Raw genomic sequence first — 144,179 nt, 5'->3', positions numbered from 1 at the left:
TGCTGACTTATCGAGTCTGGCAGGCATGGTGGAGTCCAGTGGCACAATGGAGTCCACCTCTTCTGGCACCAAAGCTGTGTGTGGCATCAGCAGCCATTTTACAACAGACTGTTCTGCTGTCATAAAACTTTCTCCCAATAGTCTAATCCTGGATCTAACAGTTATGTAGCTCCAATCCACAGAGAGTTATTTGCACAAGTCCCATTGATTCCAATGGGGAAAGTTCATGGCACTAACAAGTCCTGTTGGTTTTAACGGGTTTTAAGCACAACTTTCTCTAAACTGGGGTCATATGGTTCCCTAGCTAGTATGCAAAATGCATATTCAAAATCTTCAAAGTTCAAGCCTCTTTTCACATGATGGCTGGTAAGCATGATGTATGTTGAACACAGGACCAAATTCCACATGAATCTTATTTAAGGCAGACCAAATGACTGGGAAGATTGTGGCCTTCCATTTATGAGTTTCCTAACTGCAGTTGACTGATCATTGTTGGAAACAAGAGGCTGAATTAGATGGATCTGTGGTCTATGTTCACCTTTGTGTCAGAGAACAAAATCGATAGTTGGAGCCCAGACTGGACAACATCCACACTTTGTCTTTGGGCTGCAAATGAAAGAACAATGGCTTTGGAAGTAGAAGCACTCCATGAGGTTTGGTTGCTCTCTCTTGAAATATATGAATACTCCTCATTTGAGAAAGAAATCCTCCCTTTGAAACAAGCACATTTTTTTTGGGGGGGGGGGGGGTTATTTGCTGTCTTAAAGAGAGCATTGTAGAGTTGCCCCTACAATGCAGTGTGGGCTGTTAGAGAAATTGTGGGATTGGAGGGAAAGGGAAAGAAAAGGCGGAGATTTCTATTGTTTTTTTTAAAATGTCTGTGGGTCAACCTCTTTTATAAAATATTTAGGACCCACCAAATGTTTTTCAATAAGGGGTTGAAACTCTCTCCAGCAGGAAGGTGAAATTAAGCAGTAGCTTGAAGCAGGGAAAAAGTACTATAATTTTCAAAAACAAAACAAAAATGGGCAGGCTGGGGCTTATGGTGGCTACAACACTCGAACTGCAGTGACAGAGCACACTGAAAGGGCATTGGGCTTCAGCAACCCACTGGTCTTACATAGTTTCAGCATCTGTTGAAATGTACCTTGAGACAACAATCAAATAATACCATGTATCACCACCCATAAGAAGAAGGTGCTCCTGTTCAGGACTCCAGCCAGAGCAGAAACGGAACCTTGCACAGGGTGGAGTGGGAGAAACAAAGGATGCTTTTGTCTTGCTGGCTTCCCTGAGGCCTTCCCCTGCTGTGTTATGTATAATTGCTACATACAGAAGGGTAGTGTTGACTCTGGAGAGTGTGAAAGGGCACTTTTTCCTTTCTTTCCTCCTGAAACATCTCTGTGGAGCTCAAAATGGATGTGTGTGTATTTTAACCTCATGGATACACAACCTCTCACAACTTTAATCCCACTGCAAGATACTTATTACAAACTGTGCTAGAGAAGTGGGTTCCAAGCACTCATGTGGATGGCAAAAAAGGCACTATAGCAAATCAATTAAAAAAACAAAATTTCTTTGCTCCGTGATTTAAAAACAGTCTTGATGACCTTTGAGATGTAAGATAAGAGTCATTAAGAAGACAATTCATCAGTCAGTAGTTGGCATCACTCAGCCCCTCCCTTCACCAATGCAAGTGATCCCCTTTCTTTCACTGCTCAGGAAGATGGGAGGGGTCACCTGGAGAGAGAAGAATTGATGGATTGTCAGCCAGTTGCCCTCTCTCTCTCTCTCTCTCTCTCTCTCTCTCTCTCATTAAGAAGGCTGTTGTTAAAGGACTGTTCAGTTTTTTAAACTGATTTTAAAGGGGTGCATTTTTCCTCTTCTCCAGGGATCAGCACATTTCTTCTCATTTGCAGTGGCCATTCGTGTTGAGTCAAATCCGTGTATAAAAAAAAATCCGTGTATAAATAGGCTGGACCTGTACTCCTCTTAATATACCCCACCTCCCTCTTCTTCCTCCTTCTCTTTTGCCTTCTTAGGGAGTCCCCCAAGTACATATAAACCACTGCCTAGTTTTGAGTTAACCCCATTTTGCTTTCAAGCTGAAAGGCACTCAGTCACCTCAACTAGAGAATGAACAAGTAGAACTTGCTACACAGTCTAGTGTTTGTATCCCCAGTCCCTCAGAGGAGAAGTACAGTTCAGCCAGTGTCTACTCCCTCCTGAAATGTCACTGAGTAGCGCAAGCAGGTTTGTCTGTTTTTTAAACTACACAGCATACCTCTTGTCAATCCTATCCCAGCTCCAGGATACCAACTACAAAATGTTAGGACTTGAGGACACCAATTTACCCCCCCCCCATACACACACATCTCTCCCACTGACCATCATTCTTCTGTCTTTTTCCACGAACATACTAAGGTTTCCTTTCAATTGCCTTCAATAATAGACTTATACAGCCTCCCTAAGTTCTGGCTTCTTTAGACCCTCTTCTTTATGTATTTTTATCCCATGGGACAAGAATGAGAACTAGCCATCAATAATAATGGAGGCATTGAGAATTTTAGCATCCCTTTCCACCTGCCCAAACAAAAGATAACAGAAAAGACAGGAGTTTCTACTCCCCAGACATTGAATGGAGCACTTTGTTATTTCTACATGTTCTTCACAATCTGAAAGGACCTGTAGCTCATTCAAACCCTAGAAGTTCAAAGGAGCGGCAGCTTACATGGTGCATTAAGGCACCTTGCAAAACTTAGTGCTGTGCCCCTCCGTAGCTATTGCTGCTGACCCAGGGAGTCCCTTGAGTATGTAAAACCACCATTATTTTTTTTTAGTGACCCCATTTTGCAGTAAAACTGAGAGGCACTCAACCACATATGATAGAGAATGCTGCTGCTGCTGCTGATGATGATATGGCTCACAAGCTGAACAATCTCAGCCAAATCCAGGAACTCTATATTAATAAGCTCTCAGTCACTTCCTTATTGACAAATCCTGGAAAGATAGGAAGGAGTATATTAGCAATGAGCAGAAGGGAACGTGACACACTCAGGGTTGGCTGGAAGCCCTCTGCCGTTCCAGTGCCTATCAAACATGAAGTAAGTCACATTCTTCGTTGCTGAAGGAGGGAAAAGAGGAACATGTGGTGCTGGTTTCCGGTTTTGGCTGCTGAAGAAATTGATTGCTGAGTCAGCATTTTAAAAGGGCAGAAATGTAAACATAAGAAGAAGCTCTTTCATTTCCCTGATGTCCTAGAACTCAGGAGATAGATTTCTCCATTTTAAAACCACTAGACTTGGGGGGGGGATTCAGGAGATATTATATCCAAAGCCTGGAAGGGGCAGGAAATTGGGCAGCATCATGGAACCACAGTGCAGTGCTGAACTGCTAAAATGGTGGCAAATGGTTGGGGCCACTTACATGGTGTGTTGTGGTGCCTGCTTACTTACCATGCCACCACAACTATAGCTATGCCGCTGGCTAGCTTCCTTAGACTGTGCCCTCTGACATGACCAACCCAACTCTGGGATCTTCTGAAGCCAAGGAACAAGCTAGGCTAGGCTGGCCTGCTCTTAATTAAGTTACTCCTTTTGTCTCTGCAACCACAGAAGCAGAAGACATCAGCACTATTCCAAGCAAACCCTGAGGCACCCAGTGTTCACCATCTTGGGGAGGAACTCTGCAGGCAAATGCTGTCCCCCAGGGAGAGTGAGGGCAAAGCTACAGAGCACATTGGCACTGGAGGTGAGGCTTGCCAACACACACAGTACAGTCACAGAATGTCAGAAGGGGCCTGCTGTGTGTTATTCTGTTTCCTTGTCAGAGATTGTGGTAGCCTCTAGTCCCTCTGTTCCTCTACAGGACAAGAATCAGGGCACAGATTCAGTTCAACGTTCTGATGCAATGGGAAGCACAAGGATGGATCCAGGTCTGAGAGGGCTCTTGGCAAAGTGCACGGAGCCACAAGTTGGACTAGATGTCCTTCAAGATCCCTTCTAACTCTATGATCCTATAATTCTAAGTGCCTTCCATGGGCTTCTTCCTACACAATGGGTCTTGTCTTACCTTGATGTGTGTGTTGAGGGTTGGAAATGCCATAGGTGGCAACAAAAGCAGGAAAGTTCCTCTACTTTGCCTCCTATCCAATCCTGGCTCTTCTCACATACCCTAACCCTGATGCAAGAGTAACATTCAGTCCATCACTCCCTCATCACATCAGGCATCCTCCCCACCTATAAACAGCAGCTTGCTTGGAGAGGTCCCTGTGATCTTGCAGGAGCCTCTGGAAGATGCCTATTCACAGAGAGGGCAGGCAAGAGGAGACAATGTCAGAGTGACTCAGCCAAGAAGTTGCTGTGTCATCACACAAAACTGGGTTATAGCTTTGAAGCTGGACATGTCAAAAATTAGCAGTAGGTTCTTTAATAATAGCCCTGGGCCCTCAGAAACACCAGCCCTGGAAAAGCACCATGGCATTGGGGTCTGTGCACTCCCTTTCTTAGCAGCAGGGTTACAACTAGCTGTCTGGGGTCCATTTCTGTTGCAGGCAGTGTAGAGAGAACCTAGTTAATTCACAAGCTTGATTTATTCAGGTCACTGAATTTCACTTTTTGTAGCAGAATCTGAGGACCTTTCGTAGAGAATGCACGTCCCTGGATTTCATCATCTTAATTTGCTATCTGGCCTTTTGTTGTATTCAAAAGAATCTGTGCAAGTTGGTGCCTAAAGACTAACCTTTATCTTGAGATCTGTGTCCCAGATCTCAAAAAGCTTTTACTGAAAGTCTGAGGTTTACAGAAATCAGGTCAAATTAAGCGACGGCCCAAAGTGTTGGTTTGGCACATACACTGTAAGAACAAATGACAAAGGAAGTAGGCCTAACAGTGTGACTTTCCTCCGCACATCACCACTTTCTTACTCCCCCACAGCCTCAAAGTCACGGGCATGATTAATATCAATTTCTTATTACTTTTAAGATTACACAGCTGACAGAATTTGAAATCTCACAATGATGGAAGCGTCCTGTGATTGTAATACTATTTGAAATGCACCGCCTTATAACTAGGCCCCTTTTTTGGGACAGAAGCGATATACTTTTTATCAGCTAAATGACAAGTAGAAATTCAGCAAGTCCTGCCCAAGATACAGTGATGGGAAAAGCAGCATTTTCCAAATCAGCAAAAACAAAAAGTCTCTGTCAAGGGAAAAAAGCAGGCCATAAATGATGGCTAATATGCTCCGAGTGCTCTATTCTGGGATCCAAATGGGGCTGCCTATCTCACACAAATGGGACTGCATATCTGTGTCTGCATGTGTGATTTTCTGTTTCTGCAACCTCATAGGCTTTCTAAAGATTGGTCATAGCCACATAATGAGAGCTGTACACAGGAAATCTTTGTTCTTGTTCTTAATTTTAGAATGGTGAACATTTCAACCAATGTCAGCGCAATCCTATACTGCAGACAGGCTAGGCTAGTAGGCTCTCGTTCAGGGTGGGGATCGCACCGCTGCCTTCCCCCTCCCACCCACGCAAGAACTTCGTGGCTCTCAAACTCTCCCAGAGAGTTTGAGAACCACTGAGGTACATGAGAGGGTGATGGCATTCAAGAGAAACAGTGAGAAATAACTTCGCAGCTTCTCTAAGATGGAGTTGTTTATCTAGGAGAGCCTTAGGGATTATTGGTAGTTGGCAACCTTCAGTCTGGAAAGACTATGGTATAAGCCTACAGCACCCGGTATTCCCAAGCGGTCTCCCATCCAAGTACTAACCAGGTCTAACCCTGCTTAGCTTCTAAGATCAGACAAGATCGGGGATGTGCAGGGTAACAGTTGCTGCCAGGGATTTATTAGGGAGCCTTTATTGTTTATTAGGGGTTAATGTTGCCTGTGGTCAGGGTTGGCCTAGCTCTGAGATTGACTGGAGCAGCTGCTTTGAGCTGTGACTTGCAAAGGGGGCAGCAAACTGATGAGCTGGCCAGCTGTAAGGGTTGGTTCTGCAAGCCTTCCTTTATCTTTCCAGTGACACAAAATACTCACCAATTGTTTTCATACTTGTTCTCTTCCCCCTCTCCATGCCTTCTTGGTGTTTAAACTAGCCTGAATCATTCAGAAAGATCAGCCAGGTAGCGTAGATGAAAAGGGTTTCTTGCCTTCAGCCATTTTGAAAGGCAACCCAAAAATTCCCACTTGGCCACATCAGGTCATGTCTTGCTGGTGACTAGCTGGATGGTGGGTAGTGATATAAATAACACAGACTTGTTGTGTTGCAACTGGCTATACTACATGAGCCAGAGGTGTGTCAGGGTCTCAGTGCAACGGACTCACCAACAGGCAAGGGCAAAGCCACACCTGCCACACAAGGTGGGTGAGAACAGGAATTGCTGGCTTATTTCAAACTTTCTATTCTCTGATTCCAGCTCATTTTCGCTCCTTTCCCTCCCATAAAACAGAAGGCTATAGCTGTAGTTGTCTCATAGCAAGACCACAACCTGGCAGGGTGCATCATTCTCTGTGGTGATGCCCAGAAGCCACAAGATGGTTTCCCCTCCCCCCATGCAGAGCAGTACAGGTGGGCAATCAACGGTAAAATTCTTTGCTCTCTCTCAGAATGACTGGTACTCTCTGCTGAAATCATTTTGGTGGCCAATTATGTCAGAACACTAGATGCAAGGGAGGGCACCAGGTTGCAGGTCTCTTGTTATCTGGTATGCTCCCTGGGGCATTTGGCGGGCCGCTGTGAGATACAGGAAGCTGGACTAGATGGGCCTATGGCCTGATCCAGTGGGGCTGTTCTTACGTTCAATTGCAATTCATTTAATTGGGGTGGAAAAGTCCTGTATCTTTTCATGATTCCTTTTTGCTCTTCAGGATCACAGCCTGACCACACGGAAAAGCAGTGACAGCACATAGATTTCCACTGTGACTCCCTACAAAGGAGGGGTAAGTACCGTCTTACTTACAGTACACAAGTAAGCACACCTGACCCAGGCTGAGACAAGGGTATCCCAAGAGCAAATAGCTGGAATCATCCTCCTTTCAAGTGCTCTGTGACTGGGGCTTGGTGTCTACAACATCTCCACCCTCTGGCTTCCCAAGTGGCCTTGAATGTTTGTCCCTTGTTGACCTCTTTCTAAGATAGCTATCAGGATAGCCTACTCTGCTGCCCTTCTATATTTCCTTTTGTGTTGTACAATCAGAGGGGTATTCTATTATTATTATTAGCAGTTTGTATGTGCCAGTAGTAAAAGGGAATTGAAACCCATGTATGCAGGGATGTCTGAAGGCTCAGTTGCTGGTCTCTTGCTACTGACATAACAATGGCTCATGCAGTGGTGAGTGGCAGGGATGGGCAAGTCCAGAGCAACTTGAGTCAAGTCATGAGTCTCTGCCCCCTTTAACTCAACAGGCAGACTTTCTGAATAGCCCAGAGTGTCTTGGGGACTCTAAAAGACTTGAGTCCCAAGTTTTTTCCGTAAAAAAGTCAGCCTGGGCGGGGGGGGGGGGGGGCTGAAGCAGGAGCAGCTGGGGGTGTGTGTGGGTTTGGATGGGTGGGAATTCTCCATAAATACCCCCCTGATGTCCCCACCCATTCCATCAGTAAACAAAAGTCATGACACTCTTCAAGTGAAGCCAGCAGTTCAGAACACGCTGATTGGTTCCTTCTGCACTATCTCCAGCTGCTATGAAACCCATCCACATCACCGGTGGGCAGGAGTGGACCTACAGGAAGGGAGGGAGGATGCATTCTGACTAGCATTCACAATCCTAGGCATGTCTACTCAGAAGCAAGTCCCTTTGTATTCAGAAAATATGTGCAGGATTGCAATCTTAGCTACACTTACATTACATAAGCAGCCACTGGTGAAACTGAATTGCTCTGACCTGTAAGTTGTAACTAATTTGTCCCAGTGGTTATTATGAGCTGCATCTGAGTACAGCTAATGCTGCCTGGATCAGGGCCAAGCAAATCATGCAGAAAACAGAATCACTGTTGGTTCCAATTCACAGCTCCATAATATAGCTCTGGTTAGAGAGTGGGTAGTACTGATCTGGTGTTCAACCCAAAAGAGCTGATCTGTACTCTTCAAAGTAGTGGATATAATTGGGAATTTGCACATACAGCAGCCACCTGCACAGGAGTACTCTCTTAACCAGGATACACATGTGGAAGCCTGTCTCTGGGCAAATATGGACATGCACTTGATTAGAGTAAAGACAATGAAGTAGATAACATGAAAACAGCAATGGGGGCACCATCAGGCTGGTAAGACTAACATAATTTTTGAGCTGTTCGGATTCCATGGTTTAAAAGGAGGATTGTTTGCACATATTTTTGTGTCATCATGAGTTGCTGTAGTGCTGAAATTTTACCAGTGTTATTTTCACCTGTTTTGTAAAGAACATGTTGGGAGGTTTTTGAATTCCCCCCCCCCCCCCACTCAGTAATGGCCTTTGATATCCATGTGCTCTTCTGGACAAATCACTCTCAAATTATTACCATGAATGGCCCCTTTCAGCTTACCCATAAGTTATTCACAAATAAAATGACCCAAAAAGTATGGGTTAAAGAGGTACCTAACTTGAGATTTCTACATGAACATTTGGACTAACAGGTGCTTGTATTTCTGCTGGCTCCCCTTCGTTCTGTGAGTCACATAAATTGTGGTAACCCCTTTGCGTGATGTCTGGTCAGGGCTGCACCAATGTATAGGCTGCTTCTCAGAAACTAGCTTGGCTTCAATTAAGTTATTTTAAGTAATCTCTTTACAAAAATTGGTTTACCACAGCTAAGGGGTCATGAAACCTATTCAACAATTCACCTAAGAATAGAAGTGAGAGCAATTTTTATGGTTCATCAACTCCGAACAAGGGAAGTCGAAGTGGATACTTCAGCAATATGGTTACCTATATGGGACCTTTGAGGTTATCAGCTAGCAAAAATGGTGACTTTTTCAGGCAGAACAAAAAAAAATGTAATGGTGAATGTCAGAGTATGCTGACATTTGGGAAATGTGTACATGACAATAAGGTTTGGTTTTTAGAAGTATGTAATTGATCCCTTACATTTATTTTAGTTTTATTTATTACATTTTTATCTTGACCTTCCTCCATGGAACTCAGGACTCATGGAACTCATGGTTCTCTTCCTTCCCCCACCACTACCTTTTTTCCTTACAACAGCTGTGTGAGGTATGTTAGGATATGAGAAAGTGACTCTGGATCAAGGTCATTCTTTGAGCAAGCAACACTTGCCCATCTGAGGAACATTCCCAAGACTGGGAAACAAACATTGGGCTTGAACTCCTTCCCGGCACCCCAGTAAGAAACAGAAGCAGTTCATAGCAGGTCATTGATAGCCAGGAGATCAGATGAGCAGAAGAACATTTTTGACATCTAGTCCATGCTGACATGGCAAAGTGAGGGAGACCAGCCAAAAGAAGGAGCTTATGAACACCTTGGTCCAAGCAGAGCATCCTACTGTTTTGTTGTTAATTGTCTTGTTTAATATATAAGGTATAATTAAAATATAATTTAATGCCAATTATAAACTGTCTGGGGCATCCTCAGAGTGGAAAGGTGGGATTAAAAAGCAAATCCTTAAATAAATATGGCTGAATGGGAATTTGAACTGGAGCCTCCACACTCCTAATCCAACACTCAAACCATGTCATACTGGCTCCCCTTTACCTGGTCTAACCATGTGATCAGCCCTTTCACATATCACTGGAATTAAGGCATTGATCATACGCCAATGTGCTGAACACCAACTCCCAGGAAGCTGTTGAAGAGGGAGAGGAAACACAGACCTTAATAATTCACAAGTCACCTTCTTACTGCGGCAACAGACGTAATCAAACTACATCCCCAAGAAACCAGCAGTCTTCCTTCCCTGTTGGCCAATGCAGGCAAAAGCAGCTAGTCTGCACCACATCCTCTTGGAGATGCTTGACCAAGTTGTTGATTGCTGACGTGCATTCGCGTATCTGGGTTTAACAAATCTAAATGTGAACATAAGCTTCTACCCATTAACAACATTGCTGGTGATTTAGTGGTGGCATGTGCAGCATTCAAGTATCCCAATAAGAAGTGTGCCAGTTTTTGTTGTAAGGACCTGTTCTTGCTTGTCATTGACTTCAAGGCTCACTTCAAAGTTTGCATAGATGTTTGCACCAAGCAATTACTGGAAGGATGACATCATCATGTGCCAAACACCACTGGAGTCTTGGAATTCTTCAGAAGGAAACTGTGGGCCACTGTTGCTGACTATGTGGTCTGGCAGACCTGTCCTTGCAAGCAAGCTCCCAAAAATGACAGTTGTCTGGGAAGTGGTAGTAGATTTAAGACGAAAAAAACCCCACCCTCAGGCACCCACAATTATTTCTTTCCCAAAAATCAACCTGCAAAACCAATATGCAGATGTTGCCATGGAGTAGGTAGCCATTCCCAGGGATGTAGAAATGCTGCTTTGGACTAATGTGTTTGCTGGCTCCTGAGCAGCACTTGAAGAGCAGATTCTGATCAAATCCTAGCCATCATACAAAACTTGCCAGGCTTTCATTTTTATCACCCCAAGATATCCCACTTGGTGCTTTTCCAAAATCTTAGAGCAGAGTTTAGATGATATGATGACTCGGAGGCCCCATACGACACTGCCGTGATCAATCATAATCTCACTCCAACAATTTTTTGAAAAGGGATCAACGGCGCGATCATATGCTTTTGTATCCAGAAGTAAGTCCCATTGTGTTCAATAAAGCTTACTCTCAGAAAAGTATGTATAGGATTGCAGACCAAGTGACGGCCATCAATATACTTCCAGCCTTTGAGTGTGGCTTCCTAAAACTGGTCCAATTCAGGGTCCCTCTCAGTTTCCCATTCAATCTTTTTATGGGACATACTCAAGCTGCAATAGGTTAAAATAGTGAACAGATTCCACCCCATCTCAGGCTGATCCTCACCTGCTGTTTGTAAATGTGAGAGGCCACCTGCATTTGAATGTGCTGTTTTGTCATCTTATACACTGTGTCATAAGTGTAGTCTGCCAGGAAAATTGCATTCAAGCTCTAACCATCAAAGAAATTCCCTTCCTTGGATTTAGAATAGAAATTAGAGGCTAGTGGCCAGTGATGAGGGTAAATTTTCTTCCATTAAGATACATCTTCACACCCCACACTAGACTTAAGGCCTCCTTTTCTTTGTGAAAGTTAAATTCTTCGACTGGCAAAAATCTGGAAACAAAAGTTATTGGGTTTTCTTGACAGTCAGGCATCACATGCAAACAGTAGCATTCTTATTCCATGAGGGAAAGCATCACGAGCTAACTCAAAAGGCAAGGATGGGCTAATGTGTGAGCACATTGTCAGATGTGACCAATTTCTTCATATGGAAGAAGGCATCTTCACAGGCCTGTGACCAAACCCAGTTTTGACCCTTCTGCAAGAAGCAGTTCAGGGGATGCAATACACTTACCATGTTGGACACAAATTGGCCACAGCAGTTAACAAACAAGAGGAATGACCTAAGTTGAGACACATCTTTAGGCTTGGAGTTTCCAGGACTGCATTAATTTTCTCTGGAGGATTACCTAAGCCTCATGCATCCGTAATTTGCCAGAATATGCTATTTATTTCTTTTTTAAAAAAAAAATCATGTTTTGCACAGTTAGTTTGTGGTCCATTCTCTCTAAGTGTTTCAGTACAATTTGCAGGATTTTCAGATGTTCTTCATCATATTCCTTTAGCACTGTGATATCCAGATAGCTCCATGGATACCTTACAAAACATGATCCCTTGCTCTTTGCCAGACAGCTGGAGCTGATGCAGTGTCAAACACTAATCATGTTGGTGCAACCCTTTTGGAATATAGATGGTGAGGTATACCTCAGAATCTTCTTACTTCCACCTGCAAGTAAGCCTGACAAATAAATCTTGCTGAATCACATCCCTCCTGACAGGATTGCAAGTATGTCATCAATATGGGGAAAAAGATAACTGTCCACCTTCAAAACAGGGTTTATGGTAACCTTGAAATCTTCACAGAGCCTAATGGGTTCCCTGTTTTTAAAGAGCAATTGGGGTCAGTGGCGTGCAGGCAGGAAGGGAGAGTCTCAACAGACCCAACAAGTTTAAAAAAAAAAAAAACAAAGTCCAAGGACCCAACAAGTAAAAAGAAAAAGTTCCTTGCCTGTGTCAGAAATCTCTGCGGAGGTAGTACGAAGATTTGCCTCAACAGATTAGGCTGTAATCATGGCTGGCTTCCAATAAAAAAAAAAAAGCAGGATGACTGCATCAGTAAGCTCTAGGAAGGCAGCAGGAAAAGTTACCTCAACTAGTATTAGCCTGGCTTTTATTTTTCACATTTTTATACTGCCCTTCCTCCAGAAAGCTCAGGATGGTGTACGCTGCTGCTTCCATCCTTTTGTCTTCACAATAACCCTGTGAGGTAGGTGAGGCTGAGAGAAAGTGACTGGCCCAAGATCACCCAAGAAGCTTCTTGGCTGAGAAGAGATTTGGACCTGGAACTCCCAGGTCTAAATCCACCTCCCAAACCACTACACCCGCCTAGCTCTCTATATTTTAAGGTTCCTGTGCTCTCTTTAAATACTTCAATGTATTTACAGTTCTGTACAATTCAAGGTTCTTGGATCCCACCTTCACAGCCAATTGCAAAATACGTGTCGAAAATCTCACAAGCAACCCAAAAGACACAACCATGTGCGTGCATGCAAGGCTGGGTTCATAACTTAGCATTCTATTGAGTAACAGACACAGTATACAAAACTGATAGTTACAATAGAACAGCAGATTCAACCTAACCAGCTGTAAGTGAAACCTGAGGATTCACTTAAAGCCCACTCCTAGATATCTCTACCCAGAAGTAAACCCCTTTAAGTTTAATGGGACCTAATCCCAAGTACATATGTATAGAATTGCTGCTTTAGGCACATTCAATATACATAACAATTTCATTTCCTGATTCCTACTATGAGGGACAATGCCATGATACTGCAGTATTTGATTTTACTCATTGCTGACCAGAAAGAACCCTAAGATCACATGTTTGGATTCTACCATGAGGGGAAAACTAACCACACCATACCTATCATCCATTTATGAAATTATTTAAAAGCTTGTTTGGAAACTAAAATGAGTTGTCCTGAGTGAGTCAGTAGTGACTATGTAGGTTATATAACAGCGATGAGAACCACAAACTTCTCTTATTACCAGAGCTACTTCTGCCTTCCAATAGGTTAGAGTTAACAGTGGAAGGCTATCATCCATGAATTTGTCTAATCCCTTTGTAAAGGTGGCAGCAAATGCCATAAATCAGTGGTTCTCACAGATTTAGCACCGGGACCCACTTCAAAAATGAAAATCTGACTGGACCCACCCGAAGTGATGTCATGACTGGAAGTGACATCATCAAGCAGGCAAATTTGTAACAATCCTAGGCTGCAATCCTACCCACACTTACCCAGGAGTAAGTCCCATTGACTATGTTGGCAACCTTCAGTCTCGAAAGACTATGGCATCGCGCTCTGAAAGGTGGTTCTGGAACAGCGTCTAGTGTGGCTGAAAAGGCCAATTCAGGAGTGACAATCCCTTCCACACTGGGAGCAAGTGCAGTCTGTCCCTGGTCTGTCTCCCTGGCTATGGGCCTTCCTTCTTTGCCTCTTAGCCTCAGACTGTTGGCCAAGTGTCTCTTCAAACTGGGAAAGGCCATGCTGCACAGCCTGCCTCCAAGCAGGCCGCTCAGAGGCCAGGGTTTCCCACTTGTTGAGGTCCACTCCTAAGGCCTTCAGATCCCTCTTGCAGATGTCCTTGTATCGCAGCTGTGGTCTACCTGTAGGGCACTTTCCTTGCACGAGTTCTCCATAGAGGAGATCCTTTGGGATCCGGCCATCATCCATTCTCACGACATGACCGAGCCAACGCAGGCATCTCTGTTTCAGCAGTGCATACCTGCTAGGGATTCCAGCACGTTCCAGGACTGTGTTGTTTGGAACTTTGTCCTGCCAGGTGATGCCGAGAATGCGTCGGAGGCAGCGCATGTGGAAAGCGTTCAGTTTCCTCTCCTGTTGTGAGTGAAGAGTCCATGACTCGCTGCAGTACAGAAGTGTACTCAGGACGCAAGCTCTGTAGACCTGGATCTTGGTATGTTCCGTCAGCTTCTTGTTGGACCAGACTCTCTTTGTGAGTCTGGAAAACATGGTAGCTGCTTTACCGATGCATTTGTTTAGCTCGGTATCGAGAGAAAGAGTGTCGGAGATCATTGAGCCAAGGTACACAAAGTCATGGACAACCTCCAGTTCATGTGCAGAGATTGTAATGCAGGGAGGTGAGTCCACATCCTGAACCATGACCTGTGTTTTCTTCAGGCTGATTGTCAGTCCAAAATCTTGGCAGGCCTTGCTAAAACGATCCATGAGCTGCTGGAGATCTTTGGCAGAGTGGGTAGTGACAGCTGCATCGTCGGCAAAGAGGAAGTCACGCAGACATTTCAGCTAGACTTTGGACTTTGCTCTCAGTCTGGAGAGGTTGAAGAGCTTTCCATCTGATCTGGTCCGGAGATAGATGCCTTCTGTTGCAGTTCCAAAGGCATGCTTCAGCAGAACAGTGAAGAAAATCCCAAACAAGGTTGGTTCAAGAACACAGCCCTGCTTCACACCGCTTCGGATGTCAAAGGGGTCTGATGTGGAGCCATCAAAGACAACAGTGCCCTTCATGTCCTTGTGGAAGGATCTGATGATGCTGAGGAGCCTGGGTGGACATCCAATCTTGGGGAGAATAATAATAATAATAAAATCTTGAAGAGGAATCTTGAAGAGAATCTTGAAGAGGCCATCCCTGCTGACCAGGTTGAAGGCCTTCGTGAGATCTATGAAAGCTATAAAGTGTGGCTGTCGTTGTTCCCTGCATTTCTCCTGCAGTTGTCTAAGGGAGAATACCATATCAGTGGTGGATCTGTTGGCTCAGAATCCGCACTGTGATTCTGGATAAACGCTCTCTGCAAGTACCTGGAGCCTCTTTAGTGCAACTCGGGCAAACAACTTTCCTACAAGCTAAGGAGAGAGATGCCAAGGTAGCTGTTGCAGTCACCCCTGTCGCCTTTGTTCTTGTACAGTGTGATGATGTTTGCATCCCTCATGTCTTGAGGTACTCCACCTTCTCTCCAGCAGAGACAGAGGATTTCATGCAGCTCAGTGACGATGATCTCTTTGCAGCACTTTAGGACTTCAGCAAGGATGCTGTCTTTTCCAGGGCCACGTGAAGTTCTTCTAGAGTTGGTTCACTGTCAAGCTCCTCCAGCACAGGCAGGCACTCAATGTTGTTCAGCGCTTCTTCTGTGACTACATTTTCTCTGGAATATAGCTCAGAGTAGTGCTGCACCCAGCGTTCCATCTGCTGCGTCCGATCCTGGATGACCTCACCTGTGGCAGACTTCAGAGGGGCAATTTTCTTCTGCGTTGGACCTAGGGCCTGCTTGATACTGTCATACATCCCCTTGATGTTGCCCGTGTCAGCTGCTATCTGTATCTGGGAGCAGAGCTGGAGTCAGTAGTCGTTAGCACATCTCCTGGCAATCTGCTGGACTTTGCTGCGAGCAGCTTGGAGGACCTGCAGGTTGCGCTCACTGGGACAGGCCTTGTATGCTGCTTGAGCTCTCCTCTTTTCCTCAATGACTGGTGTCAACTCTTCAGAGTGGGCTTCAAACCAGTCTGCCGTCTTGTTGGTCTTCTTGCCAAATATGGACAAGGCCATTGCCAAATATGGACAAGCTCAAGCAGCATACAATGGACAAGGCCATTGACTATTGACTATGATTGTTAAATATGATGGACTATTGACTATGATTGTTAAAAGAATATAAATAGTAGCTTGTTAAAAGTGTAGGTCTGTAACATTTCCCCAAATGCAGTCACATACCATGGTAGCATCAAATGTAATATATTGAAAATATAATAATGAAATGAATGGGGACCCACCTGAAATTGGCTCATGACCCACAGTTTGAGAAACTCTGCATAAATTAATGATGAATAATGTGAAGTCCTTTATCTTGTGTCTATTGCCAGGCAATTTCACTGGATTACCCTGAGTTCAAAACTTCTTCAGATGTTCTGTCTGAACCCAGGTAGAGTGAGAACTGGTATGTGCCAGACAACCACTGCTCTTATACCGACTACGCCATGGCCATGCCCCCTTTCCCCATTTTTAGTGCTTAACTTCAGAGGCAACTTCTAAAACTGGAGAGAGCATCTTGCACTTTGCATTCTTGCACTCTGACCAAGCCTGTTGGCCCTGTTCAGTTGGGTCACTGCCCTGCAGAGTGCAAACATGTAACTGGCTTCTTGAGGATAAGTGCTTGAGCCACGACCCCAACGATGATGTGCCAACTAGCCACATCCCCTGGTCTCATGCTCCCTGTTTGTTGGGAGACACAATCCAGAGGTTTAGTCATTAAGAGGATCTCTTTTCTGGGTTCAGCATTTGCCTCTGCTGATGAGGGACAAATGCAAGGAGAGCATAGGCCATGTTACATGATCAATATTTTATTTCTGTTTGATTCAAGGCATGCTGGAGGTAAGGATTTAGACACATGTACTTGTTGCTGGGCACCTGCCTGGAGAGAACAAACCTGACCAATAACATGACTATTAGAAGGAATCAGGTGCGGAAGGCCTCATTTCTGATCTTGCATTGGAAACATGTAGTAATCCCCACCAAACCCCCCACCCCACCCCACCCCCATTGAACTTTGGAATTCAGTACTCCATCTTTGGATGGAGATTGATCACTGCTTAAATGTTAATGCAGTTTCACACCTCCAAAGTGAAAATGGAGCTTTTCAGCTCTAAATCTTTCTGGAACAGCAAATGTAATGGTATATGACCCTAGCTAGCCACTTTCCTTGACTCCTGGGTTGGTGGGAACACCCTTTGAAAGGCAAAGCAAAGGTTTTGGACCTCCAAGATTCTGTCCCAGCCTCATGATGATAGTCAGTCTTGCAAACAATCCAAGGGCCGGCCAGCCAGCTATCACTCCCTCAATTGGGTAAAAAGACAAAGGTTCATGTCTAACAATGGAGGACCTCATGATTGAGTCATCTCAACTAAGAGCCACATAGAATTCTATGGGATGAAAACTTATTTTAAGAATCATTGGCTTCAGAGCCAAGTGTTCTTCATTCCATTGTTCATTCTTTGGTTCATATTCATACTCAGCTTTGCTGAGTGGGGATTATTAATCTGCTGGTGCTGCAAGAGATCACCCCCATTCCAGCCTCCATTCGGGAAACACCATGTCAGCCAGCCAGCCAGCCGATAACACCCTGCAATGTTCTACCTTTTCAGGTTCCTCCTTCCCTTTTCTCTTAGTGCTACTGAATTGCTGAAGCCATCACAGGGCCTTCTTGGGGCACTTCTCTTCCTCTCTAAGTGCCCCTACCTCCTCTTTCCCTCCTGGGAAGAAAGGCAGCTTAGAGCCCTTGCCCAGCTCCCTTCCAGGCTACTTCAAGCCTTCAAAGTTGCCATTTACTGCACCGTTTCTAGGAAAGTAACTTTTTTTGAGATGGGACAATAGTCCAAATGCTGCAACAGCAGCACAGATCTGTAATATAGCAGTGTAATCCTGGCAATGTAATTTTCTACTATTTTTTGAATGCAACAATTCCTCCTATGTTCTGTTCTAGCTTGCTTTGTCTGGAGGGTTATGTAATAGGAGTACACTTCCCAATAGCCACTGCTGGGTCCTGGAAAGGGTAGGGAGCGCCCAGCCAGGGTGGGAGATTATTAAGGAGGAAATCTAAAGGACACAGAAGGAGGTAAAACTCCTCCAGGTCTGTGAGGGGCTGCAGAAAGCCCAGGGAGGAACTGAAGACCCTTGATTGAAAAGAGGGAAGGAGCGCAAGGGTAGCCCTGGGTTTGTTGCTGCACAGACTGAGCTGGGAAAGCCCTGCACAGGGCTTGTATACACCTGCAAGGCCTACTACTGGATTGGTAGCCACAGCCTGGCTGAAGGCTTTGTCACTAGTCCTTTGTGAATCTTTTTCTAGTATCCCACCCCCAAGTGATTGCAAGCATCCTCACCCTACCTGCCCTATGAAACCCCATGTTGTTGTTTGCCAGGGGTCAGTGCTGTTCTTGGAAGCCACCGGTGTTGGCAGCCAAACCTGGCGTGCTGTCAGTACTTGCCTCCAGCCTGGACTGCTACACCTCCTCGTTACAGTATTTCTTTACAGTAATGTACAGTAGGGAAAGAAAGTCAAAATCCACAAAGCTATTCAAAAACTAAGTTTAGAAAATTCAGCTGTCTATGCTGTGCTTTCAGCTGACAGAAGGTGTGTAATCTGCCTAGTGCTGCACCAATGGGATTAGTGCATTCTGACTAGCATGAGGCTCCTCACTTGCTACCAGGAAATGCTTCAGGAGCCGGCAAGTCAATCTAACCTAGATGCCTTCTTCAACCAGATGCCTGTAATTCGCAGGTTGTAAGCCACAACCTGTGAGTATCTCTTCCCAGTAATTTCCACCATTGCCCTGTAGGGGGAGTGGGGCAGCCATGGTCAGTAGAAGGCTCCGACCTAATGCGCACAGCTCATTAGAGCAGGATTATAATCACTTCCTATGGAGCTGTTTGACACAGAACAGAACTCAGTTTTCCTGGAGCATAGCCACAGCATTATAGGACAAATTGCTATACCCTTAGCATAGACATAGTTCGTTCGTTTAAATTTTTTCCTTTTTTATAGTTGCTGCCCATTGAGTTGAAATTTTCATTGTTTTGGATGGTCACTTTTTAAAGCTATATCTTTTTTGCTTGTCTTTCTAATAAAAAGGAGGTCAAAGCAGTGAAGCTTTCTAATAAAAAGGAGGTCAAAGCACTGAAGCTTTTTAATCATCTTTATCGGTTGTTTCAGTGCTCAGTTTCACATTCCTTCTGTTTACATGAGGCTAACAACACAATCCTAACTTGTGCTGGTACAGCCAGGCCACATAGTCGGCACTGGATTCTGTGTGGGTTAGGAGCAGGCTGGAGGTCACCTTGAAGTAAGGGGATATTTTTCCCCTACCCTATGTCAACCCCCAGGCTACCCAATAGGACCTGTGCCAACGATTTAGCTAGTGCACATCTAAGCAACCCACGTAGGGCTGTCCAGCCTAGGAGCAGGGGTTAGGATATGGCATGCACTACCACTGCATATCCCATCCCATCCTGGGCCCAATGCTCCCTCCTGCTACCTTCTCCTGTACCGCCTGGCATACACTTACCTGTGACGGCTGCTGTTGGGTTTAAATCTGGCCCAGCTGAACCAGTGCGGGCCTCTATGCCAGCCCAGCCACCTCTCAAATTGGGCACAAACATGCCTTACAGCACATCTGTAACACTTGAAGCAGGCACAGGGTTTGAATTGGGCTGAAAATTGCATATGTGAGAGCCAGGATGGAGTAGTGGTTCAGGAGTTAGACCTAGAAGTGCCAGGTTCAAATCCCAGCTCAGCCATGAAGGTGACCTTGGGCTAGTTACTATCTCTCAGCCTTGCCTGCCTCACAGGGTTGTTGGGCGGATAAACGAAAGGGAGGGACTTTAGATTGTGAGTTCTTTTAGGACAGGGAGCCACGGGCAGCCTAATCCTGAGCTGCCTGGGTCACACAGCTGTAGCGGCGCCGAGAACGGTCAGTGGTAAAGTCAAGGCGTTCGTGTAAGGCGCCAAGTCCTGCACAAACGGGCAGGATCCAGTGGAGCGGAGCTCCCGCCTCCTGCCTTCCCGCTCCTTCCTCCCGGCATGCCTCCCATCCGCCCTCTCTCCGCCCCCACCTCCCCGTCACACCTCCTACCCGCCTTCTCTCTGCCCCGCCTTCCCGTCACACCTCCCACCTGCCCTCTCTCTGCCCACCCCATGCCTCCTCCCTTCCCGGAACACCTCCTCCCCACCCCCCTCCCCACCCCCGCTTACCATGCCATGACTCGCCAGCACTGGGCTAGCATGGGCGCTGGCCCAGTGGTAAGCCTCGCAGACGTGTTTTACGGCACGCTTGCAACAGTGCGTTCCTGCGCAAAGCCGGAGCGCCAAGCTCAGGATTGGGCTCTTAGTCATTTGATTTTGCTGTAAACCACTTTTTAAACTTTTTTTGCTGTTGTTGCTGAAAGGTGGTATATAAATACTGTTAGAACTACTACTAATATGTATACTATTCTTGAGTGTACCCTTCCTTCTTGGAAGAAGGGTGATGTAAAAATGTGAAAAATAAACAAATAATAAATGTATAATCATTTCTCTCAGCAAATTAAAATAAAACTTCTTATTTGCTGACTGTTTCTATAACAGTCATAAACTGACGTGTTTATCTTGCTGCTCGTTGTAAATTCCGGTTATGGGTAAGAGATGGCAAAATGGTATCATGCCTTATAAGATACCTACTTATATCCTGTTTTATAATCAACTCGGCAACTTCTCGTAACCTGAATCATATAAACCAGTGTGAACCCAATAACCCAACTGATAGGTAAATCATACCTTATAGGGACATTGTGTCTAAACAGGATGCAGATACAGGCTTGGATTGCAGAAGCCCTGTGCGCCAACAGAAGGCACATCGAACACATTTCCAGAGGGTTGCTTAAGAGCAGCATTTCAGGGGAAACAAACAAGAGGCAGCAGTAGAAAAAGGAGAAGGGAAGTCTCAGCTGTAATTCAGTAGAACTGAATTAAATGGGGCACAATCCAGAGGCGCCCTTGGGCCAACGCAGGTCCCTCGTACGTTGTCGTGAAACTGCCATAAAGCACTTCCTTGCTGACATAAGGGGAGTTAGGCCAGTGCATGGACATGCGCCAGCCTCCCTTCCTCCTGTTTTGGAGAAGGCAGCAGGCATTTTGAGGGGCGGGTGAGCGAGCAGGGAGTGCGAGGCAGAGCCAGGATCTGGAACTTGTGCCAGATCCTTGTCATGTTCCTGGGGCAGTCCCAGGCTGCTTGGATTTGCGCCACCTTATCAGGTGTACAGATCCGAGTGGACCCATTGCAGCTGCTGTGGCTCTCCCCAGGGAAAGGAGAAAAGTTTTCCCTTGCCTTGATCTGAGCCTCAGACAGCCGCAAACTTGTGCAGGATCCAGTGCAGGCCCGCTGGCCTGCCTGTTCCAGCGCAAGATAGGATTGCACCCATAGTTTCTTATTTAATTCAGTTATAACAGCACCAAACGCTTGTCTGATATGTTTTCACATAAGCTAATTATTAGGAGATGGTCCTCTAATTCCTGGAAATCTCTCTTGTGTGTTTTTAAGTAGGGAGCCATCAGAGTATGGAGGAGCTGACCTACCCCAGCTGGAGGCAGATGTGTGTAAAGACAACAAAAGTTTAAATTTTTTGAAAGGACAGGGAGACAGCTAAGAGCTGTCAATAAATAGTGTCAAAATGCCATAACTCTCCATTGCATGCTCGTCCTCAGGAAACCAAACTCAGTAGTGCTTTCTCTTTGCTCCTTTGGAACTCTTCAGCTGTTGGGCAACAACACAACAACACTTAGTGTTGACAGTGGTCCCTCAGTTGACATGCTACAGAATAGTGAGCAACACATCAGGTTTCAGTGCCTACTTATTTAAGAAGCAGCAGGCAGTCAATGAACAAGGTGTTGTTGTTTCACTGTCTTATCCACACATACTAAGCAATTAGACCTGAGACAGATACTGAGCATCCCAGTATGTGAGCACAAGCACGAAGTCTTCTCCAGGGCTGTAGCCACAAACACTAATTCCTAAAGTATGGTTGACCACAGAAGGAGACCTCCTGAGCGAAGGATGTGAGTGAATTGCTGATCAGGTAACAGTTTGACTTCACTGGTGGTAGAAAATAAAAATTTTTTCTTTTTGAGCATCCACAGTTTTCAATTTGGTTTTGAAATGCAACATGAAGAGCTACTGCTTAAAAGCCTAAAATTAAATCAATGAAGTTTAGGATCAGCTTGTTGAGCTCAAGTGGGTCTGAAAACTTCATGCAGCCTAGAATTCAGCTGCCTGGTACTAAGCTGGTTTAGTCACAGGGTATGCAGCACATCACTCAGACTCACTCTCAAGGTTTGGTCAGGGTATTTGCAGAAGGCCAATATGACTGGACCTTATTTAAGAAGCAGAAATTTAAGAAGAATCCCTAAACCCTCAGTACCTGTGGTAGCAGTAGTGCCCAAGGAGCTTCCACAGTTGTCAGGGTACAGTGGGGGGACCCAGAGCCCCCAGTACAACCTGGCACTGGCATTGACAATTCTGATAAAAGACCTCAATTGGTTACCAGTTTGTTACCAAACTCACTACCAGACACTGCTTTTGATCTTTAAATCGCTCAGTAGTCTGGTTCGTAGGTACTGTAGGAAAACTCTCCCTCCTATATGACTGTCCCCCCTGTCTGGAGTACTCGGGTCCTAGTCCATGATGCCACTGACAAATTGAAACAAGGGGCAAAGCTTGACCAATGGTGGAGCCCATCTTACGAAACTCACTGCACAGGAAGGTCCACCAGTTTTCTTCCTGCCTGCCTGCCTGCCTGTAGGAAGCCCAGGATTCTCTCTCTCCCCCACGAAATTTTTTTGCGTTTGGTTCAGGCATTTTGGTGTGTTATGATAATGAGTTTGTTGGTTGTTTTATATATATTGCAATGGTTGCTACTTATTCAGTTGCACATTTCATATAGCTCTTATGATGTACTGTATTGCCATTTTAATTTGATATTTTACTTTGGGAAGCATGCGCAAAAAGGAAGTATAAATTTAGGAATAAAATTCACTTATTTTAATTTATTTATTTTTCACATGTTTATACTGCCCTTCCTCCAATGAACTCCCGAGTGGTGTACAGTATACGATTTTTTCCTTTCTTTTGTCCTCACGGCAACCCTGCGTGGTACGTGAGGCTGAGAGATTATGACTGGCCAAAATGTCACCCAGGAAGCTTCATGGCTGAGAGGGAATTTGGACCTGGATCCTTCAGGTCCAACTGCCCAATATAAAGCCAGCAGCTTTGCTGGGTGCAGAGGTGCCAAAATGGCTACTGCTGCATCCAGCAGCACTGCTGAGGTTGCTAGAGATCTCCTTGGGGGAAGGGGACTTCTCAAGTTTCAGTGGGTCTTCTCAAGACTGTGCTAGCTAATTTGCTCCAGCCCAACATGGAGTTCAGGATCCGGTGCAGCAGAGTTCCGCTGGTCCCACCCCGTCCTGCCCTGGTTCCTCCCCACACCCTGCCCTCCCCCCAGCCCAGATGCCTCCTCCCCCAAGCCCTCACTACTACCCGGAGCTCTTACTTAGCTCTGGGTGGCATCTGGCGCTGGGCCTGTACCAACGCCAACTCTGCACAGGGTGTCACAGATGTGCCTTAGAGCTGGAGTGCTGGAGCTCACGCCAGCTGTAGCCCAGTTCAGGACTGGGCCCTAAAGTCTAACTCCCAAGCCATACATTTGCTATTTCAGTTTATTTTTTTGAAAATTAGGGTTGGGAAAACATGCCTGAGAACTTTTGTTCCAAATTCGTTCAGTTGTACCCTGAATGTGCTCAGGGTGCTTGAGTTCTCACCACCTCCCACTCATTGACTGATAAATTCCTTTCAGCTGTGATGTCTTCAGGGAAGTGAACTTCTTATTGTGCTCACCACCTCTCTGTGCATGGTACAGTACCACCAGTGCAAAGCATGAGAAAAAGGGTGTGTTGCCTCTTCCAATTCAGTGCTGCAACCCCAAGAATTTAGTCACTCTGACTCATAGTTCCCCACCACCCAAGCCCTTCATGAAATACAGCATAAGGTGCTAAAGCTTCAAGACCATAGTAGTATACTTTTAAGATGTCTTTTGTGAGAACTAGAAACATAACTCTTCTCTTAGTTTCTTTTTCTGACTATGTATCAGTCTGAACACTTCACTCTTAGAGATATGACAATTACAGTAAGGCTGAGAAATGCTCTCTTTCCCTTTGCTCTTTTGGCTATGACATAGAATTATAAATGCGGCAGGGAAATTTTGAATGGGGAAAATAAAAGTTAGGTCTTTTGGGAGGTCTGAATATCAGTGAGAAAAGGATTCACCCAAGTGGCTTGTCTTGGTACTTAAAAGGGGTCTGAGCAACATGTCAGAACAAGATCTCTTGCTATAAATACTGTGGATTTAGGCTCATGGCAGAGCAGAACTGTATATTCCTTGCCACCATACACAAAAAAAAATCATTTTTTTAGTAATTAGTAAAAATCCACTGTTATACCCCTTTCTAGGAACTTTGCTCCACCAACTTGATGACTTGAGAGAGTCTCTTGAAATGATGGTGGCACACTACGTTTCTGATCCCAACATGGGCACACTTTCATGTTCATTAAAACTCTTAACAAGATTCTTATTACGCAAAACAAAGCAGGAAAGGGGAGTGAGGGAAGAGTAAGAGACAGATTATTATTATTATTATTATTATTATTATTATTATTATTATTATTAACAATATTTGGTTGGCAACCTTCAGTCTCGAAAGACTATGGTATAAGCCTACAGCACCCAGTATTCCCAGGCGGTCTCCCCATCCAAGTACTAACCAGTTGCTGCTAAGGCTCACAATATTTATATACCGCTTTTCAACTAAAAGTTCCCAAAGCGGTTTACAGAGAAAAATCAAATAACTAATGGCTCCCTGTCCCAAAAGGGCTCACAATCTAAAAAAAACGATGTTGCTTGATACCAAGAAAAGTCCTAACCTGCTGTTTATAATTGTCTTAAAATGAATCAGAGATGTGTATTTCAGACTTACTGTTACATTCAGAAGTGCGTGGTGCAAAAAGGACTCAGTTTGTACCAAAGGCTACAGGAGGGAGTGTAGCTGCTGTTGCACGGAAAACCAAAACACCAGCACTTATTCAGACCTACCTCTAGCATTATGTGTAACTCCCAGGTCCCTTGTATGGCATGGAACAGAAGTAAGAGAAATAGGCTAATCCTTAAATTAGCTAATGCGGGGATTGATTGTAGGTGCTGTTTTAGTGTAAGTCAATATAATTCTATAAGTGAATAATGATCTAGCAGCTGGAGGATGTATCCCCAAAGGCAAAGTTCTGCCCTCCTGCATAGACGACCCTCATTGAACTTCTATGCAATGTTTTTGCCTTTTTCATAACAAACCTACCATTTCCATGTAGCTTTGGATTAACTTTCTTGTGTCCCCCCCAAAAGTCCATTACCTTACATGCAAACTATATTTGCTTCCATATGTGATTCTTACCATTGCAGTTGCTTACAAAGTTGCAATTCTTAGGTCTCCACAAGCTTTCCCCCTCCTTTGCTGTCATCCCTATTGCTGAAATGTTCATTGTAAGTTTCTTAAGGCAGAGATCTGGGCGGTAGGATTTGCTGGTATTATGAACATATTTATATCATGTTATTGACTTTCTTTTCATTTTCTTTTTTGAAGCAGGAGCACATCTATATAGGCACAGATGAACACAAATTTACCCATGGAAGGAGATCAATATAATACTCAAGGGAGCCCTTTATTCTCCCTCCCTTCCCTGGATGCAAATTGCAGTGCACCCAAACAGTCTTAAGAACATAAGAACATAAGAACAGCCCAACTGGATCAGGCCATAGGCCCATCTAGTCCAGCTTCCTGTATCTCACAGCGGCCCACCAAATGCCCCAGGGAGCACACCAGATAACAAGAGACCTCATCCTGGTGCCCTCCCCTACATCTGGCATTCTGACTTAACCCATTCCTAAAATCAGGAGGTTGCGCATACACATCATGGCTTGTACCCCATAATGGATTTTTCCTCCAGAAACTCATCCAATCCCCTTTTAAAGGCGTCTAGGCTAGACGCCAGCACCACATCCTGTGGCAAGGAGTTCCACAGACCGACCACGCGCTGAGTAAAGAAATATTTTCTTTTGTCTGTCCTAACTCTCCCAACACTCAATTTTAGTGGATGTCCCCTGGTTCTGGTATTATGTGAGAGTGTAAAGAGCATCTCCCTATCCACTCTGTCCATCCCCTGCATAATTTTGTATGTCTCAATCATGTCCCCCCTCAAGCGTCTCTTTTCTAGGCTGAAGAGGCCCAAACGCCGTAGCCTTTCCTCATAAGGAAGGTGCCCCAGCCCCGTAATCATCTTAGTCGCTCTCTTTTGCACCTTTTCCATTTCCACTATGTCTTTTTTGAGATGCGGAGACCAGAACTGGACACAATACTCCAGGTGTGGCCTTACCATAGATTTGTACAATGGCATTATAATACTTGCCGTTTTGTTCTCAATACCCTTCCTAATGATCCCAAGCATAGAATTGGCCTTCTTCACTGCCGCCGCACATTGGGTCGACACTTTCATCGACCTGTCCACCACCACCCCAAGATCTCTCTCCTGATCTGTCACAGACAGCTCAGAACCCATCAGCCTATATCTAAAGTTTTGATTTTTTTGCCCCAATGTGCATGACTTTACACTTACTGACATTGAAGCACATCTGCCATTTTGCTGCCCATTCTGCCAGTCTGGAGAGATCCTTCTGGAGCTCCTCACAATCACTTCTGGTCTTTACCACTCGGAAAAGTTTGGTGTCGTCTGCAAACTTAGCCACTTCACTGCTCAACCCTGTCTCCAGGTCATTTATGAAGAGGTTGAAAAGCACCGGTCCCAGGACAGATCCTTGGGGCACACCGCTTTTCACCTCTCTCCATTGTGAAAATTGCCCATTGACACCCACTCTCTGCTTCCTGGCCTCCAACCAGTTCTCAATCCACGAGAGGACCTGTCCTCTAATTCCCTGACTGTGGAGTTTTTTCAGTAGCCTTTGATGAGGGACCGTGTCAAACGCCTTCTGAAAGTCCAGATATATAATGTCCACGGGTTCTCCCGCATCCACATGCCTGTTGACCTTTTCAAAGAATTCTATAAGGTTCGTGAGGCAAGACTTACCCTTACAGAAGCCATGCTGACTCTCCCTCAGCAAGGCCTGTTCGTCTATGTGTTTTGAGATCCTATCTTTGATGAGGCATTCCACCATCTTACCCGGTATGGATGTTAGGCTGACCGGCCTATAGTTTCCCTTCTTCTAGTTTGCCTTCTTCTGCACAGCAGCCCAGCCTGCATTATTCCTATTGAGGATTTGGGGAGGAGAAAGGTGGACAGCTACACAGGACTCACATACCAGCCTCCTGCCTTGAATAGGGTGCATAATGGATAGGAGGACTGCTCTGTTGAGCTGTACTATATATCCTGCACTGGCACAAGGAAAGCAGTGAACTGTCTCAAATGTATTGGGCATTGTTGTTGGCATCCTTCAGTCTCAGAAGGCTATGGTATTGCGCTCTGAACAGTGGTTCTGGAACAGAGTGTCCTCTCCAGTGTGCAAAGCCTGGGTAGAGTAGTTATGCAGGATAGACTGTTACCCATGCAGCAAATCCCCCCTCTCCACGTCGCTGAAATGGTCCAATGGAAAGGCAGAAGCCAATACAGTTGGTTCCAGTGGCGTCGCAGGAGTTGCCAGAACGTGACTGTGTTCAGCCATGAACTGCCTCAGGGACCCTGGCTCCAGATTTTGCCTCAAGGTTGACTCCTGAAGCCTTTTCCATAACTGGATGTAGCCACAAGGCAGTGGAGGTTTGGGATCAGAGTTTTCCTTCTCTCAGATGAGCTGCCTTCCCAGGTTAATGAGTCCCATCTACCCAGTGGCTGTTTAGTCGCCTCTTACGACAAGTACAGCCAAACTGAGGGCCTATTCATATCCCCCAGCCCCCAGGGGTATGTATTCGGCATATGTATTAGGATATGTATTAATCATACATGCCAAAATATCAAAAGAGAGTCAGGATTTCTAGTAAGCATGTTTCAATATTCTGCCTGGCTTAGTGCTCTTCCTCATGACTAGTAGGTGCAAAATTGCTACAAACTAAGCAAATAAATGCTGAATGTGCATTATTTCTATAGGTCACAAAGTTCAGGTTTTCTTGGCATAGGCGTCTGGTTATGAAGAACAAACTACACTGATAACACAGGCCAACACACATTTTGCTTCCTTAAACATTATACCAATTCCTGGGTGTTGTTTCCAAAAATGGCATCCATTTTGCCCTATCATGTCTAGTTTTGGAGACACAGCATAGCCTCTTTAGTGAATGGTTCAAGCAGCTTCCTCATGCGGAAGTCTACACCATGGCTTCCTCATGAGGAAGCTGCTTGAACCATTCACTAATGAGGTTATACTATATCTCCAAAACTAGACATGATCAGGCAAAATGGATGCCATTTTTTTGAATCAGCACCCCAAATTCATATCAAACCACCATAAAGTTTGCGAAAAACATTTCTGACCCTCAATTTTGTAGGCCTGTGTAATCTCTCCAGAAATCATTAAATGCCCTTTGCCTTGTGCGTATACATATGGCCACAGCAACATTTGACATTCTAAGCTCAAAAATAATGTGTGAATTGGCCCTTAGAGGACAAGGGTTATAGACCACTGGTTCTCAACCTGTGGTCTGTGAGACCATGAGACGTGGTCCATGAGATCTCTGGGGAAAAAAGATCACCATTGATCACCTCCTGCATTGGCTGTGGCTGGTCCATTCTCCACCCTTTCTGGTAGTACGTGGGGGAGCGCCCACTCAGGAGATGCTTCCCCAGAGATCACCAGAGAGGGCAGAGTATGGACTGACCACAGCCAGCAACAAAAACAGCACCCCACAAATCTTCTCTATAAATAAGAAATGTTTCTAATTATTACAAATTTAATTGTATTGTTTGTGTGTGTGGTGTGGGGGATTGCATGTGGTCCATGAATTATTGCTTCAGTGGTCTGTGGGCTCCTAAAAGTTGAGAGCCATTGGGTTATAACAGACCACTGGGTCCAGTGATCTGAATCAGCATAAGTCAGGGTCCAGTAAACAGGGTCCAGTTGAATTAAAACATTCTGTAGTTCAAAAATACATTTCACTACTGAATGACAAAAGTTCTTCTTTAGTTCTTGGAAATGTCTCTTTCATTAGGGAATGCACCAAGTAATTGCACCAATGCAATTTTGTGTCCTCAGCCCCCACCGCAAAACCATGGTTCACAAACCTGTTGAGTATGTTAGCATCTTTGCAGGTACTGGTATATGCTCTTTTGATTCCATAGGCCACATTTTCTAGAACAGGGGTGTCCAACCTTTCTGGTAGAAGGGCCACATCATCTCTCTGACACTGTGTTGAGGGCTGGGGGCAAAAATTAATTTACACTTCAAATTTGAATAAATTTAATCTTACAAATCTTACAAAATTGAAGGAGCTCTCTTGCGTAACAGGCAGGCCTGTCCCCTCATTCTCTTCTATGAGCAAACTTCAAATGCTCATAGGACTGAAGATCAAATTGCCACTCATTTAAGGTCAGTGGATACACCAAAGCTAGGTGTCTGGCTCCGTCTAGTGGTGGGTTCCTGTCAACAGAGCCAGCTAAAATGAAGGGCTGCAATAGATGCCAGTTTCCAACATCCCAGTACAGCACAGCTGCTACAGATTAGAGATCAGACATATTTTTAGAAGCATTATTTAATAGGTTTGTTTATAACCTGTCAAGTCTTTCAAGAAGCTCAAGGTAGCATTCATGGCACATCTCTGACCTCCTGCTGCCCCACTGCAGCAACCCTGTGTGGTGGGTTAGGTCACCCAGGTGCTCCAAACACTCAAACACTCAAACCTAACACTCAAACACTCAAACCTAGAACCACTGGTTCTAGGGCAACAAATGTTTTGTTCAAATCACTTGACTGTAACAGGCGTGATCAAATCTTTGCCTGCAATCATGTGTGACAAAAAATGGAGTCAAATATTGGGTGGTGTAGATAAAGTGACAGGCTATGCAGCAAAGAAGACGAGGCTTGGTTGGCAATGGCTGGGGGTCTTTGGCAGGGTCTCAGCTTTGATAGCTTTATTTTAAGCTTTGGATCATGTCGGGAAAGATATAAGTAAATATACATGTTGAATTCTTACAGATTTGCATGTTTAGTGACTGGGATATTGGTTCTTATGCTTTTTTTCTTTTTTCACACAGCAGAAGCCCAATTGTGCATACACGTATGCAACATAAGCCATTCAGAAAAGGTAGATTTTACTTGTTGTTGTTATACATTGTACATTTATTGTGGAATTTTCCAGGCCACCCTGGGCTTTTTCTTGGCATGGGAAAGAGAGGATATAAATTTTAAAAATAAAATTGATGGCCCCTAATGAAATCCTTAATTCTGATCCTGACTCCCATTTTAGCCCAACCATCCCACTCTTGCATAGCCTTGTAATAACAGAAGTTTAGGGGCAGTCACAAAAGTAATGAGGTTTGGACTTCCTCTGACATTCACCTGTAATTTGAACACAGCTCAAAAACAGACTTCAGGTAACTCCAATAAAAGACTTCTTCACCCTTTCAAATGTAAACCCTGCCACTCTAATGTTATCAGGCAAAATGGAATAAGGACTTCTTCCAGTACAATGTATTACAAGGCAAGATTGCATCCAGCCATATTTCCATCTGAGGTACTAACATTTACAGATTATTCTGTATATAAATACTGTTAATAATAATAATAATAATAATAATAATAATATATATATATATATATATATATATATATATATATATATATATATATATATATATATATATACTGTTAATAATTAATAATAATATTCTGAACATTAACCATATTGTTTCAGAATAATTTCATGAACATTTCAGAACATTCTGAAACGTGTTGAGAACATTCAGAGCAGACCATGAACATTTCAGAAGGCAGCGATACAAGGGAGTAGTCTTTTGGCAAAACTTCCCTGTCTGATTTGTGGTCCTAGAATAACACCATAAATGTAGAAGGATGCATCAAATGGTGCAGGAATTCTTAGCATGTTCTCCATTGTCCTGAGAAAGGGTGGCCTTCATTATGATATGTGACTAGGGGTCCAATCCAAATCTGCACTTGGGCCAACACAAGTCCCTTGTGGCAGCCCAGGAGTGTTGCAAAAGTTCCATAAAGCACTTTTGCACCACTCATAGGGGAGATAGGCCAGCACACAGATGTGCACTGGCCTCCCCATGCTGCCATGGGCCCTAGGGAGAAGGGGAGTTGTGCTGGCTGAACGCGCCTGATGCAGGGGTCTGGGGTGGCAGCATGGGGAGGGAGGGGAGGAGGCGGGAGTGAGGCGTTTTAGGGTGGGAGGAGGGCAGGCACCAGGCATTCCTGGTGGTGGGTGGGGAGCGGGAAGTGGGGCCAGGACCTGGCAGTCATGCCAGATCCTGACTCCTTTCACGGGCAGTCCAGGGCAGTCATGGGCTGCTCGAATTTGCACCACCTTGTCAGGTGGCGCATATCTGAATACACCCATTGGAGCTGCTAAAGCATGATATGGGGTAAGAGGAAACGTTTTCCCTGGTCTCAGGCTGGCCTGCAGTCAGCCCCAAACTTGCACTGGATTCAGCACAGGCCCACTGGCCTGCCTGTTTCCAGTGCAAGTTAGGATTGCGCTCTAGGTAGATGCTGGGAAGAGGTTTTGGTAGCAAAACATCACTGTTTTTCCATTTACGTGAAAGGTCTATTAGCACAACAAGCGCTTTCCCATACTACTAGGTAATATAGAATGGATCAGCCCCATAGCTAGTGTGAGGGAGAATGCACCTATGCAGGCCATTGTACTGGCATGGAATAAACTGCATTGAGCACTTGATCATGCAGATTTGGAGTATTTGTGACTTTTGGTACTGTCGGGGGGGGGGGGCGGCAGCATTGAGATGCCTCTTTCTCTAGAACCAATGAAAGTGTATAAATAAAAGAAATGCTCTCTCCATACTTTATACCTTATCATTCTGGATCTAAGACAGATTTGAGGACAGCTCCTAGATCCACTTCCTGAAGCTTAGGTCATAACATGGCAAATTATCTGTAGTCAGCAACAGCAGCTCTCCTAGGCGTTCTTTCCTTTGCTCGAGCTACATGGTGGTGTACAGGCTGAATCCACCCTTGGCATTATTCAGGTCACTAGTTCAATATCTACTAGGGGCTCAAGCCCTAACTGGCACAGGAACATAAAAAGAAGCATAGTTGTATCAGAAGCTTGTTGGAGGAGACGGGTGGTGATAGTATGCTTCTTCAGTATGCTTCTGACCAGTATAAGCTGCCTTATGCCTTAGACCATCTAGCTCAGTGCTGTCTGTACAGACTTGCAGTGGTTCACAATGGTTTCAGACAAGGACTTTTTCCCTGCTCCACCTGGGGTCTTCTGCATGGAAAACATATGGTTTTCCACTGGACAACCCCTTCACTGAATGTTGGCTCCTCCATCCCTACATCACCCAAGCAACAATTGCTAGTAAATACAGCATCTGGAATTGCAACAGAATTTGAAACTGAATACAGGTATGTACCACTGAATGACAGGGATACATTCTCTGATCCCTTTTGTTAGGTGGTTAGGTTGTTAAGCAAACATACAGCCCAATCTAGTGCCTTTGCTGTCTAGACAGACACACCTTGCCAGACACTAGCTGGCTGCACAGGATATAGATTGCCTCTTCTTTGCATTAAGGGACTCTTTGTTGCTTTGACCACCATCATATATGTGGTACATTAAGTGGAAGGTTGTTAAGTGGCACATGCCTGTATATGTAACAAGTTGAACTTAAAAGACAAAACAGTTGGAAAGCTCTTTGGTCAGGCTTCTTTTCCTAACACCCGCTATAAATATATATACTAACCTTCCCTGTACCAAAGCCCATTCTAGCTCAATGTCAGTAACCCAAATCACCCAAATGAATCACATAACAAACTTGCTATTTTAGGCGTCTTTAATCCAAAACAAGGAAAAGCAGACCCAAGTATTTGTTTCAGCAATGAGACACCAACAAAAGAAAATTAAAATATTTCTTTAAACATATTAAAATTCCATACAGTGTCTAAAATGTCACTAAAAGCTAAACCTTTCTTTTTAAAAAAAGTGTTTTTTTTAAAAACATTAAAATGCAAGTGAAACAATTGTTGCAAAAAAGATACTCATTCATGGACTAAAGATACACAGAAAAGAGCAGAAAAATGGATTGATGAACAGAATGAGGCAAAATTTTATGCAAAAGGGCACGTCACCCTTATTTAATGTATAGATCAAGACAGCCTTGGAATTTATACTCAAGAGAGCTTGAGAACAGGCAAACATGCCCAGGCTGATGGTCAGAATCCTAACAGAGTTCTACAGCCCACACTGGTGTCATCCTGTCTTCTTCAAATCACAGGTGAGGTCCTTTGGTTTACTAGACAGAAACCCCTATCAACTTTGCATATATTATGTGTGTGCCATGTGGTCAAGTAACACTGAAAGACACTAAAGGATCCACCCAACAAAGTGCCATTTTTATGGCATTCCTGGTATTTACCACATCAGAATGAGCAGGTGGCAGATTTTTCCCAACACCAGCATCAAGCTAAATTTCAATGGGATGCAGCTCTCATGCTTCAAGTCCTTACACACTCTCCGAAGAGTTGCAGTTACCAAGTCAGTGGTAGGGCCTGCTGTGCTCAGTGACACACAATGACAAAGCAAAAGCCACAACAAAACGCTCACTGATGTGGAGAATGTGAGACTGCAGTCTTACAGCATGAGAACTTTTAAACTCCACCAAGGACTAACACAGAATGAGGTGGACAACAGGACATATTATGGAGTACTTCTCCAGGAAGGCTGGGTCAGCTAATGAAATAGATCAATCATCAACACCTTCATTCAACAAATACCTCCTTTCTGCCCCTTCCCCCCACAAATACCCTGAGATCATAATTGAATTCGGGGCACAATGCAGAACCTTCCATGATCCTCAAAAATTCAAGGTGGAATTCAAAAACTGGGGGCCTTCCTGCCAATACTTACAGGCATACAATACACATCCTATTGCATTATAACATATAATCCACAAACTCACAAGTAAGATGAATTAATCCTGTGCGTGCACAGTTAGAGAGAAGGCTTCCAGTTTAAGGAGGCATCTTATACTTGGGACATACAATCAGTAACTTCCAAGACCTGCAAATGGAATTGCATACCAAAGAGCAATCTTCAAAGGAACAGTTACTGATGTTAAATGAAGACCACAGAATCAAGAAAGTACCTTTGTTTCTGATGGCATTTCTTCAAAAGCCCTGTCTTCTTTGACACAAATTGAAAGTCTTTAACTCTTTTTTTTTATTAAAAAAAAACAACAGTACTTAGCACAGGACTGTGACTGTCTGGATTTTAGCATTACAGTAGTTTTAAAAAATATATTTATATATATTTTATGAATCCTTAAACAGTGACCACAGGAATTTCAGTGTTTCTGAAAAGAAAGCAAGGGGAGATTTTACTCCCCCCCCCCCCAAAAAAAATTTTTTTTTTTGAATTACCAGAAATATTTCCCTACAGGACCAAAAGAAAAAAAAAATGTGTCTTACAGAGAGCAGCTGTTCCCTGCCTGACCCCCGAATGATCAGAACCACAAGTGGCTGCTAAAAAAATTACTACTCTGGTATAAAGGTCTGAATTCCATGCGTTTGATATGACAGTCTTATCTCCAATTTGTTTTAAAAATATATAGATATAATTATTGCTTTTACAACCACCAGGCTTGGCTCCTCTAAACATTCAGTGAGGGAGTGATGTTGGCTCAGGGGGGTTTGCTTTCTTCCGCCTCTTCATAAGCAACGGGTTAGACGAATCTTCAATTTTCTTAATCTTGATTTGTTCATAATCCACTCTCATGGTGGCCAAGGCACTTGTCATTTCCTCCTAGAAAAGAGAGAAAGAGAAAAACAATGAGGCATCTGATTAGTGATACAGAACTTTAATGCCGGCAGCATTTGGGGGCGGGAGGGTAGATGAAGCACCAATAAAATACTGGAGGACCTATAAGAAGTCAATAGTATCTATGAGATATACACACTGTAAGGAGCAATGCAGTCAGATGGCCTGGAGTTCAGTCAGAGTAAACCTTCCTACTGCAAGAAAATCCACTATTCTTTTGTATAGGCTATTCCTACATGTCAATTACTCCTGTATCATACCCAATTTACTCCTACTCCTCCTCAGCTTCTCAGTGATTGAGCCTTGCTTATCCTCTATCTGGCACAATGATAAGAGCAAGACTTAGCATTTGTGCAGTGTTTTCTGAGTATGCAAAGGGCTTCCCATTTATCATCCTGATTTTGTTCTTGTAACAACTTTGTAATGGTAAGCAAGAAGCATTTCTGGTTGACAGATGGGTTTATATGGTCTAAAATCTCATGCAATATCGAAGTTACTGTCCGTGCTGGTATCTTGCTATACTACTGTTACAATTCACCCACACTAAGTGAACTGAGGGGCCACAGCTCAGTGGCAGAGCACTGCATGCAGAATATCACAGGTTCAACTCTTGGCACCTCCCAGTAAGGCTAAGAAAGATCCCCTTTACAATAACCTGGAAAGCTGCCATCAGTCAGTATAGGCAATACTGAGCAAGACAGATCAATGGTCTGGCTTTGAATAAGGCAGCTTCACATGTTCAATTTGTCTGCAGTCCAAATCCATTTGTTCACATCTCCCACCAGCTGCCCTTAACATGTATAGCAATATAGGAACTAACATTCTCAATCTCTCACTGACCAACAAGCCCTACATCCTGTCCCCAACAGTTGCTGGTAAGTATTAAATACTTGCAGAGAGAAAGGTCACCCCCTTGTGTCCCCAGTTAAGGAGCATTTAATTCTGTCAGGGATGAGTCTTAGACACAGACAAAAGCAAGCCCCTGCTAAGTGGGCAATGAGGCACCTTTTAATGGTGGTTATCTTGCAGTATGTTTAGCAGGGAAGAGCCACTGTCCAAGTTCAGCCCAGCCCAACATCAATCCCAGGGGCTGCTTCTATTCTGCCTTCGTTTTCGTTTGGGAGCCTTTGACTCTTTGAGTCAGTAAACTATCTTCCTATTTGTCTTGCAGTGTAACACTGCTATTTGAACTATTGTTTTTGAAAAGCAGTACTGTACTGTATATCAATATTATAAAGAATTAAAAGATAGAAACAAAATAGCCTTATTTGGACAATTTTAAACTATGCTCACCTTAGATATTCCCACTCATCTTTGTAACTTTGTACCAATAAACAGAAAAAAAATCACCACCAAGCTTGGACTACAAGTGACAGGAGAACTGAATTCTTAGCTTCCAAATCAGACACGGTCAGCTGTAGTCAGTGACTTCCAACAATGGTAAGCACATTTGTAATCACTTACTCTTGGAGTTTCCTAACCATCATCCCTAGAGGTACACGTATGTGAAATGAAGCATGTAGATAACTTACCTTGACATCCTCCCACAAGTCCTTCTCTTCTTTTAAAACTCGACTAGTATGCAGTGGTGTCTGTGGCACCTGCATTGACTGCTGCAGAGGAAAGACAAACAAAAGTCAGCTTCTTGGGGGGGGGGGGGAGGCTCAGACAGCTTGCTCTAATGTTTCCCACCCTAGATTGCTGTACTCGTTTTGGCAGGCTACTTTTTCACACAGAAAAAAGGAGCTCTTACCATGATCCAGGGGTGATTCATAAACTCTGTTATTGTCATGCGCTGGGTTGGATCCGTTTTCAATAAGTTCCGGATGAGCTGTTTGACTGTAAGGTGGAGAAAAACAGCTGCATTAACAACAGTGCAGAATGTATCTTGCCATCTTGTTCCAAAATCTGTGTCACCTTTCAGGAGGAGAAGCAATTTGGAAGTCTGCTTGGCAAAAAGGGAGATCATGAACCCTGGGCCCATTTTTAAGGAGAGCATGACATGAGTTATGAGTTATTTAGACCTGCAGTAGGGATGTTGATTACAAGGATAATATACAAGGAAGTGGTTTTGTCACTCTAAAGCTGCAATCTTATCCATGCTTACCTGAGAGTAAGTCCAAGTAATGTTAACTGAACTTACTTCTGAGTAGCCATGCATAGGATTGTGCTGTAAGGGTCAAACTAAATGAAATGTTAAATGTGTAATCATCTCATTTAGGAGGTTTTTTTTAATAAAAATTTTAATGGCAGCTGCGAGGGGGCCCAGTCCAAATTGGGACTATGGTGTGGGTTTTAACCCTTTAATTCCACATAGTCTTTATTCCATAAGTCTTATTCCCCTGGCTGCTATGGGCTTCTGAAGTTATCACTGCAGCCACTGATACTTTCTTGGGGCCATAGCAGCTCAGTGGGGACAAACTGTATTCTCAGTAAGAAAATGACATGGAATCAAATGGTTAAACACCTTCTCCTTCCAAGCCACAGTCCTGATCTGACACAAGACTAACAGGTTTCTCTTTTGAGATTAGAATTGAATAAGATTAGAAACTAGATGATGATGCATTTAGCATCACACCTCATTTGGCCCTAAAGGTGTCACCTAATTTCTTATTATTCTTTTTACATTTCGAACTACATGAATTACATTGTCAAATGCCTGAAAACCCAGAGACCAAACAGGTAGATTTTATAATTTGTAGGAACTGGAGTCCAGTCAATCTCAAAAATACAGGTTGAGTCTCATTATTCTCGAGGGTTCCCTTCCAAGAACTCAAGTGGATTGCAAAAAAAATGCAATGTGTTGCTAACAAACTCAGGGCACAATCCTAACCAGGTCTACTCAGAAGTCCTATTTTGTTCAATGGGGCTTACTCTCAGGTAAGTGTGGTTAGGATTGCAGCCTCAGAGTGCTGGCAGCCTTGTTTCTAGTGTATAATTATAACACCTTCATCCCCATTTTGGGGGTAACTGAGGTGAGGTGTTGTAATGGAGAGCAAGGATCAGGGGAGGCACGAGCCGGAAAAGTTCAAGAACCACTGCTGTAATCACTTGCATGACTGTCTCTCTGCAACAGTAAAAAGCAGTTTTTAAACTGTGATTTTAAAGGGGTGCATTTTTTCCCTTCTACAGGGATCAGCACATTCCTTCTCATTTAAAGGGCCCATTCGTGTTGAGTCAAATCCGTGTATAAAAAATCTGTGTATAACAAGGCTGGACCTGTATTTTTGAATGCACAATATTTTAAATGTACCCCCAAAAGTGTACAACGTGCACACACCCAATGTGTTTTTCTAGTCATGTGTTTCAAGCATAAAGCACGGAGAAAATCTCTCCTGACATTCCCAGCTTCCCTCCCCGAAAACCTTGATGGGAAATGGAAACAAGACAAAGAAAAATATCCACCTTAAATTCAACATCAGTTTTCAAATGCAAAAGGTAAAAAACTGCAAGGTTGTTTCCCCCAAGTGGTAAAATTACTAGCAATTTTAATATAAGAACATGTGGTGCTTGCAACCAATTAGCAGCTATCAAAGTTTGTACCATTTCTTAAAGCAGGGGTCATCAGACATTTTGGCCAGTGGGCCGCATGAAATATCTGGTGCAGTGCTGAGGGCTGGAAAAAATTTAAATATAAAATTTAAATAAATAAATTAGAGATGGAACTTAGATGAATGAATAAATGAATGAGTGGGTTCATTCACTCAGACTCTCTGGCCCTCAGAATACCCTCCAGATGCAATCAGAACATAGCTCTGGTCATGTCCAGTCGAGTGGGCCAGAGGCTTTTAGGGAACAAGAGGCTGGCCGTGGGCTGGATAGAGGCTCTCTGCAGGCTGCATCTGGCGCCCGGGCCAGGGTTTGGAGACCCCTGTCTTAAAGCACTGGTTGAACCATGAATTTTCCCTCATTACAGGCAACCATATTCATATGCCACCCACACTCTGTTCATTCTAGACATGCAATAACAGAGACAAGCTATAAGCTTAGCAGTCCGTGTGGTGTAGTGGTTAGAGTTCTAGGACCTGGCAGACTCAGGTTTAGTGCCCCACTAAGGGCCCAATCCTATCCAATTTTCCAGTGCCGGTGTAGCCTTGCCAATGGGGCGTGCACTGCACCTTGTGGTGGGAAGGCAGTCACAGAGGCCTCCTCAAGATATGGGAACATCTGTTCCCTTACCTCGGGGCTGCATTGCAGCTACACTGGTGCTGGAAAGTTGGATAGGATTGGGCCCTAAGTCATGAAACTCCCTGAGTGATCTTACGCTAGTCACCATCTTTCAGTCTAACATATTCCACAGGATTGCTGTCAGGATAAAAAGAAAACAATGTGCTCCTTAGAGGAAGGATGTAAATAATATATTTATTTATTTCGGAAATTTTATCCTGCCTTTTCACTCCCAGAGGGGCCCCCAAGGTGGTTCATAAACACAGAAATTTACATCTGAGTAGAAAAAAACAAAACCATCTTATAGTATTGGCAACCTTCAGTCTCGAAAGACTATGGTATCGCGCTCTGAAAGGTGGTTCTGGCACAGCGTCTAGTGTGGCTGAAAAGGCCAATCCGGGAGTGACAATCCCTTCCACACCGGGAGCAAGTGCAGTCTGTCCCTGGTCTGTCTCCCTGGCTATGGGCCTTCCTTCTTTCCCTCTTAGCCTCAGACTGTTGGCAAAGTGTCTCTTCAAACTGGGAAAGGCCATGCTGCACAGCCTGCCTCCAAGCGGGCCGCTCAGAGGCCAGGGTTTCCCACTTGTTGAGGTCCATCCCTAAGGCCTTCAGATCCCTCTTGCAGATGTCCTTGTATCGCAGCTGTGGTCTACCTGTAGGGCGCTTTCCTTGCACGAGTTCTCCATAGAGGAGATCCTTTGGGATCCGGCCATCATCCATTCTCACGACATGACCAAGCCAACGCAGGCATCTCTGTTTCAGCAGTGAATACATGCTAGGGATTCCAGCACGTTCCAGGACTGTGTTGTTTGGAACTTTGTCCTGCCAGGTGATGCCGAGGATGCGTCGGAGGCAGCGCATGTGGAAAGCGCTCAGTTTCCTCTCCTGTTGTGAGCGAAGAGTCCATGACTCGCTGCAGTACAGAAGTGTACTCAGGACGCAAGCTCTGTAGACCTGGATCTTGGTATGTTCCGTCAGCTTCTTGTTGGACCAGACTCTCTTTGTGAGTCTGGAAAACGTGGTAGCTGCTTTACCGATGCGCTTGTTTAGCTCGGTATCGAGAGAAAGAGTGTCGGAGATCGTTGAGCCAAGGTACACAAAGTCATGGACAACCTCCAGTTCATGCTCAGAGATTGTAATGCAGGGAGGTGAGTCCACATCCTGAACCATGACCTGTGTTTTCTTCAGGCTGATTGTCAGTCCAAAATCTTGGCAGACCTTGCTAAAACGATCCATGAGCTGCTGGAGATCTTTGGCAGAGTGGGTAGTGACAGCTGCATCGTCGGCAAAGAGGAAGTCACGCAGACATTTCAGCTGGACTTTGGATTTTGCTCTCAGTCTGGAGAGGTTGAAGAGCTTTCCGTCTGATCTGGTCCGGAGATAGATGCCTTCTGTTGCAGTTCCAAAGGCCTGCTTCAGCAGGACAGCGAAGAAAATCCCAAACAAGGTTGGTGCAAGAACACAGCCCTGCTTCACTCCGCTTCGGATGTCAAAAGGGTCTGATGTGGAGCCATCAAAGACAACAGTGCCCTTCATGTCCTTGTGGAAAGATCTGATGATGCTGAGGAGCCTGGGTGGACATCCAATCTTGGGGAGAATCTTGAAGAGGCCGTCTCTGCTGACCAGGTCGAAAGCCTTTGTGAGATCTATGAAGGCTATAAAGAGTGGCTGTCGTTGTTCCCTGCATTTCTCCTGCAGTTGTCTAAGGGAGAATACCATATCAGTGGTGGACCTGTTGGCTCGGAATCCACACTGCGATTCTGGATAGACGCTCTCTGCAAGTACCTGGAGCCTCTTTAGTACAACTCGGGCAAACAGCTTTAGTACAACTCGGGCAAACAGCAAAAACCATCTTAATAGTAATTGAAACATGATAAAGAGTAGCAGAAAAACCCAAAGCAACTCAGCAGAGATGAATCAACATAGCCTGCCTGGTAAAGACCAACTATGGGAGGCCCAGACAAGCTTCAGAGGCAGGGCATTCCACACCAGGGGACCATAGTTGAAATGGCCATGTCTCATATTATCCACTACCAAATCTCTGACAGTGGGGGAATGGACAGAAGAGCCTCAGATGATGAAATATGGGGGTCAGCAGATTCATATGTAAAGACACAGCCCCTCAGATAATCTGGTCCTTAGTTGTTTAGGACCTTAAGGTACAAAACCAACACACTGAATTGAGCCCAGAAAGAAACTGGTAACCAGCGCAGATGGTACAGAACAGGTATACAATGCAGGCCCCAATCCTAATCCCAATCCTACCCAAACTGCGGCAGGGTTTATTCCCACGGAGTGACACCAATAACAAAATTAACAGAATAGAATCTATGCATGGCTTTCTAAGAAGACTGGATTTACTGATTTTGTGTATACCAGTTCGCCACAGTCTGAGACATGTGATTGTGTTCAGCCTAGGACAGTCTTCTGTTTGTTTGCATGTCAGATGTGGATAGTAGCATGGCAGATATGACCTGGGTTGACTGCACAACCCAAGGTACGACATTATAGCCATGCCCCATTGAAAGGAGAGAAGTTCTCCAAACACCCAGTGTGGTGTTTCACTCACAAAATGGACACGAGAATGTCAGTTTGCACTGGAGCTTCTAAGGGCCAAAGTAGATGTGAGATGAGAGATCCAAAACTGGATCTTTCCCCTGCCTTTTTCTTTGTTGAAAAACAGCTATGGGGAGAGGCACAATTTGGATGGGGGCCATGGTGCTGGGCAAGTGAGGGTGTTAACCTTCTATACTGGTGGTTCTCAAACTTTTTAGTACTGGGACCCACTTTTCAGAATGACAATCTGTCAGACCCACCAGACATGATGTTATTAACCTGGAAGTGATGTCCTGGCCAGAAGCAACATAATCAATTTAGGCTTCAAGTCTAAGCTGCAATCATCCAAAGGTCCCACTACACACACACTCCTGCTATTATTTTGCATAGCTCAGAATTCAAATATTCCATTCCAGGTCGGAAGTCAAAGCAGAATGCAGACTAGGATCCTTCTCCAACCACAGCCCTCCCCCCTTTCCACTGTCCCATCTTCCTACCTATCAGGGCAAAGCACCATGCCTCTCTCCCACCAGGAGCTTGTCCCACCCAACAGTTCTGAACCCTATATTTTCTGCTCTCTCTTTTCAGTGGTGGCTGAGCTAGGTGCTATGCGACCCAACTGAAATTGGCTCGCAACTCACCTTGTGGGTTGCAACCCACAGCTTGAGAAACACTGCCCTATGCTATTTTCTTGGCCAAAAAATCACCCCTGATGCTATTAGCTAAAGCACCCCTGAAGTTATGTGGGGGGGGGGGGTGGAGAGGAAAAGAAGATCAAACACAACATGGATACCATGGGAATTTTCCCTCTCTGCAGCTAGTAGCAGCTTTGAGGCTAGTGTGAAATTTAATTCAGAGACTCACCATGGGGAGAAAGCATTGAACACATGTATCCAGGCTACCATCCATCTAGGGACTTTCATGTCTTCCATATTCACTCCCAGCTGAATCCTGTTTTCTCCCCTGAATTCCCCCCCCCCAAAAGTTAACTATATACAAAGTGGGATCACTTTTAAAATCCAGGTTTTGAATATGGGTTTTGTGTTGTTCTTTTTTAGGACAAAACAATAGCTGCTTTTCACAAACACCTTTACCTTCCTCAGATACTTCAGACCACTCTGGGTTGGGAAATTCATACTGCCCCATCCGGATCCGCTTCTTCATGCCTGGAGAAATGGCCAGACCGTGGTTGGAATAGAAAGGGGGGTACCCACAGAGCCTAGATGAAAGAGAAAGCAGTGAAATGACATGCAGGAGGGTAGACAGCTTTGAACACCAAGATGGTCCAATGCAAATGTTTCCACCAGGTCAAGTTGGATGTGGCTTGATAAGCTACATTGGTCTGTTTGGCAACTGCTAACATTAGCAGGAGAGTCACAACCCACAAGGTAGATAAAGCACACCTGCCCATACTGTGGTATTTTGCAAAGTAAGCAAAAATCCAAGCATTGTTTATACAGAATTAACACAATGGAATAAAAAAAAGAAGGAAACGGGGGGAATCTTCCTGAAGACCCAATTGAATAGGAAGATAGTTCTGACTAGCTACATATTTACTAAAAAATACAGCATCCCCAATTTATGGGTCAACAGAATTCCAGAAAAAAGTCATCGCGTCTTTGTACATTCTTCCAGCTGGGTAGGGCTGCAAAATATTCCAGAACAAAAGATGCAGTTCAGGAGAGAAAGTTTACTCACAAAATATACATGATGACACCTAGGGACCACATATCACAGGACTTGTCGTATTTCTCAGGGCCTAGTACTTCAGGAGCTAGAGAAAAAAAACGAAACACAAGAGTTACTCTGGTTGTTGAGTTGTTGAGGTTCAGGGGGCATACAAAGGGAAAGGTTCAGGGGCAAAGAAACTGTTTAGGGGGCATAGGAAGGGAAAGAAAGCAGATGGCTAAGCAAGGTTAGTCATGAGAGACTATGGCAGCAACCTTGCCATGGAAATGGTGGGTGTCTGTTTTCCTTCAGCAGCCAGCCCAGCAGAAAGGAATGAAAAACTTCCCCCTATGGCTGCCTGAAACAATTTTTCTGACACAGAGCAAGGCCTCCTTATGAGCAACAGTCTACTCAGGAGTACAGACCTGCTTTCAGGTGATGCAAGGGAATAGAGCAATGCAATGGCTGGAGAGCCACAGATAAAAAGGCAGAAGAGGGAGGCTGAGGAGGACGATTCAGAGAGGAATCAAGGAGAAGGAAGTAGATATCCTTCCTTAATGCAATTTCCTCTATCTGAGGCCTAAAGAGAAGACAGAAGGAAGAACTGAGTTCCTGACCCTCATTTCCCCTGAGTGAACTTTGTGATTTGTACATAAAGTGCTATTAGTGCGCATGGTGCTTGACAACAGATTGTGAGCTCCTGCCCAGAGGGGCTCACAATCAAAAAAAGAGACACAAGGGAGACAACAGAAGAATGGGAAGAGAGTAGTGCCAGGTTAAATGGGAAGAATGTGCTATCATTTCATGCACATGTACTTAGGCTTAGTTGCAGTTGGGTAAATTTGTGAATATCCTATTGCAGATCATAGCTCTAGTACCCCAGAAAGCTGGGGGGGAGGGGGAAGGCTGCAGAGCATAATGAGGGAGAGGCCCTGTCTTAGGAAAGCAAAATTTTGCCAGTGGAGGATATTATAAGATGCCAGGAAAGCATTTAAAAGTGAGTACAGACCTTGGCCTTCGTAACTGAGCTATACATTTTGCTTTCCAGTCTTCCATTTAAAAATGAACCAGAGAACCAAATCCCCAAAGATCTTAAGGTACTGTACATAAGGGGTACACACAGGTATTTTCTTAAGAAAACAAGGTAAGAAAGAGAATTGCTAGCCCTCATGATTAAGCAGAATGGCCTGAACAGCTGAAACAGGATGACAAGGGGGAAGAGATCTGATCTTGATTTTTTGGTTTTGCAATTTCTTTAATGTCAGAAACGTGTTAGGCTTCAAGCACAATACTTTCACATATTTGGGGACAGCAGTGTAAGATCTCTGTGGAGGAGCAGGACAGTGGGAACCCATACTGTAAACTACTGGGCCATTTCTGGACATGCAAGCAAATCTTGGCATGGAGGGTTCACCCCCTTCCAAGTCCGCAACTGGGCCCTGGGCCGGGGTTTGGAGACCCCTGCCCTAGTTGGACTCACAAAGGTCAGCACTGTAAGCATGTGTATTTGTTTGCTCCATTAGCGGCAGCCTACTGCTTCAGGATTAAACTAACTGACAGCCTTCCTAGTGTAAGTTATGCACAAAATGCGACAACATGCTAATGCTGCTTAGTGGGAAAATCTGACTCTCTAGAAACATCCCTGTTCTCTGAATGCATACAGGACAGCAGCCTTCACTTGAGCCGGAAGCTCACTATCACGGCCTCCACTAAAGAGGAGGTGCTGAGAGCCTCCAATTCTCATGTCTTGGAAGAGGGTGATGCTTCTTAGGATTTACTTACCCACGTAGTACGGTGTGTAGCATGGTGTAGCTAGAGAGTTGTGCGTGGTGGTTTCTTTAGCAAAGCCAAAGTCTGTAAGCTTTAATACAGTATTGGGCCTTTTTGAGGTGTATAGGAGATTTTCTGGCTGCAAGACACAATAAGCAAAATCAACTTGAGAGAGCTGTCTTTTGCACCACCTTCCTCCTGAGACCTCAGCAGAGCAGCCACAGTTTTTGCATAAGCTTTCAAACATACCATTATTAATGCAGTACACAAGTTGTGCACATGTGTCTGTGCATATCATATATGTGCTTTATATATTAAAGCACAAGGACTTTTAACTCTTGCTCCACTAAGGTCATCTGGAGACCCAGTGATGTTCTCATGACATAATACACATATATTTGCAAAATCAGAACCAGTTTGCATAATATTTAGGGTCCTTGTTAGGGTCAAAATGAGATGAAAGATTTGCAGGCAGATTCCAGGTTTTACCAATTTACCTCCCCAAATCAAATAAACTTTGGGGAACAAAAGAAAATGGAAGTAAAAATAGCCTGTAGTTCTTGAAACCTCCATAGCAGTTGACAGCAAGAATCTGACTTTGGTTTATTGAATGAACACCTCCTAGCCATTCACTCATCTGATGTGGTATTACGGAAAGTTTAAACACATTCTAGCTGCTCAAATATCTAAAAACAATTAGCAGACAAGACCTCGGGCTGTGTGATGTTGGTTGGGCAGTTTTCTTCTCCTTATAGAACGGAATACACAGCACTACTGACATCTTGGTTAACTGTTAGGCTATGTGCATGAATACTTGTGTATATGAGAGTAGTGTATGTGAGTGAATGCATGCATAAAAGGGAATGTAAATGACCAAATGTATGAGTAAGTGAAGGTGAAATGGACACAGAGGGGGGTATATGCCCACCCCACTCACATCTGCAACTATTCAAAGGATTCAACTTCAATCAATGTATGTATATGTACATGTTATTTTAGACACCATGGAATAGTCTACTCTACATCAATGTTTCTCAGACTGTGGGTTGGGACTCACTAGGTGGGTCGTGAGCCAATTTCAGGTGGGTCCCCATTCATTTTAATATTTTATTTTTAATATATTAGACTTGATGCTACCTTGGTATGTGACAACATTTGGGGAAATGTTACAGACCTGTACTTTTAAAAGGTTACTATGCATATGCTTTTAACAATGATAGTCAATGAGACTTACTCCTGGGTAAGTGTCAATGGGATGTTTGGGAAATTTTTTTTTTTAAACAGATCCACAACTGCCTGGGAGGGTTAGGGGGATTCTTCTTTGTTTTAACTATATTGCAATTTTAAACATATTTATTGTAAACTTTTAATTTACTTACTTTAATCAATCAATTAATGTGATTTGATTTCGTCAAAGGAGGTTGTTAAAAATTTTCTTGCTTGATGATGTCACTTCTGGTCATGACACCACTTCTGGAGGATCCTAACAGATCAGTGTTTCTCAAACTGTGGGTCGGGACCCACTATGTGGGTCGCAAGCCAATATCAGGTGAGTCCCCATTCATTTCAATATTTTATTTTTAATATATGAGACTTGTTGCTACCATGGTATGTGACTGCATTTGGGGAAATGTTACAGACCTGTACTTTTAACAAGCTACTATGTATATTCTTTTAACAATGATAGTCAATGGGACTTAGTCCTGGGTAAGTGTGGGTAGGATTGCAGCTTAGGATTGTTAAAAATTTTCCTGCTTGATGATGTCACTTCTGGTCATGACATCACTTCTGGTGGGTCCTGACAGATTCTCATTCCAAAAAGTGGGTCCTGGTGCTAAATAGTTTGACAACCACTGGTCTACAGAAATTTTACTATCCAAATATTAACAAACAGAGACCAAGATCCAAAAAGAGAGGGGTATGTGCAGGAGAAAACCATACCTACAGCTAGAACAGATCCTGATGCAGAGCAGGCCGGCCCCTGTTTCGCTGAAAAGGTGGTTTTTGCCTTACTTGCAAAACAAAGATTTACACTGTATATATTGTTCTATTTTGCACATGCACATCTCTCCTTTAGGACCTGGCCACAATATTTTTAATGTTCATATCGTGGGGCTGGGCTCGTGTGTGCGCAATAAGAGCACATACCGTGGAACAGCCAGAGACATGAAAGCTTCCAATCTAATTGCACAGCTTTTGAACAATAAAAGACTGTTTCCATGTTACTAAGGAAGTTTTACTAGGAGAAAGTATGGCCTGCCACAGACCAAATAAAGGAATGACGCTGACCTAAATTAAGTGGAATTATGTAAGAGGCAGAGAAGGAGAAACCACGCCAAGCCCATCCTGTTGCCTCAAGGGCAGGTAGTATAATTAAGACAATGAGATCTTTGCCGCCACCTCCCACCCTATTAAGGAAGCTGCCTTGTTTTAAATTCTGCTTTTGACACTTGGGAATCTATTTGGATTTGTCACAATCGGATGCTGCAGGATGCTGTCTCTAGCCCAAATATCCTGGGGCCAGCTGTAATAAGAAGGAATTGTGTCGCCTGCCTAGAATTAGTCCAGTGATTCAGAAACATTTCTCTGACCACCCAAGCAGCCAGATGACTGCTGCTCCACTGCATGGCTGTCATTTGAGCTATGTTCACACTGAATTAGCAGCCATGTGAATCCAGTGCAGTTACTCTGGAGGAATTAAATTCAGCTGCTGTTTCTTCAGGGGGAAAAATGGGTTTGTAGTTCTGCTCTTGTTTAGTCACATCAACAGAGAGGTAAAGCAAGGGTAAGATGTTTTAAGCAAAACCACTGATTAGTTTGGAGGCTCTCTAACATGTCATGTTGTTTGTCTGTCTTCTTCCATTAGAAAAGTCCTTGTGCACATTTTGCACATTATGCACATAATGTGCCCATTTTGCACATTATAGGAAGAAGATGTCATCTTATGGCAAGGGAGACCAGCCTTGCTGCGGATAGGGGTGTTTGTTTTTGGTATTTGCGAAATAAAATGAAATAAAATCACGTTTAGTAAATAAAATGAAATACAGGTCCAGCCTATTTATACACAGTTTTTCTTATATGCGGATTTGACTCAACACGAATGACCCCTGCAAAGAGAAGGAATGTGCTGATCCCTGCAGAAGGGGAAAAATGCATCCTTTTAAAATCAGTTTAAAAAACTGAACAGTCCTTTAACAATAGCCTCGTTAATGAGAGAGAGAGAGAGAGAGAGAGGGCAGCTGGCTGACAATCTATCAATCCTTCTCTCTCCAGCGGACCCCTCCCTTCCCACTGAGCACCTGAAAGAAAGGTGATCCCTTTGCACTGGTGAAGGGAGGGGCTCAGTCAAGTGCCTTTCTAAGCTCTTGGAGAAGACTGATTGATGGATTGTCTTCTTAATGACTTATCTTACATCACAAAGGTCAGCAAGGCTGTTTTTAAATCACACTTGTTGATTTAAAACTAAAACTTTAAATCAGAAACTTTGTTTTTTAAATGGATTTGCTGTAGTGCATTTTTTGCCATCCACTTGAGTGCTTGGAACGGAACCCACGCAAACAATGAGGCTCAACCTGTAAAGCTAATTTTTGTATATTCACCATATATCACCAATTTCACCCTGCACCACACCGACTGCCGTTCCTCTTCCATGTGCTTTGCATTGGCTCCGGTGGTGCAAGGACTGCTGGGGCACAACTCTGCAGGCAGGCACAGGCCACGGGGGCAGCTTCCAGCCTTGGCCTGAACCGGAAGGCCTTCCTCACCCTGCCGCCATGCCAGGCCAGCAAGAACGGGCCCAGAAGGTCATAAAAAGCACAAATTCCAGGTCAGGCTAGAAGCAAGCGTAGGCATAACTGTGCATGCACTGCAGGGTCAGCATCCGACCTTGGCCATAGATGGCCATGCCATGCCAACAAGAATGATCTGGAGCGAGCAAGTTTAGGTGTGACTCTGCAGATGCCATCAACTAGTACCTCACTGTGCTACCACACCACCAAGTTTACGCGCAAGTTGGTTGTGGACTGCATTCGGTTAAAATAGATTACTTTTCCAGCAATTGGTATTAATTTTTTTAAAAATTTAAAATTAAATTATTAAGTTGTATTTGAATAAAAACACAACACCACTTTTTGCACTTTTATTCAACAAATTAAAAAAAAATCAATTTTCAAACATCCCTAGCTAGGGGGGATAATAGTGCTGCTGTCCTTCCTAATTTTAAAGGGTTTGAATAAAAATCTTTATTAATAGTGCACTGCGTGAACAGGCCCAGAGTCTGTTTTAAAAAGAGGTGCCCAAACTTTTAACTCATCAAAATAAAACAAAAGTCCTTTCTGCGTCTGCCTTTGGCTGCTACTGAATTTACAAGTAAACAGTTTTGGACACCAGTCACTGCTGAATTCATAAGCTGTTGAGATCTCGACAACAATTTAATTCCATGGCATTTCATGCAGGAGATAGGACTAAACCAGATTTGCTTCCAACACAGGGCTGGTACTGTGTGAACTGTCCGCATCACACAGACTGTAGTGAATGGATGCAAAGTAGTAACCCAATTTTACCCCCACCAAAGCACGACACACACACTTTGCATTTTTTCTTTTAGCAAAATCCTTAGAGACGAGAAAGTCCTTGGTGTTGACTAGGCCTACAGATAAAGAGTACCTTGACATCCCGGTGTGCAATGTTGATTGAATGTAAATACTGAATAGCTTCTCCGATGCTCTTCATTATGTCAGAAGCCTCTGAAGAAGGTAAAGGTAAAGAGAGATCATTTTACTCAGTAGCTAAACAGGCAACACCTACGTCACACCCAGAGTTGCAGAGATCAAAAGAACAAAGTTGCTGGTCAAGCTCCAAAGTAGATGGAAATTGCACAATGAACATGGGACTGCCATGAAAAATACCTGTTCCTCCCTTCCATCTAAACGCCTTATGGCCTGCTGTCATTCTGCTGTTCCACCTCACTGGATGCCCCTGGTAGGGGTACAGGAATGCACAGTATGATTATATCAGGACACAGGGCAAGCTCTAGTAGATATTGTGGAGAAAGAGGAAAGGGTCTGACACAGGGATGCCACTATAAGCTGCGGCTCTATATTCTAACAAATTAAAGGCGCAATCCTAACCCCTTAAATCAGTACTTTCCAACACTGGCATAGCGGTGCCAATGGGATGTGTGCTGCATCCTGCAGTTGGGTGTTACTCACAGAGGCCTCCTCAAAGTAAAGGAATGTTGGTTCCCTTACCTCAGAGCTGCAGTGCCCTTATGTCAGTGCTGGAAAGCACTGACATAAGGGGTTAGGATTGCACCCTAAGTCAGACAAAAATCAGATATGAGCTCATGTGTTCTCTCCCCTCCTTCCCTTTAGACATGGTTTCCCTGTCCAATTTGCCTGTCTAGACAATTTCCTGTCTAGTGTTAATCAGCGTCTGTCACAATGTTTGCAGAGAAGCAAACTGTAGTTAGCACTTAACTAGAGTCAAATACCCACTTTGCATTACAATTGCAGTTTCTGGTTTGGAGGGCAAAAGCTAACCACAGGTTGCATGATTAGCCCTAAACAGGAAGTCGAGAGGGAAAACTACGTGAAAGAAAGGGAGCATGCAGTCTTCCAGATCACAGCTTGGAGGACAATGAATGGAGTGTTTACTTTTAAAAGCTCAACATCTTTGCCCAAAGTACCTGGTATAAGGTTCATTGGACCTTCACACAGGTCCATCATATTGAAAGGCAACATACCACATCATAAGTGTGAAATTTTCTGAAACCTTATTAGCTTTATGAAATTTAATGTCTCTCTTCATACCTCGTTCTGTGAAAGCCTGATCTCCTCGGTCTTGAATTCGACTAAAGAGTTCCCCGCCATCCAAGCTAGAAAGTCAGGGAAAAAAATCAGTTACAGACTGGAAGCAAAAGCAAATCACAAAGCTATAAACAGATTCTGTCTCTGTGCCTCAGGCCAGAGTTCCTCTGGACCTCTGTTCTGTCAATTCTTTGGGAGTTCCAATTGTCTCAATAGTGGGGAAAGAAGTAAACATACACATGCAGACAGCACAGTAAGACTGAGAATGCAGACAGAGATTTCAATTGTCTACGTAATGGGCCTCACCAAGACAAGAAAAAGTCTCTCCCAGAGAAGTCCACAACAAAGGTTTATTTTACTATGTAAACTGCCTTGTGAACTACTTCCGTTGAAAAGTAATACAGGGCGGCATTCATTATCCATAGGGGTTCTGTTCCCAGAATCCTCATGCATGCCAGAATCTGTGAATTGGGGGGGGGGGGGTCAAGCCCACTGAACCTGACTGGAGCACCAGTTGGGTCTGGAAGCCCAAGGGCCAAAATACACAGCTTCTGGTTTTCAGTCAAAAACTCGTTAAGAAAATCTGATCTCACACAAATCCAAAGTTCAGAAATTGGGTGGTGGAAACAGGATTTCTCATGCAAGCTGGCAACAAAGCTTTGAGCGTTGTTCTTGGCTAGGAGTAGAGGCCAAGCATGGCGAAGAGAAGATCCTCACAGTGATCAATAATACTCACCATTCCATAACTATCAGGAGACATTTTCGACCCTGGTAAAGATTTTCATAGACATCTATAATTTTCACAATATGGGGACACTGAGATGCCCTCCAGTGGAGCTCTACTTCCCTTCGAGCTTTCGGACAGTCTTGCAGCATCTAAAATAGAGAAGGGAAAAGAACATATAAGGGGATGTTGTTTTCCTCTGTACTGATGGAAATGCTTGTTTATTTGCTTGATTATTCATTATTATTATTAATGAAAAAGGTTGATATGACCTTTTCCCTTTAAAGGACTCAAGAGACCACATTTAGGGGACACAAGGTAGCTTACAGAAATCAATAAAAGAAAAAATACAATAGAATAGCAAAATCCAAATAGCAGCCAATACAAACCCAGCAGAGCATCATACCAATATCAGAGGAACTAATGAAAATGAAGAGAAACCTGTTGATAAAAGCCAGAATTCCAGTCTCAGTGGCAAAAAGAGGGACAGACACACGTTGGATGGCAGGGAATTTCACCAAGTGGGGGCCACTGCTGAGAAGGCCCTCTCACACATCTCTGCCAACCAACATTTGGCAACAACATCTCCCCATTTATATGGAGAATCCTGACTTTGAAAGTAATAACCAAAACCTTGTATTATGCCTAGAAACAAACTGGCAAGTGATGCAGCTGTAACAATAATCAGATTTTATATATCTGATATAATAATAACAACATCTTGCACCAGTCAAAACAAATGATGTCACTTGTTGACTTCATCTCTAACTAACCATTACCATGTATCTCAACAGTAACCATTACCACAGTCAGCTACAGCTTAGAGCAGAGGTCTCCAAACTTTTTGGCCAGAGGGCCGCATCAAATATCTGGCATGGTTTTGAGGGCTGGAAAAAAAATTTAAATATTAAATTTAAATAAATAAATTAGAGATGGAACTTAGATGAGTGAATAAATGAATGAATGGGTTCATTCATTCTACCTCTCTGTTCCTCAGAACATCCTCCAGACACAATCAGAGCACAGTTCTGGTCATGTTCAGTTGAGTGGCCCAGAGGCTTTCAGGGGACAAGAGGTTGGCCACAGGTCAGATAGAGGCTTGCCGCTGGCTGCATCTGGCCCCTGGGCCTGGGTTTGGAGACCCCTGGCTTAGAGTCTGCTTCACATTAACATAGCTTCCAATCTCTCTCTCTCTCTCTCTCTCTCTCTCTCACACACACACACACACACACACACACACACACCATTCTGATTTTATTTTTTTTACTGACTTCTTTGGTTTACCAAACCACCTCCCTATACAACTGAGAATTCTTATCAGGGAAAAGGTGGAGGACATGCAAATGCGATCAGCAAGGACACCTTAGCATGTGGGGCTGGTCAGACAAGGAAAGGGTTATCTGAACAGGCCCTGTAGCTACTATTCCACTCATGCTCATCCTCAGGAGACAACCAGAGACTTATTCAGTAATTGACCATCAATGTTTTATTGCCTTTAAGTTGCAGTTGAACCTAATGGGATTTCCTTCTGAGTAAACTTTAACAGGATTTCCCTTTTATTATCCCAGGTGCTTTAGAATGGGTTTCTGCATATCTTCTCTACCTTTTTCTACATAAGATGATCAGGCAATCCCTGTGAACATCACAGGTAAACAAATATTTGATATGTACTTACCCACACATAACTGACCGAGAATGGCTAAAGTAACATTTGCATCATATCAAGTACCTTTATAGAAGTAAAAGGAGCAAATACTGTATGAATGTATATCCTGCCATCTAGTGGCAGCCATGTGCAACTTGCACCACAAATAGCACTTGGTCAGGTGCCAGAGCTGGCCAGATGCACACTGTCAGTAGTTAACTAGCTGTGTCAGGTATGCAAATTCCATCTTGAATGCAATCTCGGAAATAAATATTCCCAACTAAGTTCAGCAAGCTATTCATAGTACTGATTAGAGACATATTTAGAGAAACATATCAGTGTGATGCTACGGAATTTTTTGGAGTGGAGGTCTTTACAGTAGCAGCCAGCTAGTAAGCCCTAATAGCTGGTGCAAAAGTCTTTCAACCCTGTTCCAAAACAGAAGGGTCACAGAAATAGTTCCTTCCCCTTTCTTCATTTGCAAAATATAGGGGCACCTTCCCAAGCAGCAGTCTGTTGCATCCATCAGAAAAGATGCAACACAGAAACCTATGTGTGTTAATCAGTAGCCTTCAAAGAACTTGGTGACACAAAACAAGTGTGATGTAATTTTAATCTCGCTCATAGAATGTAAATTTGGACATTTAAGGCCCAATCCTATCCTCTCCCAGCACCAATGATGAGCTCCATTGCTGGCGTTGAGTGCCGTAAACATGCCATAAAACACATTTACAGCACCAAGAGAGCAAGGAGCACTAGCGCTGGATCCAGCACTGGGAGGCCAATGCCGGGGGAGCGTCAGTGGTGAGGCACACTACCAGGTGGGGGTGCAGGATTTCTGGGAGGGGGGAGGGGGGAGTGGGTGAGGAACTGGGGCAGGAGGGGGGTGGGACCAGTAGAGCCTTACTCCACCAGATCCTATCTTCCTTGTCAGGCTGAAAAGCTCCTCCTGTCTGTGCCAGCAAAATAGCCAGGGCAGACTGGAGAAGACCCATTGCAGGCTCCTTCCCCCAAGGAGGCCTCCAACATCCCCAGCAATGCTGCTGTTGGATGCAGCAGTAGTCATTTTGGTGCCACTGCACCCAGTGGTCTGTTATGCACTGGATGAGGCAGAAACTGAAATAAACAAAACATGTGCACTCTGTTTGTATGTTTTTAAAATTCATCATCATATTACCCATCATCTCTGTGGCTCTCTCTTTGTGAGATGTAGTCTTGTATCATTAAAGATTACTCCCAAATGGGAGATTAGGGTGGAACTTTATGAAAAGACATTTCATGAATGAATTAGAAAACCAAGCACCAAGATTTCAACTGCTGAGCCTTTCAGGTCATAAAACAGTGTAGACAGCCACACTGACAGCCAATACAGTGCCCACCCAATGTAGTAGTCAGATTAGGTCCAGTGTGATCTGGGTTCCAATTCCCCCTCAGCCATGGAGTCCACTGAGTGACCTCATACCAGTCACCATCATGAAGCCTAATCTACCTCACAGAGTTGTGAGGATGAAATGGGTTGGGGTGAGGATGGTGGATAATATACACTGCACTGAGCTCCTTGGAGCAAAGGTAGGATAAAGGTGTCATCAAGTAAACACATTCTTGAATAAACAGGTTGCAATAATCCCACCACCCAATCAACACACAAATAGTTCCCATCTCAAATTTATGTGAAAAATGGATTTCATGACAACAGAAGCCATATTCAGCTTCCCCAGCAGGAGGAGCCCATCACTTTAAAAAGACCATTTCCTTCCATGTGCCAGGGGAACATTTATCAGCTGTACAGGGACCTAAAGGAGAGTGTTTGCTGGGCTAACAGTGGATGATTACTCCATTTGCAAGCATCAACAAGGAAGCCTTAATCATACACCTGCAGGCTTGTAAATTCAAAGTATGCAAGCGTCTAAATCCCAAGCTGCTGTTGCTCATCACATGGAGACTATAGTGATTGCAAATCTCTTTGCTGCTGAATCTCGTCTCTCAGTGTTCCCCATTTAGTTTTCTAACAGCAAATCATAGAAAGACCATTTCATACAAAGTGTCACTGTGGCAGGAAAAAGCCCCCCTTACAAAGAAAATGTCCCCTTCATATGAACATGTCTAATTCAAAACCTTGACAAATAGCAAGGCCCGACATGTGACACTGTCAAAATTTGTTCAGGGGCAATCACAGCCTCCACTTCAGCATACAACAGAATGCTGAATTGGGAGAAGGGCCATAGTTCAGCAACAGATCACACATGACACACACATTAAAGGTTCCAGGTTCAACTGGAAGAGCTGGGGAGTTGCCAACAGTCAGACGAGACAATATTAGGCTAGCCAAATTAATATGTTCATACACCAATTCCAGACAGTGAAACAAAATAAAATGTAAAGAATTCCCTGCTGCCACCATTGGGAGCCTAAATAATAGTCCTTTACCATCACTTTGCCTCTGGTTCCCCCAAAGCTGAAAAAAGGTGAATACAGTTGCCCTTTTTGAAAACTGAATGGAATCACAATGTACACGCTCCATTGATACACAAGCTGATACATCCTACTCTTCAAGCAGACAGTGACACAAACAGCAGTCTAAGAGTGAAAGTATTAGCTGGCTGATGCTCAAGATTATAGTAGCATGTGTCATGCCCCCGTGAATGGATGAAGGTAAAGAATCAGTAGCTGCCAGCCAACTTGGCTCTTCAGTTAAAGATAAACAGATGCTGTGAGACTGCAGCCCCGAACACATGAACAATGCTGTACAGTCAAGTAAGTCCACTGATTATTTCCTTGGCCTGAGCCATTCTCAAGGAGCTGCATCATCACAGGCTTGTGTGCTGTCAAGAGAGATTTTCTGTTCACACCAAGATTTCCTCAGCTTCAGACATTAAGTTTCCAAAGGGCCTTTCAGTGTTTAGCCCAACCGGTAGCAAAGGCATAATTCTTCCCGAGCTAGTAGAACTGGGCTGTACCACTTATATCTGGTATATCTGGGCTATACCACTTCTAACTACTGGTAGAGGCTCAAATGAAGAAATGCACAGTCTTCTTTTTCTTTTTTTAAACGAACCTTTTCACATGGTAAAGCAGGGTGGTAGGTTTAGAGTTTAACCACTCCAGGGAAAATAAGGTCCAGCTGAAAGAAGCTATTTCTCAATAAGAATCAAAATGGGCCTATTAGGCTTCTGGCATGTATAAGGGGACAGGTTCTCCTCTTCCTCCTCCTCAGATGCATTTGAATAGGATTTTTGAATATTGAAATGCATCACATGTATTACTTGGTACAAATCTTACAACAACCCTTTAAAGTAAGCATATTCTTCTTCCCACGTTGCAGATGGGCAGATAGGCAAGGTTGAGAGGCAGCAAGTTTGCCTGAAGCCACCTAATGAGTCCATGGTACTAATGGAATTTGAACTGGAGATCTCAGCTTGTCTGGTAATGTTAGATTAGTTAATGGATTGATTTATCACATTTGGATCCTGTCTTTCCTACAAGGAGCTCAGAGTCTGTCCCATTTTTATCCTCATAACAGACCTACTATCACTACCTATAGTGACTGGTTTAATATCATAAGCAAGATTCATAGCTAAAGGGGATTTGATCCTGGTTTTTCTTGACTCAAGCCCAACTTATACTTACTACATCTCATTAGTACCTGTGAGAGGAGTGAGGGGGTGGTTAAACTGCCCTCCAACTGTGATCCAGATCCAGTCCCTACCCCTTCACAGTCACTCTTTGGTAAAGAAAAAGATGTTGGTAGCTCCAGTTATGCCTCTTCAGTGTTGTGTAGCTTTAATTCAATTTGACCAGACATGACAAATTATGAGATGTGAAATGGGAGTAGACACCTAAAAGAACTGGCTGTGGGTGTGCTTGCATAACTGTAGTCATCATGTAAACAAGGAATCAGCAACTGCTGGTCCTTGAGCCAAATTCAGTCCTCAACAGTATCGCCTGGCTCATCACTCTCATGGTCTCTTCAAAGTATGCGTGAAGTGAGTTACACTCCCCACTCCTGCTATGTCCAGCCCTGATCCAATTTGACTCTCTTTTCTATCAGTGTGTAGTTTGGCTGTCAGTTAACAAGGTGGGATTGTATGCCCAGTGATCCTGCAGATGACCCATGCCTTGACCAATGAAGGATGAGATGATCCTTTTCCCTTCTCTGAGATGGTGGCAAATATCTCAGGGACTGAGTTTTGCTTCAGAAGACAGGGAAAAAAATATGGCCAAAGCTGAGCTACTGGGGTCACCAATTTAGAAAACTGAAAGCTGTTGTTATAAGTCAGGTTTCAGGAGATGAGGGTCAAATGATACACTATGTGAAGCTTTTGCTTGGTGCCAACATTCATGATTTTTCTTTAAAAATGATGACCTCAATCTGGATTGGGACTACAGCTGGGAAGGGAAATTTGCCTTACCCCTGTCCTGATCCAGATTCCACCAATCCCACCTTTGCAGCTATGATTTGCTCTGGATGGAAAGCTCCCACTGACTTAATACATGTTTGAACTGTATAGGTGTGACTCCTTGTCCAATGCCTTGCCCAGCTAAATTCCTTTGGGATTTATATGCTGGCACAGAAAAGTCTGGGGACTCCAAAATCATGGGGCTGCTACAAGTCCTACCCACTCTGCCAAGTGACTCCTACCACACCTTCCCTTAACACAGTTTCCTTAAAGTTCATCCTATTTGCTCTACACAGGGAAGCCACTCCTCATCAGTCTTAATAGTGGAATGAGACCTCCATGTTCAATGGTAGCCTACTTCTGAAGATTAAGTATAGAGAACAAGAGGGGAATTACTTTCACCCTCATCACCTGCTTGTCAACATTCCCAGGACCTTTTGGCTGGCCACTGCTGGAAACCACAGACTACTTGGAAGTAAGACTAAAAACCAAGTATCAGGCAAAATGAGGTGCATTCCCCAAGTACCAAATGACTGCTCACACATTTGCAGCTGAATCATTCATGTTTACAGAAAGTGAATGAATGTTGCTGAGACATAAGCAGCTTGTCCAAGGCCATAAACTATCAGGTAGACATGAGGTCTGAGCCTCCAAAATCAAAACCTACCATTCTTTTACCTCCCAGATTCCCCTCCCCCCATAATTTCCTCTTCAAAACAGTGATTTCCCACCAGGCTCCTCCAACTCCCCTCCTCAACAGAAGTAAAACTTCATTTTTCTCCTGGAGACACCAACTCTGCCTTTGCAGCTGGGTCTAGCATATCTCTGTCCTTCTGCATCTTCCAGCTTAAAGGAGAACAAAGCTGCAGAACTTAGGTTAAGGAGCTGGTCTGGGCAGCTGCTGTCCAAGCAATTGAGAACCCCTATGTCCATCACTCACCCTTCCTCTGCCAGGCTGAGCTGTGCCACAAATGTGCCTATAGATCACTCAAAGATCCCCTGTAGGAACAGGAACAAGCCCTGAACAGCCTTTCTGGGTTCCTGTCTCAGCACACTGGTGCTAGTGCCTCCAAAAAAAAAAAAAATCACTCTCCATTTTTCTTTGTTTTAACTGCCCTGGCTGAGAGCAGGCACAGTGGTTCTTAATCATTTTTTCCCCTTCTACAAAATGGCAAGTTTGACGCACTCTGTGTACGAAGAAGCCTCAGATGCAGTCGTAAAACAAACATTCACATTGATACGTTCACCTTGTCGGAAGGAGGAGGAAATGAAAATAGGGCAACAGCATTTTCTTGTTGGCCAGAGGACACTGTTGCCTTTTGCTGTTACAGTTAAAGCCCCAAAAGGTTGTGGCTAAGCAATCCTTGCACAGAAGGCAGATAAAGAGGCTTCCCTGGAGCCCAAACTGCAACTGGCAACGCCAGACCAACAAGTGTATGACAACTTGTGGAAAGAATGCAGCACGTGGCCAGCGGAATATGCGATAGAGTCAGCCACTGTGCACACACTCTGCATAGGGTCAAGAGGGAGAAAGGAAGGTGCTGGCTACAGCATGATGCATTCCAAAGGCTGTCAGAACTCGTGCACACCATGAGAGCTGGGGGAGGGCCCACATGGATAATGTCTCTGGGACTTTGGAACACCAGTGAAGCAGAGACGTATGATCGGCAGAAAAAGGAAAAGTAGCAACACCTCAGGATCAAGAGTTCATTCAGTCGATGAATGAGTACATTAATGACAATTCATCCATTGTGCATTCATGTGCAGCCTTTTTTGGCTGCCACTGCCACATTAGCTTTGGTTTGGATACTGTTAGATGCTTTTATTATTGCTGCTGCTGAATTTTATGCTTTTTTGTACTGTGAGGGAGGTTTTAAATAGAAGCTCCTGTTTTCTTTTTATTTACCATTTTACTGTTTTTAACCTTTGAATGTTGTAAGCTGCTCTGCGTGTCCTGTTATCAGGGGGAGGGCAGCACAGAAATCAATTAAATAAATAAGAATGAATATTCAGGATTGTGTGTACGCTATGCTAAAGAACAAATTGTAAATTCTGCTCTCTAACAATATAAATTATGTGCCAAGAACAGCTGGATTCTGCAACTATATAAATCACCCAAGTTTAGCAGAATCTTATATTCTAACTCAGTGTTTCTCAAACTGTGGGTCGGGACCCACTAGGTGGGTCGCAAGCCAATTTCAGGTGGGTCCCCACTCAATATTTTATTTTTAATATATTAGACTTGATGAGGCACACTATTGTATGTGCCTGCATTTGAGGAAATGTTATAGACTTGTACTTTGAACAAGCTACTATGTATATTCTTTTTACAATGATAGTAAATGGGACTTACTCCTGGGTAAGTGTGGGTGGGATTGCAGCCTAGGATTGTTAAAAATGTTCCTGCTTGATGATGTCTCTTCCGGTCATGACATCACTTCCGGTGGGTCCCAAAAGATTCTCATTCTAAAAATTGGGTCCCTGTGCTAACTGTGTGAGAAGCACTGTTCTAACTTATTTTTCACAAAGAATTTTGCCTAATTTATTCCTATTTTGTTAGTTATTCAGGGGAGGTGCAGGAAATTATGCTAGGAACTAAAGCTTTACCCCTAACATCCAGGGTGATCAGACACAATGGAGGACAAAGTGCCTGTATCTTTAAGCATTGTATATATGAAGGAATTTTGGCAGGTGCAGCTCAACCTGGAAGGGTTTAAAAAGCTGCACCTGCCAAGATTTCCACTTCTATACAATGGTTAAAGGTATAGACAGTCTGTTGTCCATTGTATCTGCCTACATCTCTCCCATTTAAGTCACCTTTTCTTGATTTCTGAGCATCTCTTCACAGCCAAACAGTTCAATAACTTGGTTTTTAACACTGAATTTCTAAGGAAGGCTAGTTCTCTATCCAATACTGTGTACTGGTCTGGCTCAAATGTCACAGCCAATCCATAGTGTAACTACTGTGAATGCTCTATGAGCTTGCATAGTGTGGTGACATGCCACATTGGAAATGAACTCCCATTCCTCATATCACAGCTGCTTTGTTTCTTACAGCAAAGGTAATCCTTTATGGGCAGGAGGGCTGGTCTAGAGGGTAGAGCCTCCATTAGCCCGAAGATAACATCAGAAGGTCACCAGTTCGAGGACACCGGCAGCTCCCTGAACAGCTGAGAACGGCAAGACCTTGAAGCAGCTGACAAACCCAGCTGAGTGATTGCACCTGCTCTTGGCTGTCCTCCATGTGAGAGATGGAGCTGCTTGTCAGCCTGCATGGGAGAACTGGAGGCCAGAAGTGAGACCAAACCAGGAAGATCCATTCTGAAATGTTGTTGGTTCTTGAAAGAGAGAACCTCTATGTTTGTAAAAATCCCCTTGAGGGATTTAGAAATGCCTGCCTATGTAAACCACCTTGAATAAAGTCAGAGGAGTAATCCAATGACCAGAAATGCAATATATAAATACCTAGTTATTATTATTATTATCATCCACTGGAATGCATGCAAAACAAAAAACCAGAACTGCAGCAGGAAGAGAGTCCCTCTAATGAGAAATTGTTTAATGGGCTAGTCCTGTTTAACCTAGAAAAAAAGGGAAAAACAGAGAGCCAATAGGATTACACTGAGGGATTACACTGAAGGATTAACACAGGAGAGAATTAAATAATGTTTTAGATAAAGGGCAACCATGGTAGTCATATTATTCATTTCCTGTTTAGTGTGAGTGGTAATTGCCCTTAGGTGAGAGGCTGAGCAGCAACATGTACTTGTCCAGCAATACCATAATTTGGTGTTACACATCTTGAATCTGAAAAAAACAGCACTATGGCAGTTGCACTGCACTCTGTTTTTTAAGTCTTCTCACCTCTTCATCTACAACAGGCCAGTTTGGAGCAGCTATGTCCACCAGCCTGTCTTTACGTATTTGAACTCCATCTGCTACCCAGTACAATGGGGCTTCTTACCTACAGTGGACATTAATTTGAACCACCTTTTTATATGCCTGTGTAAAGAGGCATATAAAGGTAAAGAGGTGGTTCAGACTGTCTCCCTCCCTATGCGCTTGAGAAAACTCACCCAGAGGCAAGAGGAGGGATCAAGAACATGCATAAATTTCATCATATTGGTCTGGTTGGGCAGGGAGAATATTGTTCAGACAGACCCACTGTGTTTTCGTTGGGGAAACATAACCCCACTACAGTGGGTGTTTCCCCCTCCCCTCATGAGTTAAAGTTGACCATCATTACACAGCTGTTGGCCATCACTACTTCACATCTGTTGGGGGGAGTTGGTTTTAGCTGAGCAGAACAAAGAATATGAAGTTGTGATCAAGCAAAGGCATCTATGGAGGAAGGAATTTATGCTCAATGTGCTCAAGAAAGACCCTGCTTTAAGATGGAGACTGCTGATAACTTGAGATACTTGATTATTTTGAGCTCTCTTTCCATCTAGTCTTTGAACCACATATGTTGTATTTAAAACCTCCTAAGCTTTAAAAAAAAAAAAATGTTGAATGAGTTCTCATGCCGCTCCCGTCAAAGTGATAAACATGGTGTTCCCTCAAAGCAGTTCTAAATCTATTACGGAAACAGGAAACACCATCTCTAAAAATAAATAAATAAGCAAAGGAAATAATAAAGTCATAAGAGATTAGAGGAAGTTACTGCCTAGCCTCCCACAGACACCCTGTGAGCCTGGGAGATCCCAGGCCACCCACCCACTCTAAAAGTACTGTTTGACCTTTGAATTTGAAGGTCCTGCTGCTAGAATAGTTCCCTCACTATAAATAGCTTGCATACCAAAACTTACTGCTTGGCTTTCTGAGTATTTGAAAATAGAGTGGGGCTTTTATTAAGGGACAAGGTTTTCTCAAAAGGGAAAATGGGTCTTCATCCTATCTATTGCACAGTTTTTTCTTCCCAATACTACGGTAGCCTCAGTTTGGATATTACAGTCTCCCAAGTCTAGAGGAGGTTTTTTTTTTGTTGTTTTTTTTTAACTATGCATCATTTCAGCATTCTGAATGGAATCTAGATTCTGTGTATTGATTAAAGGTGGAAAAAACGGATCCTGTTTATTAGAAATAATAATAATAATACAGGTATTTATATACCGCCTTTCATGGTCGTCAGATTTCTCCTCAGACTTTATTTCAAGGCGGTTTACACAGACAGGCTATACTAAATCCCTATAGGGATTTTTACAATTGAAGAAGGTTATGTCTTTCAAGAACTACAGCATTTCAGATGGATCCTTTTATGATCTGGTATCACATTCTGGCCTCCAGTTTCCTCCCACGCAAGCTGACAATCCTTCATATCTCACTTGAAGGGCGGCCAAAGAGCAGATGGAAAAACTCGGCTCAGCTTGTCAGCTGCTTCAAGGTCTCCCTGTTCATGGTGCCGGTGACCTTGAACTGGCGACCTTCAGCTGTTATCTTCAGGCAAACAGAGGCTCTGCCCTCTACACCAGACCTCCTGCCCAGAACTGGACAGAATAATCTATTGACACTGTTTCTAACCTGTTGACACTTATCAAGCTGTCAGGAAATATAATGCTTTGCAATAACCCCTGAACCAACCAAATATTATTTGCCACAGAAACCATCAGGCTTAAATTTCAAAATAGGACGGAAATTGAGGACTAGATGATAAGTCCACTTGTCTGTCTTTTACCATTCAAATGTGAAATGGTTAAGTGGTACCTTTCTTTAAATTACATGGGGCAATGGAGCAAACTCTGCACCCTCATTTACCTTACCTCAGAGTGTTTTTAAGAGGCCTTCTTCTAGCCTGGTTTCAATATAGGAAAGTAAACCAAGCTGAGAGAAAATTACTTAAAATAGGAAAATACAGTGAGTTAAGCTAGGGCAGTGATGGCGAACCTTTTAGAGACCGAGTGCCCAAACTGCAACCCAAAACCTACTTATTGATCGCAAAGTGCCAACACGGCAATTTAACCTGAATACTGAGGTTTTAGTTTAGAAAAAACAACTCATACATTAACATCTTTTACCTACTATTACTTGTAACCAGTAATGAACTTTTCCTCTAGAAATTTGTCCAATCCCTTCTTAAAGGCATCTAGGCAAGTTGTCATCACTGCTTCCTGTGGCAAAGAGTTCCACAGACTAATTTCATGCTGGATAAAGAAATATTGGCAGGGAAGGGGTGGCTGCAAGACCTTGCCACTGCTCATTTTCTCAAACAAGAAAAAAAAATTTTAAAAGCCCCACCCACAGAAGTGGGCTCTAAGGCTGCAATCCCAGCCACTCTTTCCTAGGAATAAGCCTCATCTACTCTAATGGGGCTTACTTCTGAGTAGACACGCACAGAAGCGGGCTCCAAGGCTGCAATGCCAGCCACCCTTTCTTGGGAGTAAGCCTCATCCACTGTAATGGGGCTTACTTCTGAGTAGACATGCACAGGAGCAGGCTCCAAGGCTGCAATGCCAGCCACACTTTCCTGGGAGTAAGCCTCATCCACTGTAATGGGGCTTACTTCTGAGTAGACATGCACAGGAGCAGGCTCCAAGGCTGCAATGCCAGCCACACTTTCCTGGGAGTAAGCCTCATCCACTGTAATGGGGCTTACTTCTGAGTAGACATGCACAGGAGCAGGCTCCAAGGCTGCAATGCCAGCCACACTTTCCTGGGAGTAAGCCTCATCCACTGTAATGGGGCTTACTTCTGAGTAGACATGCACAGGAGCAGGCTCCAAGGCTGCAATGCCAGCCACACTTTCCTGGGAGTAAGCCTCATCCACTGTAATGGGGCTTACTTCTGAGTAGACATGCACAGGAGCGGGCTCCAAAGCTGCAATCCTAGCCATGCTTTCCTGGAAGCAAGCCCCATTGACTATAATGGGACTGACTCCTGAGTAGACTTGCATAGGATTGTGCTCTTAAACTAGGAGCAACCTCCCCCCTTTTGACTAGGGCTGCAATCCTACCCTCACTTTGCTGTGAGTAAGCCCCACTGACTACAATGGACTTACTTCTGAGTAAACATGCATAGGATTGGGCTCTCAGGCTGCAATCCTAGACACGCTTTCCTGAGAGCAAGCCCCATTGACTCTAACAGGACTTCCTTCTGAGTAGACATGCATAGGCTTGGGCTCTAAGGCTGCAATCACAGCCACGCTTTCCTGGGAGCAAGCCCCATTGACTCTAAGAGGACTTCCTTCTGAGTAGACATGCATAGGCTTGGGCTCTGAGGCTGTAATCCCAGCCACGCTTTCCTGGGAGCAAGCCCCATTGACTCTAATGGGAATTACTTTAGGACCATCACCATGTGCAGGGCTGGCACACCAAAGCCCACAGCAGCAGCTTTGCTGTACCCGAACGATACCCCAGACAGGGGAGGGAGGAAGCGCTCCCATTGGGCTGCTGGGCAGAGGGGCGGGTGATGTGAGAAATGCCCCTTCACAGAGCCTCTCAGCCTTCCTCCTCCCCTGGTGGCCTGGCTAGATGGGGCACCTTGGGAACATGCCTGGGTCTTTGGCATCAGCTCCCCCTGCCTGATCTCCCTCTTCCCCCTGCTGTCCGCTCCTTTCCTCCCCTTGGCCTTGCCCCTCCCTCCTCTGCCCCAGCCGAAGCAGGAGGAGGCTGGCTTTGTGGCTGCGCCCCGGGGCTGCGAGCCTAGAGGCTCATGCCTGGCAGCTGGGGTGTGCCCACAGAGATGGCTCTGAGTGCCCTGTCTGGCATGCGTGCCATAGGTTAGCCACCAATGAGCTAGGATGGAGATGGTTTTGCTCCCCCCCCCCATTTTATTTTGTGAATGTGGCAGACACATGGATAAATATATGCCGTTGCCTTACCACATCAATTTGGCCTCAAAGAAAATTTACTTGGTTCCCTGCAAGGAACTATACATCCAGTCAAAGAGATGTCTTATACCCCCTTCCAAATGATAACTGAGACTTCTTCCATCTGAAAACATCCGTTTCAGAAAGTCCTCTTATTAAATGTCTTTTATTTAAGACACACACACACGCACATATACTTTTTCTGAATGTTTTATTCAAGTGGCAGTTCCATAAAGCAAAACATGTCCTGCACATTGTGCAGGCTACACAATACATCTGCAAGATGGCTCTGTGGAATCCTGCAACCTCATTCATAGCCCTCTCTCTTTTCGTTATTCTTCTCCATAATCAAAATGTTACCGAGTAAGATGGGGCAGCCCAAGACACAGTCCTGAAATTACAGGTGACTAGTATGCGTCATTCCACGTGTCAGTCACCTTCTGAAGGGAAAGACAGAAAGAGGTACATTGGCCAGTGATGTACCGAAACAAGTAGCCTAAGAATCCTTTGTTTGAGAAGAGATGCTGGACCAGACCCAGTGTGACCCCTTTATGTCCAAATCCAAAGTGAGAAAACACTTTTATATAAACTGAGGAAGATGCACTGGAAATAGTGACATTGCAACTAGGTTCTGTACAGGGATGGTTTTGACAATGCCATCATAGGTGATTAATAAGTACTGGGACTCAAAGGAAAAGTCAGAGAAAAAGACTTCAGGGAACCTATTTTCAAAACGCTGTGTCAGGCGGACTAGCCACTGTTAATCTCTCAGTGCTGCAGGTCATTAATTAAATATGTCACAGGTCAATATGCATAAAAGCTACACAATGAAATCACTTAAAGTTAGCCTGGTTAGTGTGGTTTAGTGGTTAAGAAGGAATCTGAAAGCCTGACATAATCATACATGCTCTGAGCTTTTTGTTTAAATTTGTCTCTCTCATCCAATTTAAACTGACCCACAGTACATATACTTTTTATGTCTAAACAACTCCCACCTCTCTTAGGCATATAATCATATGGACTAGTAAACAAGTAATCAAGGATATGAATTAGTAACCCACTTATATTTACAATCACCAGGATAACACTGAAGTCATTTCCAGATTTTTTTATCACTGTCTGGAAGTGATAAAACCTGTGGAAACCCACAGATAATTAAATTCACAGGTGGGGTCCACCTCATGCATCCAGAGGCTTTCTGAGGCCCAGGGAGGCTATGCACCGCCTCCCTGGTCTCAGAAGGCCATAGCACACCTCACAAAGACCTTAGAAAGGTACTCCCAGGTTTCACAAAAACCAGAAGTGCCTTTCTGAGGACTTGGAAGGCCTCCCAGACGCAACCGGAAGAAGAACATATGTTTACATGTTAGAAGAACGCAGCAGGCTGGTGAAAACAATATTTTAAACCCTAAATCAGTAAAGGACATGCATACCCATGGAACGTCTTGGCCTCTCCCCTCACACCTCCGAGAATTTGGGGCATCTTCTTTAAACAAAAGGAGGGGAGTAGTTGTTCATCTAAACCGAGTTATTCAGCACACACAGGGGGATGGTAGTGGTGGTGGTGGTTCAGATGAACCATGATCCTTGAGATTAAAGAAAATGTGCCAATTCCCTGGTTGGCAGGCAAGGGGCCAGGATATTTTTTTAGATGTACTCTTACCGCATGGGGCCAGTTCAGGGTTAAAAATATCATCTGAACCAGTCCAGTAGGTTAATATCACAGTTACTGTTGCAGCATTACCAATAATGCTGCTATCTTATAACTTTTCAGCAGACCAAGGCAGAACACAAGTAACGAGTAGAGGTGTTTAAAAATGGTGTTACTTATTTTACTCAGAAGTAAGCCCATTGTGTTCAGTAAGACTGAGGCTGTCATCCTATCTTACTCACCAGAAACAAACACCTCTAGTTATGAGTCTTTTTTTTTTTAAAAGAAAAGCAGAAGAATTATCCCAGGGCAGGAAGGAAAGTCAGCAGTAACAAAAATCAAATGGCAGGAAATAATGCAATTATCCTCCCCCATAAATAGGAAAAAAATTACACCTGCATTCAAGAGGTTGCTCAGAGTTCTTCTGAATTTGTACAGAGTGTTCTTAATAAACTAATAAGGCACAGATCACTATAACCTCCCAAGGTAGAACAAGATGTTTGAGATACGTTCCTTTGTGAAGAAAAAGTTTGAACAACCACAGCCAGGTGCTCTAAGCAAGTTCAGAGCACATTACCTTCATCAATAGGTTGCCCCCACAGCCCATCTCTGTATATCCAAGGTTAGGCATGGCATGGTGCAGCACTTCCAGTGGGGCAGGATCTCTACAACCTCTCTCTAGAAGTGATTCACTGCCCAAAACTGGTTCTCAAAAATCTACAATTCAAATTAAACAAATGTTTGTACTTCCCTCCAATTTCCTGTCTTGTTGTGGGAATGAGGAACTGGACAGCGTGAGAAAGGAGAGGACCAGAGATTAATTATGAAACACAAAATTGCTACGATAATATTTTCTGTTTTTCAGAACCGTGTTATCAGCCCAAAAGCCAAACTGGGTAATGCCTGCAGGATTTTGACTTCTGAGGCACATTCACTCTTTCCACATTTATACAGCATAATCCTGTGCGTGCCTACTCAGAAGTAAGTCCCACTATGACCAATGGGACTTACATCAAGGTAAGTGTATAGGATTGTAGTCCTAGCCTCTTCCCCATTCTCTCCACCTTCAAATGGTGTCTGGCAGTAGTGGCAATCAGCACAGCCAGTGAGCAAGGCGCTTGGCACTCTAGGTTTCAACCCAGCAGTACAGCTGAGCAGTAGACATAGTGCTAAAGGCAGAGGCATAGCTAGGTCGTTTGACACCCGGGGCCCATAAATTCTTGTCACCCCATATGACTTAATTAATTAATTAATGAATTAATAATTATATTGTTTAATTAATTAATTCACTTTTTATACCACCCTTCCTCTAAGCAGCTCAGGGTGGTATATATGGTTCCTCCCCTTATTTTGTCCTCACAACAACCCTGTGAGGTAGGTGAGACAGAGATAGTAATAGTCATGACATGGAATGAATAATAATAATGGCCAGAAAAAAAAAATGTAGTGAATATTTCCCCACAAGCAATGGATGAAATTCTGCATCAAATGGTATATAACATGATGGTATTATTCCTAAAAGCCACAATTTCCAGAATTTTGGTCACTAGGGTGTCACCCCCCACCGGATGTCTCATTGGCCTGTTTTGAGTTAAGGCAGTGGTTCTCAGACTTTTAACACTGGGACCCACTTTTTAGAATGACAGTCTGTCCAGGACCCACCAGACGTGATGTCATGGCTGGAAGTGACATCATCAAGCAAAATAAAATTATAAATAAGTAAAGAAAAACAGATAAATAAGGGGAAGCCAGCCCTGTTTCACCAAGTGACTTTTCTCTGTAGCCTGCCTGCAATAACACCCCCCCCACACACACACACACAGATAAAGATTTTCAGCTCTCCCCAGTGCCCACCTTACCAGCTCAAGCCTTTGGTTTATTCTGGGGGGGGGGTTCTACCTGCAATAACAAATCCCCACAGAGAAATCAGTGAGATTTTCAGCCCCCCAGTGCCCACCTTACCAACTCAAGCCTCTGGTTTATTCTTTGGGAAGGGGGCGGCTGCCTTCTGGAGCATTTGTTGAGCTCCACTTTCATTAGATGGGGGCCATGCAGCTAGCCTTGCATTCCTCTTTGCCTGACTTGACCAGGAGCCAAGGTACATTTGCTTACTCGCAAGTAAACGCGACCTTGTGGTTTACTTTCGCTTTCCATAGGGCTTGATACATTCGTCTGCTTGGAGGGAGGGACTTCCTTCTTGGGTGTTTTTTGGGGGCTGCTTTCATTGGATAGGAACCTTTCTGGTGTCACTGGATTCCTCTCAGCCTGCCCTTTCCAATGAACTATGGCAAGTCTGCCTACTCATGAGTAAATGCGCGATATGGCTCAGTTTCATTTTCCATAGGGTTCAATGCATTTTTTTGTTTCCGGTTTTTTGGCAATAACTTTTTGACGGAAAGGAAATATTTCAATCCAGTTTTTTGCACTGCACTCCGCTGGAAATTCTGCATCCAACGGTATTTGGCATGATGGGGTTACGCCTAACTTTCGCAATGTTGGGGCATTTGTGATGTTACACCCCCCCCAAGGGTGGTACCCAGGGCAGACCGCCCCTGCCCCCCGCTAGCTATGACACTGGCTAAAGGAACAGGGGTGCCTTACCACTCTCTCCATGAGAGTACTTATCCCCTAAGAAAGGGGCTGGATTCGGGTTAAAAAGGTGCTGGGGTGGGCAATGCAGTAAACCTTCCTATTTGGCACCTTTCCGCCAATGCTAGAGGGCAGAGAGGTGTGGGTGTATACAAAGGGTTACCAGATACCAAGGAGGTCAGAGTGCCTATAGTAGTAGTAGTAACTTTATTGTCATTGTGCTACAGCACAACGAAATTTATGCACCTTTGAGATACAAGCATAAATATATACAACAATTCCAACAATCACACTCTACACACTCACCCACACATTCTATACAACATGCATCTTAATATAAAAACAGTATGACAGACCATAATGCCCAGGAGCATGGTAACAACTATATCGCCTTATTCAACATAATTATGGCTGTGGGATAAAAACTGTTCAGGAATCGTGTGGTGCGTGACTCTTTTTCCGGAAGTCAATTATAAGTTCTTTCATTTTCTTGATGTTAAGTGAGAGATTATTTTCTTTGCACCACAATAACAACTCCTGTACCTCCTTCCTATAAGCAGACTCATCATTCCTGCTAACAAGCCCCACCACTGTAGTATCGTCTGCAAATTTTATAATTTCATTGGTGTTATATGATGGGGTACAATCATATGTATACAGGGAATAGAGGAAGGGGCTCAGCACACAGCCTTGGGGAGCGCCTGTATTTAATATCAGAGTGGAAGAATGATAAGAGCCCATCCTAACCGACTGTGACCTATTTGTCAAAAAGTCCTTTATCCACAGACAAATGTCTTGCTGTATGCCCAAACTAGTCATTTTAAAAAACAGTCTGCTAGGTAGAATGGTGTTAAAAGCAGAACTATAATCCACAAATAACAGCCGTACATAAGTACCCCATTGTTCCAAATGATGCAGGACTGTATGTAAAACAATAGAGATGGCATTGACCTATTACTCCTGTACGCAAATTGACAAGGATCCAAGGTGGGTGGAAGACCAAACTTAATATGTTTCAACACTAGCCTCTCGGAACACTTCATAATTACCTAAGTTAGAGCCACAGGTTGATAATCATTGAGAGAAGCAACTACTGTCTGCTTAGGAACTGGCACTATAATAGATGTCTTCAAGCAAGTAGGGACAGAGCACTGTGACAGAGATAAATTGAAAATATTTGTAAAAAACTTCAGTCAGCTCTGCAGCACAGTCTTTAAGGACCCGTCCCGGAATTCCATCTGGGCCAGCTGCTTTCCGGACGTTAATATTCTGTAAAACCCGTCTCACATCATCAGGCTGCAGGACAAGTGACTGACCATCAGTGGCTGCAGCTGGAATGTTGGTGGCTGCTATCTCCTCCTCAAACCGGCCAAAAAACTGATTAAGCTGCTCTGCCATGGAATCACTACTGCTGGGCAGACTATTTTTATAATTTTGCCCAGTAAGTTGTCTCAGGCCCTGCCATACCCGGCGGGTATCCGAACTTTCAAAATGCTGCTCAATCCTCAGCCTGTACATGGCCTTTGCATCCCTGTTGCCTTTTTTTAAGTTTGCTCTGGCCTCACTGTACTGTAGTGTGTTTCCAGAACGGAAAGCAGCATTCCGGGCTCTTATCAAAAGGCGCACATCTCTGGTGACCCAGAGATTTTGGCAGGCGCAGCTTTAGAAACCCTTCCATGTTGAGCTGCACCTGACAAAATTCCTTCTTCTATACAATGGTTAAAGGCATAGGCACTCTGTCTCGCTTGGTGTCTGGTAACCCTATGCATATGTGCACAGCTAGAAAATCTGCTCGCCTGCCTCTTCTACCCAACTTCTCTTTTCTCCATCTGTTTTTCTTTTTCTTTCTTCAAAATCCTTTTCTTGTCTTTCGCTAACTTTATCCCCTTTCTATTCTTCAAGGTAACTTTACTGCTGCCCACCCAGCCTTTCCACTCCTTCTCTCATCCTTCATGTTTTGCAAACCTCACATAGATCTCTAAACTACCTCTCCTATAAAAATTGTTTTTCCCCCATTTCTTTTTCTTTTTTTTTCTCTTTACCTTTCCATTTTGATTCTATTTCTCCTTAGTGGGGTGAGGGTGTAAATGGGTTACCTGCATGTTTCTGGGGTGAAGAGATAGGTGGAATGAATGACTGGCTCTTAAACTTTTGGTCTGGCTCTTAGATCCAAAGCAAATTTGTCAAGCCTCTACACATACAGTTTCATGAGAGAGGCAGAGCCAGTTTGAGCCATCTTGGGAGGCAATTCCACAACTCTGGCACCAGCATCGATAATTGCCACCCTTATGTCCAGTGGAGAGAAGCCACAGAACAGGGACTTCAAGATCAATCTTGGGATTGGGACAGTTTCATACGGGCAAAAGCAGTGCTTATGATCATCCAGTCACATGAGATTAGATACCTTAAACGTCAGTACTGTACAACTACTTTAAAGCATTTCTGCCCAATATTGCATATACAAAGTAGGGATGAAATGTGTACACCTGTGGGCTGGGCAGAAATGGGTTAAACTTAGTCCAGAAACAAAAAAGTAACCAGTACTGTTGATGGCAAATGTAGTTTGGTAAGATACACTCAGATTTCTGTGCCCCAAACATGACATTCTGGCTGTCATGTTTTCTACCTGCTGCAAGTTCAAAACTGTCTAATCTTATGGCAGCCACACAGACAGCATTGAAACAGGCCAGACTGGAAGTATGACATGAGTAAGGACAGGTCTTTTTTCTCCAAATAAGGCTGTTTTCTCCAGCATGGTTTCCCTAAAGAATTGTGGGAATTATAGTCATAGCAAAGGTACTGAGAATTATTGAGAACCTGAAGCCCCCCTCTACCTACATGTCCCAGAGTTCCTTGGGGAGAGGAAGTTCTTCATTACTTGGTTATTACAGAACCTGAGACTGCTCACATCCAGCCTGTCCCCAGCATGAACTTCCAACACTTCTGCATTCCATTACACCCTGGGTATTCTCATCTCCCAGGTCTCCAGATGTAACTTAACTCAGCAAGGATGGCAAACTTAACTACAAGTTTGCAGCCATTTTCATTCCTATTCTTAGTCTCTCTTCTGATACCCTTGACACAGGGTCAGGGATTTTCCACCACCCACTCCCTACCATCAGTGCACTCTGAACACACAAGGTCATGAAAACTGCCGAAGTCAACTCAAAATGTTTCAGGAGAAGTCATGGGAGACAGTCTTCAGAAAAACCTCAGACCACATCCTTGACAACATAACTAGCCTCTGACTGTTGCATCATGTTTCATGTCCAAAGCAAGCCAGCAGCCAGAAGAGCTGATAGTGATCTACAGATAACCCAAGCCCTGTTGAATCTATCACAATGCCAATTCCCCCAAGTTCCATGGGAGAGAATGAACCACTTCAATCTAAGTTAAAAGCTTAAGCCTCCACAAATCTTTTGAATATAAAATGTGTACAAAAGCATTGCTTGGTTCATTTCCACCTTTGGCTCTCACTCAGTACATCAGTTTGGAGAAATCCTTTCCCACCTTCTATTTTCCATCTCTAAAGCATGGATGTCCTCTGGTTATGGATACCAATAAAGCAACTACAACAACATTGAACAAGGCCTAAAATGAGTGAACTATCTCGGCCATACAACCATGAAGGCAACATCTGATGACTCAGGATTCTGTGAGTCTTCCACAGAACATTTTGTAAGAATCACCATTGAAAAATGATGGTTTAACTAAGCCTGCCTATGTAAACCATCCTGAATACTGTCTAAGAAACAGAGAAAGGCGGTATATAAATACTGATGTATGAAGGTATAACATGACCCTGTTACTTCCAGTTCTTTCTGAACTCTCTAAACTGTTGGGAGCCATACAGTTTCACATATATAGCCTAACAGGGGTGGCCAAACAGCGTCTCACAAGCCACATGTGACTCTTTGACGTATAATGTGTGGCTCTTAGAAATAATGTTGGCTGAGCTCCTTTTTCCCCATCACAGTTAACAGAAAAGGTAAATAAAAAATATTCAAGCTTTATAATTATTTGTCAGATACAAACTGAGCATCCACTGGATTAAAATGTAAGTTAATATTCATGGTGTATTTAAGAATTTAAATGCTTCTTAAATATTGTGGCTCTCAAACATCTCCCTTTCAGCTATCAAACATCTGAAGTTTATCATATATGGCTCTTACATTAAGCAAGTTTGGCCATCCTATAGCCTAATAATAAGTATAAGCACATAAAATAGCACAAAAATGCTTTACATATATTCTCCCAGTAAACTGCAAAACAAACTTTTAATATAGCACTGGCATACTTAGTTTGGGGGGGGGGGAATGCCACAGGGTACGACCCAGTGGTGGGGCACCGCTGTGACCCCTTCCCCTGCTGTCTGTTTTTGTTTCTTTGTTTTGTTTTCTTAAGACCCCTTTACAGGTCCTTAGAGGGCCTTCTGAGGCCTCCAGAAGACCTAAACACATTACTTCTTATTTTTGGCAAAAAGGCCCATGGCCTCTGTAGCCCTCAGAAGTCCCAAAAACGTCACTTCCAGTTTTTGCCAAAACCCGGAAGTGACATTTTTATGCCTGGGGGCAGCATTTTGCAGTCCTGGCCCTGGACAGCAAAGGAACCAGGATCTCAATTCAGTTGTAATGTAGGTCAAATTTTATTCATACAGTGCAAAGAGAGGGGGTGTGGAGATAATATCTTCCCAAAGGCAAACTTGTGGGTTTATGGCTGAATTGAGAGTTTAGCTGGGGATTTTCTGACTCTGAGAAATCCATGCTGTTAGTTGCTATGCTACATCAGCTCTCTCTATACACCCCAGCACACAGAGGATGAAAAGGCTTCTTACCAATATTACCACGCTAACATGATGCTATTGCACCTGTAATACCCAGATCTGGTAGGGCACAAACAAAGCAGTACCAAAATTGATGAGCGTCAACAGTAATCTTCCAGGTAAGGGCAGAGGAGCAGGAGGGGAAGAAAGAGGGCAGAAATGAAGGTTTGCATTTAAAAACCTTCAAGATCATGCAGCCATTCAAGCTTCAGTTGTTGTTTTTTACTCTGTCTGCTTTTCTACTTCCAGGGCAAGACAGTAGAGAGATGATTCAATGGTTGTTTCATGTGCAAAGCCAGCTGAGGAGCTGACAGAAGGAAGCAGAATCTGAAGGAAAGCAAACAAGATTATCCTATAGTCAAGTAGTTATTAAACTTTTTAGAGGGCCTAGAGTCTGTTGCCTGATTTATAAATGTCAAGAAGTGTGGCTATAATGGTGATTGGGCAGCAGTTCCCCCTCAGTGGGTAGTGACCCAATTTTTGGTGGTTTGCAAAACTGACAGGGCAGATTAGGGTATGTGCATCAAGCTTTCAGGGCAAGGCTATACTTCCAGGCTTGTTTATAGGGTTACTTCAGGGGGAGGGGAACTGCTGCAGTCGCGGTCCGCCTCCAATTTGCAATCTGAAATGCAGCAGTCCAGACACAGAAACAGGTTTACTTCTTCATCTGCAGAAGATTTCACAAATTCGGTCTCAAAACATTAAGGGTATTCAGGCAGCAGAAGTGACAGCTACTTAATTGAGAAGTCAGCAGAGAATTGTATCTGTCATTATGGTTCTGATCTAACGTTTGAAGAGGTTCTTTCTTTGCCCTTCCCAGTAATTAGAAATAAGAGAGTGGCTGAAAGCATCACTACAGTTGATGTGATAACTGACAATGACTCCATGAAAACATATTCTATGTTTAAGCAATACTGTATACAGTGGCATAGCTAAGGGGGTGCAGGGGGTAGCAGTTGCACCAGACATCAAGCTTTAGGGGGGCAACAAGCTGAGCTTGACACTCATGACCAAAACTGTGAAAATCTTGGTATGTATGAATAATACCATCATGTTATATATCATTGGAAAAGTAATTTAATGCAGAGTGCAATGAAACAAACTGCACTGGAATATCTGCATTCTGTCAAAAACTATAGCCAATTAACCAGAAAATGAAAACATAACTGTCTTGTGGAACAAAAAGTGGATTTGCTTAACTCCAAACTGACCTATAAGACTGATTGTTCTGAGTGCCAATGAGATGTTGTTATGATACAGCATGGAACCAATAACTTTTTATTTACTTAATTAAATTTGATTTTATTATGTGGGGGGGGGGGGTTTACAAAATCTTCTTTGACCCCGGGTAGCAGATACTTGCCTTAGCTATGCCACTGACTGGGGGGAGGCAGCAGAGCAAGTGGGTGGTGAGCTGCTGGGGGGAGGAGGTGGGTTCCCCCCAATTTTCACTTTTTAAAAAGCCTGGGCGTGATGTCGCTTCCAGTTGTGACATCACTTCCGGGGCAACAATTTGAGCTTGGCACTGGGCTACGTGATCATTAGCTATGCCACTGACTGTATATCTTAATGGTCTGACATTGAGTTAAGGGAGAGACCTATCTCTGGCCGAGACATCTGCCACGTAAAGAATGAACCAGGTTGCATAACTCTGCTCTGAACAAAGAAGCAGCACTCTGATCTGATTCTGATTAGTGTGACACCTATTCAGAAGAAGGAGAGCTCAGCTATTTTTACACATATACAATAATAAGGTACAAAATGCAAGCACAGTTGCTGACCTAACTCTTGTCTCACCACAAGCAATTACGTTCATAACTCTTCACCAAGTTTGATTCCTCTGTTAATACATTACCATAAATGGTAATGACATTTCACAATGAGGTGGTGGGTAGCAGTGATACCAAAGTCTGCCACTTAGCATTTCAAAGTTACTTGCCTTTACATGAAAGGGGCCCCAAAGAACAACACTTGCACAAACTTTTGATATTCTTGACTGACTGCAAGCAGCAATAGGCAGATAAACTGCTCTAAGGGGGGCAGCTATACCCACATTTGCAAAAATAAAAAAATGAAGAGGATGATGATGATGATACTCTTGAGATCAAAGAACACTAAAATCACAGGCCTACATCTTTTTTTCAATCCTGCTGAGCAACCCAATTTAAAAAAAAAATAGATGAATGGTGCTGATGTCATCACAAGCCTTGATAAAGCCGAAAGGGTCCAACAGGAACAGTCTAACTCATTAACAAAACAAAAATCAACTTCCCAGACAGGCAGGCAGTAAATACTGATGAGATAGCTATGGCATGCCTTAATATAGCCAGTACTGTCCTCAGAGTTCATAAGAGCATTGGCAAACCCAGTCTAGCCTCCCACAAATTAACACTCAGAAAATGATGCCTAGATACCTTACCTTCCCCAACGCCATTTTTCTGTAAGGGTAGGTGGACTCTACCAATGGTAAGGAACTTCTCTTATGCTACCCAACCCTCCCACTTATGGCCTCTGTCATCAATGCACACGCTATGTTTGGAAACACTCTGAATCCAACATTTCCCCTCCCACTATTCCACTCATTAAATCAGTGGTTTTTAGAACTAATGGGTCTACAAACCAACAACAGCTTGTAAGTTCATTCTCTCCATGGGAAGAGAGCTAATCCATGTACCCAACCTTCAGGGCCTGCATACGAGATTCTCTTATCCTTCCTCTGGAAGCAAGAAGAACCCTACATCCTCCAGGAGTAGATCAAAACACAAAGGATGCAGGCAAACAGGTCCTCCACAATGCACAGATTAATACACTCTCGCTCTCATTGCTATTTTGGTTAACTTCTAAGTGTAGCGCATGCACGCGTGTGCACAAACACACACACACACACACACACACACACACTGAGGGGGGGCACAGTAGTTTTGACATCAGCAGGAAGTCTTGCTTCCCCCATGAAGTCAAGCCACGATCCATCAGGTTCCGTAGTATTGTATTGGCAACCTTCAGTCTCGAAAGACTATGGTATCGCGCTCTGAAAGGTGGTTCTGGCACAGCGTCTAGTGTGGCTGAAAAGGCCAATCCGGGAGTGACAATCCCTTCCACACCGGGAGCAAGTGCAGTCTGTCCCTGGTCTGTCTCCCTGGCTATGGGCCTTCCTTCTTTGCCTCTTAGCCTCAGACTGTTGGCCAAGTGTCTCTTCAAACTGGGAAAGGCCATGCTGCACAGCCTGCCTCCAAGCGGGCCGCTCAGACGCCAGGGTTTCCCACTTGTTGAGGTCCATCCCTAAGGCCTTCAGATCCCTCTTGCAGATGTCCTTGTATCGCAGCTGTGGTCTACCTGTAGGGCGCTTTCCTTGCACGAGTTCTCCATAGAGGAGATCCTTTGGGATCCGGCCATCATCCATTCTCACGACATGACCAAGCCAACGCAGGCGTCTCTGTTTCAGCAGTGAATACATGCTAGGGATTCCAGCACGTTCTAGGACTGTGTTGTTTGGAACTTTGTCCTGCCAGGTGATGCCGAGGATGCGTCGGAGGCAGCGCATGTGGAAAGTGCTCAGTTTCCTCTCCTGTTGTGAGCGAAGAGTCCATGACTCGCTGCAGTACAGAAGTGTACTCAGGACGCAAGCTCTGTAGACCTGGATCTCGGTATGTTCCGTCAGCTTCTTGTTGGACCAGACTCTCTTTGTGAGTCTGGAAAACGTGGTAGCTGCTTTACCGATGCGCTTGTTTAGCTCGGTATCGAGAGAAAGAGTGTCGGAGATCGTTGAGCCAAGGTACACAAGGTCATGGACAACCTCCAGTTCATGCTCAGAGATTGTAATGCAGGGAGGTGAGTCCACATCCTGAACCATGACCTGTGTTTTCTTCAGGCTGATTGTCAGTCCAAAATCTTGGCAGGCCTTGCCAAAACGATCCATGAGCTGCTGGAGATCTTTGGCAGAGTGGGTAGTGACAGCTGCATCGTCGGCAAAGAGGAAGTCACGCAGACATTTCAGCTGGACTTTGGATTTTGCTCTCAGTCTGGAGAGGTTGAAGAGCTTTCCGTCTGATCTGGTCCGGAGATAGATGCCTTCTGTTGCAGTTCCAAAGGCCTGCTTCAGCAGGACAGCGAAGAAAATCCCAAACAAGGTTGGTGCAAGAACACAGCCCTGCTTCACTCCGCTTCGGATGTCAAAAGGTCTGATGTTTCAAGTGGTGCTTGACTCAATCCAGTCCCTCTGCATGGAAGGGGATGCTCTGCTCCCCTCCGGAGGGTTGTCTGAGCTTCTCGGGGGCGGCGCGCATCTGCGTGCTGCTTCTGCAGAGCTCAGACTGAGGGAAATCGGTCTCTTGTGCAACTTCCGGTTTCACAGAGGAAACCAGAGATCACGTGAGACTCAATTTCCCTGTCTGAGGTTCCGTAGTACCACAATGAGAAATACGAGGATTTCATTAGTAATCTAAACCTTACAGGGCATTGAATGTCTGCAAAACATTTAGGTAAAACCATATTATCAACAGCACAAAGAGGCTGGTCCTTGGGCCAGGAACATAGCCAAACGCAGATGCATGCATCAAATGCACACAAAACAATATTTCAAGGGGGAGAAAAAAAAAACCTCCCATGTTTACTGAAGGAAACTCTAGAAAGTGAAAAATGCTACTGAGAAATCAGTGACCTGACAAATTCACACCCAGGAGGTCATACTTCCATTACCAGCTTTCCTGTTTATCTGCTTTGAGTGTCGTTTCTCTTAATTTATCTCCTTCCACAACTTCGGCTTTTTTTAATCTGCGGTGGGTGGATAGGCGGGTGTGTATAAAGTCAGAGTTGACATTGCTTGCAAGATAACCCACTAGGAAGTGCAACAGCCGGATAGTGTGGCCTCAAGTGCTTCTGCCATGCCTTTGAAGGGTGTATTCACTACTTACCTGGAAGGGGAAGAGAAATATTTCTATTTTTATTTCATTTAGGTATTTATTTATTTGTTGAAAGTATTTCCAGCCCCCTTTAATCACAAGGTGACCAACAAGGGTCTTTTCTTATAAAAGAAAATAATTAAGGGGTCTGGAAACAAGCATTTATGTCACTGAAACATATGGCATTCAAATGTTTTTTCTTTAACCTTGTAAAGAATTAAAAGAATTTCTTAACCTTGTAAGAATTACCATTTTTTATTACTCATTCAGGCCAACAAAGATCTTTATCACCTTCATTCTTCACATTTCTGTCTCACCTTTCATCTACTAAGCTCAGTTTTATCAGAATTTGTACCACTGTCCACTTGCAAAGGCAGCTGGAAGATTAGATGAGGCTGATATACAGTAGCTCAAGGAAAAAGCATCTGTTTTGGCTGCAGAAGGTCTTAGGTTCAAGCCCTGGTATCTCCAGGTGGAGCTAGGAAAGGCTCCTGGCTGAAGACCTGGAAAGCCACTATGCTAAATGGATTCAAGAAAAGGCAGCTTCATATATAGATTTCATAGATGAGTGAATCTGAAATCCAAATCTCTCCATTCCATTCCAAGCCAACATGTTATCCATTCCGAACCTTTTCTCTGTGGATCAGTTCACAAGCAACAACAAAGCATGGCTGGTGGATACAAGGGTGAGCCTCAGGCTTTGTTTGTTTTGCAATCATGGTTTGGGGCACAAGCACAAACAATAATTTCCCAGTTTGGATATACCAGCAAACTATGGTTTGCCACAATGAGATTTGATCATGTTTCAAATGGAAACTTAATCCACAAGGGGTTTTGATCAGGAACACTGCAGAGTCAACAATAAAGATCCAGCCTGTTTGCTACAGTGTTGCATTACAGTGTTCCATTCTCTCTAAAGAACTGAGTTTGCATTGTGGAGGTGCCAGTGATGCCACCCTTGCTTCTGGATCCCCAGGTAATAGCAACAGACCATAATTTCTCTGCCCAGTTTGGGATCATGTGCCAATGGCACCTGTTTCAAAGGAAAGCAACCTGGCCACAGTCACACATGCTTTTGCTTCATCACAACTTGATCACTTTGCACAGGCTGCCTTCAAAGAGTTTTAGGAAACTTCAGCTGGTATAAAATATAATTGTGGAAGTGCTGACGAGAACCAGTCTTTTATAATGCTCTCCTTGTGTATCAACTTCCAATCCATTTCTAGGGGCAAATCTAACTGCTGGTTATCATCTTTAAAACCCCGAATAACTTGGGTAAAGATACTTAAAAACAGTCATCTTCTCCCATATAGCCTTACCCACTCTTGAGGTCAGCAGGGAAGGTCCTTCTGCATGTCTTGCTACCGCATAAAGTGTGGTTGGTAGGAACACAGGATAGGATCTATGGCTGTTTCACCCAGGGTTTTGCCAATGGTAGATCTGTTAAGCTCTCTGTCCTCTTGTTGATCTTCTGCCACAGGCTGAAGACCTTTTCACTTAGCAAGCCTATGGCCTGGTTTTAGTTTGAACCCTTTTGCTCTAGCACGTAGCTTTACTGATTGCTGCTGTCATTTGTTGATATTAGTTTTCTTGTGTTCTTTTTATTACTATGCACTTTTTTAGCCTGATGCAAGCCACACTGAATGCTCTGTCCAGAGTAGAAAGGTGGGATAACAATCCCATAGCAAACAGCTAAAATCCCCATAAGGCTTGACATTAACATGCAAACCAGCCCACTGACTACAAGCATAGCAATACTTTAGCATAACATATGCTCATTCCCACTTACAAGAATTATTTAAAATGCAGCCCTTGGAATGTCCAAAATAAAACCCATGTGTGAGCAGTGTAAATGGTCCTTAAGGACGCTCAGTGACAGACAGTTGGTTATGTTCAGGCTGTCTGTCATATGCTTTGCAAAAGCAACAAAGAAGCACCAGCCTGACAGATAAGCCTACAGTAGTGATAAGAGGTCTGCTTTTGCACTCCTGCATCCGGTAGCCAAGCTGTGAAGCACACACTCCCCAAGGTGCACATGGAACACAGGGAATTCTGGGGGCCCTCAGCCAAGTAGGGCATCTGTTGCGTATTTATTCAAACACACGCAAATGGTCACTCTTCCAGAATGACAGATGTAGCAGCTATTCAGCCTTTTCAGTTGGGAACAAAGGCCCTCTCCAGAAGCACAAAGGCAGAAAGTGAGTTGTGCTTAAATAGGAGCCACCTGCCAGGGGTCCCTTGCCTGCCCCCCCTTCATTGAGCTAAACTTGCATCCCGGCATTGAAAACAGCTTGTGTAAACAAGGGAGCGCTTCCGTCCAAGTTGTGTTTCATTACAAACCTCATTAGTCATATTTTTTAAAAAAAAACAAAACTAAGATCCAATGTCAAAGTTCCCCCACCCCCAAATCTTGTTAAAACAAACAAAGTACACATCACGATTCCTAAGAGGTTAACGAGAACATTTCTGTGGGAGGCAGAAGAGCATAAACCACCACTGAAGATACATTATGACATCTATGTTAATCCAAAGCAAAAACAAGTGGGGCGAGGATTATATATGCAAAATGACTGTGTCAAAAGGCAACATGGGGGCGTTATGGCAACCTCCGTTTATGCACAATCTCTCTCTCTCTCTCTGATTGAGCAATAAGAGCAATACACGCAAACAAAGAAATAGTTACGTTTTAATAAGATGTAAAGGGTATAGATCTGCAAACTGTACATTATTTTTGTATTTCTACAAATCTACATGTAGCCTCTGGAGCGTCACCAAACACATGTTAAAGAAATTGTATGCTGCAGTCCTATGTACATTTACCTGGGAAGCTGGTTCATGAAGTTGATCCAACTGAATTCCTAGGTTACCTTGAGCCAGTTACTATCTCTCAGCCTAACCTGTCTCACAGAGTTGTTTCGAGGACAAAAGAAGGGAAGGAACTATGTACACCACCCAGAGCTCCTTGGAAGAAGGGTGGTATAAAAATGTGGAAAATAAATAAATGAAATACATTTTTGAAGCATGCAGTCAGTGAAGCAGGTTCAGAGACCTTATGAGAAGTTTTACATTTCTGACACTCCAGAAAATGTTTTATGGTTATAGTCATAATTGGTCCTCTAGGAAGCAAGATACAATTTCTGCATTTCCATTCTTCTCAATGTAGACATCTACTTACCACTTTTTCAGCCCACTTCATAGGTCTGATCAATTAGGCCACTGTCCGCAAATATTCATGCCACAACAAAACATTACCTAAAGCAGGGGTTCTGAAACTTTGTTATCAGGACTCCCCAAAATTACACACACACACACGCACACACACACACACACACACACACACACACAATTTCCCCCATATTACAGTTAGTTGCAACTCACACTCTGAGAATCCCTGCCACCAGAAACTACATATAAACAGAAAGTGTCTTCCATAGAGGTGCTTCAGGAAGAAAAGAACAAAGGGAACCAACATCTAAGATTGGCAAATTCACAGTAGCAAACTTTAAAAGGTTCAAGATCTTTGAACATTGCACATCTTGAAGAAAAAAAAAATCTAGAATATTTGAGGCAAGTCAAGATAAATAGGATCAAGTTTCCAGAGAATTTAACATTCTGTACATACACAAAGAAGATAGCAAACACATTTCCTCATTGCAATTATTCACTAAACCCCAAGACAGGATCAACAAAGCGGAAATGTTTAATTTAAAGGCAGAGGAGCCCTGAAAAGACTTAATTGCATATCATTTTTCCATGCCAGAGCAGCAGTAGCACGATATTACTAACAAGCTGCTGCAGATCTGGACTGAAAAATCACAGGAGAGGAAACACAGGAAAAATTGTAAGTCGACAATCTGGAAATGGATGCAAATGCCCTGCAAAAATTGAGCAAGCAAATGACAATTCCAGAGGAAAAAGCTGGTGTGGAGGCACCACAAGAAAGCTTCAGCTTTACTGTAGTCTTTTTCACTACATAAAGTGAAATGACAGAAGTGTTTTTTTTTTGGGGGGGGGGAACTTTTACAATAAATTTCAAGATCACAAAGATGCATGATGCCTCCACCCTTGCCAAAACACAGCAAGCTAAGTTTAACTGCATGAGACCCCTGTTGAAATATTGCTATGAGTTCACATATGAGTTCACATGAGTTCACAAAGCCCTAATTCTCACTGAGGTCACAAAAGTGTGTCTTGGCTGTATTACTGCAAACAAACCACAAGTGGGATGCTCACAGGACTTAAAGCTTTTCTGTGCCCGGGGGGGGGGGGGGAGTTCCAGCCTAGTCAACTTTCTGATATGCTACACTTCCATGTTGAGAAGATTTTTTTTAATAGAGGTGGTACAGCCTGGGCGCAGGTTTACCACCTCATTGTAAGTTAGGCTAAAGTGACATCAGCTGCCATCTTTCATATCACCTCTGCTGCTAAGAAATGCACTGGGAACCACAAAGTCTGGGTAATGGCCTGTTCTCTCACATCTCACAGTGTCCAACAGACCCTTCATCTCAAGGGTTATTCCTCACAATTACAAAAAAAGCAGTGAGCACAATTCATTACTCATGTTACCCTAGCCACATGCTTCCCATGAGGTTTTGTGTCACCACCTATTTTCATAGTGCAATATTTTGTAGTGAGGGAAAATGTTGTTCTCAGTGCATCCATTTTTATTTATTTCATGTGGTGCCTCGGAATCCACAAAGGATGTGTTCTTGACCCCAGATACCAAAACAGCAGAAAATAAAATCCGTGGTTTTGGCATCTTTAAACCCTCCAAAGGTGATTGGAGCTGAGCTCTGGTCACCTCCAGAGGGTTTTCTGAAGCTCACAGAGGCTGCACATCCACCCTCAACCTCTGCGGGATTCAGAATGGCCGCAGAGCACAAAAAAAAGCGACTTCTGATTCCCTGCAGGAAACCAGAAAGTGACTTTTTTTGCCCTTCTGAGTCCTTCTGAGTCCCAGGGAAGCCCTCTATTTACCTTCAGAAGGAACTTTGGTTGCCTCCAGTCACCTTCAGAGCGTTCAGGTTGGGTCAAGTCTGGCTCAATGCAGGTTCAAGGAAAACACGTTGAGCCAGATCCACGGATGGAAAACCGCAGACAAATAGGCTCAACCTGTAATTTGTTTTTCACATTTTTATACTGCCTTTCCTCCAAGGAGCTCCAGATAGTGTTCACAGTTCCTCCTCTCCTTTTTGTCCACACAATAACCCTGTGAGGCAGGTTAGGCTGAGATATAGTGACTGGCCCAAGGTCACCCAGGAATTGAGTTGGATCAGCTTCATGGGCATCAACATAGATATCTGGGATGTAGAGACAACTCCCCTCCTCCTATCACTCATGGCAGAGATAAAGGGGATGGGAGAATGGGCAAAAGCAAGAAAAAGGGAAATAAATGAGTGATAGAAAATATTCAGTGTATCAAACTATATCCAACTACAGAATGTTACCACCCAATAATACTGTAACCTCTAGCAGCAAGCGTCTCCAATGCTTGAGTATGAAATACTGGGTTCATCTCACACTGCAGTCCCGTACTGAGGCTATTGCAAGGTTCAACTGCACAAATTTTAAGCACATGGGTTGCTGCCCTCTGAGATCCGGCTTTGCTCTCAACTTGAAAGCCACAAACATGGAATGGAATCACCTTGGCAGTTGCCCAGTGATCCACATCCAGTGCCTGAGGCCCACCTCGAAAAAGTTCACATTGCTGAAAACGCATTGCTGACTGCTCTGCAACAGTCTATCTTTCACTGACCTCTGACTCAGGGATGTTTTTTTTTAAGTAATAAACTGACCATTAAATCATTGTATTTGGCTACTGTCGTCCCCTCCCCTTCAGATCTAAAACCCCTATCTTGTTTGCAAGTATATTTGTTTTGGTGGGAAGGCAGCTAGAGGGATTTCCTTTTCCAAGCAACTCAGTAGTCACTGAACCTGGAAACTACAATACCCATTAGGCAATCGGATGAAGTACACATGTGCACCACACCATCATGCACTAAAACTGGGAGAGAACTCTGAAACGGGCCAGGTCTTTCCCCCTGAAAAAGCAGGATCTTTTCCTTGCCAAAGCAGCTCATAAATACTGGGTCAATTCTGAATTGAGCCAGGAAAAGCTCTGCCCATCACTGTATGCTACCCTATCATAAGGCAATCTAAAGTAGTGTTTCTCAAACTGTGGGTTGTGACCCACTAGGTGGGTCATGAGACAATTTCAGGTGGGTCCCCATTCATTTCAATGTGTATTTTATTTTTAATGTATTGCATATGACTGCATTTGGGGAAATGTTACAGGAAATGTTTTAATGGGCTACTATGTATATGCTTTTAACAATGCTCAGTAGGGCTCATTCCCAGATAAGTCTGGATAGCATTCCAGCCGTCGGGATGTTTGGGGAATTTTTTTTTTTTAACAGATCAGCAACTGCTTGGGAGGTTTAGGAGCATTCTTTATTTTAAATAAATTTTTAAATTTATACTTACTGTAAACTTTTAATTGACTTACTTGCTAATTGATTTGATTGTATGGGGATGTTAAAAAAAATTTCTGCTTGATGATGTCATGGCATCACTTCCAGGTTAATGACATCACTTCTTGTGGGTCCTGACAGATTGTCATTCTAAAAAGTGGATCCTGGTGCTAAAAAGTTTTGAGAACCACCGATCTAAGTTATTTAGGCATAACTGCTAGGAACCTGAATTTTTGAAAGCAAGATGTAAACACCGGACATGTCAGTGTCTGACAAAGTTACCACCAAATTTCACAATGCATTGATCTTAAGGCATAATTTTTTTGAGAGTTTCAAGTGCCAGTACAAGACATCTGCATGCAGATGAATTAAACTGCTGCCATTTTGGATTAGGTAGAGTGGAGGGAAAGGATTAGCCTACAACCATTTGATCATTCAGAAATTGATTTGCTGGAAATTGTGCTAGTTTAGAGAAATTCCTAGCCACATCTCCCCAAAAGGCTAAGTAAAGCAGGGTTCAGTGCAGCAGATTAAACTCCATATCCCCCCCCCCCTTTGCTCATTCTGGAATGGGTCAGAGATTACCACAACCAGGTCATTTTGAACCTGGTTAGCATCTGAATTGGTGGAGCTAGACGATCCCTTGCACAAGAGCAACTATTATGGCATTTCATCAAGGAGGAACAGCTTCGTATTAAATACCAGGCCCACACTCTGGCAACTTCTAATAAGAAAGGCAAGGTCTATCAAATATCAGATAAAATCTCATCACAAATCTATAAAATTTCATCGAGAAAATTCTCCTCAGGGAAACATCCCCAGGAAAACCCATATGAACAGTATTAAAAACCATGCATTCCAAAGCTAGTCTTAAGAGAAATGTCTTTAGGCCCCACCAGAGAGAGCCTCTAGGGAGGGAGCGGTTTGTAAACTGAGAGGGAGGGAGTTCCATAAGGTTGGTGCCACTACTGAGAAGGCCCTGTTTCTATCATGTTATCCGTGTTTGCTAGCATGCTTTCATTCACACTCTGCAAGAGACAGGCAGAACACCACAGGTGGAGAGAGTAACAGTGTGGGTACTTTGGCCTTTGGCTCAGAAACCCTCATGCCTCAAGACCTCAGCCCTTCCCTCATTCTGTATTTTTAGCAGATGGAAAGTAACTGTCCCTATTCATCCCAGCACAGTGACTTTTCTAGTGGCTGATAGTGTTTTCTTCTGCATCTTAGACAGCAAGCCCTTTTGGGAGAGGGAACCATTTATTGATTTTTCTCTGTAAATTGCTTTGTGAATGTTTTTGTTGAAAAATGGTTTATAAATTTAAATTATATTATATTATGGCATATTATATGTAGTTGCTGCTCAGGACACATCCTTCCTCCATCAGGGAACAAAATAAAAAGAAAATGTGCTAAGGTGGGAAAGGCAGCAATTACAGGCTTTCCTCATTCATTCACTTTCTTCCTCTCTTTTCCTTGCACCTAAGGTTGAGGAACCTTCAAAGTGTTCCATATCCACCCCCAGCACAATATAGGCTCTCTGCAAGCAGTATAATATTGCTCTGGAGAAAAACAAAACGTAATAGTTTGAGGGCTCTTTGAAACGTACACACTGATCTAGTATCACAGATAGTAACAGAGCCACAGGTGACTATAAAAAGGTTGAGCGTAGAGAAAGATGAAGGACGTCTCTCTGCCCTAGAGGAAGTGGGCAACCACAACGTAAGTGGGTTTTCACATGGGTGAAGGCCCATGAAAACAAGGCCACGATGAGTCAACACATTTCAGAGAAACAGCGCAGGACACAGTGGGCAGGAAAACAAATAGATCGCAACAAATTGAACCCATCAAGGGAAAGGAAGAGGAACTGTCTCAATCAAAGGCAGGAAGATTGAAGAGCTGAAAGCAACCTGTTATTGTCAACTGGTTATTTAGGGAGCAATTATAAAAAATGAAGAGCAGCTACCACACAGAGCAGATAGTTTAAAAACCCTTTTCAGCTGCACAACAAAATGCCTGTCCCAGCCTCACATGGAGGAAGTGCCTGCTCAGTATTAAATATGATGTGCACACGATTGCAGAGGCAATGTTCTGGCAAAATGGGGACATCAGGGATGCCACCCAAACCTGCTTTGCTAGCTTCTTGCTTCAGACACTATCTTCATGTTGGCAATAACTCATTCCCCATTCAGAGATGATCGACCAGTTGGAATCCCCACGTTATTTTAAGCAGAAAAGAAAAAAACATTCCCTGAAGAAAGGCAACGAACCTTTCTTTCTTATGCTGCAAAAATTCCCTGGGGTGCCTACACACAGCCTGCACCACACATCCTTCCTGTCTCCTTCAGTGATATCACCTGGAGGCTAAAAGCATTTTAAAAAACCATTTTTTTAAAAAGCCAGCCCTAAAGGTCTCAACGGCAATGAGAAAGCCATTCCCCTCCTACATTACTACCTCCAGTGCAAACTGGCATCATTGAGGCTAATGACTTATCCCTATTATCTCCCTAAGCAACCCACCAAGGTGAGAAAAATGTCTTGTTAATTGAAAGTGGTTAGAAGAAGAAGATTTTACAGAACCATAAACTAAGCTGTAATTTGGCACAGGCTACTGTGTTCAACATATTGCATGTTTAGAAGAGCAACAGACTGGAGACAACAGAACATTTAGGTTTACACAATCCCAGGCCAAAAGACTGTCTAGCAATAAGCAACAATTCTCCTTCCCGTGTTGCAGCTTTCTTGTCTTAGCTGATCGGGTGCTTCAGTGTCTTGTCATAATAGCAGACTTAGTAAAATGTCACAAACATAATGCATATAAAAACCCTGCTAAGTTTGGATCAAAGGTCCCTCCATACCAGCCTTCTGTTTCCAACAGCAGCCAACAGCTTGCCTTTGGGAAGTTCAGAAACTGAGCATAAAGACAATGCTCTCCCTTACGGTTTCTCCCCAACACCTGGTACTTAGTGGTGCATTTACTTGGAAAAATGGAAAGCTGTGTTTTGCCAGCATAGTCCCTGACATTCATTTCTCCAAGCCCCTTTTAAAACCTTCAACCTCAAGAGGCTTGAGGACACACGAGTATCACATTTGGGTCCTAATGGGGCAGACTTTGCATTGCAAACAGATTCCACCATTTGTCTTGAGAAACTTGTCAAATGTCTATCTTCCAGACTTACAACCAAATCCTATGCTTCCCCCCCCACACACACACACTTATTCAGGCACACCAAATTGGGGGGACTGCCTCAGACGTCTCCTCTGGGTAAGCCTCTGTGGCGCAGGGGAGTCTACTCAGACCCACGCCATTGAAATCTGCACTGTCAGAAGCCCTTTCAGGACTGCTATAAGGCAGTATCCCCTGGTGGAATGCTCATTCCACCAGCAGAAGAACCCAATAGGATTGGGCTGCTAGTTTCCTATTTGTAACCAACAGGATCTGGCTTTTTGTTTTTAAAAATAAAATGGGGAAATGCAGTTGCCAAGACAGGAAACTATTTTGTGCTATTTAATAAACAAAAGTTAAGGATAAAATGGATCATACAAAAATTTGGGCACAATGGCCCAGATATCACAAGAAGTTTTAGCAGCCGTACATTGCCTCAAATTTCATTGCCTCAACTATTAAAAACAACTTCAGGAACAGACAGAGGCATCAGAAAATACAGTTTGTTTATGCTGGTCAGTGACCGTAATAAAACTGAACTGAACTGAAAATACAGTTTGTGACTCCTGTGACTCTTGCTGTGCTTTTTCCCTGCGTTCTCTGAACAGGCACAGAGCCGTGGAGATAAAAGAGTTGAAGGAAGGGGGCTTTGAATGAAGGCTCAAAGAGGGCGGCTTTTACACTGGTGGTGATAAAGAGGGAACACTGTGCTACTTTGCACAGATTCAAATAGGTAAGGCACTTAACTCATATAAGTGGGTGCAGCTGGCAACACAATGCATAACAGGACCTGGCACAATGAAGAACATTTGTCAGAAAAAAGAAGAAAAGGATGTTCAAGTCAGACAAAGCACACTAAAATGTGTGGCCATGAAGAAGTGTCAAAACAGGAGCCAATCTACCTCAGCCATATGAGGCTGAAGAAGAGGTGGTGAAAAGTGGATAGACTGGAAGAGAAGGGGAATCAAAGTAAGTTTTGTTGAAGCAAAAGTATAGCTCAGATCAGGAAAATACCCTATAGCATTGATCTTCAATTTGCACTGCAACCCCAATAAATAAATAAAGTATGAGCCTGGGGATCCACCGCCAATCCCACCCCCCTCCCTGGACCCAATCTGCCCCAGTTGCTGCCCACCCCTGCCCCATTTCCCCTTACCTCTTGTATTTTCACAACCCTGTGAGATAGCAGCCTGAGCAAGGCTGGCCTTAGAAGCTACAGGGCAAGATAAAAAGAGGCTGTGTAGGATTATTTCAAGAACTGAGTTTTGATAAGGCAGTACCATTATTGGATTGGATTCAAGCCCTCCCTGGCACAGGCCTTGAAAGTTTGCTTCAAGGCTTCACGACCCCATTGCGGTCCTGACCCACAAACTGAAGAACACTGGCCTATAGTATTCAGCTTATTTTGGTTAAAACTTTGATTAGTCAGTATTAATTTCACAACAGACTTAGCCAATTTTCTCCTTCTAACAAAAAGACAGTAAAGCAGAAAAGTATTATCTTTCTCATTTCACTTCCTGCCCCTTTAATCTGCTCAGCTATCAAGATAAACTTTTAAACTGCCAAAGGAGAGGAGGGAAGGAGACGTTCTCAAAGATTAGAAGATTTACTCCCAGACTAGTAGCTTGTCCCAATCATGTCTTGCCCAGTTTATCCTGTGCCAAAACTTCATTCCTTTGAGGCTCTGCTCTTTCTTCTCCTGATGTGTCTAAAGCTCAGAGGCTAAAAAGAAAAATGTCACATCATGTTTGCAAGCTGCATGCGTGCAGAAGTTATGAATGTACATTTTACTGACTTGCTGAAATTGCACATAAATAGCACAGTAAACTATTAACTTAGGCAAGGGTCCATAACTTGTCACCACTGACAACAACCCTTTCTTGCATCCTTTCCTTTCATGAATGCCCAGGACAAGGTTTCGCTGCAAAGGACTCCAATGGGATTTTCTGGGCTGGATGCACAAGACCAAATCCATTCCTCTGCAAGCCGTAAGGTTTGTGCACAGAACTTATCTTTTCACTCACTGCTCATCGAACTCTGAAAGAAAGAAGCAGCACCAACTTCCCCTTGCTGCTTCTAATCCTCTCCAATGTTGATGTGAAGCCAGAGACCAAATCTGTCCCCCACTCCAATCTCCTCATCCCATGCCAGAGGTGGAAGGAAAAGGGACTGGGGCAAATACAAATAATGATAAATAATATTAAACCAAGTCAAAATGTGTGGATCCCCAAATCTACACTTATGTCTATTTGATTTTATAGCAACCCCACAGAATATTTTTAAATAGCCCTTTCCACACAGCTGGTAGCAGCCATTATTTCCTGGTGTTCTTTGAATGGTAGCAGAAATGACAAGGAAACAGCCCCTATCAAGCATAGAAGAGGTGAGCATTTGTGTCCTAGTTTGAAATCTGGTTTATTGTGCTCTCACCCACCCAGGCTCCAAACATGTTCCTACACACTCAGCCCCCCCTCCAGTCCCCATATTCTCACCACTTTCCTTTAAGCCCTGTCTACCATCCTGCAACAGTAGTGGCAGCACTGTGGATCTACAGAGAGGAATGAAGGAGGTCTTTCCCTCCCCTCGCAGCACCCAGTGTGCTGCACAGCAGTTGTCTAGAATCTGACAAAATGGCCACTCTTCTGAAATCTAACTCTTCTGAAATGTAGTTTACCCAAAGGCTGCTGCAGTGAGAAGCCTTTCTTCTTCCCTATCCCTACACCCAAAGCACCACTACTACTGATGGCCCAACCAGTAGGTGAGATGTAAAGCGAAGGGATAGGGCAGGGTTTCGGAAATCAGGGGGCTGGGATCCATGTGATGTGATTGGAGGAAGTGGCTTGGTTTATTTCTGAGTGACAGCCAACAGGGGTAATGGGTTGCAATCGCCCACCTCAAGATTTTAATGTTGGGATTTTCCTCACCTCTTCAGGCAATATATTGGACACTTCCTTCAGCTTCTCTATTAAAACTGCATGCTATACCCTCCTTTGCCACAGCATCTCCTTAAAAATAAGTTACACTGGCATCTACAGTCAGATGCACACTGTATGCCTGGAGATCTCAAAATAAACTTTTAAATGGTAGGAATTATCTTGCCACAGATGGTTTCTCCATTTGCACAGGCTAATCATCTTTGACACTATTGGTGTGCTGTGGATGCAACATTTCCCATGCTTATGTCAAAATGTAAAGCCCCCCCTGGGAGGGATGCAACTTGAGAAGAACAATACTAATGCTAATACTGATCTCACCCGTCCCTTGTAGTCTCTCCCCGTCCTGGAATGGTGTGGGATGGTGCCATAGGGAGGCAGCAACCATAGCATTCCCTTAACAGAGCAATCAGGTCTTGAGGAGTATAAGCAGTGATGATGGTAAAGTCACTACTCTGTCCAACAAGGTAAGCACGTTCTGAACAACATCCAGAAGGTTAGCCGTGTTCATCTGTTGTAGCAAAACAAAAACTCAAGTGGCACCCTAAAGACTTACAGGCTTATTGCCACACTAACTTTTATGACCTAGAACAGGGGTCTCTAAACTTTTAGGCCAGAGGGCCACATCAAATCTCTGGCATAGTATTGAGGACGAGAAAAATAAATTTTAAATATAACATTTAAATAAATACATTAGGAAGCCCAAAAATTCACTTCTGATTTTTCAGGAAAACCAGGAAGTGATGTTTAGGTCTTTAGAAGGGATTCTCAGGGGAGGTGCATGGCCTCCCTGGACCTCAGAACACCCTCCAGATGCAACTGGAGCACAGCTCTGGTCACATTTGGTTGAGCAGGCCAGAAGCTTGCTGTAGGCCGGATGGAGACTTACCGCAGGCCGCATCTGACCCCCAGGCCAGGGTTTGGAGACCCCTGACATACAGCCTAGTTCATCAACAAAAGCCTGATGTTCATCCTCAGGTGACAGATGTACAGAGACAAACAAATTGCAAATATTCAGAGCACTGACTTATATAAAGCAGAGGAGGGAGGGTTCCACTGAGGGTGGGAAATTCTTACCTTTAAACATTCTAAAATGTAACCATTTCGTTGAAAAGCAGTATATAAATACTGTTAATAATAATAATTAATAATAATAATAATAATTTCAAGTATAAGAGTTAAGTGTAGCTCTTATTTTCATTCCAAAAAATGAAGTGAGCTTTGCCTCAGCTGTCATAATTTGGGGAAACACTGTACTAGGAGTACTATGAGCCTGGAGCCAAAGAAATGGCTGGATAGTTCGCAACAACACGTAAAATTCAGCTCCCCTCCCACCCACCTCAATCCACTATTTTCTGATCCTTAATGTCCTCTGAGGATTGCCAGTTCACAATGTTGCTGTAGCAGGAACAATTTACTATCAGCATCTAGAAGACATAGCAACCACTTCCTTTAGGTACGCCATCTGTTGATCGACGTCTCTTAAGCTCCTGTCTCCTTCCCTTATCTTCTATAGCACAGGCCCCTATCAAAACCTCCCCTCTCTGATTAACTGCTTCTTGCATCAATTCTCTGCCCTTTTCTTCAAGTCACCTACCCTTCTTTCAGGTCCCTTTCTCAGTCCATGTCCTATCGGACCTACCCTTTCTTCAGTCTCCTTGCGTCTGGGTTACCTGTTCCTTTTATCACGGCAATGCTATCTGGTTGTCCACCCCCCCCCCATGTTAGGTTTCAGTCATACTTTCCCTCAAAGAAGCCAAACTGAAAAGTGCATGTTCCCCAAGCATCTGAACATTCCATTGAACCACAATGGCTCAGCCAATCCATGTCTGCAGCTTCATCACCACAAGTGCTATACAAGATAAATGCAAGACAGAGCAAGGATATGAACCCAGGTCTTTGGTTAGAACTTTTTATGATAGTTCATTTTTCTCAGTCTGAAAATAGCTCCCCACGTTAGCAGTTAAACAGAAGGAAGCCACCAGGAAAGTAGAATGTACTTCATTTGCTTTTTTTTCCACAGTTTTACCTTCTCAACCTCTCCTCCAACAGAATTTTATTTATATAGGCTTGACAGCTAGCAAATACAGAAAACTGGAGCCTCTTTGCATCCTTTCCTTGCTTGGTATTTTATTGGAAAGGATGAGATCATTCTTACTGGGCACATAAACAGCAGCGCCCGCCAGAGATGTACATTCATTCCAGAGAACTTTGTGCCAGGACTGTGCATTGAAATCCAACTTAATCTGCAACACAGGTGATGTTCTTCCCACAACAGGAACCAAATATGATCACTTACATGGTATATCCTTCAGCCATTAGAATAAGGTAGATTTGTGCAGGAAGCCTGTACCTAAATGGGTCACGTTCCATTCCACCAAAAGGATATTTCAAGGCATAAAAACATCCTCCCCAGTGTTCGGGGGGAAAAAGGAGGTAAATAGATGTAAATAGATGTCAGTAAATAGATGTAACCAGCTATAGCAGACCACAAACCAAGATATCCAAATCTGCTCATTGTTGGACATTCTAAGCATGTTCTTAGAATCCTCAGAGCTGCTGGAAAGTTCAATATGTTTTGAGTTTTCATGCTTCTAACTCTCATAATCATATGAAAATCGGATTGCAGTCTCACTCTAGGTCAGCGATTTTCAACCAGTGCGCTGCAGCCCACTGGTGTGCTGTGAATGGTCTGCAGGTATGCCGTGGGAGTTTGGAGGAGATTAATTTATTAGTAGAGCCATTGGGGCTATGAGCCCAGTGTACTGTAAGATTAAAAAGGTTGAAAATCACTGCTCTAGGTCTTCAACTGCAACTAGCTTGTCATGTACACTATATATTAGGCAAGGGTAAGAAGGCCTGCTTTCAGTGGACAGAAGATTTGCAGGTGCCATTTACAGTGGTAGCACCAGAAAAAAACATGGAGGGGCACAGAATTGCAAAGTACATTTATTGGGGGGGGGGAATTTTTGCAACATAACTATAGGGCCATATGTACAAACACATTTTCATGTTAACAACTTGACGTGCCTTCATTTTAAGAGTCAACACAAGGACTCGGTATCTTGAAAATGCAGAATGCAGATGATCCACTGCAGTACACATGTTGAGATTAATGAATGCATTATGTGCTGTCCATGCATATAAATCAACAATCACATGTACACTGTTCCTCTTCCAGTAGCATTTGCCATAATGCTGGTTTCACAACTAACTTGCTACAATGCACGTTACTTCCGGAAAGTGACAAGACACTTTATAGTAACAAGCTAACCTTAATGTCTAAGCATCATTTTTCTCATTTAATGGACAACTAAGAAAAGGGTAACCTGAAAGGTGTAACCTGAATGCTAGGCTGCAAACAGCCTGGAGCAAGGACCACACCTTTCTAAACTCAGCACACCACCAACGCTGCTTCCATAGCAACTGTTGCAACTGTATGATCTCTTTACGAACACTATGGAAAGGCACTATGTTTTTCCCCTGCGCTCAAACACCTGCTACTTTACAGTTGGTGACAGCAAAGCAGAGAGAGGTGGGACTCACTCATCCATGGCCACTGCCAACTAGAGTAAGTGATGACTTTGTGTTTTATGAATCACAGGTTAAATTTCTTCCTAACAGGACAAGAGGAAAGTTAAATCAAGATGGTTTGGACCTCTCTTGGACAATGCATACTCTGCCCTTACAACACATCTCTTGGCTGCCTATACCAAACTGTAAAAAAAATCCAAGACTGAGGGACAGAATATCTCCAAATATTTAGATATAAGATTTCCATAGCAACTTAAGGGCCCAATTCTATCCAACTTTCCAATGCCAGTGCAGCCGCAATGCAGCCCCGAGGAATGGGAACAAACACACTCTTACCTTGGGGATGCCACCATGACTGCCCCCCTACTGCAAGATGCAGCGCATGCCCTGTTGGCACAGCTGCACCAGTGCTGAAAAATTGGATAGCATTTGGCCCTAAGTTACCTATTGTCTGTAATAAGAGGTATCAATTCATGCACATGGCTTTATCAAAGATCAGTAAAACCTAAGTGGCACCCTGGCCATCAGTGTGTGAGGTTGCCACAGGGGTCTATTTTGTCCCCTATGCTGTTTAAGATCTGCATGAAACTGCTGGAAGAGGTCATCTGGGATCTGGAATGAGGAGCCATCAATAAACTGATGACATATACCCCCTCTCCTTTCCACCAAATACTGAGGGGGCTATAGAGATCCTAGAGTGCTGCCTGGAGGCAGTTGAGAACTGGATGGCAGCTAATAAGCTGGAATTAAACTGGACAAAACAGAGGTCCTTTGGCCAGCATGTTTTCAAGGACAAACTCAGATTTGTCACATTTTCATTTTAAAAAACACACCAGTCCCCAGTCTCAAACATCTGATAAGAAGTGGAAGCGGTTGGCTGAAGTTCAGATGCTCCTCAAACCCCATGACACACAATCAGCATTATAACAGTGGCTCTTCTAAGCAGGATGACCAATGTCATAACTGCAAAAGAGGACAAGGCACCCCAAAATGTAGGAAATCCACAAAAAATGTAGGACATGACAAAATAAAAGCTAAAAAATATATTGATCTAAGTGTGGTTAATTTAAACACGATATTACTTTTTAAATTTAAAACTATTTTACATGTAATTTATTAATTACAAGAAGGCTATGCATGGTTCGCTCACAGGGAACATAAGAACAGCCCCACTGGATCAGGCCATAGGCCCATCTAGTCCAGCTTCCTGTATCTCACAGCGGCCCACCAAATGCCCCAGGGAGCACACCAGATAACAAGAGACCTCATCCTGGTGCTCTCCCCTACATCTGGCATTCTGACTTAACCCATTCCTAAAATCAGGAGGTTGCGCATACACATCATCGCTTGTACCCCATAATGGATTTTTCCTCCAGAAACTCGTCCAATCCCCTTTTAAAGGCGTCTAGGCTAGACGCCAGCACCACATCCTGTGGCAAGGAGTTCCACAGACCAACCACGCGCTGAGTAAAGAAATATTTTCTTTTGTCTGTCCTAACCCGCCCAACACTCAATTTTAGTGGATGTCCCCTGGTTCTGGTATTATGTGAAAGTGTAAAGAGCATCTCCCTATCCACTCTGTCCATCCCCTGCATAATTTTGTATGTCTCAATCATGTCCCCCCTCAAGCGTCTCTTTTCTAGTCTGAAGAGGCCCAAACGCCGTAGCCTTTCCTCATAAGGAAGGTGCCCCAGCCCCGTAATCATCTTAGTCGCTCTCTTTTGCACCTTTTCCATTTCCACTATGTCTTTTTTGAGATGCGGCGACCAGAACTGGACACAATACTCCAGGTGTGGCCTTACCATCGATTTGTACAACGGCATTATAATATTAGCTGTTTTGTTCTCAATACCCTTCCTAATGATCCCAAGCATAGAATTGGCCTTCTTCACTGCCGCCACACATTGGGTCGACACTTTCATCGACCTGTCCACCACCACCCCAAGATCTCTCTCCTGATCTGTCACAGACAGCTCAGAACCCATCAGCCTATATCTAAAGTTTTGATTTTTTGCCCCAATGTGCATGACTTTACACTTACTGACATTGAAGCGCATCTGCCATTTTGCTGCCCATTCTGCCAGTCTGGAGAGATCCTTCTGGAGCTCCTCACAATCACTTCTGGTCTTTACCACTCGGAAAAGTTTGGTGTCGTCTGCAAACTTAGCCACTTCACTGTTCAACCCTGTGTCCAGGTCATTTATGAAGAGGTTGAAAAGCACCGGTCCCAGGACAGATCCTTGGGGCACACCGCTTTTCACCTCTCTCCATTGTGAAAATTGCCCATTGACACCCACTCTCTGCCTCCTGGCCTCCAACCAGTTCTCAATCCACGAGAGGACCTGCCCTCTAATTCCCTGACTGTGGAGTTTTTTCAGTAGCCTTTGGTGAGGGACCGTGTCAAACGCCTTCTGAAAGTCCAGATATATAATGTCCACGGGTTCTCCCACATCCACATGCCTGTTGACCTTTTCAAAGAATTCTGTAAGGTTGGTGAGGCAAGACTTACCCTTACAGAAGCCATGCTGACTCTCCCTCAGCAAGGCCTGTTCGTCTATGTGTTTTGAGATCCTATCTTTGATGAGGCATTCCACCATCAAGGAGTGGAAAAGGAGGACAATTAAGTTCTTTTCCAGGATATGAGGCTAAAAAAGAGGACATGTCCTGGATCAAGAGGACATCTGGTGACCTGAAGACCACCTGGACTAAGGGGAAGGATCCAGCATCTCCAAACACAGAATTCTCCAAAGAGCTATCCTAAATTGAGAAACACAACTACCTCTGGTTTTTATAGTGAAATACTAGAAACACATTTAAACACTTCAGAGTATCCTTTGTCTCCATTGCCTTGCAGACAAATGAAGCCACAAATATAACAGCACAATCCTTAACCAAAGGATATTCCCAGCAGCTGCAAGCCATTTCTGTTTACTACAAAGGAGAAGAAAACAGCCAAGCCTGTATCCTTCTTTCATATAACATCTTGTGGCTAATGCAAACTTGCCCTGCTTTAGGGCCTGCTTCTGAAAGTCAAGATTCAGGTATTATGGGAAAGCAAGAGAAGCAAACTGGATGCTTTGCAATATTCACCTGCATCTGAACCCAACATTAAGAGGCAGATTAGCTGCAGCCCAGACAGGCAGCTAGCAGAGATAATAAAGGATCAACAGCCCTTACTTAGAATGTGGGGGTCATTTGTATGACAAATGGGATTATCAACCCCTCCACCTTGCCCTTCACTGCTGTTATATTAATTATATCTGCAACTAATCAGGTACATGGCCAAGAGGAGATATGAATCAGGAAGCTGGCAGTTCCATTTCAATCTGTGATGCTATTTCCTGCCTATACTAACTGAAGTTAGTATAGAGTAGACCTACAATGTTAGCATTTCTAGAGATGATGGACAGTTGTTGGGGCCATTACCCCACAAATGTATGCCCTCTGGGCACTCCCTGAAGCAAAACATACCAGGCATTCCAGGTAGCTTGGTTGAAGATTAACTGAAGATGACGGCACTGAGTTTTCTTTTGAGATGTTGCACACTTTGATTCTAGGCTTGTAAATGCCCTGACAGTGTCAACCCCATAATTCACCAACTCTTGGGGTGGGGGTGGGGACACTTTCAAACAATGGAACGATCCAGGACACGAACAGAACTCTGAACACATGGAGAAGTAGTCTTAAAATTGGTTGAATACACAAACCCATTTAAAAAGCATGTTGACTTCAACTGGTGGAAGCCAGCATGACTAGTAGTTTTCCATGCCATTTCTCTCAACTGATTGATGATGGGAACTGTCTAGGATTGTGTGTGGGGGGGGGGGGGGCTCTGTTTGTTTGCAAGGCAATGGAGACAAAGGATACTCCGAAATCTTGAAATGTGTTTTCAATATTTCTCCTGAAGGGCACTTAGTAACAAGGACTTTGAAAAACTCCCCTCTTCTGGGTGCATGCCTTCCCCAACCATCAGCTGCACCTAAAGGACAAAGCAGCTGAACATACACAAAAGAACTAAGATTTTAAAGCCAGAGAGGTATAATTTCTTAACCTTTTTGTATTGTCAGCCTCAAGGATTAGATGAGTCAACATCAAAAAAAATAGTCATTGCAGCCTTATACTGTTTGCCTGTGACACAGCAACACACGTAAATAAATCATTCCTTGATAAACACAAAAGGGACAATCAATGGAACTTCTCAATAACCAGGTAACCAGAAATGTGTTACAATGTCCAGGAGTCTCAGCAAATACAGTTTTAAAACCACATGCGATGAGCTGGAGCAGGCTGTTCCTGGGCTTCAACATGTGGAATACAAAGTTAGGCATTGCCATACATTCTATGCTTCCCTACACATACCATACAAGGTATGAATAGATTCCCTTTAATTTTTTTTCCTTTTTGCTAAGGATGTATTACTTGCACTGTTGACAGCCATAAGCTGAAGACAAGGGGATAACCAATGGCTTACCTGAGATACCTTGCATGTGTGGCGGGGGTGGGGAGAGAATGGTTCATCCAAACTACCCCTCTACACCTACTTTTAAAGTAGATTGATCAACACACAGAGGGGCAATTTCACCATTTGCCATTCAGCTGAAACTAGATCCTTAAAATGGTGTCCTGCAATACCTAATATTCTATTAGTAACAGAACATGAAGCAGCTGTGTAAACCGCTTTGTGAACTACATTTTGTTGAAAAGAGGTAAATAATAATTGATGATGATGATGATGACCACCACCACGAATAATTGAAGTTAAGGACTGTATACAGCAGGGGTGCCCAAACCTTGGCCCAGGGGCCATTTGTAAGCCTCTGGCCCTCCGGAGACTTGCTGGAGCCCGTTCTGGCCCGACGCAACTGCTCTCAGCATGAGGGCAACTGTTCAACATCTTGAGAGAGCTGCGGGCTGAGGGCTGCCTCCACTGCTTGCTGTTTCACATTTGTGATGCGGCTGCGGCAGCGAAGGAAAAGTCGGCCTTGCTTTGTGCAAGGCCTTTTATAGTCCTTGAGCTACTGCAAGATCTTCATTCATTCATTCAAGTTCTATCTGTAATATATTCATTTATGTAAATTTATTCAAATTTTAAATGTAAATTAATTCTTTTTTTCCAAGCCCCCAACACAATTTAATTTAATTTAAGCAAAGCCTATGAATTCCAAAAATTAAAATATTTCGTAAACCTGAAAGAAAGTTATAGTACCATCTCTGCAAAAGACACTTTCCATATATGGTAGGGGTGTCCAAAGTTTTTGGCTGGAGGGCCACATCATCCCTCTGACATTGTGTCAGGGGCCAGGGGGAAAAATAATTAATTTACATTTAAAATTTGAATGAATTTACATAAATGAATATATTAAAGATGAACTTATATGAATGAATGAAGGTCTTGCAATAGCTCAAGGCCTATAAAAGTCCTTGCACAAAGCAAGACCAGCCTTTCCTTTGCTGCTGCTACTGTATTACAGACATGAAACAGCAAGCAGTGGAGGGAGCCCTCATCCCACAGCTCACGTGAGAGGCCAAACAGTTGCCCTCATGCTGAGAGCAGTTGCGTCAGGCCAGTGCAGGCTCCAACACATCTCCAGAGGGCCAGAGGCTCATTGGAGACTGGGGGCTCCCTGAGGGCTGCATTGAGAGGCCTCGAGGGCTGCAAGTGGCCCCAGGGCTGGGGTTTGGGCACCCCTGATCTATAGCAATGAAACACACTAATCAGACACTTCATAATGCTTATTTGCTGAAAAAATGTCAAAAGAAGGATAAAAAGTTAAAAAAAATATTTTAAAAACTGACAATGCCAAAAAGAGGACAGTTTTGTTTTATTCTCAAGCAGCCATAAGGCTCTGTAATTGAGCTGCAAAATATTTACACATTACTCACAGAATATCAGCTGTTCTTTCCATTCCATTCTCATGGAGACAATATTTTCAGCAGATCTCTCAACTTGCAGGATAGGCCCTTCGTGTACAAGATGCTGGGTGGATGGCAGAATGACACAAACTCTCCCAAGAAAATATGACATACTGCAAGTTAAAGCTGCTGTTTTCATTGCATTTGACATGGATGATGATGACAGTCACCCCATGGTAAGCTGTTTCTACTGAGCCATGAGGTTTCCAACTGCTTGCCACATGGATGCCAGTCATCATTGAGAGTTTGCACACCCTTGTCAGTGACCTCCAGAAATTATTGATGGGGCATGAGGAGAACTGATCAGGGCCACCCTATCCATGACTCCAACTGAAGCAGACAGCAGATTGATAGGAAGTACCCATCTCTGTTTACTTACTTGCCTCCAGGGTTCATCCTTCTCCTTCCATTTCCTGGGTTGAAAAAGGAAGAAGGGGCCAGACAGGAAGTGGAAATGTGAAGAGGGAGAGAGTGGTGATCTAGAGGACATTGGAGAGTGAAAGGAGCAGAGGCTGGGACATCACTGGATAACCAATGAAGCATTGGGCATGACACCTCAGGTATCAGCAGGACTTGATCTGGACCTGACACTGAAAATAGCAATTCTAGAAAATATGGTTGGCGATTACTGTGGGACGGCATCTGTTTGGCAAGTGTAACATGTAGACCAGACAAGCACTGCTAGCATACTTAGGCTGCCATCCTAACCACACTTTCCTGAGAGTAAGCACCACTGAACAAAATAGGACTTACTTCTAAGTAGACCTGGTTAGGATAGTGCCCTTAGTTGCCTCATTACTTATACAGTACTGTACCACACATCTCCTAAGGCACCAACGATTGCCAAAGACCACCAAGTGACTTAAATTTAGATAATAATTGTGAATCAGATAGGTAGTCATAGAAAAGGGTTGGTATGTGTAACTGAGGGATTTTCTTAAGGTGTTCTGATCAGTAAGAACTGTTTATCTTCCTTTCATTTTGTTTAGTATGAGTTAAAGTTTGTTTTGATTGCTTAAAGATCTTTTATTATTTGACATAAAGCTTTTATTCATCCTTGAATAAAACATGACTAAGACATGCGGAGAGTCTTCAGAAATGTGGATGTATCAGAATTTGTCCCTTTAAAAAGCTAGATGGTGTTCAGAGTAATGGTTTATATTTAAGAGTTGTTGTTTCTCATGCCACAATTATCTTTTCAAACTGTATTTGCTGCAACACCGCTGACCCTTAATCACTGACATGAGTAACAATTAAGCAGCCCACTTATAGCAGCTTCTTGTTGGCTCTTAGCTGAAACGATCAATAGACTGCCATCATGGATGCACAAGAGTTGGACCAGATCTGTTCTCAAAACCAGGGAGATCCAGTGGCATCACTGGAGGTGCAGGTCACCCCTGGTGATGCGCATGGGGGGGGGTGACACCACTACTTGCAAAAATTTTAAAATCTTGGTATTTTCGAATAATACAATCATGTTATAAATTTGTTGATGTGTAATTTCATGTAGAATGCTATGAAATAAACTGCATTGAAATATCTCTATTCTATCAAAAGTTATGGCCAAAAAACCAGTGGGGCAGGACGATAGTACATCACCACGCCCCCCACCAGGGAGTTGCCCCACATTCTGCATGGGAGAGGTCCATCATAGGGGGTTGCGCTGGCCTTCCACAAACCCTAGTGACACCACTGGGGAGATCAGATCTGGTCCAAGTCTTGTATTTTTTGCTTTAACATTCCAGTACCAGCTGGGTAGATGGGGGATTTGAAACAGACCAAGACTGTGACACAAGGGAACAGAGGGGTTAAGCCTCCTTTTCCATTTTCCTAGAGAAGAGAAATCACACAACACACACACCCTAAAGCTGCTATTTTCCCTACAAGGGGAAAACGTACAGGTGTCCAATGGGACTTCCATCCCACCCCTGTGGCTGCTATTAGACTTTTACAACAGCAGCAGAAGAACCAGTCATAGACCTGCTAGGGTCTACTTGTGCTCTTATTATTATTAATTATTAACAGTATTTATATACAGCTTTTCAACTAAAAAAACTAAAAACTCTTTGTCTACTGTGTCACCAGAAGTAAAAGAAAAATTACCACAGCCCATCAGAAGAAGCAGCTCAGATAGTCACCATAGTGTTTTTACATTCACAAGCGTGTTCTCATATGGCCAAGTCAAACAATGAGACTGGCAGTAGATGTGAAGATTGTGACGTATGGCAAAACATTTCCCTGACCCAAGGCTGTCTCGCATCACATGGGAAATTGGATTACTACTAGAGAGAAATATTCAGCAGCCCACAGAACGTCAGCATCATCATCAGTTGCATGGATTCCCCTGAGACCATTCATTCATATTCATGTCAAAACAGCAACTTCGAGTTGTGCCTGGAAAACTACTAGGACCTAGAGGCAAGACAGTTGTCTGATGATCCCAGACACAGCCAAGCATGACTGGATGATGATGACATTGCTCTTCCCCCTTCATAACAATTCATACGTAGTTTGTTTTCTGCTTCTGTGGCTAAAGAGAAAATGCTACCTTCCAAACACAATTCAAGATGCTGGGTTTGGTATGCCTCTCAACAGCCCATGTGGATTTTTCACCTGGAAAAATCTCACCTACATCATGCATCACAGAGTTGGAAGGAACTCAGAAGATCATCGTCCAATCTCTGCCAAAGCAGGTTATCCACACTAGATGAACAGCATTCCCAATAGATGGCTATCCAGCCCTCCAACAATGAAGAGTCTACCACCTTCAGAGGCAGACTGTTCCACAGAAGCATCTGATAGCAGGCTGGGGGGAAAGGGGAAGAGGACATGGAAAAACAACTGGAACCATGGGGCAAGACTCCCCCTAAAATGAATATTTATCTACATATTTTTATGTTAGGGTGCTCCCTGCATAGTTTCCACTGCCGAACAAATGTAGATCCAAAAACATAGTGCCATTTCCTCATCTTGGAACAGGTCAACCAAGTTGTTTAAATAGGATGCCAATACTTTTTTAAAAAGTGATTCTCAATCAAGTAGCTAAATAGCTACAACCTGACAAAAATATTCCTGCATTAAGTAGGCCTCTCCCATACCTGCCCAGTGATTTGACATGTATTTAAAAATATTGCATTGGGACTAGTGGGCACATGGATACATGGGCCTGATCAGGAACTCTTTTCACCCAAACTCTTTTCATCCAAACTTGTTAAATGCCCTTCCTATTCCCACCAGATTCCCATGCAGGCCAGATTGGTCACATCATCATCTAGCCACTAGAAACCATTAGTGTCAAACATTCCAATAAATACCATTCAAAAAGAAAGGGAAAAAAACCCATCTGACAGATGGCCTTATGGAACCCAATTAATTGTTTTATGTACAAGCATTTAACTACACCAAATTGTCCCAGGAGGTTACATAGAAAGATCCTCACAGTCTTAGGCCACAAACCAAAAGCCTCTCTAGTTGTCAGAGAGAAATCCCAGATCTTGCATGGTAAGAATTTAAGCTTCTCCAATCCCAGTTATACAAGAAGCATTATGAAAACAGCTTAGGGCTGAAGGAAAGTTGGGCACAGCTTTCAAACAGTCCTGCTTCTATGAGTTTCTGGGTTTAGTCCACCCTTTCCAAGAGGCTAGATGATATTTAACCCAGTACATACAGTGTTGGCATAATCATTTCAAGTGGCTGTGTGGGGTGGCATTCTCTTTAAGGGCCATATGCATCCTTCAGTACAAGATTGCAGAGTGAAGCAGACACAACATGTCATCCAAGATGCATGGACTTAAGACCCCCTGAGGTGTCCCAGAGGATGCTGAGGCACAGCCATCTCCCACTTCCTCTTTGATGTTAAATGCACACAAGCCAGGAGTGGTAGCCTAGTATCCTATGCAACATGGTACAGGCTGCAGAGCACACCTCTCAGTCAACTTGGGGAAACAAGTTATCTTGGAAGACTTCGAGAGTACAAACAGCTCCTAAAGATGCTAATACAGTGTAAGGTTCTATTCTACTCATACTGGCTTCCCAACTCAGTGCTCTCTAACTTATTTCTGTTTCTACTCAAGTGAGAGTATGATTCATATGCACCAAGAAGTCCATCTTCCCCCAACAGGCTTGGTCAGTTTTCATTTCAAAGAGATAGCAAAAACTGGCAACTAATTTAAATTAAGGGCATTTTGAAGGGAGGGTGGGCATTTCCTTTTTGCATTCTTCATTACCATGAATAGCTAGGGTCCAGTCACATCTTTTTCCCCTAACCAGCTCTTTTCCAAAAAGACTTTAGTGTATTGTGCTGTCTGTCTCCTAGGAGATCAGAAACCTGTTTCTCCTACTTTTAAAACACTGTGTGCTGTTATTGCGAAATGTTAAAGGTATATACCCCTGAGAAATAATCATGCAATTCAAAACATGGTTTGAGAGGGGAACACCCACCCCACTCTCTCTAATAGACCCCTTTGTTGCAAGCCCTTATGTTTCTCCATGCACTTGACATTGTTGCCTGTAGGGCTGTTCAATTCCACAGTCACATTGTTTAATCATTGCAAGAGGCAATTGTGATCCCATCACGGATCAGGCTTCCTGATCTATCTCCAGCTCCAAAAGTTGATTTAATCCAACTTACCCTCCCCCCCCCCCACACACAAAGCTTCTTTTCCCAACACAAGCCAGCAAGAGCCTACATTTCAAGGCAAAGTTCACATTGGCAAATAACAGTGGGCAGGGAGATACCTATCTGGCTGTTGTGGAGGAGGCTGAGATGCAAGGTGGTAAATTACCCAGGCTGGCAACAGAAAATTTAAGGGGGAGAAAAAAAAAGACATATGGAAAGCTTTGATAAGCCTGCAGAAGAAAGACACTGAAATTCTAAGATAAATACAAAGATTTGGAATGTTTCATCTGCAATCCTTGCAGTCGAACTGGAAACAGAGGTGGGAATTATTTCTATCAAAACCAAGGCTTATGCCCCCTTCCCCACATTCCTTATTCATAGGTATATTGGCAATAATTAGTTTGGCATGGACATTATGCTTCAGAAAGAGGCTTGCACAAAAACAAAACCTTGGGATGGAGTTGATGCTGGGGCATCTCAAAAGGGGAAAGTGTCCTTGTAGCATAGATGATGATTCAGAGTGGTCCAAGTCTTCATCTGGGGTACAAGCCTTCCAGTAGCTTATTCCAAAATGTGCTTGCAGGGCTCCCTGTGGCTTCTAAACAGTGAAAGTTGCAAGCAGTAATTAAACAGGAAGTGGAATTTCCAGTTTTGTCCTGCTTGCAACTTTCACTGTTTAGAAGCCGTGGGGAGCCCTGCAAGCGCTCTGTGGGGCTCCCCATACCCCCTGGACCCTGGGAGCATGTATGTTTTGTTAAAAAATAGCACTCCCTCCCCCCGCAGGGGTGCAATCCTGGGGATCGCTTTGCTGCTTTTTCCCCTGCCCCTTAAAGGGAACAGGGCATCGTTAATTGAGCTGGTGGGTTGCAACCCACCAGTTTGAGAACCACTGGTCTATGGAATAGGTTTGCTTTAGATATCTGTTGAAACAGAAAGATAGTTGAAAGATCTATGTGTCCACTTAAGACACACTATTTGTAACAAAGCTCTAGTATGGGACATTCCATTTGTGTTCATATTCAGAGAGGATGCTTGCAACTTTCCATTGTGTAAACTGGCAAGAAAAGCAAAGATATTTTCTAATTACGAAAGTGAAAACATTTTCCCAAATCAGCAAGTGCCTATCCTTAAGCAGGCCAATTCTGTCTAAGTAAGCCACAATAGCAGCCTCTTCCGCGTCCTGTACCACAACACCCTGACCTTCAAAATGAACTCTTTCTAAACCAATTAGCAATGAGAGCCAGCTCAGATCACTCAGTCGTCATTCTCATTTTACCCATTTCATGCTGGGAGGGGGCACACAGGTCACCTGATAGTATAACTGGCAAAACCAAGAATAGAACCTAGGCTGGCCCAGTCTCGGATTCCACTGCTCTGGCTTCTAGCAGATCAAAATACTGCTGTTAGTCATGGAAACATCACACAATGCCACAGAGCAATCCGCTCTGAAATGAATCCAACCCTACGATACTCCTGCCATATGTACTCCGTATAGGCTACTCTCTAAATGGCTCTCATCCACAATGCAGAGTCCATCCAATATTCTGGATTCTTTTAGTACAATTATGACTCGGCTAAAAGCTGCTGAGTCATAATTTCACTATGATGATGATGTCATTTGGATAATTACACAGCTGCTAAGGCTGGCAAGCTTTGGTAGAAACCCACATGGCTCAAACACAGAGAGACTTCCGTATTTGGCTTACTCGTCCGAAACAGCTGGCTTCATTAACCTAACAACTTCAAGGAGACATCCCAGGTTGAAGATTACTGGTGAGTCCTCTTTCCAAGGCATATGAAAGTCTAATGGGTGCCAGCAAATGTAGCAAAGGCCAAGTATCTGAAGTAACGCCTTCCAATACTTCATTCGGGAAGTGGATGAGGCACAAAGCAAAGGGGTGAAAGGTCATCCGAATTTTTGAACAGTCTGGATACTGCCACCAAGTTTGTTGCACGAAGCAAACTTCAAAAGAGGACATAAGCAAGAATAATGTGAGAGGGATGCTACCAGCTCTGCTTTTGCTCCAGCCATTCACAAATATATGTCCTTTGACGGCCAGGAGAAAAAAAAATAGCTTTGATCAATACGGACGGGGCAAAAGAAATCTCAGAGCACAATCCTTTCTTCTTCATTGGCTGGTGCAGTGGCCACTGCTCCAGCTGAAGGTGTTGGAAATGTGCCATATAGCATGTTCACTGACACATTGAAGGTAAGCTGCATCGGCAGAGCAGCCTACACTGCCTGGCCAGTGCTGCAACCGGACATGTGGCCACTGGTGCAAGGAAGTAAGTTGCTGAGCAGTGCAGGGGCATGAGGGGTGGCGTGAAGGGTGGATCAGGCCCAGGAGGGGACCAAAATTGGCAGAGGCCTCCTCCACCATATCCTAGCCCTCTTCCTGGCCTTATACTGGGCTTTGCGGATTTACGCCAGTTATATAGTTGGCGTGGATTCAAGAAGCCCCATAGTAGGGCAGGTTGGCACATTACTCGGGATAAAGGGAAATATATTTCTGAATCCTGAGAACATCCAGTCGCCTCCTAATCTCCACTGGGCACAGTAGTGCAGGTTAGGATTGGGCTGTTAGGCACCTAAAATTATGTACATGTTAACTCTGAAAGAGAAATTCCACAGATGCTGAATGGCCATGGAATTATTGACCTTCTGCTTGGGTTCTGCCCCAAATGGGGGATGGAAGAAAACTTCGAAGGAGTTCACCAGATTTTGGAGGTCTCTCCTGTATTGCCTGGCCTGATATGATTGCCTCTAGGTATCAGCATGTACAAGTGACATAACTGGGTGCACATTTCAATAAGTAAAAAAAATGCTTCTACTTTGTCAAAATGAAGAGTGCTAGCGAACTATTTGATATACATATTTTTTAAAAGACTGAGCTAATCTAAACACACACACACACACACAGAGAGAGAGAGAGAGAAAGAGAGAGAGAGAGAGAGAGAGAGAAATAGTTCATGCTGGATTACTAATACAATATCACTCCTGTACATCCTAATTTGAACCAAAAATCCTGTTAGAATCTTAACTCTGAAATTGTCTGTTTGAATGTAGACCGTGGGAAAAAAGGTGACTGCATGGAGACACTGCTAGATGCCCACAGGGGGTTTCCTCATTACAATCTCCTGAAATTACATTGAGCAATAATTTTATGGTTATCATGATTGCTTCAGTACACGCACAAGAACATAAAATATTCCTGTTCTCTGAGCTATTGCTATTCATCTCACTTCACCTATGATTTCCACTCCATAAGCAGGCACAACATGGGGAGAATTTAGAGACTTTGCCTCATCTCCACCACTGCCTAATACGTAGTTTTGAGGCTTGGTCTCCAAGTCTTAGGTCAAGATATTTTCAACAGGGAGCTTGAATAACACCCAAAGCCTAATTAGGTTTGGAAACTATATATTCATGGAGGCTACAATTGTTCTAAAAAGCACCAAAACCGATCAGTTTCATTTTTGGATCAGTCATACATTGTACAATTGCCATCAAATCATTCCATTCTATTTATACACACAGACAATACACCAAGCATTCCTCCACCCATCCTTCAGTTCCATCCGTTCTGTATGTTTGATAGTCAGTAGCACCATAGTTATGTTTTTTGCAGTCTTTGCAAAATCCAGTTACTGAATCTTTCAGGCCTGAACAAGTCACCAGCTTCCCCATTTTGGGGTTCTTGGTGAGTGAAAGTCTGCCCCAGCAAGCAACAGCAATAATGGAATTATGAAACATCATGGCATTTTAAGTGACAGCATAGTCCAGCAGATGAAGCAGCAACTTCCAAAAAGGGTTCAAATCCCAGCTCAGTTACAGATTCATTTGGTAGTCTGGGGCATGACAACATCTTTCATCTATAAATAGGAGTAAGAGTAGATTCTCTCACAGAGAGTTCTTAGGAAACCATAAGGTATCTTAAATTCAATTCAACAGCCATGTTGAGCTTTTAGATGAGGATAATTTTTGGGCTTTCCAAACACTCAGCTTTTACCAGACATCATGAATTTGCTCTGCTGATGTCACCCCCAAGAAGCTTTCCCATTCTCCATGAATTGTGGTTTTCCCAACAATCAAACTACTAGGCTCTAAGTGATGGGAAACAACAGTGTTGCATGAGCTGTGGTCACATGATTTCTGGTTAGGGACACTGGATGCAATTTCGTCATGGGCAGAGATTCAATAATGCCCAGCATATTACAGCTAGGCAGGTTAATAGACCGTGCTGCTCCCTACCTGCATCAGCTTGACACTTGCCAAGTGGAATTATTTTGCTATTATAGGAGGACAGGAGTCATGCTGCGGTGGGTAATTATGAAATGGGACTTGCTCATAGAACATATGAGGCGCTGTGTAACACAATGATCAGAACTTATTCTCCAAAAAAAGAGAATTAATATCACAGCAGTTGCCTGCAGCATCTTTTTTGGCTTGAAAACCATTAGATTTAAAGCAATTGTTTCTACTCTGGTCTATAAAGAGAAAAATGAATTAAAATTGCATAACATCCCGAGTTAGGGGAAAAGTCCACATTAGATCACTGAGTTCGAGCTTTAGGATACCCATTAGATCACACCCTTTGCACAGCAGAGGAGAGGTCCATGGAAACATGCTGGCTCACTGTTGTAGTTGTAGTACCAAAAGCCCCATAAGATAGGATGGTCATCGCTTCCCAGCATGACAGGGGGCACAGGCTATAGAGGTGTTTGAAAACAGTGTTGTTTATTTTACTCAGAAATAAGCCCATTGTGTTTAGTGCGACTTAGGGCGCAATCCTAAGTGCGCCCTGGGCCAATGCAAGTCCCTTGCGCCATCCTGAGAGAGTCGCAAACGTGCCATAAAGCACATTTGTGTCTCCCTCAGAGTAAGCTGTGCTAGCACACTGAGGTGCACCAGCCCACGGAGGCCAGATCCAGCCTTCACAGTGGCAGCAGCAGGTGAGTTTGCGCCAGCTGAGTTTGGCCAGCACGGAGATCTGGTGGGGCATGGGGAGGGCACGAAGGACACAGGGAGGAGACTTTCAGGGTGGTTGAGGGCAGGCTGCGGGTAGTTCTATCAGTGGGCAGATGGCGAATGGGAGGCGGGACCAGAAGCCACCAGTTATGCTGGATCCTAGACCCATTCCCAGGCTGCTCCATTCTGTTCAGATCTGCACCACCTCTTTAGGTGGTGCAGATCTGAGAAGACCCATTGGAGCTGCAGTAGCATGACACAAGGTAAGGGGAAGTGATTCCCCTTGCCCCAGGCTGTGCCGATTTCAGCCCAAACCCCTGCTTTGGATGAGGGGCAGGCCCACTGGCCTGCCTGCTTCAGGGCAGGTTAGGATTGAGCCCTTAGACTGTAATTCTATCTTACTCACTGGAAACAAACACCTCTAGCTATAGTACTTTGGGGAAAGTAATCTATGCCAATAGTGGGTATGTCTGTGCATTATTGTTTCTAGAGGGAAATGAGAGAGAGAAAGTTAATAGCTTAGAAATTCTGACATTCTGAAATTCTCACTAATCTGTCACTAAACACCATGAAATCATTCACAATCATGGGGGTGTGGGTTGGACTTCCTACATGTGTTTGTTAAAAACACAAAACACCACATTTTGGGGTTTAAGATATTTTCCAGAAATGAAACTAGATTACTTTTCCCGTTAGAAATAATATAGTGGCTGCATCTGCTGATACTATATATCACCTACCTAGTACACTTTAAAAGCATTTAAAATTAACAAAAATGAGAACTTGGAATGAAAACTTAAAAACACATAACTCCTCTTTCTGCCTTTTTCAAATCACAAAATAAGTGAAAAAATAAAACAATTTTCAAACCCCCCTACAAACGACTTACTGCCACATTATGAGTCAAATCCTATTCAACTTTCTAGCACTGCTGCTGCTGTGCTAGTGGAAGTCCTCAGTCCCCCTGCAGTGAAGGGGGCTGTCCTCAAATGTAAGAAAACATTTGGGGCTGCACTGCAGTTGCGTCGGCCCTGCAAAGTTGGATATAATTGGGCCCTGCGAGCCTTTTATTTTTACCCACACACCACAACATTGCTATTTTTCTTCTTGCCATGATCTAGGTCCCAGCAAAGAGAAATACACACAATTCTTATTTCAAGGCCCCTCTCTTATTCTCTACTCATCACTTGGCCCAGGAGTATACATGACCCACAGTAACATCACTTGGCCCACAGAACATACATGACCTTCTACAGTAAATGATAAAAGATTTCTGCAGTATGTTTGGCAACCTTCAGTCTCAAAAGACTATGGTATAAGCCTACAGCAACCCGGTATTCCCAGGCAGTCTCCCATCCAAGTACTAACCAGGCCTGACCCTGCTTAGCTTCCAAGATCAAGCATGTGCAGGGTAACAGTTGCTGCAATCTGTAAGATAAGCAACTCTGCCTGCATAAAGAGTGTACTGGAGCTTGAAAGACCATACTAAACTCCTGTATGAGACCACTGAATGATAGCCATAAGATGTCAACATAGCCTACAAGAAGTTAGAGGTTAACCCAGGGTTACCTTATGGACACACAAGGGAGTCCCACTCCTAAGGGATAACCAGCCTCACCCTTAAATTACATAACTGTAAACATAGCAGACTTATATTTAGGTTCTCGCTGTTTCACACTGACTTATAATGCAATCCCTAGTGTAACCCGAGCTCCTCCCACCATAACATTTCTGGCTATGTGCCTGTATTATTTGTATTTGAAACAGAAAGTGAAAAAGCCCATTTGCTACCTCCCTCAAATTTTACAGAGCTTCAAAAATACAGCTTTGGATATCTAAGTTATACACACAGTATGTGTCAGCTCTTCCCTAGCTGTAGTAATACAGGTGGGAGTTGGATTTCTTAGAGCAGTGGTTCTCAAACTTTTTAGCACTGGGACCCCCTTTTTAGAATGACAATCTGTCAGGACCCACTGGAAGTGAGGTCATTAACCTGGAAGTGATGCCCTCATTGATTTAGCCTTCAAACCTAGGCTGTGATCAGCCAAAGGTCCCATTACACAGTATGCTTGTGTTGATATTTTGCATAGCTCGGAATTCAAACATTCCAGCTCGAAAGCCAAAGCAGAATGCAGACTTCATACAACCTTCCCTTCCAGTGCCCCCATTTTCCCACCTATGGCAGGTGCCATAGGTGCAAAGCACCATACCTTCCTCCTACCAGGAGCCCGCTTTGCCCAGAAGCTCTGCACCCTGTATTTCTGTATTCTCAATGGTGGTTGAGCTAGGTGCTACGCAACCCACCTGAAATTGGCTCGCAACCCATCTAGTGGGTCCCAACCCACAGTTTGAGAAACACTCTCCTAGAAAATAACATACTTTCCAGATGGAGAGCATTCTTTCTAGAGGAGAGGGAGCTGGAGAGTTCATGAATGGAGGTTAGCTGCCAGTAGCCCACTGCTAGAAAAACTAGTTTATCAGGAAATGCACAGTCCCTTAACAATCCCCTAATTTTTCACTTTTCTGTATGAACTGACAATGGTGGATAAATACCATTCAAAAGCTAAACGTAAAGTGGAACCTCACCTAAATATGGTTTAGTTCAAAAATGTGTCTGTGACCTATGTCCAATAGCAGCAAATTCCTCCCTACTACACAGTGTTTTATAGCCTTCTTTCTCAAAGAGTTGGAATGCAAGAACCAAATTTCAAAATAAGGGATGAGGCCCAGAGACTCTGGACCACTATCAAAAAAACAGCCCGGATGGCACAGTGGTTTGGGAGTTGGACTAAGAGCCCAAAACTTAGCTTGACGCGCCAGCGCACCCTGTCACAAACATGCCGTAAGGAATGTTTGCGAGCTCTAATGCTGGGCAAGTGGTCACACAGACTGTTGAGCCACAGAGACAAAAGCAGGGGCAGTGGGAGGTGGGGAGGGGGTGATCCAGGGAGGTGGGCGGAGATGAGGTGGGACGGGGAGAGGCGTGACGAGGGGAGGGAGTGGGGAGGTGGGACTGGTGGAGTAACGCTCCACCAGATCCTGAGCCTTCCCGTCAGGCTCAGCGCCTGACCCGAAGGCTCTTAGTTCACCGCTGACCTTTTGGTTGGCAATGAATCGAGTAACCCCATTGTGAGGCTACTCCTCCCTTTACCTGGGAAAAGGGGACGAAAATCCCCTTCTCACAAGGTGCCGCCCACAGCTGCCATGGGAGCACAGGATGAGGCGTCAGCCGTTTTCTGTGCCACCGCAACCATGCGCCACGGGAGCTCAGGACTGGGCTCTTAGATTCAGAAGCTGAAGGTTCAAATCCCAACTAAGCCACAAAGCTTCCTGGGTGACCTGGGACCAGTTACTATCTCTCAGCCTCACCTACCTCACAGGGTTGTTGTGAGGACAAAGGAAAAGGAGGAAGTAAGTATACCCACCCTGAGCTCCTTGGAGGAAGGGCGGAATAGGCACTGAGATTTGTCACCAACTTCCCATTATACTGGTCCATTCACATTCAGGAAAGTTATTTATAATAAATGAATGCTCATCATTCCAAAAAGATGGCATTTGGATCTACCTATAATCCTACTCCCTGGGCTCATTCACGCAGCCACTTCCTTTATTTCTGGATGGGCATCACAGCATACAGCTGAGATTTCAAGAAATGCCCTGAAAAGAGACATGCAGCTTTACTCTGGAAGACACCCCTGCATACAATGCAGGAAGCCAATCATACAAGGACACTGGCTAAGGAATATGAAGGTGCTTCATATACATAAAGATGATGTGCCTGTGATAACAGCCACACAAAACATCCACAAATCTTCAAGAAAAGACTCCTAGAAGAATGAGAAAAGACAACAGAAGGCATAGTCGACCTGAGAAAACTTAGTACTACTGTCCCTGATGGGTGATTTTTAAAAAGGCAGACAAACAAGGGACAATGGGCTGATTGACTCATGCCAGTGCATCATTCAACAACATGTCACTCAATGACTCATAGATGAATGACTGAAGTGCCCCCCTTGATGAAAGTTGAAGTGATGTTAGGCAGCAATAAACCTCTGCTCATAGTGTCCAAAGTGTGATGACAGCTGTTAATTAGTATTTATTCAGACCATTCCCCAAATACACATCAAGCAATAAACATGCTTGGGTGAAGATAATGGAAGAGTCCAGAGTAAATGGATTGCATGGCTTTTGGTGGTCCTTGTTAGCGATGCAGGCCAGGAGGTAAGCAGTGCAGGACACAGGAAGTCTTTACTCATCCTCATTTTGTCTTTACTCATCTTTGTCTTTCACTCATCATACTCATTTTGCCCAGCTGATGTGCATTTTGAGCCAACGGTCATAACAGGGAAAGAGGCAGCATTACTCAAAATTGGTTTTAAAAGTGTTTTCACTCATTTCCTAGCCAGTTGATGTCCTTTTCTGTTCAGAGTCCATGCTTTGAACAACAGTTACATTTCAAACCACATTCAGTCCTATACATGGCCTGTTGGGTCCCTTTGCAAAAGGGGAGCAGGAGCGAATGATGATGGACAAGCAGAACTGGGGCAGGGAAGGGCAAAACAGGGTAGGGGGAAGATGAAGACAGCTGGAAAAGTGTTTGGAGCACACGTCTACCTACCCATATGGAATCAGCAGTTAGATACAGTAATAATGGAAAACCAAAAACACTTGTAAGTCTCTCTAAATATAGAAAAACATGCAGAAAATTAGCATCATCATATTTAGACTCACACTAGAAAGGAAAGTGCCCTTTGCTTCTGCAGCAGCTGTAGCCCCACAGCTGTGTCCCTGAGCTCCTATACATTCCTTCATGTAAGCAGATCCACAAGCCCAAGAGCTACTGTAGCAGGCCAGTTTCCTCCCAGAACTGACATTGTGTTAAGGAGTGTCACGTGTGCATTTCTCAGCCCAGCATATATGGCATATATGTCCCCAGCAACCCATGTGGGCAACAAGTCTGAATACACAGGAAAACATAAGATCCCAGGAAATTTCTGGGCCCCCTCCTTTGGCTCCTGGGCTTCCTTTTTGAACCTGGACCCGGGTACAAATTACCCCCTTTACCCCCCCCTCCAAGGCCCTGCTCAAACCACAGCACTACCCTTCCAATCATATGCTTGTGGCAATCTAGAATAGCTTCCTAACTTCTGATGTACTACATGCTTGGTGCATAACTTATTGCATCTTTCCAAGCGAATCTTTTTTTTTTTTTTAATCATGTAGGCCTGTGATTTCGCAGCCAAAATACTATGGGACCAGAATCATAACAAGCCATTGCTGAGGTTTGTAAACAAAAAAGATAAATAGAGTCTCTTGTAGTGCCCAGAAAGGGAGACCTTGCCGCGGCTAATTTTGGAACCGCAGCTGAAGACATTTAACAGGAAGTGGTGTTGGAATTCAAACTGTCAATTATAGAAGTGAAAAGTCAAGCAGCTCAGACACACTCTGTCCTCTTCCAAATCAACTACTCTGCCATTAAGATCAGCAGAATCAGTGTCCAATTCAAAATAGATGAATTATCTGCTCTTTCAATAAGATCCAGCCTCCCCAGACACCTTCCACTAAGTTTATAGAGCCATTAAACATAATCTTTAAGGTCAGTTAACCCTCTCCCCCCATCTACCATGCCCTATTTTTCTTTCTCAAATTTGCTTCATTCTTATCCAGTGTGTAAGAGCAGCTCCGCCAATCCCATCACCCTGGCAAATGCACCTGACAAAATATATAGGTTTCCAACCTTTATGTTGTGTGTGTACATAATATTTTTAAACATGTGTAGTCAGTAGGCATCTTGCATAAGGGTTACATTCCAAGGTCAGCATATAAAGACAAAATTGTATATAATCAAAACACCCTCAAAGCATATGCCTGATCTCGTCTGATCTCAGAAGCTAAGCAGGGTCAGGCCTGGTTAGTACTTGGATGGGAGACTGCTTGGGAATAGCGGGTGCTGTAGGCTTATACCATAGTCTTTTGAGACTGAAGGTTGCCAACCAACCACAGCCAATAAATATGTACTTTCTCTTTAAGAACTAAAAGCTCACTGTGACACACAGGCCCTCGGTTTCATGCTCTCTCTGGGACATAAACAGAGTAAGGGCACAATTCTTTGTGCCGGCCCAGGAGGATCACAAACATGCCTTAAAGCACATTTGCAGCTCCTCCAGAGTTGGCTGGGCTGGTCCAGTGATGTGAGCCAGCCCACAGAGGATGAATCCAGCCTCAACACCGACTTGGGGAGGGAGGGTTGCATTGACCGAGCTCAGCCAATGCTGGGGTCTGGGGAGGGCAGTGGGGAGGAGGCAGAAAGGAGGCATTCCAGGGGGCGCGCAAGGAGCAGGAGGCAGGGTTGGGACTCAGCAGCCCCTTTCCCCAAGCAGTGCAGAGCGGCTTCAAGCCACTCTGTTCTCCTCAGGTTTGTGCCACCTCATGAGGTGGCGCTAACCCGAGGAGACCCATTAGGGCCATGGTGGCTTACTCGGGGGTAAGGGGAAACGTTTCCCCTCGCCTCTGGCTGAGCCATTTCTGACCCCAGTCTTGCACTGGATACAGCACAGGCCTCCTGGCCTGCCTGTTCCAGCACAAGATAGGATTGTACTGCATGTGGAATGGTGGGTGGAAGTCACCTGCACTATTGAAACTGGGGGTGGCAAACTCATTTCATTTAGTGGACCGAACAGCATTCATGGTGCCTGCTGAGGGTCAGAAGTGACATCATTAAGCAGGAAGTGATGCAATTAAGCAGATGATGGCCAGAAATAAGCATTTATTCTCACATAGAAATTCATTAGCTGCAAATGACAAAAAGAGAAAATGTGCACATCTTGACCATATCTTAAAGATGTGGGAGAACCCAAGTACCATACATGCTTTCAGCAGCAGCATCACTTCGCGGCTCAACAGCTAAGTCATGGTCTGCGAAGTGACGCAGCACCTTGGCAGCGTCTCCCTCTCTCACCCCTCTTGGTCTGCCCCTTACCCTGTAGCATTCCTTGCCTTCTGAGGCCTCCTTCCTATCTCTCTCCCTCCCAGAGTCTCACAGAAGTGGCGCTGCTGAAAGGGTGGCTCAGGGAAAGTCCAATTATCACAGGGACCGGATATAGAGTTTTCGGGGGCTGCATATCACCCCTGACTTTAACTGTTTATCTCTATCTTATCTCTGTTCTTGCCTGAAAGGCTTAAACTATGCCATCAGATTGGAGTCTTCTACAGTGCCTCAGCAAATTCTGAATTAAAAGCAAGTGGAAGAACCTGGCCTACATGGTACACCAACTCATCTGTCTACAAAAGCAACATATTGCCCTAATGTGGCAAGCGCCCACACATTCTGAAAAAAGGTATGGAATAGGAAAAATTTAAAGATCACAATGCTAGATTAAGCCACTTCTCCTAATGAATGTCTACACCACAAATCTAACCAATTCCAATCTTGTATCTGCCATGATACTCAATTAAGGAATACAGGTTGAGCCTCATTATTTGCGTGGGTTCCGTTCCAAGCACTCACATGGATGGCAAAAAAAGCACTATAGCAAATCCATTTAAAAAAGTTCCCTTGCTCTGGTGATTTAAAAACAGCCTTGCTGACTTTTGTGATGTAAGATAAGAGTCATTAAGAAGACAATCCATCAATCAGTCATCCTCCAAGTGCTTCACTCAGTCCCTTCCTTCACCAATGCAAAGTTATCACCTTTCTTTCATGTGCTGGGGGGGGGGGAAGGGAGGGATCCACTGGGGAGAGATGGATTGTCAGCCAGCTGGCCCCCCCCCTCTCATTAAGGAGGCTATTGTTAAGGACTGCTCAGTTTTTTAAACTGATTTTAAAGGAATGTATTTTTCCCCTTCTCCAGGCACCAGCACATTCCTTCTCATTTGCAGAGGCCATTCGTGTTGAGTCAAACCCGTGTATAATGAACCCGCGTATAAATAGGCTGGACCTGTACTAGGAAATGCGAGTTTATGAAACTGCCATACTGAGTCAACCCACTGGAACCATAGAAAGTTCTCTGCATGTTGCTCTCTGCAAAGCACCTAGATGTGCATACCCTGACTTTCATTCATTTGACTTTCATCACTTTCAACTATAACTACATTTCAGATTGCATCTTTCCTCTTTCATCTAATTTCATCCAACCCTCCCCAACATTCATCAGTGTTCTTATGTTTATTTTGCTTTGCTTTATTCTGTTTACAGGTGGGGCCTCGTTATCCACAGGGGATCCATTTTCAGACCTCTCTCCCCTCCACCACAGATACAGAAAACCATGGATAATGAAAGGACTTTCTAATGCCCAGAGGCTGCGCATGTCTACCCATGGTCTATGCGGGCTTCTGAATGGCCTTTCTGGCCAAAAAAGCTACTTCTGGTTTCCTGAGGGCTTCCCCAGGCCTCAGAATGCTTTATAAGGCACAAAAACGTCACTTCCGGTTTCCCTTGGGAAGTAGGCTTTTTTGGCCAAAAAGGACATTCTGAAGCTCATAGAAGCCGTGAGCAGAAGTACGTGGCCTCTGTGGGCTTCAGAAAGCCCTCCAAAGGCCCAGCTCCAGTCACCTTCAGAGGGCAAAGGTTGGGCCAAGTCTGACTTAACGCGGATCTGGGGGACCTGCATTAGCCAGATCGGCAGATACACAATCCACAGATACAGAGGCCCCACCTGTATTTAGGTTTCACATGCATTTGCATGTGTTATATTGTTAGTTACTTACATTTTTCATTGGCCAAAATGAATTTACAAGCTAAACAAGGCTATGCTTTGACATTCATCCATTGGTGACTTCCATCCACGCTCTGGTCCCTAAGCAAATGAAAGTGCATGCTATTCCTGTATACAAATTCTGTACAACAAAGAGGGAATTCAATACAGGTATGCATCACTTAATGACAGGAATATCTGGGCAGTGACTGATGTTTATGCTTATGTTGTGTTGTCTTTGTATATTCCTGTTCTGTTCTTTCTCTGTATTTTATGCCAATAAAGGTCTTACTGAACTGACAGGAATATGTTCCGCAAACCCCATTGCAACACACATTCATTTGTTGTCTGGACAACCTTGAAAGGCAGTCAGGTAGCACCCCAGAATCTCTTAAGAGGCCAGAGGCAAGAAGGAAGGCAGTCAGCTGGTGAAAGCACAAACAGAAAGCATGCAAAGTGCCAGTTAGCCAGTTGAGCAGGCAAGGAAGGAGGTAAGGAAGCCAGGCCAGTGAGTTTAGCAGGACGACCATCATGTATGTGGTTGGTCATTGGCCAGAACGTCGCTACGTGGGGCATACCTGTACCTGAAACAGATAAGAATGACAGCTACACTGAGTCTCTTTCAGAACATACCGGTCTGCACATGCATCATTTATTTTCAGTGATAAAGATTTTCATTGCTCCAATTATCAGTGGGAATTCTGAGTTCAATCCACTTCAGGCAGAAATCAACACCATGGCAATTTGCACTTCCCTTGAGAGTGAAAAAAACAAGCAAGAAAAGTCTCCTTGGTAACATTTTGCTTGAAGTTTGCAAGCCGCGGTATAAAGGCCTACTTCTGCATAACGACAAAGAGGGACCATGTGAGCGGTCCATGCTGCTGCCGAAAAGGTTGATGATGAAATCTTTACTCATACCTAGTAGCCAACAGGATGAGGCTTACCCGAAGAACAGTTAGAGCAGACTGTCATTGTGTCACTGCAACAAAACATCAACAACTGGTTGAGTTTTACATCATTGTTAAAGTGACAGAGACAACATACACTTTCCCCAACTTACATATGCAACCATTTGTAACAGTGGTTTGACAGTGACATATGCACCCAACAACCATGTTATAGTTATAACCGCAGTTAAAACCTAGCATATGGACATATCCCAAATCAGTCCCTGCTGATGTCATCCCACCTCTGCTGTTAGCTCCTTCAAGGGAGCGAGTTCATGGCCACGGTCTCAGATTACTGCTGGTATTATTATTTCTATTTTTACACTACCCAACTCCAACTCAGGGTGAAGCACAACAGCAAGATAAAATTGAAACATTATACATATACTACCAGAAAAAACCAAACCCTCCACCTCCATAAACACAAAAGTAATTCCCATTGATTTCAAAGCATTCAAATGTTCCCAAAATTGCCACAAGCCCACAATAGCCAACTCCTACTTTCCACCCAATCTCACTTTCCCCAAAACATGGATTTGCTGCTAAACCCAAACCTATGCCTCTTCTCTCCATAACATCCTAAAACCACCATATTTTTCTTCAATTTTTTACAGGGAATTTCACAGAAAACTGGGGGTCCATCCTATCCAACTTTCCAACTCTGGTGTAGCCACATTGCAGCACCATGGTAAAAGAACACATGTTCCCATACCTTAAGAATGCTCCAGTGACTGCCCCTCCACCACAAGATGCAGCACACGCCCCACTGACACAACTGCATCAACACTGGAAAACTAGACAGGATTGGGCTATGTCAGAATGCCAGATGCAAGGGAGGGCACCAGAATGAGGTCTCTTGTTGTCTGGTGTGCTCCCTGGGGCATTTGGTGGGCCACTGTGAGATACAGGAAGCTGGACTAGATGGGCCTATGGCCTGATCCAGTGGGACTGTTCTTATGGGCCCTGGGTCTCTATCAAAACGTAAATATAAAGAACAAATGGCCATTAGTATCCCCCAATCAGTCTTTCAAGAGGATAATATCTTTAGATGCCATTATTCAGAAAACCCCTTGGGGGCAGTTGCTCACATAAGTTGCTCACAAGGGGCACCTGCAGGCCTTATGATAAAGTAGGAGAACTGGACCACAATTCAGATGGAGTTGTTCATCAGGGAGGTAGTAAGATTCATCCAAGCAGAAAACTGGTTCATAGTATCCCCAGAAGAGATGGTATCTCATTAAGACCTTGCTGATTTCCGGTCCCAGATACTAATTTTATTATTGTAGACCAAACAGAATGAGCAACACAGTCACTCATGCCCACATTCTTTCGGTAAAGATTTATATCTCTTCTTTCAATCAGTCTCCAAAGTAACTTACAAAATATTAAAACAATAGAAGTATTTATTCCTTTGCCAGGAATAAGCTTATATTATACTATACACTTATACTATATAAGGCAGCTTATATTATTCTATATTATACTGCCCATACAAATACAGGTGTGTGTGTCCCCGTATTTGTGGAGGATCCATTCAAGGGCCCCCCACATGGATACAGAAACAATGGATGAGAGGGGACCCCATAAAGAGAAGTAAAATGCTTAATTCTCCACCCCCCCAACCCATTACCTTCGTTTTGATTGTTTCACACACCAGCCAGCCAGCCTGTTTTCTCCCAACATTTCTTAAACTGTGGGTCAGGACCCACTAGGTGTTATTTTATTTTTAATTTTTATGCCTATTTTATTTTTAATATATTAGACTTGATGCTACCTTGGTATGTGACAGCATTTTGGGGAATGTTACAGATCTGTACTTTTAACAGGCTTAGTATTGTATTGGCAACCTTCAGTCTCGAAAGACTATGGTATCGCGCTCTGAAAGGTGGTTCTGGCACAGCGTCTAGTGTGGCTGAAAAGGCCAATCCGGGAGTGACAATCCCTTCCACACCGGGAGCAAGTGCAGCCTGTCCCTGGTCTGTCTCCCTGGCTATGGGCCTTCCTTCTTTGCCTCTTAGCCTCAGACTGTTGGCAAAGTGTCTCTTCAAACTGGGAAAGGCCATGCTGCACAGCCTGCCTCCAAGCAGGCCGCTCAGAGGCCAGGGTTTCCCACTTGTTGAGGTCCATCGCTAAGGCCTTCAGATCCCTCTTGCAGATGTCCTTGTATCGCAGCTGTGGTCTACCTGTAGGGCGCTTTCCTTGCACGAGTTCTCCATAGAGGAGATCCTTTGGGATCCGGCCATCATCCATTCTCACGACATGACCAAGCCAACGCAGGCGTCTCTGTTTCAGCAGTGAATACATGCTAGGGATTCCAGCACGTTCCAGGACTGTGTTGTTTGGAACTTTGTCCTGCCAGGTGATGCCGAGGATGCGTCGGAGGCAGCGCATGTGGAAAGCGCTCAGTTTCCTCTCCTGTTGTGAGTGAAGAGTCCATGACTCACTGCAGTACAGAAGTGTACTCAGGACGCAAGCTCTGTAGACCTGGATCTTGGTATGTTCCGTCAGCTTCTTGTTGGACCAGACTCTCTTTGTGAGTCTGGAAAACGTGGTAGCTGCTTTACCGATGCGCTTGTTTAGCTCGGTATCAAGAGAAAGAGTGTCGGAGATCGTTGAGCCAAGGTACACAAAGTCATGGACAACCTCCAGTTCATGTGCAGAGATTGTAATGCAGGGAGGTGAGTCCACATCCTGAACCATGACCTGTGTTTTCTTCAGGCTGATTGTCAGTCCAAAATCTTGCAGGCCTTGCTAAAACGATCCATGAGCTGCTGGAGATCTTTGGCAGAGTGGGTAGTGACAGCTGCATCATTGGCAAAGAGGAAGTCACACAGACATTTCAGCTGGACTTTGGATTTTGCTCTCAGTCTGGAGAGGTTGAAGAGCTTTCCGTCTGATCTGGTCCGGAGATAGATGCCTTCTGTTGCAGACCAGACGCCTGCTAGTTTAACAGGCTACTATTAAACCAACGCCTGCTAGTTTAACAGGCTACTATTATGTATATACTTTTAACAAAGATAGACAATGGGGCTTACTCCCAGGTAAGTGTGGATAGGATTGCAGCCTTTAAGATGTTTGCGGAATTTTTTTAAACAGATCAGCAACTGCTTGGGAAGGTTAGGAGGATTCTTTATTTAAAATACATTTTTAACTTATTGTACACTTTTAGTTTAACTGATTGATTGATTTGATTTTGTCATCTGGTGGTGTTAAAAATTTTCCTGCTTGATTATGTCACTTCCGGCCATGACATAACTTCCAGGTTGATTACATCACTTCCGGTAGTCCCAACAGATTGTCATTCTAAAAAATGGGTCCCCGTGCTAAAAAGTTTGAGAACTAGTGTTGTATCCCTTAACAGCATTTATAGGAGAGGACGGTGTCAAGCAGGCTAGTAGCCTGGACACTAGAGGGAGAAGAATGAACATTAATAGGAAGTAGATACTGGATCCATGGATATGGGGGGGGGCACCTGAGTATGGAATATTGTTCTGCCCAATTCAGTTGCACAGAGCAACTGTACAGGGAATCAGGTAATTCAAACAAGGCAGTATCCAAAAGGCCTGGGTTGGCAAAAGAAATACTATTTGAACTCAAGACAGACCATGGATGGGCTATTTCAATGGCTCACTGAAAAGAGATTTGCTTGATCAAAGAAGAGAGTGCAGCAATGATGTCACAACACATAATTATTTAATGGCAATAGTATGGCAGGAGCTGTCCAGAATACTGAAATAACAGAGTACGTGCCGAGAGGTTTACCACCCACTCAGGACAAAATGTGACTCAGTCAACACTGAGAGATGCCTTCTTAGACAGTTGTACTTTGTCCCAAGGGAATTAACAACAGAATAACAGGTTCAGTCAATAATCCAACATCTTACACAATGATGTGAGATTTCCAGAAAATTTTGAAATTGAAGATGTCCCAGAAAAATTTTCAATGTATTATATCTCAAATGTCTTTCCAAAATCCAAAAGTAGCTGAACTGAAATATTTGATTAGGAAAATAGATCAGTTTAAATGTCAAAGTCAAACAAATTCAAAGTTTTGCTTTCTCTGGGATTATTTGTAAACACTTTTCAGATGCCAAAATTCCACATTTATGTCTTTTCCTTTACATTATGTACTTCTATGAAAAAGTAAAGCATGCGAAAAAAATGTTAGCATACTAATCGTAGCACAGCCAAAATGTTATATTATGCATACATGCACAAATATAAATGTGCTTGCTAGGGTTAGCAATTTAAAAATCATTTATTGCACCTTTAAAACTGCCCAGTCAGGCTAGTATTGGATCCATTTGCCGTGTTACTTATGCATTTTATGAAAGAGTACATTTGTAGAAATGGAACATTTTCCACTCTACCCCTGCCTTATCCTCTTATCTAAGGTCCCCTAATTAGTGAGCCCAGAGGTTCTCAAACTTTGTAGAGGCCCTAGAGCAGGGGTAGGCAACCAATGGATATACATGAGTTACTTAGCAAAATGACTAACTGCTGAAGATCTACTTACCTCTTCCGCCCCAGCCAGTGGGAGCCTGTCCTCCCCCCTTGGCAGCCTGGCCTGTTTTGAGGCTGCCAGCCAGCCAGCCTGGCCAGCTCCAACTCCGCCAGCTGCGGTCCAGTCCCGGCCTCTCCCCGCTGGCCAGCCCAGCCAGCTCTGTCCCTTCTGGCTGCAGCCCACTCCCAGCCTTGTGCAGGAGATTGAGAGAGCTACTCTTTGCAGCTACCTGCCATCCACTCACCACCCTGCCCACCTCCCAGATGATCCGCAGCAGCCGCAGCCCTTCGTCTTGCCGCACCATTCCTCAGCTTACTGGAGGCCGTAGCTTCCATTCCCTGGTGGCAACCAATGTTCTGCCCCCTCACCCCTTTACCAACCAAAAATGGACCCATGGTTGATGGGTTGCTTACCCCTGCCCTAGAGGCTGCTGCCTGATTTATAAATACCAAGGGGAGTGACTATAACGGTTATTGGGCAGCAGTGCTCCCCAGTGCATTTGGGGCAAGGGCCAGATTTTTGTGACTCAACAACAACAACAGTATTTATATACCGCTTTACAACAAAAAGTTCACAAAGCGGTTTACAGAGAAAATCAAATATCTAATGGCTCCCTGTCCCAAAAGGGCTCACCATCTAAAAAGATGCAACACCAGCAGACAGCCACTAGAAAAGACACTGCTGGGGTGAGGTGGGCCAGTTGCTCTCCCCCTGCTAAATAAAAGACTCAGAACAAAACACAAGGCAAGGCCCATTCCACTGACACTACCTCCAGTTATAGTCACCAGCAAATGCTGAGGTCTTCACAAATGCCTAATTCACCCTTGACTGAGGTGGTTCTCTCATCCTGGAATTTTAATATGAGAAAGTATATTCCCACATACTGTCAGTCAGAGAAGATGAGGACTCCACAAAAACAAACAACCAGATGGCACCTCGTGTTCATGTTGCGCGCATTAACCAAGCTAAGAAAAGGAGCCAAGTGCTGAAAACTAATTATGGCTGCAGGGAAACTACTAGATCATGTTCCACAATGCTTATTGTATCCAAGCACATGATTAGGAGAGGGGCATACTGAGAATAAATATAGAAGACTAAAGTGAAGAGAGGTTGAATCTATTCCATGCTCTTGGACTGCAGATCATTTTGGCACAAATCAGTCAACAGTCCAGACAACTTCTATGTAAAACAGACTCAAAAATCATAACTCTGGAGATCTGTGCAAAAAATGTCAAATTAATAAAATCCCATTCTCTTTACATGATAGCTATTCACATGTTCTGCTGTACAAGTGCTGCTATCTGTAGCCAGGCACATATTTCCACCTGAATGACTGCACCTTGATTCATTTTTACAGATCATCAATCCATGTGCACAGTACATGCATTGATTGAAACACATGAATAACTGTATTCAAGTATAGACTAACAATTATTGTTCCTGGGTACATAGTTGTATCAGGGTACAATTTAACATGTGAACAGCCCTCTATGCTCTAAATGAGGATTTCGCAAACACCAATGAAAACTTTCCAGTTTGGGTGTAATTATCCCACTCACCAAACAATAAATTATGAATACAACAAAACATTGGAAGGGAGAGAGAAATTAGCAAATAAGCTCATGAGTCCAGAACATATTCTCAAATTTCAAATATGACTTGGAGATTGGGAACATTACATCTGAACTAGACCAATGAAATACATACACACAATCTAGTCCAAATCTCTACCGAGCTGAGAACCAAGATCATTTTTACAGCTGACAGTTTAAACTGGTCTTAGCATCTCCCCAATGCCTAAATTAAATGAGAAGTCTACTTTACTTGGAATTTACATTTGAGTTCAGAATAGCTCTTCTTCCTTTAAACTCCCATTAAAAAACATTCACAAATTGACTATTTCTAACTAAATAATCATTAATTCTTGCAGCACAACTTTAGGCATTCACAACTGAGCACCTCTGTATCCAATGGGCCTTACTCTCTAGTAAGAATGTTTTGAATTGCAGACTTACATTCTTCTGTAAAAAAAAAAAAAACAGCCTTAGATTTTAACCTATTTACAGCCCAATCCTAACTAAACCTCCCCCTCCCCCATTGATGCAGCCACACCAATGGACCACACACTAAATTCAGAGGGGAGGGAGTCTGGAGGCCTCTTTGAGGTAAGGGAATTTGCGTTCTCTTACCCCAGGGCAAGCCTCCATGGCCCCAATGGATATCCTCAGATCTGTACAAGTTATTTTGTTGGCACAGGTCTGAGAAGGGGGGGGAAGGGGAGAGGAAACAAGGTTAGGAGCCTGCACACATTGGTGCCGCCAGGATCCACTCCTTTCTAGCTCTCACCCACCCACCCCTGCCCACCCAGAAACTCCCCATTCCACCCCACCCTGATCTGCCCACCCTGCTGCTGGTTTACCTTATCTGCTGGACAACATGGAATAAACTCCACGTTCTCAGTTGCACATAGATATGAATATTTACTTTAAATTGTAAGTCTGTGGGCAGGGTCTGTTTTATTTTTACTTTTCATACAGCACCTACAAAACTTCACATGCTTCATAAGTTAAAACACTTAAATACTCACAGGAACTCAGAAACGTCAAATGTGAAGATATATAATGCAGCCAAGGCTGGTCCAAGACTTCCTAAGGTGGCATGCCAAATCTTGCCCTCCTTTCCCAATGATGCGCAAGCTTCTGCTCCCCCCAATCTCCAAGGGTCTCAGCAGCACTTTCTCCCCTCTATGTTTCCTCTTCCTCGCTATTCCCCATTTCCTTCTCCAATCCAGGAAGTGGGAGAGTGAAGGCAAGTAGGTGGACAGAGATGGATGCCCCCAACCAATGTGACACCCAAGGCGACAGCTTCAGTTGGAATCATGGATGGGCCGGCTCTGAATGCTGCCACTGTGCTGAAGCCAAGAAAGTCTGGGACTGGTCAGTGCCTGGATGGGAGACCACTTGGAAACCCTTTGTATGCTGCCTTGAGTTCCATCATGGAAGGAAAGTGGGATGTGAATGTAAATAAATAGGTACATTACCCCAGTTTTTGTTGCAAACACACACCACTCTAAAGGCTGCAGGACCTCATACTAAACAGTACCATGAAGAGGACAAAGTTGTTGAACAGAAGCTATAGGTATTACAAATTATCTTCAAAGACAGACAAACGCAGAGGTAGAACAAAGGGAAAACAGCTGAAGATGCATCATGCACCTCAAAACCCACGGACACCTTTCTAGTCTTCATAACGTTGACTGTGCAAATCTAATCCCAGAGCTAAAGCATTATCAACTTGCTCAAGATAATGCCCATCTTTACTGTACTGTAGGATTCAAAAAGCCCAAAGGAGAACTATGTGCCTGAATTCATGCAGGATTAATGAAGCCTCCGACACCTTGATCTAGGCCAGGCCACTTGACATTACTTTCATAAGAAGTTGTATTAAGGAAGCCAGTCACACACTGACCTTTGATCTCATATAAAGCTTAGTTGTAAACACAGATCAGTGAGGAATTTACAGTCTGAGACAGCATTTTCCTAATTCCGCAATCTGCATCACGTAATGCCTGGAGCTCGACTACAACGAACAGAGTCAGATAAAGGCAGCAGTGACCTACATACTCCAGATTTTTCCATACTGCATACAGTACAACTTCCTTCCATCAGGAAGTTTCAGCAGCTTTATGGGGGGCCGGGGAATGGTTCAAGAGATCCCACTGTCTCATTTTGGCAAGTAGTTGACATACCTTAACCTTAAGCTTCAAGCTGCCAACTGATAAGGGCACTATACCACAAACTTCCAAGGATCATGGTTGGTACAAAACACTTTTCATGAGCTACATCTATTCCCAATGTCAGTGGAAAGTTAACTGTTACCTCATTACTTTACAGCTGTGATTTTCAAACTCTCCGGGAGTTTAAAACCTGCAGTAAGTCTTTGCGGGGGCGGGGGGGAGGCAGCAGGGGCAGGGATAAGTCAGCAACGCGATCCCCAGGATCACGTTGCTCGGGGGCTGCAGGGACTGGGATGCACTCACCAGTCCCTGCAGCAGCCATCCCTGTGTGCGGGGCGCTCTGCGTGAGCACCTGCAGGGCACCCCAGGTCAGGGAAAGGAAGAGTGGAGCGATCTGCTCTGCCTCTGCAAAAGCGGAAGCGGAGTGCAATCGCCCCACTCTCCCTTTCCCTGACCTAGGGAGCCCTGCAGGCGCTCGCGCAGGGCTCCCCGCACACACAGACGGCTGCTGCAGGGACTGGTGAGTGCACCCCAGTCCCTGTAGCCCCGCCAGAAGGGAAAGTGGAGTGATCGCGCTCCGCTTCCGGTTTTGCGCAGTGGGGCGCAATCGCTCTGCTTTCACTTTTCCTGACCTGGGGAGCCCTGCCGAAGGTTGTGCAGGGCTCCCCACACCCCCCGGAGGCTGCAGGAGGCTTGGGCAAGTGCACCCAAGCCCCTGCAGCCCCCCTGAGCGGCGCGATCCTATGGATCGCGCTGCTGCCTTCCCCCTGTCTCCTGGCTGCTCCCACCCCTTAAGGGGGCAGAGGCCAGGACCCACAGGCTGGGGTATTGCGACGCCCCAGTTTGAATACCATTGCTTTACAGAATTATTTTCTAGAGAACAGCTCAGATCTGAACCTATCCAGAGGCACCTTATGATTTTCAACAGGACCGAGTCTAATTACTCCTGAGTGCTTTTACCCATTTCAATTTGTACTGCAGTGATCAGTGGCCAGCCAACTTTTTTTTTTTAAAGGGGGAAAAATATTACCTGCAAGATTCTATTATACTGCTGAAATCCACTTCTGATATGACTGTTCCATACTCTGGTTATTTACAGCCCAATCCTAACTTGCGCTGGAGCAGGTAGGCCAGTAGGGCCTGAGCTGTATCCAGCACAAGTTTGGGGCTGCTCCCCACCCACCGCCCCCAGGAGTGCCCACCGCCTACTGCCCCAAAATGCCTCTTCCCTGCCCTCCCCATCCCCAGACCCCTGCATCAGCTAAGAGCCAACGCAAACTTATTCCGCTAGGCCTGGATCTGGTGCAGGGAGTCCAGCACAACTCCTTGTGCTGGCCTCTGACTCCTAAGTCTGCACAAACATGCCTTACATGCCTTGCGACACCCCCGGGTCGGTGCAAGTGATTACACCGGCCTATTGGGGGTTAGGACAGCACCCTTAAATGCTTGCATAAGGAATCCCCAGTATTTTATTTAGCATGCACATAATGAACTTTGAGAATGTAAAGAACAGAGGTCCATGACCTGCTGTCACAGGTGATAAGAACTTCCCCTGAAATTGCCACGGCTCACACTACAGGAATGAAAACTGTAACATAAGAGCACCAGAAACAGGAACAGATTTAGCAACAAGCTCTTTCTATAGAATTCTCAAGACAGTCAGACAGAACCAGAAGCAGTCATCTACTATTCATGAGGTTTCCCCTCTGAGGCAAGACTGTGTTAATACCCAAGACCATTGGAAACAGGGAACGCAAACACAGAACATCAGGTGGCCAACGTCTGCATCAAAAGCGAAACGTGAAGTTGCAGGGAACATTTCAGCCGTCGCTACTGGTGGCAGGTCACGCCAATCCTCTGTGGCATCACCGGAAACAAGAAAAGTCCTGTTGCAATTATTTCCTGATATCTGGTTTGTTCAGTTATTGTTTTTGTGTCAACATTCCTAAGTACTAGAACCTCCTTTTTGCCATATAGGCACAGATAGTGATGGTAAAGCTTTACTATTCACATGCCATATTTTCTTGTATATGCTACCCTCAATTATTATTAAAACGTAAACTAGTTAGTTGCCTGTGAGCCTCTATGTAAACAACTAAGTAGTTTCATCTGCTATAATCCTCAAATTCTTACCACTTCCACAGTTCTAATAAAACTGGAAGTGTTTGTTTACGGCTGGGTTGTACTTTGAACTGAAATTCACACATTTGATAACTTGCTTAAACTCAATCGCCTCTTCACCATGGGGGGTGTTAAAGAGAAAATCTCTCCCACAGAAAGACATGCAAATGAAATATTATGTATACAAACTGTGACTGCCAAGATCCTGCTAGGATCCTACAAAACATCTGCCTCCGCTAAGATCAGACTTTCATTGTAATACACATCAGTGTGTTTGCTATACTGTTAATCAGACAGAGAAACAGTGGGACATTCTGCCTAGTGTACTGGAGGGACAAAAGGATAGGAGATGTAAACCAGGAAACCCGCAGTCCTAATCTAATCTTATTCTTGCCAGTAACTTACTAGGTGGTCTTCTGGCAAGCCAGCATCATTTCCCATCTGCCATAGCAGGATAACACTGACCTACCTTACAAAGTTACTGTTAGGACTACTGAGATGTTTATTCATCGCTGGCTTTACATCCTGCCTTTTGGCCTTCGAAAGGGCCCCCAAAGCTGCTTACAAAATGAAAACAGAACTTAAAGACAAAATTAAAGATTAAAACTTAACACATTTTAAAGCAGATAATTAAGCCATTTCTGCCCAATGTTGCATATATGCAGCAGGGACCCAATGTGTGGGCCAGGCAAAAATTTAACAGTGCAAGGCTATGCATGTCTACTCGGAAGACACATCTCAAAAAGGATATAGTGGAAATGGAAAAGGTGCAAAAGAGAGCGACTAAGTTGATTACTGAGCTGGGGCACCTTTCTTATAAGCAAAGGCTACAGCGTTTGGGCCTCTTCAGACTAGAAAAGAGACGCCTGAGGGGGGACATGATTGAGACATACAAAATTGTGCATGGTAAGGATAAAGTGGACAGAGAGATGGTCTTTACAATCTCACATAACACCAGAACCAGGGGACATCCACTAAAATTGTGTTGGGAAGGTTAGGACAGACAAAAGAAAATATCTCTTTACTCAGCTTGTGGTCAGTCTGTGGAACTCCTCGCCGCAGGATGTGGTGAGGGCATCTGGCCTGGATGCCTTTAAAAGGGGATTGGACAAGTTTCTGGAGGAAAAATCCATTAAGGGTTACAAGCCATGATGTGTATGTGCAACCTCCTGATTTTAGAAATGGGCTATGTCTGAATGCCAGATGCAAGGGAGGGCACCAGGATGAGGTCTCTTGTTATCTGGTGTGCTCCCTGGGGCATTTGGAAGGCCGCTGTGAGGTGCAGGAAGCTGGACTGTATGGGCCTATGGCCTGATCCAGTGGGGCTGTTCTTATGTACCTATCCACCAAATGGCAGACAAAACAGGTATGTTTTGAGCCCTCACCAAAAAGCCATGAGGGAAGGAATACTTAATTCCCCTGGGAGGGAATTCCATAGTTGTCGCGCCACTGCAGAGAAGGCTTGTCCCTGAGCTGCCACCCCTCTAACTAGGGACGGAGGTGGCACTTGAAGAAGAGCTCCTTCAGATGACCTGTGAGGTAAAGGCAGGAATGTATGGGAGAAGGCATTGCTTCAGACAGCCTGCATCGAAAACGTGAAGGTTCTACCCAAGACACTTGCAGGCCAGCAACAGAAAGATGGATACCAATAAGCCTCCTGTCCAGCATACTAACTTCTGGCCAAGGTCATCACCATCAATTGTCCTCATGTTTGGCTGCATACATTCCAGATGGGTAAATCCCATATCAATAAACAGCAGAAGGCCTAGGTTAAACGCACACATTTTAACATCCTGCAACTTATCATCCACCACAAATTTATTACTCCCAGGCTGTAAACTTCACTTTAATTGGATCCAGAAGATTAAAAAGTCAACGCTAGAGTTAAGCCTGCCTGTGGCACTGCGTTCTGCTCTTGGCAAGATGAATGGAGGTAGAGACCAGCACGCCTTATCTCAACCCATATTTCAGAGCAGGCGGACTCTAGAAATTCTGGTGCATGTCCATTCCCTTCTGCCTGAACCCTCCGTTTGGTCCACACACAGGGGAAGTGTTGGAAACATACAATTTAGGGTGGTTGAGGCAACTGCTGGGTTGATTGAGAGCATTCTGTCAAAACAGAAGCTGAAGCTACTCATTTACAGCTTAGAGAGAAAAAGAATTAGTATGTCTCAGGCATAATAATAGTGATAAATGTTCCCGTTCTCAGGCAGAATGCAGGAGCCTGCCATTCAGCTCATTAGGGAAAAGAGCTTTTGCTGTCTTTAGAAGAAAACAAAAAATGTAGCACCTATTTAATTTTAGCATTTGTGGCTACGCTACGGAGAGACATTTTGACAGAGGGTTTGTTTAAGAAATGCTTGAAAAAAATTTTCAGTTGCTTTTAAAGCAGATGTGTCTGAAAAAAAGGGGAAATAAGACATAATTGCAACAGAAGGACAGTTCTTGTTTTTGATCTTCGCAATTAGCAGGATAACATTTAGCATTTCCGAATAGGTAACTGGTGGGAGAAAAATTATGTCTAAGACACAAAATGTTCCACTCTTTCAGAATAGGTAATATATGCTCACCTCATCTAAGAGTTCACAGTTCATTTCCAAAAGCATTTAAAAGGGGAAAGGTCTCTCCGAAAGGATCCATGCTAAATACACGTGCCTCAATAAATGAACTGCCACAATGCTCCATTTTTAACAGAATTCCAACTCAACCATATTTAATAAAAAATAGAGAATGCTAAAGAATCAGAATGGTCTTATAGTCAGATGGCAGGTTTGTGCATTCTTTATAGTCAATATTTTTCCCTACTTTGAAATAACAGTTTTAATAATAGTTTAAGAACGGTTACAGAGCTTTCTTTTTTAGTGGCTGAATTCTTTGCAATCACAGTGTCCATTCTTCACGTTTTATCACAAGAGATGGTGGGTTTGAGTTTTATTGGCTTTTTTTTGTGGCTGGTTTGGATTTGTTAGTTTTTGATAAAGAAGACACATGTAACCCAGGTGTGCCCATATGAAGCAACCACACACACACAAAAGCCAGCAGCTTTCATTCAGTAGTATGTTGTAAACTGCATACCGCTCTCACACACCCAACCATTACAAAAGTGAGCAGGTAGAGGCAACCAATGCAGAAATATTACATAAAAGTATGGCTGAGAAGGTACATTTCAAAACAAATAACAAAACAAACCTTGAGAGTGACGCAAAATGTTATGAGATCACTGAAATGCGTGTAGAGATTTCGAAAAAGTTTCCACTGGAAGGCAGCCATGCAGGATATAAATTATTCAGATCAATGTCAGAAGAGAGGTCAAGATCAGGGTTATTCATCACTGCATTTAATACCCTGCTTTACCATTTTCTTTTATGCCAACACAGCAACCCTTACTTATTTAAGGTCTCAATCTTATCCATATTTACTGGAAGTAAGTTCAATTGAATACAATGGAACTTACTTCTGAGTAGACATGCATAGGATTGTACTGTCAAACTACTTATGGATGGTCTACCTACAGCAGAATGAAGTGGTGGAATTCTGAGGTGGTAGAGTGGACTGCACCGCTTCAGGTGGGGAATACAGTTCTGAATTATCCCCCATTTAAAAAAAAACAAAAACTCTAGTCCAGTGGTTTCCAAACTGTGGGTCATGACCCAATTTTTGGTGGTTTGCCAGGGCAGAGTAGGCTGTTTGCATCAATGGTTATACAAAGTACTACTAGGGGGTGGTGAGTGCTGCTGCCTAATCACCATTACAGCCACACCCCTTGCCATTTATAAAGCAGGTAGCAGCCTCTAGAGCGGGGGTGTCCAAACATTTTGGCAGGAGGGCCACATCATCTCTCTGACACTGTGTCAGGGGCTGGGAAAGAATTAATTTACCATTTAAAATTTGAATAAATTTACATAAGTGACTATATTAGAGCTGGAACTTATATGAATGAATGAAGGTCTTGCAGTATCTCAAGGCCTTGCACAAAGCAAAGCCAACCTTTCCTTCGCTACCACTGCTGCATCAAAGACATAAAACAGCAAGTAGTGGAGGGAGCCCTCGTCCCACAGCTCAGATGAGAGGTCAAACAGTTGTCAGGCTGAGAGCAGTTGCACTGGGCCAGCACAGGCTCCAGCAAGTCTCTGGAGGGCCAGAGGCTCATTGGGGCTCCCCGAGGGCCTGACTGAGAACCGCCAAGGGACACAAGTGGCCCAAGGGCCAGGGTTTAGGCACCCCTGCTCTAGAGCCTCTAAAATGTTTGGGAACCACTGCTCTAGGCCATTTATTTTATTCAAAAGTAGATCAAGGGACACGGGTTCTGTCCCAGCCCACTTGTCCAATGGGCTCATTTTCAATTTATGTTAGCAGAGCATAAAAAATTCAACAAAACTTGTGAACTTGCAGTCTGAAGTGGTGCAGTCCTACCATCATATGGCTCTATCAGCTGATTCCCACTTCACAGGTAGCACAAGCTTCCACTAACAAAACACAATAGTCACTCACTCTTCTCACACTATAAATGAGTGTGCAGTCACCCCTTGAAAATGCTGCCTTTTAGTTCAGTAGGTCAATACATGTGTGTTGTTAGCATACAGTAGTTTCTAACTAATATAAATTGATGTAAATTATAGATTTATAAAATTAAATTTATATAACTTTTATATAAAGTTAATATAACTTGAACTATAAAGGAATTTAAACATGCGTTTCCCCGAGTCCATTTTGGGCACTATCCACTATACTGTCAAGATTTTTCCAACAAGTAGTACAGCACAATGTAGCAGATGGATATCTGAACATGGAATCCCAAAGTTCCATGGCAAAACCATTACACACCCCCAGTCTCACGTTACCTCACTGTAAATTTAAAGGAGATATTTTCTATGAATATTTTCATGAAACACTACCGTAATTATCAAAACCACAGATCCCCTTAAACTGCTCTGTCACTTGAATACAAATGGATTTTCAACATGACACTGAAAGCATCTTGGAGCCTCTTGCATGTTCTGCGTGCATGTGCAAAAGAGCATGTAGAAAACAGTCCCGTTTAACATTGAGTGTCCGTTCTGGGCAACATCGGTTTTACATCTATATGACAGAAAATGCAAAGAACACTTTTAGTGTCATGTATGAAAATAAGATCATTCTCATAGTGGATTTTAAGATGGTCCTCTTTTGCCTTATATCCAGACACAGTATTGCATGCTTCAAAATCGCAGAGACATTGCATAGTAGCACACAGGGACATGTGGTGATGGGGAGGCTGGGGAGGCAGAGATTTCCCACCAGGCTACTTCAAAAAGCACCACCGCTACCCAGAGCGCGTGAGCGGCGGTGGTGCTTTTCAAAGAACTCCGGTGGGGAGGCTCTGCCTCACCTGCCTCTCCAACCACCGCACATCCCTGGTGGTGATGTACACAAAAATGGCTTTAGAAGAACTGACAGTAACAGGGCCCCACAGGACAGCAGCAAGCCACCTGAAGCTCCATTTTCATTGTCCAACCTGAGAAACAACACATGAACCATCAACACACATGTCAGAAGAATCTCCATTTTCTTCATCCACACTACTGTCAACAGGTTTGTTTACCATGCATTTTCAAAATTCCCTTCTCCTTCAGTGGTCTGAATGGGTTATCAGACCTGGGCTCAAGATTAAGGCCCACGCCAAGAGGACAATCCAACAATCATTTTCCTTCTGCTGTCAAGTCCAAAAAAAAGTTGGGGGTCAATTTCACCATTGTTCCTTTCCCCTTCTCCCAGACATCCTTGGTGAGGGTGAAAGAGGTTTGCCAGTTAGGATATGGCAAAACTGTTTCTCTAAATTCCAGGAACCCTGAACCGACTTTGAGATTTTAGAGAAACGTTACTGAAATTAAAAGGCGGAGGGGGTAGCGGGAGAAACCACAATACCCTATAGTGACTGCTTGTGCATGAATGGGATGTCTGTATGTCTGAATCCCCACCAACTTTCACTCCCTATTAGGCACATTCTCCCCTGGGTCTCAAGCGGCCCCACCACCAGATCTATCAGCAGCTGCTGCTGTCCAAGAAAAGCCCTCCTGCTCTTTTTCTCTCTCCTGCCTGCCCCCCCAATGGAGATCTGAAAAAGGATCAGAAGGAGGACAGACATCCAGGTGTCCCTCCCTCTACAAACACATCCTGCTTTGATCTCTGGCTCCTAGGAAACAGCTGATCACCAAACACATTACAACTTCTTAGGGGGTGGGGGGGGGAATTAATACTTACAAGAGTCACACAGTCCAACCCTATGCATGTCTACTCAGAAGTAAGTTCCATTATAGTCAATGGGACTTACTCCCAGGTAAGTATGGATAGGATTGCAGCCAGAGTCTCTGTGTTCTGGGGATTCCCCCCCCCCTTTTGGGGGAACTCCTATCTCGTTCAAATGCTGAATCTGCTTCAATGCGAGAAAGGGGAAGAGGAAAATCCACCATGTGATTACATCATCAACAGCCCCCTACCATTAAAGGGGGGGAAAGACACAGAACTTTCCAAGGGTGAGTAAGTGGAGAACTTCTCAAGCAGCGCCTCCGTCCCAACTCCTCCGATCGTGGGGGTGATACACTAACTAGACACAATAAGACGCCGATCCACCACCCCCGGGCTACAGACGTCACGCTCGCTCCAGCATAGAACCGATCCGGTCGATCTGCCGGCGATGATCACTCCAGAAGGCGACAGGTCCAACGGGGACCCTGTACTCCTGCCCTATCCCAAGCAGCCTTTCCCAGAAGTAAGGAAGGAAGCCCCATTCATTGTAGGGCTTCTTTGGGTGAAAGAAAAGTCAGCTTCCGAGTGACTCTCTCGAAACTTTCCAACAAAAAACGAACCGCTCAATCCCTATCTACCCTTTCCTGGGAGTAAGCCCCACTGACTCTAGTGGGACTTACTTCTGAGTAGACATACATAGGGTTGGGCTGTAAGAGCACACTCCTACGCGTGTCTACCCAGAAGTAGGGGCCTCTAATGGGACTTCTAATGGGACTTACTTCTGAGTAGACATACATAGGGTTGGGCCGTAACAGCATAATCCTACACGTGTCTAACCAGAAGTAAGTCCCATTCTGCTCAGTGGGGCTTACTCGCAGGAAAGTGTGGATAGGATTGTGACCTAAAGCACCCCGCCCCCAATCAAATCCAAACGGCGATCAGGACCAAAAGGGGGACAGAAGGACCACAGATCCGGTCCCCCACTCACCTTGAGAGCAAATTTCTCTCCGGTCTTCTTGTTGAAGATCTCCAAAACTTTCCCATTGATCCCCAGCCCCAGGACCTGCGTGGTGACCTTGTAGTCATCCGTGATGGCATTCTTCTTGATGGGGAGGCCGGACTTGAGGTGGAACTGGGGGAACTGCTGCTGCTGTTGCTGCTGCTGGGCCAATTGTTGCTGGGGCGGCAGCGGAGGCTGGAGGGGCGGCGGGGGAGGAGGGGGCGGGTTGGGTAGGAGCACCTGGGGGTTCTGGTTCTGAGAGTTGGACAGCATGGCACCGTCCGCAGCCGAGAGCGGTTCTTCCCCTGCCCGCCTCGCCTCTCCCCTCCTCCTCCTCTTCTTTCCCCAACAGTAGGAAGTTTGCTCCCAGCGGCCGGATCCCAACTCAGTGTCTTCCCGCTTCCTCCCCGAGAGCAGACCCGATCTCCTTCTGGTGGATCCCTCTGCCCTGGATCCCCTCCAGGCGTCGCGATCGGCCTCTCTCTGGAACGAGCGGCCGCCCCTTCTGAGAAGCCCCCCCGCCCCAGCTTGGCCCCGGCTGGCTGGCTGGCTTTCGATCGAACGCCGCGACAGGAAAAGGAATCGCTACAATGTGTCCATCTCGCTCCCTCCCTCCCCCGGCTCGGCTTCCCTGCGCTGATGTCACAGCCTCGCGTTGACTGGCTGAGCCCTGGGTAGGGGAGGAGCGTCAGGAGGGGGAAGCCACCCCGGGGCGGGGCAGGGGGAGGTTCGCAGCAGGGAGCGGAGCCAAGCAGCCTGCAAGCGACCGTGGTGCGGTGGGACCTCGTCGCTGGAAAGTGATGAGAAAATCCCCTTCTAGAGCCCAAGCCTGTCTACTCAGAAGTAAGTCCCATTGTAGCCAATGGGGCTTACTCCCAGGAAAGTGTGGCTAGGGCTGCAGCCTTAGAGCCCAAGTCTATGCACGTCTACTCAGAAGTAAGTCCATTATAGCCAATTGGGCTTACTCCCAGGAAAGTGCAGCTACACACTTTCTTGGGAGTAAGCCCCATTGACTACAGTATCACTTCTGAGTAAACCTCCATAGAGTTGTGCTGTTAGCTAGGTCAAGTGTGGACTTGGCAAAGTAGAGCTCTTCACTTCTCCCAACATCTCAACCCCAAAGAGTTCTGTGTAACTAATAAACTGGCTTCCAGCCAGAGCTCGACTGCCGTGGTGGGTGGAAACACCCAGTTATCTGTACTGGAGCTGCTTGGATACCATAAAAAATATTTCTACTCTGCTCTGTAGGACAAACTGTTTATGGGTCTTTGACAATGACCAGAGAAATTATTGCATACAAAACAAGAGAACATTAGTAAGATCACATACAGTGCAATCCTAGGCATGTTTACTCAGAAGTAAGTCACAGGCTGCAATCCAGTGCATACTTATCTGGGGTTGTATTGGAAACCTTCACGCTCAAAAGACTATGGTATCGCGCTCTGAAAGGTGGTTCTGGCACAGCATCTAGTGTGGCTGAAAAGGCCAATCCGGGAATGACAATCCCTTCCACACGGGGAGCAAGTGCAGTCTGTCCCTAGTCTGTCTCCCTGGCTATGGGCCTTCCTTCTTTGCCTCTTTGCCTCAGACTGCTGGCCAAGTGTCTCTTCAAACTGGGAAAGGCCATGCTGCACAGCCTGCCTCCAAGTGGGCGCTCAGAGGCCAGGGTTTCCCACTTGTTGAGGTCCATCCCTAAGGCCTTCAGATCCCTCTTGCAGATGTCCTTGTATCGCAGCTGTGGTCTACCTGTAGGGTGCTTTCCTTGCACGAGTTCTCCATAGAGGAGGTCCTTTGGGATCCGGCCATCATCCATTCTCACAAGATGACCGAGCCAACACAGGCGTCTCTGTTTCAGCAGTGAATACATGCTAGGGATTCCAGCACGTTCCAGGACTGTGTTGTTTGGAACTTTGTCCTGCCAGGTGATGCCGAGGATGCGTAGGAGGCAGCGCATGTGGAAAGTGTTCAGTTTCCTCTCCTGTTGTGAGTGAAGAGTCCATGACTCGCTGCAGTACAGAAGTGTACTCAGGACGCAAGCTCTGTAGACCTGGATCTTGGTATGTTCCGTCAGCTTCTTGTTGGACCAGACTCTCTTTGTGAGTCTGGAAAACATGGTAGCTGCTTTACTGATGCGCTTGTTTAGCTCGGAGAAAGAGTGTCGGAGATTGTTGAGCCAAGGTACACAGTCATGGACAACCTCCAGTTCATGCTCAGAGATTGTAATGCAGGGAGGTGAGTCCACATCCTGAACCATGACCTGTATTTTCTTCAGGCTGATTGTCAGTCCAAAATCTTGGCAGGCCTTGCTAAAACAATCCATGAGCTGCTGGAGATCTTTGGCAGAGTGGGTAGTGACAGCTGCATCATCGGCAAAGAGGAAGTCATGCAGACATTTCAGCTGGACTTTGGATTTTGCTCTCGTTAATCTGGAGTTAAGTTTCATTAAACAATAGGACTTTTGAGTAGACATGCATAGGATTGTGCAGTCACTGTGTTAAATGGGGCTTACCCCCTGGTATTTGTTTAGGGTTAGCAGCCTCAGAGCCCAATACTAGGCATGTCTACTCAGAAGTTAGTCTGATTATAGCGAATGGGGCTTACTCCCAGGGAAGTACAGATAGGATTGCAGCCTCAGCCTCATAGGTGGGGCAGAGGAAGAGCAAGTGGTCTTAGGCAAGTAGCTTCCCCTCTGATGCCCCTGTTGTTGTGGTAAGTGACCCCCGTGGTAGAGGGAAGGAAAAGCACTTTTCACATATTCAAAGTGTTTATCATCATGACTATATGTATCCATCACACACACGCATGTCTGTGTATGTATGACAGATACATATGGATACATATGTGTGTGTATACACACACACACACACACCTTATATATAAAGATGTATGTGTATACAGGTCCTACATATTATACATGGATTTTTTATCCACAGATTTGACTCAACACGAATGGCCACTGCAAATGAGAAGGAATGTGCTGATCCCAGGAGAAGGGAAAAAAATGCATCCCTTTAAAATCACAGTTTTAAAATCTGCTTTTCTTACTGTTGTAGAGAGGCAGTCATGCAAGTGATCATTCGGCAAATGCAGGGGGTCCTTTGCATTTCTAATTGCTGACTGCCTCTCTGCAACAATAAGAAAAGCTGTTTAAACCACAATTGTAAAGGGGCGCACTTTTTAATTTTTTAAAAATTGCTTTTATTTAACACATTTTATGGTATCAGCAGAGTCCCAGATTCAAACCCCTGTGAATGTTGAGACACGGCCTTATTAGGAGCAATGGAGGGGCAAGAAACCTGGAAGTGGGTCTTTAAATCTATTTTTCCACTGTTTCTTTATCCACTGATTTTTTATCCACTAGGGGTTATGGAACAGAACCCTAGCAGATAACAAGACACAACTTGTATAGACTCTTAACAAACACAGGAAAATAACTGAAAAGCTATATTCACCCACTACACTCAGCACTGAACTAAGTTGCCACAAAGTTATCAGTAGACTCACCCAACTGGAGAACAAATCCAAGGGGTATTTTTTGGAACAAGCAGCTCCCTAGAAATGAAAAAGCAGCTTCTTGCTCACTTCAAGCAGTGTCTCAAGGAGTCAAAGCATCTGACATTCAAGCAAAAATTATTTGCTTAGCCAGTCATATTGAGCAACAGCTTTGTGGGGCTGTGAGTTCTTGGAAGCCGTGTCATTTTGCTCATCTCCAGTGTAGGTCCTGGCAGATATAACACCGAATAGATATTGTAGAGTTCAAACTAGAATCCCAGTCCAATCTGGTGGACTGACACCAATAATAATATTAATCAGCAGTGGCCCAAATGATCCATTGGCATTTATGCAGAAATTACAACATTGAAACAGTTAGTGGAAGCATAAACCTGAAAAAGTGACAGAAAATGAGAAAGTCAAAATTTTGTGGGATTTTCAAATACAAATTGATGTTTTGATACATAATGCACTGGATATTACAGTAATAGAAAAAAATTAAGTGATCATTATCGACATAGCAATACCTGGTGATAGTAGAATTGATGAAAAAGAGCATGAAAAATTAATATCAGGATTTGCATCCCTGCTAACTGGGTAAGAGGCACTTTTTCAGTGGGTGCTCCTCTTCTATTTAGCAGGGAGAGAGTAACTGGTCCTCCTCCCCCCAGCAGTGTCTTTTCTAGTGGCTGCCTGCTGGTGTTCTTTTGCATCTTTTTAGATTGAGAGCCCTTTTGGGACAGGGAGCCATTAGTTGTTTGATTTTCTCTGTAAACCGCTTTGTGAACTTTTTGTTGAAAAGCGGTATATAAATACTGTTCATAATAATAATATTTTAAAAATTGAAATTCAAAGATTATGATACAAACCAGCAATGGTTATCCCAGTGGTGATCGGAACACTAGGTGCTTGAACTGCATTTTGAGCAAAATTACTATTGGTCAGATTCGAAAAGCTACCCTACTTGGTTCAGCATACATTATGACGTCCGAGGCCCCTGGGTGGGGACCAACTAGTAATTTATGCCAAGTCTAGGAAGGAAGCTGTGATATAGTAAGATAATTCATTTTATATGTAGAATTAGCAGCAGCAGCGTCACAGCCCACCAGATGTTTGGACTGAGACTTTGAATGCTCACTAGTTCAAACACCACCTAAGGGTTAAGAATTGGTGGGATATCACCATATCATGTTAGATGCTCCTAGTAGTGTGGCTTGTTGTAGTTGTGCAGCTCTAGTCACTTTCAGAGGGCTTAAGGGGCCCAAAACCGTGGATTTGCTTATCCATGGTTTTCGGTACCCACGGGGGGGGGTGTGTGTGTCTAAGAACAGATCCCTCATGGTCACCGAGGATCCACCTGTATTTAAACTACAGATATGCTGTAGTCACAAACGTCCCCTATGTTGCCTACAGAACCACATAATTGCACAGGTAAGGCCACGGGAATGGGATGTGAAAGCTCCAGTTACATATCTGTCCTAGTGGGGAGAGGCTTCCATGAGGCACAGACCAGAAGAGATATATGAAGAGTCAGTTGCTGTTGAGGAACAGGACCTTTTACTTCAGTGATCAGAATCAATCTTCTGTGTCAAGAATAATAACAGAGAGCGAGTATTGAAAACTATATGAAGTAGAGAAACATCTCCCTTTTCAAAGAGTGTAATGAGTCTTTGTGAGTTTGCATGAAACAAGCCAGGAAAGAACAAATGACTCAGAATGCAATTATGTACAAGCCCTTATTTGAATCAAATTATTTAGAATACCTCTCCAGCACAATTAACATGGGTACAATTATAAATTCATTATAAATAGGTGTGATTTTTCAGTGTTAACAAAATAAAAACACATACCACTTATTGCACTTCTCATTTTTGTAAAAAAACAAAACAAAAACAGAACCCAAAACCTGCCCAAAAGAAAAAAAACACCACAAAACTGGGAAATCTGCAAAAAATGTGACTGTGGCTGAATCCGCTGGCGCTATACCACCTATATCACCTAGTATACTTGTAAAGCGATTATAACTTATAATTATAATTTATAAAAATGCACACTTAAAATAAAAACAAAAACACATAACACCACTTTCTGTACTATTCCTCCTTGAGAAAAATCTGTGAAAAAATTAAAATGTTTATGAACACCTCTAATTATAAACCCTCTTCTGTGTAACTGCTGTGTCATTGTCCATGCACAGGACTTGGGCACCACCATGCCAATGTCTGCCCCTCCACAGTGGAGACCCAACCCTACAATTCTCTAAGCAGTTGTGTTTGTGCCACAGCTTAGAATATTGTTGTACAAGGCAGGGATTTAAAATATGCTTGTGGGATTTGGCTTCACCTCATATGAATGACATCAATCTGCAAGCAAAAAAGGAAGCAGGATGGGCAGACTTGGCTGCATGACTACAAATATGGAAGTGTTCTCAACATGAAGTATGTTGATTCAGAAAATACTGATATTTGGTGCAGAGAATTTCAGCAATGAGTAGGTGCCTCCCTTCTGTTCCCATAAAGCAAACAGAAGGCAAATATTGAGGGCTCTTTCAGGCCAGCCA

At 44.0% G+C, this 144,179-nt stretch overlaps 1 protein-coding gene and 1 pseudogene across 1 annotated transcript; one reads left to right on the top strand and one right to left on the bottom strand.

Annotated features, from left to right (window-relative positions):
• Positions 1-32,804: 32,804 nt before the first annotated feature.
• On the bottom strand, positions 32,805-138,695 carry MAPKAPK2 (MAPK activated protein kinase 2). The gene is made up of 10 exons (XM_066626110.1): positions 138,116-138,695; positions 51,505-51,644; positions 50,772-50,836; positions 49,627-49,706; positions 44,974-45,100; positions 43,222-43,297; positions 42,618-42,742; positions 36,554-36,639; positions 36,333-36,413; positions 32,805-34,785 (listed from the first exon to the last, which is right to left on the bottom strand). The coding sequence occupies exons 1-10, from the start codon at positions 138,398-138,400 to the stop codon at positions 34,642-34,644; spliced, it is 1,209 nt and encodes a 402-aa protein (XP_066482207.1). The 5' UTR covers positions 138,401-138,695; the 3' UTR covers positions 32,805-34,641.
• LOC136650060 (5S ribosomal RNA) lies at positions 116,738-116,860 on the top strand (annotated as a pseudogene).
• Positions 138,696-144,179: the final 5,484 nt, after the last annotated feature.

This window comes from Tiliqua scincoides, chromosome 4, assembly GCF_035046505.1.
Source record: "Tiliqua scincoides isolate rTilSci1 chromosome 4, rTilSci1.hap2, whole genome shotgun sequence".
In the NCBI taxonomy this organism is placed as follows: Eukaryota; Metazoa; Chordata; class Lepidosauria; order Squamata; family Scincidae; genus Tiliqua; species Tiliqua scincoides.
This window is presented reverse-complemented; position numbering and strand designations above follow the sequence as displayed.

Excerpts from the sequence above, each read along its gene's own strand:
- MAPKAPK2 (XM_066626110.1), bottom strand. The coding sequence starts at position 138,400 with ATGCTGTCCAACTCTCAGAACCAGAACCCCCAGGTGCTCCTACCCAAC. Across the intron at positions 45,101-49,626 it reads TTGCACACCGGGATGTCAAG|CCAGAAAATCTCCTATACAC; the intron begins GTACTCTTTATC and ends TGTGTCTTGCAG. Across the intron at positions 42,743-43,221 it reads GGTGTCATCATGTATATTTT|GCTCTGTGGGTACCCCCCTT; the intron begins GTGAGTAAACTT and ends TCTTTCATCTAG.